Source organism: Corvus cornix, chromosome 7 (genome assembly GCF_000738735.6).
Source record: "Corvus cornix cornix isolate S_Up_H32 chromosome 7, ASM73873v5, whole genome shotgun sequence".
NCBI lineage: Eukaryota > Metazoa > Chordata > Aves > Passeriformes > Corvidae > Corvus > Corvus cornix.
This window is the reverse complement of record NC_046337.1, coordinates 39,007,671-39,145,655: the sequence shown is the minus strand read 5'-3', so window position 1 is coordinate 39,145,655 and position 137,985 is coordinate 39,007,671. Positions and strand designations below refer to the sequence as shown.

At 56.5% G+C, this 137,985-nt stretch overlaps 4 protein-coding genes and 1 long non-coding RNA gene across 33 annotated transcripts in view; 1 reads left to right on the top strand and 4 right to left on the bottom strand.

The window, feature by feature from the left end:
• Positions 1–9,320, bottom strand: part of LOC109145763 — a 12,103-nt gene extending 2,783 nt beyond the window's left edge. Inside the window, exons 1-2 of one of the 2 annotated variants that reach the window (XR_005602377.1) lie at positions 9,037–9,320; positions 5,534–5,610 (exon numbers count right to left, since the gene is read on the bottom strand). This is a non-coding gene — a long non-coding RNA (uncharacterized LOC109145763). Of the gene's footprint in view, positions 1–5,533; positions 5,611–7,538; positions 7,686–9,036 lie in introns of those variants that run through there. The other variant, XR_005602378.1, reaches the window with a different exon arrangement.
• A 2,396-nt stretch (positions 9,321–11,716) lies between these two features.
• Positions 11,717–33,701, bottom strand: COL6A1 (collagen type VI alpha 1 chain). Its single transcript, XM_039555152.1, has 35 exons — positions 33,384–33,701; positions 32,527–32,656; positions 30,720–30,920; positions 30,279–30,438; positions 30,021–30,143; positions 29,909–29,929; positions 29,704–29,724; positions 29,562–29,606; positions 29,228–29,281; positions 28,438–28,482; positions 28,307–28,333; positions 27,994–28,020; positions 27,854–27,898; positions 27,563–27,616; positions 26,963–27,025; positions 26,402–26,464; positions 26,187–26,240; positions 26,070–26,105; positions 25,833–25,895; positions 23,840–23,902; positions 21,431–21,493; positions 20,641–20,703; positions 20,478–20,528; positions 20,358–20,393; positions 19,738–19,800; positions 19,209–19,274; positions 18,797–18,832; positions 18,673–18,709; positions 17,919–17,927; positions 16,967–17,100; positions 15,758–15,867; positions 15,351–15,534; positions 14,976–15,150; positions 14,580–14,609; positions 11,717–13,803 (listed from the first exon to the last, which is right to left on the bottom strand). Exons 1-35 carry the CDS (start codon positions 33,490–33,492, stop codon positions 13,193–13,195), a joined length of 3,072 nt encoding a protein of 1,023 aa, XP_039411086.1. The 5' UTR covers positions 33,493–33,701; the 3' UTR covers positions 11,717–13,192.
• Positions 33,702–41,168: 7,467 nt separating this feature from the next.
• PCBP3 (poly(rC) binding protein 3) lies at positions 41,169–96,205 on the bottom strand. 26 transcript variants are annotated; one of them, XM_039555392.1, is made up of 17 exons: positions 95,821–96,021; positions 92,012–92,102; positions 86,117–86,191; positions 84,837–84,946; positions 68,558–68,629; positions 68,275–68,298; positions 67,461–67,493; positions 66,799–66,915; positions 66,162–66,293; positions 65,799–65,927; positions 63,361–63,504; positions 60,908–60,949; positions 56,865–56,943; positions 56,155–56,214; positions 52,951–53,003; positions 50,087–50,256; positions 41,169–41,583 (listed from the first exon to the last, which is right to left on the bottom strand). In XM_039555392.1, the coding sequence occupies exons 5-17, from the start codon at positions 68,624–68,626 to the stop codon at positions 41,538–41,540; spliced, it is 1,098 nt and encodes a 365-aa protein (XP_039411326.1). In that variant the 5' UTR covers positions 68,627–68,629; positions 84,837–84,946; positions 86,117–86,191; positions 92,012–92,102; positions 95,821–96,021; the 3' UTR covers positions 41,169–41,537. The 26 variants fall into 26 exon arrangements, with proteins under 26 accessions (XP_039411326.1, XP_039411333.1, XP_039411327.1 ...); XM_039555399.1 differs by having other exon boundaries at positions 63,430–63,504; XM_039555393.1 differs by having other exon boundaries at positions 56,865–56,940; positions 95,821–96,018.
• Positions 96,206–96,556: 351 nt separating this feature from the next.
• Positions 96,557–102,047, top strand: SLC19A1 (solute carrier family 19 member 1). The gene is made up of 6 exons (XM_039555391.1): positions 96,557–96,750; positions 98,998–99,299; positions 99,991–100,738; positions 100,992–101,184; positions 101,268–101,409; positions 101,508–102,047. The coding sequence occupies exons 2-6, from the start codon at positions 99,084–99,086 to the stop codon at positions 101,694–101,696; spliced, it is 1,488 nt and encodes a 495-aa protein (XP_039411325.1). The 5' UTR covers positions 96,557–96,750; positions 98,998–99,083; the 3' UTR covers positions 101,697–102,047.
• On the bottom strand, positions 101,971–121,400 carry COL18A1 (collagen type XVIII alpha 1 chain). 3 transcript variants are annotated; one of them, XM_039555390.1, is made up of 43 exons: positions 120,263–121,400; positions 119,580–119,784; positions 114,934–115,478; positions 112,232–112,312; positions 112,082–112,141; positions 111,762–111,900; positions 111,561–111,664; positions 111,448–111,474; positions 111,181–111,351; positions 111,067–111,093; positions 110,916–110,978; positions 110,735–110,821; positions 110,541–110,594; positions 110,312–110,461; positions 110,146–110,208; positions 109,931–109,975; positions 108,885–109,025; positions 108,741–108,803; positions 108,611–108,637; positions 108,473–108,517; positions 108,290–108,352; positions 107,909–107,944; positions 107,749–107,838; positions 107,594–107,623; positions 107,457–107,483; positions 107,234–107,296; positions 107,016–107,090; positions 106,885–106,920; positions 106,716–106,769; positions 106,412–106,477; positions 106,185–106,256; positions 105,959–105,992; positions 105,767–105,829; positions 105,631–105,674; positions 105,414–105,536; positions 105,165–105,318; positions 104,961–105,034; positions 104,754–104,882; positions 104,539–104,574; positions 104,102–104,362; positions 103,821–104,018; positions 103,423–103,538; positions 101,971–103,340 (listed from the first exon to the last, which is right to left on the bottom strand). In XM_039555390.1, exons 1-43 carry the CDS (start codon positions 121,175–121,177, stop codon positions 103,127–103,129), a joined length of 5,070 nt encoding a protein of 1,689 aa, XP_039411324.1. In that variant the 5' UTR covers positions 121,178–121,400; the 3' UTR covers positions 101,971–103,126. The 3 variants fall into 3 exon arrangements, with proteins under 3 accessions (XP_039411324.1, XP_039411323.1, XP_039411322.1); XM_039555389.1 differs by lacking the exons at positions 119,580–119,784; positions 120,263–121,400 and adding an exon at positions 118,889–119,532 and having other exon boundaries at positions 104,102–104,206; XM_039555388.1 differs by lacking the exons at positions 119,580–119,784; positions 120,263–121,400 and adding an exon at positions 118,889–119,531.
• Positions 121,401–137,985: the final 16,585 nt, after the last annotated feature.

Genomic DNA, 137,985 nt, shown 5'->3' with positions numbered 1-137,985 from the left:
CACGCAGTAAATAACATCTTATGTTTATACTCCTTTTCCTTAGGGTTGCCAGTGGAACTGGAATGCTTATCTCCAGTCCAAAGAGGGTTGAGATTTTCCAGCTTCAGTGTGTAATAAACAAAATGAAGAGCGAGGAGGGGAAAGTGCAGGCATGTACTCACTGTGTTCTACATACACCTCCTTTACACACACTTTTTTACAGTCCTTCTTTACCTACTGTTCTTCCTTTACCTGCAGCTTTTCATTTTACCTACAGTTCTTTTGCCTACACTTCTTCACCCTCCCTTCTGTCCCTCCTCCATCCAGGCTCTGGCAGCCTCGATCTACAAAGATAAAAATGCAAAGAGAGACACAGAAATGAGCAAGAAATCATGCATTACTCATTTCTTTTGTAATTGTCTTCTTGGGCATAGAAGCTAGAGATTCATTTTACATTGAGAATTCCCCTGCACCACTCTAAAGGGTCCCAAAAGGGTTGGCATTACCCACGTCTTCGGACAGCAGCAGAACTACTGTAAATGAATTAAAAATGTACTCTGCTATGAAGTCATGAAGTAAATAATTTGTGCCTCTCCTAAACCTGTGGTAGTGGTTGTGGCAGGCTTGCCTGCTCACAGGAGAAGAAGCTTCAAGGTTTAACAGCTGAACTTGTGTGAGCTCAGGCCAACATGAGCATCCCCAGGAGCAGCCCAGGTTCACCTTTGCACACCTCGCTGCCTCCAAGGCAGAGCCCACGGTCTGTCTGCTCAGCACATCTCTGTCAGACACAAAGAGAGAAAAGGTGAGTCTGTGACTGAGATATGATCCAGCAGACCCCACCCTCGGGGAGGCACAAGGACAAGCACAGTGAGAAAGGACGCTGGAGCAGGGATGGGGGAAGAAAGGACTTGCAGGAGCCACTGGAAGCCCTGTGGGGAAATCAGCCTCCCACATCCCTTCTGGGGAATCCAGATAATTGAAGGCTGTAGGAGTGCTTGACAGAAAACCCCAGACCAGGGATGATTAAGCTCTCCAGGCATCTCATCAAGAACACTCGGATCCCATCGAGAGACCACAGTGGACAGACATCTCCTTGGAGGAGGACCGAGGGCTGGCAGCAGGACAGAGCAGCTGGGTTTGGCAAAGCCTCTGTCCTGATTTGCCTCTGGGAGCAAACAGCAAGCTTGCCTTTGGTCCAGGGTTTTGCTCTTGAAATCTTTGGGAAGAGGTGTGGGAGCACAGGAGGTGCCAGGTCTGTCTTTGTCCCTCAGTAGCCTTGGGAGTAGATGCTGTAGCCACCAAGAAAATCCATGGCTGGAGCACACAGGACCTGAACCAGAAGTGCCAGCAAAGATTACAGTCTGGATTTGCTGCCTTGGAGCTGCTGACACCTGTGAGCAGCCCCAGCCCCAGGCCCAATTTCAACAGCATCGTGTGACTTCGGAGTCCTTTGCCAGAAATGGGAGTTGCTTTCATGGAGCCCAAAGTCCACATTTCAGGAGAATACGTATTTAAGGGCTGCCATTCGGATACGTGTTTGTATCATTCCTGCATGACAAAGTCATTTATCATCATCACACCCTTAACAGATACGCTCTACAGGTGCTACCTTTCCTCATGGACCATCTGGGTGGGACATGATAACTCCCTCACCCTACAAAACACCAAAAATTAAGAAGGTGATACAAGTTTAAACACACATAGGAGACAATCTCCACTCTGTGCCCCTGTGGAGGCCCTGTAATAACCTCCATCCCTTCCCTGTGCAGAAGAGACATCCCAGGACACATCCACCACTTGAATATTCATCTACTGCAGTCTCCATGCCCTGTCACTCCATGGGGCTGCCCCTCAGAACAGCAGGATTGACCCACTGCTCCACATATCCCTCCACAAGATCTTCTGCCCTGCACAGGACACCGTGTGTTCCAGAAGCCTGCTCTCATGAGCCATCAGCTGCATCCCACCCACTCCAGTGTCCCAGTTCCATCGTAGCTCCCCATTTCCCTGTGCTAAGTGTTGGGGTTCCCCTCTGCATGGTGGTGGGGTCACTCTCCTCTCTCTGGGGGCAGTTCCAGTGCTGCCTCCCAACCAGGATTCCCCACTAGTGCCCCAGCAGCAGCTCCTTGGACCCCCTAAATCGCTAGTTGGACTTTCCATCCCTGGGAGGTGAAGGTCCCAGATCCAGGCCATGAGGAAGGTGCTCGGCACAGGATCCATCCCAGTGTGGCTTCTGATTTGGGGGGAGCACTTTGGGGTCTCACTCCTTTCTGAGCTTCTCTCCTTTCCTTCTCCCTGTTAGGGTGGAGAAAAGACTGGGTAGGACTTGATCTCTTGGGAAAGGGATAACTTGGGAATTAGGGATGAAGGTGAGGGATTCTACACTGTGATGGGGTGGTTTTAAATGGCTCTGATCTTCTGTTCTTGAATCCTTATCATAACAAGAGCTGTAGACAGGACTTCCCTCAGCAGGTCCTGGCAATAACACCGTGTTTGTTCTTCCTGTGATGACTCCCTGTTCAGGAGAGCTGAATGCTTTGATTGTGGAGGAATCAGCTCTGGCAGAGATTAGGCGTTTCTGGCTGGAAAAAATCGATGTTCTGTTTGCAGAAGGTTTCTCCAGAATTCCCGTGTTTCTACAGAACATCCAGAACCCAGCCAAAGGTTTGAAAGGAAACAATTCAGACATGGTGAGGTTATCTGTAACCTGAGGAGGCTGCCAGGTCAGTGCTCCCATCCTTGCACCCTTTCTGTAAAAAAAGGAGGGCTGGGAGGGGAGTCTAACCCCACCTGCAGCCACCTCTTTCACACACTAAATTTCCACAAAAATAGATGGAGCAGGAGCAAAAAGTACAGAGTTTTCAGTGCCTTGCTGGAATCTGGCCTTAAATGAAAGATAAGTTATTTTTCCAATCTGGTGCCGTGGGCGAGAAAAATTATTTGAATTTTTTTCCTCAGTTGTTCTCAGGCCACTGATCCGTGCTCTCCATGTGGGCAGGACATGGGGAACTGGCACAAGACAAGTCACAAGATGGGGTGCAGCATCCCAGTGCCATTCCCCCAGAGGCTCCAGCTCTAGGCACGGCACTAAGCTTGCAGCAGGCACATCCCTTTTCCAGCTCGGGTCATGACTCTGCTTTATCTGCCCTAAAGCTCTTCATAAGCCTGGAATGCTTTTTTCCATTGGCCTGCCGGAGCAGAGCACAGCGTAAACCTGCACATCTGTAACGCCTGGAGGGAACCTGGATCCCACATGTTGAGTCCCAGATCTTCTCTTCCCAGAGGCCAGCAAGGAGCACTCAGGAGCCGTTCGGGATGAGCACAGCCCCGAGGGTCTCCAGCATCTGCTCTCATGGCCACCCCTTCTCCCGTGTCCCTGGCAGGACCAGGCACGGCACCCAGCTGCTCGCAGGGACAACCAGGTCACATGGCTGCAGCTTTCTCCTTCCCAGCTTATCTGAGCCCTGGGCAAGGAAAATATTGACAACCACAATGACATCTGTGCTCCTGCCACCAGACAGGCAGAGCACCCGCTTCGGGTCAAAACGATCCCTTAAGGAATCCCTGGAGCATCCTGGGTGGTGTGTTCCTGGGAGACAGGCTTCAACCTTAAGGTATGAATATACCCAGCTGGTTTCTCCTGATGTAAACCCATGGCTTCTCCCTTTTGGAAGCCTTCCAGCTGTGTGGCCATTGGAGGCAAAGGGAAATAAAAAATCCCAGCCATAAATGGAAACGTTTGTAAGGGACGGGATCAGACCAGCTGCCAAGTCACAGTTACTGCAGGATGACTAAGCAGCAAAGTCGGCACAAGATCCTGCACTTTCTGTAACTGCTGCTCTTTCACACAGACAAAAACCATGCAGATGCTCCCTGCCACTCCTCCACTATTCCCAGATACAGCCTGGTGACCAGAAACACAGAGACACTGGGAAACAATAAGCAAGGGGACGCCCAGCTCCTGAAGCCTGGCTCTGGGTGCTCTGAAGCAGGGGTGGTCCTAAATCCAGCAGGCTTACCTTGAAATAAGAAGTCAGGAACCATTTCTAAGCTTATAAACATTAACCCACACTTTCCAAGTCCTTTCTGAGTCAAGGTGATGCACTCAAGAGGGGAGACGATCCCTCTAAAATTTTCCTTTGCCTTGTGCAGTGCCTTGGGACTGCAGCGTGAAACCCTCTGAAACCCTGACTAAGCCAGGACTCTGCAGGGAGGACTTTCTGTTGCCTCTGGTGACACAGGGACCAGCAGGGTCACAGCTAAGTGGTCGAGGCTGGCAGGTCCAAAGCTGTGGCTCCAGCAGGGTCAGCCAGAGCAGGATGCCAAGAACAGTGTCCAGGGTTTTGAGCATCTCCACAGATGGAAAGCACATGACATCTCCAGGCAACCAGGTCCAGTGTCTGACCACCCTTATTCTAAAAAAAAAGTTTCCTTGTGTTCAGGTGGAATTTCCTGTGTTTCAGTTGGTGCCTGTTACTTCTTGTCCTGTTAAAATCACTTGATTACTAAATTTCTCTTAAGGTATCAGTAAAAGCTATTAGGTTCTGATTCATTGAATGATTAACATCTAAGACTGCATTTCAAATGTTTTAATAGAACTCAAGGGTCTTTTTGGACCATTTTGATGCAAATTTCCTGGGAAAAAATGTGCACAGCAATAAATCTATTTTTACTGATGTAGCACATGTGTCCTATCTAGTGTTGAACAAGCAGTCATTAACTTTAATGCAACAAACAAAAAGAGTCTTTGGGGGTCAACTGAGCATTTCAGTTTCAATTTCACAACTGCACAGTGAACATGTGCTTCTAATCTGGCTATCACGGTCACGGGACTGAAAACAAACTGGAGACAAAATGGTCACAGGCTTGATTCAACTATGCAAACTTATGAAAAATAGCATAAAAATGATAGAATCAGAGAATCTCAGAATGGTTTGGGCTGGGAGGAACCTTAAAGCCCATCTCATTCCCACTCCCTGCCATGGGCAGGGACACCTTCCACTATCCCAGGTTGCTCCAAGCCCAGGGATCCAGGGGCAGCCACAGCTTCTCTGGGCATCCTGTGCCAGGGCCTCCCCATTCTCTGAGTAAAGAACTTCTTCCTAATACGTAACACTCTGCAAGAGCTGAAGGGTGGTGTGAGCTCTTGGGATCCTAAGGAGCCATTCACTGCATAACTGGTGACTCGTATGGACCAGTTTGTCACCCTCTGACCTGTCTGATACAGCTCTGGATAATTTTACTCCAGACATGTTCACTTCTTGGCCCTGCTTTTACACAATCTGTTGCATTCAGGAATCAAAGGAGAGAGGTTCAGTTCCCACGTCTCCTACAGTCTTGGTCTTGGGCAAACTTGTAATTTCTTTGCTTTACAGCACCCCACTAACAAAATATCTCCCAAAATATTTTTCCAGCTCTTGTCTTTACCTAACAACCCACCAGACATCACAAACAACAAATTTTACTCAAATATCTTCATCAACCACCTTGTTTAAAGTCTATGAGATAGCTCCTGGGATGTGGCAATGCCTGGATCATGCCATGGTTGACTCACCATTCAGTCACGGAGCATCTACCATCAGAGTGGTTTTTGGCCATGTCTTGCCACATCCATAAGGGGCTTCCCAGGCCCTGCAAAAAAACATACAATGTGAAACCAAGGAACCCTGAATTTGCAAGAAATCCCAAATCCCCTTGTGATGATGAGGAGTGGAGTCACTCAATTTGTGTTTGATAGAATTACAGAGTCACAAACATCCTGAGCTGGAAGGGACGCACAAGGATCATCAAGTTCAAACCCTGGCCCTGCACAGACATCCCAAAAATCCCACCCTGAGCATTGTCCAAATGCTCCCGAAGCTCTGGCAGCCCTGGGGCCGTGCCCATTCTCTGGGGATCCTGTTCAGCGCGCCACCACCCTCTGGGAGAAGAACCTTTTCCTGATATCCAACCTAACCCTCCCCTGACACAGCTCCAGCTGTTCCCTCAGTCCTGTCACTGATCACAGAGAGCAGAGATCAGTGCTGCCCGTCCACTGCCCCTCATGAGGAAGCTGCAGATCCCAGCAAGGTCTCCCCTCAGTCTCCTCCAGCTGAACAAACCAAGTGACCTCAGGTGCTCTTCAGTCAGATTCTCCTTCCCCATCCTCATGGCGGAGTCCCTTCTTTGAACATTCCCCAGCAGCTGTGAGGCCCAGGGCTGCTGCAGAGGGAAACCTGTGCAAGGCCAGCCTGCTCCTGCCTAGCAGTAAATGGCACTTCCAGCAGGACCCTGCGATGCCTCGAGGCACAAGCCGGGCTGCTGTGAGGACGGCTTGTTTCAGGCACAGTAACCTGCCACATGTTCTCATTTCCCCTGCATGCCAGACCCCTTTTGACACACTTTTCAAAGGAGCTGTGGAGCTCCAGATGGGGCTCATCCAGCCGCCCTCGGCTGTGTCCTGTTCATTACGTGCCCAGTGCTTCTGGCTCTCAGAGCCAGGAAAAAATGGCAGTGTGCAGCTCATGGCCCGGGATTTATCCGGGACAGGCTTGCCCCAGAAAAGCAACATGCTGGTTTTACAAGCTGCCTTGAAAAATCTCAAGGACTTCAAGTCCCGTGGAAAATACCGTGTGTAACTGTGCTCAGCCCTCACGTTAACCAAAACATAGTTGGGTGTGCAGGGATCTTTTTATCACCAGTGGTGCTATCAGAAATCCAGAGAAATAATCCAGGCTGAACTTCCCATTTATACAGAAGTAAGCACGACTCAGATGAAAGAGCAAACATGTTGTGGCTCCCGAGGGTTTGGATTATTTTAGGGCGAGAGAGGGATTTGCAGGGATTTCAGAAGCTATAGACAAGCACTTCCATGTTTATGAAGGTTTGAACTGCTTTCTAGAGCCAAGCCAGGAATGAAACACCAGTCGGCGTCTGACAGATACACCTTCCCCCCTACTTTTGGAGCACCGAAAACTGTGGGGCCTAGGTTATTCCCGCTTACTCCTGCCCTGCTTGCTTTCTCTTAAGCCATGAAAAATGCTATTTCAGGGGAATGGGATTCAGTTGTGAGGGCAGAAGAAAAGAAAGACAGAGAAAAACTGAAGGGGGCAACCTTAGAATCAAATTTAAGGATCTTTCGGGTCTCGTTACACCAGGCCTGTGCTGTGAGGAGAAGCCTGCTTCCAAAATGGCCTGCTCAGGCCCACACTGTCTGCGGCCTGTCCTACGCCTGCCTCAGGCCAGGCCCGGGGCAGCACCAGCACAGACGAAGGGCGCTTCTATAGAATGCAAATGTATTTTTACATGCAGGACATGCCTTGAAACCCTGGCTGCCCTCTGTGGCAAAGACTTTGGCTGCCAGGGCTGGCCTTGACATCGTTGGATTGCAGCATGAGCCACGCAGGTGGGCTGGTTCAGTTCGGTCTCACTGCAGAAGAGGCATTTCTGATACGGCAGAATTCCCCTTCTGGTGTGCACCAGCACCCGAGGTTTAACGTGCCAGCAGGAGTTAATCCCCCCACTCCTAACACTACAAAAGCTTGTTTCTGGAAAGCAAGAATGACATCAAAGAGCATTACCCGTCATGCAAACGGCAAGCAGGAATTAGCAACGAAACTACCAACTTCTAGTGATTTTCGGCCTGGCAGCCAGCAGGGAGCATCCTCAATGAAATGAAAAAATGAAGCAGACCTGAGGAAGAACTGACTCCATGGTTTGGATTGGAAGGGACCTTAATGCTCATCTTGTTCCAACCCCCCATGACATAAGCAGGGACACCTTCCATGAGACCAGCTTGCTCCAAGCCCCATCCAACCTCTTCCAGGAAGGGCACATCTGAGGGATGTGGGCACCACGAGGTCTGGCAGGCTGTCTCTCCTCCTCAGCTTCATTCTGCAGAAGGATGCTATTTATTTCCTCTTGTCAAGCCTCTCCTGGGCTCGCCTCTGTGACTGGGAGCTCTCTGAGGCTCATATTTTCCAGGATAACAGGTCAGATTTCAGCTTAAAAAATTATTTGCTGCTGGCTGGCAGAAGCTTGAGGATAATTCCAGCTGTGTTCTACTGATCCACATGTAAAACAGAGGTTGCCTTCCTCAAAGGTTGTTTCAAAGCTGCCTGTGCACAGACAATTTGTGACTTAATCCCTTCCCAGTCTCCAGGACAACTGTGCAAAACAAATTTCTTGAGGTTATTCTTGCCAGAAGTCTAGTTTGGGTTTTTAATCTGCTCCATGGAACGGCTTTTCCATGTCACAACACCACCTTTATGATGGGTAGAGGTCTCAAGATTAAGAAACAAATCTTTGGACTTTCTGCCATAGCCTGACCTTGTTGTGCTCCTGCAGGCTTCTGACACCTAAAACAAGAACTGAGTGTCAGGTCATGAGAGAAAAAAGAAAACACAAATAAGAGACCTCAGCTGATAAATAACTCCATAAGGGAAGGAGGAACATGGTCTCTGAGTGGGGTAAAACCTGCCTTAAAGGTAGAAAACGGACTTAATGGCCTCCTCATGCCTTATTCTTGGTGACTAAAGAAACCTGAGTTGGATGAGGCAGCATCTTTTATGTGGCCTCTAGATTATGGAAAAAAAAAAAGTTCTAAGGCAGAGGCTGAAATCTGTGGCTGTACCAGGACTGCTACAGCTTTGCGCAGTCAAATCAGATGATGTTGTAACAATAGACGGCCCTCGAAGTTTCTTGTGTGGTTTTTCCCCTCTAGGAAATTCATCTCGAGAAACAGTTTATCTCCCAAGACCTTTAGACACATCCAGAACAAAGAAGAAGAGTTATTTACACCCCATCCATGGAAGCATTCAAGGGTTGGATGGGGCTTGGAGCAATATGGTCTCGTAGGAGGTGTCCTTGCCCACGGCAGGGGTTTGGAACAAAATAATTTCTGGGGTCCCTTCCAGCCCAAACTGTCCTATGATTCTATGATTCTATAAAGTGCCATAACCAAAAGTGAAGAAAACAGAAAAAAAATTTTCTCTAGATATACAAGGTAAAGGGTAGGAAGGCTCTGCTTTGCCTCCAGCTTCTGCTATTTCTTTCCATTTTCCCTTTTTAATATATTACCATCAAGAAGAGACACCCCAGCTGCATTTTTGTCTCAGATATTGAACTCCAACATTTTCACAGGGATGACAAAGCTGAGAAGTGTTTCCTGCTGGTGTCTGCAGAGATGGATGGGACCAGGAGCGCTGCTCTGCCCAGGCTGTGGGCAGGTGTAAGGGCTGCAGCAATACTTCAGGGGCATAAGTCATTCCATGCATCTCCAATCCTCAATGGAAGGGCCGTGTCCCTGTCCCAGCTTGCTCCTGGGAGCACCTCTGCTGTTTCCATGTGTGACAGGGAAGACCACACCTAAAAACAAGAAAAAGAAGGAAATAGAAATTAAACAGTGCCCCTTACTGTGTTCAGAAGTGCATCTCACCTTCCTGGTGAGACCCACCTGCCTGCAGTTCCCCTCCTGCCATACCTTCTCCAGAATCTCTGCTGATACAACATATGTTTTCTGTGGAAAAGCACGGAAGACAGACACTGTGGATCCAACCTGAGCTCCCCTATAAACAATGAAGAGAAATTTTGAGGGGCAACTCTGGTAGAGCATCTGTGTTTGCTTGTGGGCTTAGCTATGGACAGCCAGGGAAGGCACTGTTAAGTGTAGATAATAAATTAATTGTTTGTCTAATTGAAGTCTTCTCAGCCTAGCCAGACCATAGCAACTTATTTAGTCTCATTATTACATAGGTCTCTAAAATCGAAGGGACCTAATTATGGATGGGAATTAGCAAATACTAAAATTATTACATGCAAGTCTCCCAGAGCTGCACCATGCTTTGGTGATACTCCTTCATCCTGTGCAATGTTATGGGAGGCCATCAGCTTCCTAAATCCTTTACCTGGAGAGGGAGGAGGATGATGCTGATAGTGCGTGCTGGGGGAAGGGAGGAAATGGTCTTCCTCCATGGCTTTGAGTTTGCTGAGAATTAATTTTGTGTGTCAACCCCATATTGCCGTATTTCTTAATAGGTTACAGTCTTTACTGTTTGTCCATGATTCTTTCTCCTTATAAAATATTACTTCTTCTAAGGGGAAAAGCCATGCAATTGGACTAAATAATGCAAACCTCAAACTAAAACATGCTTGGGAATACAAGCTAAAGCAAGCCCCAAACCACAGAGGAGCAGGAGGCATTTGAACACTCAGTTATTTGGCTGTCACAGCTAAGAGAGGCAAGGCAACGATCTCTGCTCCTTGGGAAAGTCGTAGGCACAGGAAAGGCTCTTAAAAATGCAGTTCAAAATCACCCCAGAGCAGCTGGGTATGTGTTTCAGGAGTCCTACCACACTTGTAAAGCAGTCTCAGCAATCCCGTCCTTCCGCAGCCATTGCTTTCCCATGAAGGGCTGTGAATCAGCATTGCCTCAAATGAGGAGCTTTTAGTCAAAGGAAAACAGAGAAACGTGGCCCAAATTCTGTTGTTGTTACATAAACCCCCTCGCTGAACATCTGGAGAACATCTGAAGTTTAACAAAGCAGGCCCGCAGGCAGAGGCATTTTTGACCTTCCCTGTAATGGAAGCACAAAAATTGAGACTGAAAAGAGGGGAGTGAATATCACCAGAAATGGAAGACAAAGTAAGTCCAGCATATCAGAGCCAGCTTTGTCTCAAACACCTGACAGGGCTTCCACACTCCTACCTGAGCAGTGCACAACAGTGGGGAGAGACCTGGCAACACTGCTAAACACAAGGTGCTGGGCACTTCTGAAAAATTCCTGCTGCTCCCTGTCTTCTGGGAAAGCCAGCTTGCCACCCGGTTCTTGTTAAAATTGTGTTTCTTCTGAGAAAATTTGAATTCAAAGGGAACACTTAGATTTTTCTCATGGGGAAAACTGGCAAACACTCCAGAATTGAGGCTCGGAATCTGACAGTTTTTGCTGGTTTGGGATCCTCTTTTCCTTTCTGCAGAGGGAAAATGCTATGGCATGGTTAGGAGTGGAGGGAGAAAATGAACAGAAGCGGGAAAGATCCTTCCTGCCACCTACCTTTTTTAGCAAAAAAGCTGTAAACCAGCCCAAAGGCAGGGAGATCTTTTTCTGGGGGCCTTTTGCATCCCTTCATTGGACACGGGCCAGGTGGGATGTGAGGGGGAACATACAGCAGGGGATGGACAGAAGCCCCCTTTTCCCACCCCTTCCTGCTGGCAGCAGCTCACCCTGAGGGCTGGGCATCCCTAGCCACAAATGTGTAGCCCAAGGGCTTGTCCCTATCATGTTTCTCCATGCCTGACTCCTGCCAAGGACTGTGGCAAGCCATTAATAGGTACCTCTTGAGCTGTAACAAAAACCGCCTTTCTTAGGGCAAATGTGAAGGCATTTTTTCCTGACTTTCCATGGAGAGGAGAGCAGCAGATCTGACACAAACAGCTGCCACCCGCAGAGCCGCCCCAGAGCTGCTCCTCAGACTTTCCAGCTGTGAGTGAGGTGTCCCCAGCACTGCAGGGAGCCCAACAAGCATCTCCACGGAGGAGGAGGCAGCATGACTAAGAGGAAGACATGAGACAATGTCCTGTTGAATGTCCCCACTGTCTGGGGAACAAGTGACTTTGCATGAATCCACAGTGAAAAGCTGTGACAACCACCGGGACACAGAGGTGTGGGCCTGGGAGTTTCCCCAAGGACCTTTTAGAGAGCTCCTAGGATGTAAAATCAAGATCTGGGAAGGAGGAAGTAAAGTCGGACAAACTCCCAAAGAGACTGTGGAAAACAATTTATTTGACAAATTTCCAAAGTGGACAATTTTAGTAAAACACAGGCATAAAATAAAACTAACTGGTACAAGGGGGTTTTGGATACAAAGTAAAGAGTTTGGGGTGCCGATATCTGGCAGTCGCTGTTGGTTTCTCCGAAGTGCATGAATTCATAGCAAGAGCACCAATGGAAGCGCTGAAACAAAATCTCACCCAGACAAACCACGTTTTCAGTGTGGTCTGAAACAACTGTGCAAACACCAAGGGCCCACATCACCCACGTAAGTGATAGCACCTTTGTCAATATATGTGTAGAGTGTGAGTCTAAGACCCTGGGAGATGATGGCAGTCTTTCCCTTGACATCGCTGGGCTGAGGATGAGGCCTTAATTCAATAGATAGTGCAGTTAGTGGGTTTCCCTAGGGCCCAGGTGCCTATCTCCTAGGTGGTCCTATAGAAACAGTACTCCAAGAGAGCTCGCTGGGAATTAGTCAGCTCGGCTCTTTTAAAATAAAATCTTAAAAAAAAAAAAAATTAAAAAAAAATCCCACTAACTGGGCTCAGAGAGATTTTCCAGAATGGAGCTTGAACCATAAAACAAGTCATCAGGTTATTCATGAGGTTCCTGGTTTCACTGTAGGACCATGAGATCAGTTAAGTGAAGGAGTGCAGTTATATAGCTTCTTTTAGGGTTTCCTCCCTCCCCAAAGGCTGCTGCCCATCCTTCCTTTGGTCAGTGCCCAGCCTCCCTGCCCTGAATGAGAGCACCAGTGCCAAGGGATGCTCCACCACCCACCTTGACCCCCAGCCCTGGGAAGTGAGTGTCCCATCCCCTGGCCCTGGAGGCCAGAGATGCTTGCACACAGCTTGGGTACTGCAGTCCAGCCCTCCCTCCTCCCCAGGCATGGGAGATATGAACCAAACTTGCCAGCTGTGACAATGATCCCCCCTCAAAGCTTGCTGAAGTGTGACTATTTCACTCGAAGCATAGCACTAGGTTAGGATCATCGTGAGCTGGGCAAGTGCTCAACTGATGGATGAAAGAGAGAAGGAAATGAACAACAACAAAAAAAAGCTAGCTAAAAAAAGCATAATCAGCCTTAAAAGACCAGGCTAGATCTTAGTGGTACAAAAGTCCTCATCCTGATTCTTTCTTGGCAAAAACACAGTGGGATGAGGTTGATATTTGTGTTCTGATGGCTTACTGCTAGGTCTGCTTGTGTTTTCCTGCTGTGGGGAAGGAAGGCAATCATGGGCAGCAAGGGAATTTGAGGCTAACAGAGAAGAGACACAGATGATGAAGCAGAGGGAGAAGGGAGGGGACTATGTACAGCCAGGCCGTGGCACTATGGTTATCTACATAGATGTAAATTCCTCAGGTTGGTCAAGAATACCATTAAAATTTTTTTTGCTTTGTTGGTTTTCCTTTTTAGGTGAGACAGAAGCAGCTATGGCCTTGGCAGAAACCCACCCAGATGCTCAGTCAACAGCTATCTTCCTGGACACAGTTTGGTAGAAGACACCACGCAGCAGAGAGGTGTAGTCGGGCACGCGGAAAAGGTGCCGCTCCCCATAGGCCACGTCGTAATCCGCGCTCTTTCCCGTGACCAGGACACGGATGTTTGGCTCGTTGGCTTGGCTGCCCACTGCCAGCACGTAGATCTCGATGTTAGCCTTCTGTGCGTCCTGCACAGCCCTCTCGATGGCCCTGGCAGTGATCCCTTGGGAGTGTCCGTCAGAAAACACCAGCACCCTCTTCTTGGCCACGGCGCGGGCGGAGCGCCGGTACAGCTCTGTGATGAACTGCAGAGCAGAGTTCACGTCCGTGGCGTCATTCATAAACTCCATGTTGTCAATGGCCTTGGCAATGACCGTGTAGTTGTACAGGAACTGAGCTTCCACTTTCTGCTGGTTCCGGCTGCTGTACTGCACCACCGAGATGCGCACGGAGTCGTCGGCGGGCTTGCCGGCCTCCAGGAACCGCCCTGCCAGCCGCTTCACAAACTTCTTGGTGGTCTCAAAGTTCTTGCTCCCCACACTGGTGGAGCTGTCCACCAGCAGCGTGATGTCTGCTGGCTCGGTGAAGGTGACTGCAAGGGGAAAGGTCCAGGGCTCGTTACACTTTGGCTCTCCTCCTGCCTCTTCCACACAAAGCTGATGAAGTCACTGGCTGTCTCACAGGCTTCCTGCCTTGTCAGATTCGGGAAATCTCCACTCTTGCTAGCTTGCTTTCCCCTGCCCCAGTGCTGTCCTACACTTGTCCTTTCACCCGTTCAGTCCTTCTTTTACCTGATTTAGGATAGGCTGCATTCCCAGGCATTTATTTGGCTGAGATAATCTAGTGACTCTTGTTTAAATACAGTAGCTCTCCTTGCGTGTGTGGGGAACCCACTTCATACTCCTCCTTGCCTCACTTCTTTCCATGGAAATTCTGAGGACTGAATATGCTTCTGACTTGGAGGTGAACTCCATTAAAACCCTCCCTGTACTCAGTTTTCAAGCACCTTTCTCCAATATCCCTGCCATGAAGCTGATTTTGCTCATGCTCCCACCACTAGATAGTGGAAGCAGGTAATGAGGTCAGTTGCTAAAACCTGGGAAGGCCATGATCTTTCACAGACTCCTCTCTAGGTTTGAGATGCCAGAGAAACAACCACCTAGGGTTTTCCCCAGCTGCCTTGGGCTGGTGTGTATGTGTGTGTGAGAGACCCTGAGAGTGTCTGACAGATCTTGCTCACCTCTCCAGCCCAGGAACCTCCCCACTGCAAGAGCTGCCCAAGCCATGTGTCCCCACAAACACAAACTCCCACTTCCCCCAACACAGCACTCACGGCCCCTCAGTGTGACATGAGGAGTCAATACTCACTTGGGCAGGTGTAGTCAGGACACTTCTTCTCTGTTAAGAAAAATAAGAGAGATTAATGTCACCAGCTCACCCAGGAAAACCACTTGTCCCACAGAGCCACTGAAGAGACAGACGATCACCTGCAGAAGGTGAACACCCACCTTTGCCACCTGTGCAAAGGCTATAAACGTGCATGAACAACAGTGTGGACAGACACATCCTGCAGCAGGTGAGGACGTGGACCTGACTACAAAGTATTCTGAGACACGAGATGCCTTTGTCCTGTATTTGCCTAAATTTGATCTCTGTTCTCTTCCCTCACACCTGCTTAAGAGCATGACTGTGGGGACACAAGAGAGAGCATCCTGCATCCCTCACCACCTTTCCCATTTCCTCCAGCCACTGCCTTTCACCCACCTTGGCAGACATATGAGGTGATGTTCTGCAAGAAGGTGTCATCCAGGAGCTCGGCATAATTGTCCCTTTGAATGGACAGTCCCGGCCTGGTCGGTCTGCTTAAACAAGCGATGTCATTCAGGTGATCTGGATTTGGTGGGTTCCGGAAAATGTCACCTATTCCAAGGGAAACCACCTGTGGGGAAGTTCGAGTCCGTTACTGGATGCATTCATCATCTAATGCATTCCTAACTGTGGATGCCTGTCACTTTGTGGGAGTGCTTCTAGTGACACCTGTGTCCCCTGCCCTAGCCTTGTGTGGCAAGGACATGGAGACGCCCAGACAGCCTGTGCCGTGCCGCACAGCTGCCGCATGGCGGGTCCCTGTGCCCTTACCGGGGTGACATCGCACAGGGAGTTGAGTGGGGTGGGGTCCCGCAGGGTGTCGGAGCGCCCGTCCGTGATGACGATGGCCACGCGCTTGTCGGACGTGAACCTCCGCAGCAGGTTGTCCTTGGTGAACTGCAGGGCCTCCCCAGTGTAGGTGCCCCCAGCGATCCACTGCAGGTTCTTGACTGCCCTGCAAGGACAGACACCAGTGAGCCTGCCAGCCCTGCCATGGGTACTGGAGGAGCCAGAACACGGCTTGTGAGCAGGCAGACACCCCTGCATGGGGATTTGGGTGGAAAACTGGCAAGCTCCTTAGCCTCAGCATTTAGATCATTGCAGCTGCAGGAGCTGCTGGCCTGCAGATGTAGGATAGGGGGTGATAGGGGTCCCTGGGTCAGACCCCACAGACTCACTGCTTGAGTGCCCCAATGTTGTCGATGTTGGCATCCCCCATGGCCACCAGCTCCTGTGTGTTGTCATGGCTGTACTGCACAACACCCACACGGGACTCTCCAGGTTCAAACTGTGGGACAGAACAGAAACCAGGTAGGGGCAGATACCTCAGGGGAACCCAGAGGCTCAGAATCCAGCTGATGGTTTCTCCTGAATGCCTTCATGGCAGGCTCTGATGTTTCTCTTCTGCTTTATTCTAGGCAGGCAGAGCCCCAACAGGAGTGGCTGCACATTGGGACCAATTTGGTGAGTCAGTAAGTGAAAGGAGACCGAAATCTAGATCTCACAGCTCAGTGGTCTCAACAGCAGCCATTGGACTCATAGGCACATGGTGGAATTCTTGGGATTGTCCTGTGTGCAGAGTCAGCAGTTGGACCCAGTCCTTGGGTCCCTTCCAACTCAGGGGATTCTATGGTTCCATGGGAAGATCTGTTTTCAAGACTCCTGGTTTTCCTCCAACACAGTGGTTTTGCTGCCCAGCTCTAGCTTTTCTGCTTATTACTGGCTCTTTGCCATCCAAAAAACCCCCACGTACGCCCACCACACAAGTATTCAGCAGCAGGTTGTGGTGTCTTTATGGATTATGTGCTTTAGATGTGGCTGGATACACCTTCAGGAAAGTCTGGATTCCCAAAAGCCCTTCAAAATCACAGAGGTAAATAAAGCACACAGCAGGTTACCAGAGAACAGTAAGAAGGAGAGCAAGCATTTGTGTCCCTCTTCAGACTGAAAGACTCACTACGGGAACAGCATTGCTGGGTTTGGGCTGTAAGGGTAATTTGTAGTAGAATGCTTAACTGGTGACCTAAACCCAAGTGTGGGGGCTGGACATCAGACTTCCAACACACTCCAGACACCTGAAGTGCTCATCAGAACAAGGTAGAGACTGAGACACTGATTGATCAGGCTGATTGAATGCTCGATGAGCCATCTGCTCTGGGACACAGAGGAAACAGTCTCTTTGCCCAGAAAGAGCAAAATGTTTATTTTGGGACAACAAACTACTGTCTAATCTCCATCACTTTATGAATTTGGGAAGACCCACCTCCAGCTTGAAGCCAAGCCTGGTGGAGGCTTTTTGGAGTGGGGGCACCTCCCCATTTTCCTGCTTGCAGTGAAAAGTAAGTGAGTGCACACAAGAATATCACAGCACTCAGCGGAAATCTCACCTTGACCCGCTCGTCCTTGCTCAGGCGGTCGATGACTTTGATGATGAAGTCCTTGGCAATCTGGAAGTTCTGCAGGCCAATGCTCTCCGAGCTGTCCAACACAAACAGGAGGTCGACGGGACCACAGGTGCACTCTGCAGCAAGGCACAGGAGCGGAGGGGCATGTTTTGCAGGGAGGCATTTCCAAAGGAAGCAGCTGATGCCTGCTGCAGCCCTGCCCAGCTGGGTGCCTGTGCCCCATCCACCCCCAAAGCACGGGGTAAAAGAATGCAGAAAAACAGCTGCATAGGAGACTTGAGAGCCAGTTTACAAATTCTTCCATTTGCTCCCTAATAAGACATGTGGCATTTCCAGGCTGTGAGTACCCTTAAACCACCCAGTAGTTATTCCATAACCCATTTCCTCATAAGCCTTCTCACTTCTGCCATTCACCCAGCCCAGCAGGACAGAGGTGACACTGGTGGGCTGGAGGAGGCTGACTCAGCTTGCTCCCCTCTTTCTCATAGCTGAAGAAAATCATGTGCCCTTGGCTCTCCCTTCAAGCTTTTGGACTGCAAGCCCAACCTATCAGGGCAGCATCAGGGAAAAAAGCCCAGCACATTCCTCTGCTGACCAGCACAGGATTGCGAAGGAAGAGGACAGAGCTGGATCCACAGTGTGCCCAAAACAGACATCCCAACTGCAAAAAGGGTGGAGAAAATCCACCCTGCTGGCACAGGGCACCTTGACAACTGTTTTCCAGTTGCAGGACTGAGCCACATCAGCCTCTAATCCATGTAGCACCCTCAGGGAATGCTTCCTGCCCTCCCCTGCCTGGCTCATGCCTGGTTCTCTCTCACAGGCTGTCACTGCATCTCCACAGCAGAAGGCAAGGAGCAGGGAAAGGGAGGGGTGCAAGGAAGGAGAAGGACTAGCAAATGTTTACAGAGCAACTTTGCCAAGTAACACTCACCGCAGCAAGCTAGAGGAAAAGGGAGAAAAAGAGAGAACATTAAAATGCTTGACAAAAGGGTTTTTCACACCCTAATCCAGACTGCAGGTTTGTGTCTCTGCAAACCCACAGACACCTGGCCTGGACAATCCAAGCTCATGGAGGTTTCCCTCCCACTCGAAATACCCAGATTCTCTCTTGTTTCAGGTTGTGATGCCCTGACCTGGACCACCATACACAGCAGAGCTCTGCTTCTGCACACACTGATGTGTTCTTTTTAAATAAAAATAAAAGCTAAGTAAATCACCAGAGTGTAGAGCTCAAAGTCAGTTCCCCAAGTACCCTGCGTCCTTCCAGCACTTCCTTACTGGCCATGGGCCAGAAGTCCTTTGTAGCACGTGTGCTGCTTCTCCCCATGGCAGGACAGCCCAAACCAGGCCCCCCTTTCCCAGGGGGGAATATTAGACCATGATATTTAGGAAAAAAAGAACATTGCAAAATGGGCCACTCAATTTTACACAACTTTGCTCATATTTTCCCTGCACAGAACCACAGGCAAACCAGTCTGCACCATGTACAAGTGAGACACAGTTGTATGAGCTACTCTAGAGATGGAGCTGGAGGTCCCTGGATCCAGGGGACTTAATTGTGACTCATGAAAAGGGGAGAGATGCCCATGGATGGCACTCCCCTGCCTGGGAACAGGGAAAAATCAGCTGCCTCCTCCTCAGCAAGGTACTGAGCAGGGTGGGAGGAGAGGTACAGGGATACTCACAGCACATCTTCATGATGATGTCCAAGATTTCACATTCCTGAAAACAGAGCAAAAGAAATGTTTAACAGCAAAAGCAATGCACAGACCAGGCCAGCAAGCAGCACCCCAATCCTGTCCCACTCACATCTGGTCCTGGAGGCCCCACAGGTCCTGGTGGTCCCTGTTAGACAGAAACACAGAGGAGTTATGGGAGCAGTCAGTTCTATCTGTGGTGTACTCTGATAATACCTTGCAAAGCAATGCAGAATTGGGAAAAGCCTCTTGGCTTCCCAGTTGCTGGCTCCTGCACTGGGCTGGGAACAGGGACATCTGCTTGTCTGCATGATGCCCTGGTGCTGCACAGAGGCAGGAGGAGGAGATCCACTTCCACATGTGTCATGCACACCGAGGAGGGAAGGCAGTGAGCACACACAATGTGTGCCATGGCTTGGTGTTGCTCCCAGAGCACCCAGGGGATGGAGGGAGGGAGGGAGGGAGGGAGGGAGGGAGGGAGGGAGGGATGGATGCCATTGGGGCCAGCCAGGGTCCTTACTTACCGGGGGACCTTCACGTCCCCTGTGGCCCTTTGCTCCTTTGATGCCACTGGGCCCAGGGGTCAGGTTCTGGAATGAAAACAAAACCAAAACTCATAAATCTGTGTGTGTCAGGGGGCAGCACCTTTCCCTCCAGATGTCTGATAAGCCCTGCTTCACCACTGAAGTGTTATCTGAGGTTGCTGTACCCAACTAAATGAGGACTTGGAAGGGACACTGGGGAAATCTCCCTCCATGGGGGAGCAATGCAGCTCAGATCACCAGTGCCATCATCATCAGTGCCACCTGGAAGCATACAAAACCTTGCAGAGGTGATGCCTGCCTCAGCCTAACTAATGTGGAGGTTTGCCAGCTGTAGAACAACACACAATGAACACCAGGAGAGAGCTCCCCTTGCCATCCATCAGTCACTGCTCAGAGACAGAGGGTGCTTGAAAATTTACAAAGTCAGATGGGCTCTGGCCCATCATTGCCCAAGGCTCCTGCACTGTGCTCAAGGCAGAGAGGAGTCAGCATTGCACAGGTTACTCACATCATTGCCAGGGTCGCCAGCTTCTCCTTCATCACCTTTAGGTCCGACATAGCCTTTTGTTCCCTGAAAAACAGTATGGATGAGACTGCTGTGTGACTGGGTGTTGTTAGTGTGGTGAAGTTGGTGCTGGCATGTGGTGACCTTGTGACAGCTGGCTTGGGACAGGGGTGGAGAGCAGCACATAGGCTCCCCAGCACCAGATTTCAGTGCTCTTGATAGAGAGATCTTCTTAGGTGGCTTTCACTGCTACAGAATCATGGAATCGTTAGGTTGGAAAACACCTCTAAGATCGAGTCCAACCATTAACCCAGCACCAAATCAAGCCCCCAGCATGGCATCATCCAGCTCCCGTGGGTGACACTCCCAAACCCAGACTCTGGCTCTGGGACTGCTTCAGAGAGCACCCAGCCCAGGCTGCTGCCCTTGGGTGTTACAGCCACAGCAGGACACTTCCACTGGAAGCATCCACTGCAGGGAGAGGTGAGCAGAGGGAGAAGAGGGTTTTGGAGGAGCAGGTTGCTTCAGGGAGCCCATTCCACTGTGCAGCTAATGGAGAAGCTCCGAGTGCCAAACCACCACCAAGGGCAAATCCTGTGTGGCTGAGGAAGCAGCACACTTACGTTAGTGCCAGGGTTGCCTCTGTCTCCTGGCTGCCCCTGGGGATGGAGAAAAGAAAGTATGTTAGGTTGGACAACTCGACATAATGGTATTACAGTTTCAAGGCAGCACAAAAAACTTACTGGGGCACCTGTGAATCCAATTGTGCCGTTCCCAGGAGGACCATCCTCCCCCTGGAAAGGAAGGCAGACATAGATGAGACAGAGAAAAGTGGACCCCTCAGATAGCACGGCAGCAGGATCCTGCTCTCCTCGGACAGTGCGTGTCCCCAGCAGCACCACTCACCCTTTCTCCCATCAGCCCAGGGTCTCCAGGCAGCCCAGGAGCTCCAGGCAATCCCTTTGGGCCCTGGAAGGGGCAGAAGAAGCAGTCAAGCATTGTACAGTATCACCCGAGCTGGGAAGACAATGCCTTCTGAGGCAACCAGCTACCAACACGACCCCACCGTGGAGGTCTTCTGTTTATACAAGAGCAATGTGAAGATTTAGATTAAATGTCAGGAAAAAGTTCTTTACTCAGAGGGTGGGGAGGCCCTGGCACAGGGTGCCCAGAGAAGCTGTGGCTGCCCCATCCCTGGCAGTATCCCAGGCCAGGTTGGACAGGGCTTGGAGCAGCCTGGGATAGTGGAAGGTGTCCCTGCCCATGGCAGGGGGTGGAATAGGATGAGCTTTAAGGCCTGTCCCAACCCAGACAGTTCTAGGATTTCTATGGAAGCCAACAGCTGTGCTTGGGGTTCCATTTGCTCCCTGCCCTGGGGATCAAACCTTGTGGCAGAATCAGGTAGCTGTCCCCAGAGAGCATCTACCCCAGCTCCTGTGATGGGAAGCTGTGTGGTTTGTGGTGCAGCTATAACCTCCCCAAGAAATGACCTGTGGGAGGTGGGGGAAGAGGCAATTGTGGCCTCAGGGACCCACGGGAACGCCTTGATGTGTCTGCCAGGAAGCACTGGAGCCTGTACCAACAGGTTCAATAGGGTTCCAGTATCCATGGGATTTGGGGAAAGCCCTAAGGGGCAGCACCTCCTGCTCTTCCCTGCATCCCCTCCCCGCAGAAGTGGTGATGAAGCAGCACTGACCTCACTGCCGGGGGGGCCGTCATCTCCCCTGTAGCCTTTGGGTCCTGGGGGTCCGGGCTCACCCTAGGGAAACACAGAGAGCTCTCTCAAGGGGGGTGGCTCTTGCTGCCGCTCCTGCCCTGAGGCACTGGTCCCTTCGTTTTGTGATGGGTGCAGGTGCCCATCAGTGAGTCAACTCCACCTCGGCCAGCCCAAGAAGGGACCTGTTGATGGGGGTTAATGCTGGTGGGGAAGTGCTTCAGGAGCTGTGCCTGGCGCCTCCTTTTCCTCCTGCCTCCCCACGTTTCCTTATGCCATTTTCTCTGCAAAACCCCGTGGGAGGCAGATCCCTGCTGAGCACGAACCAAACTAAAAAGCTTTCTGGGCCAAGGTGTGACACTGCAGGTACGGGCCGGACCTCATGTGCTTTCAGTGGCAGCCGAGGCACCCGAAGCCATCCCTCTCCTTCAGAGCTCACCCCAGTAACAGAGGACCTGGTGGGAAGAGGACCAGGGAGGGCAGGCTGATGCTTTCCAGCATCAAAGCACAGCTGGGTGGCACAGTGGCATCTCATCGGCTGTGACAGAGGTGCCCCTGGAGGACAATCCTTGGTGCAAGCACATCACCCTGAGGGTGACACAAACCTCCCTGTGCCTCAAGGCTTGGACACGTCTGGGTCACAGCCAGGCTGGCTCTGGTGAGTTTCTGTCCTCAGGAGGCTGCAGAGCCCTGGCAGTGCCTGCTGGAACAGACCAAAGCTGTCACTCTGCCACATCCCATCTGGGCAGTGGCTGCTTGTTCTGCCAGCTGCAGGGCTGGCCAGAGACAGCACGAGAGAGTAGAGGAGGCAGGAGGAGGGTTCTTTGCTCTGAGAGTTCCACAGACATCCAAGGGAGCCCCTCCACCTTCTCTCAGTGCCCACAGCCCTTTGCAGGGTTTGCTTTCCAGGAGGTGGGATATGATGGTGGACAATGGCTGGGTAGTGATGCTCTGGCCCACAGGCCCAAATGTTCAGGCAGCATTTTGTGTGGAGCTGGGTGTGCAACCAGCCCCCAGGCAAGGCAGAGGACAGAAGGAGGCAGAGAGCTGGTGCCAAACATCCGTGCACACCGTATGCACCCTTCTTCCAAGGAAAGGTGTCCTTAGGGGCGCAGAAATCCTACAATTGCACAGCGCAGAGCACTGAACTGCTCCGAGGCTTGTGACCTTATTTCTGCACAAAGGCCCAGAAGAGAGAAATCTTGGAAGGAGGGACAGGAACTTGTGATCCTTCACATCAGCCAAGGCTGGAGCCACGGCACTCATGGCTCATGCTGGCCCTTTATCCCCACTGCAGCAGCACAGCGCCAATCCCTCATGGCCCTGGAGGAGTTTATGATGGATGACGCAGGATTTGGGTCAGCAAATCTTGTCCACTGCTTCTCTGGGTGTGACAAGGACCCGACAGAAGGGATGGGCACCATGCCCAGGAAGAGAGAAGGGCCACCAAACCTGTCCATGAGGATCAGGGAGAGAGGGTGCTGGCCTTTAGCTTCTCTCGGATAGAAACGGGATGAAAAAGAGTCACAGGTTAGCAGCAGCGCTTTCCCCTTGCCAAGAGAAACACAGTCCAAGGTCCAGAGCTTGCAGATAACATGGCTTGAAAAATACTTGTGTTTGCCAAGGTCCCACTCTTACCCAAACCTAATTACACATTTATTTTTAATTTGGCCAAACAAGAGCATTCTTCCTCAGCTCATGGAAAAATCATCCTCACTGTGCAACTGCTTTTCAAATCTCCCTGGAGTAGTGGGAATGCTGGGGCAGCCTCTGGCCTGGGGAGGCACCGGAGCTGCTTTTGTGATGCTTCCCTCTCTGACAGGGGTTTGACCCAAGTTCAGTGGTGGGGAGGGAAAACTGGTGTCCCGTGGGCTCAGTGACAGCAGGGAGACCATTCTTTCTCCTCTTCCTCCCCAACTGGAAAGGCTGGCTGGAAGCAGGATCTATCCCAGCCTGGCTCCCCACCAGGCTGGGACATGGCTGGTGCCACGTCAGGATATCCTCACCAACACAAGATGTCTCATTGACACCCCTGACTGATGTGAGCAGCTTCTGGCCCCAGGCCTGAACATTTTGTGCATGGCTGCAGCTTGCTCTTGCCAGTTTCCAGTTCTGTCAGATGTGTTGACATCTGTTTCCATGGGATTGAGAAATGGTGTGCAGGTTGTTCTGCCCACAGCCCAGTACCCAAGTCTCCATTTTTTCAGCCCTGTTCATATCCTCCATCCTCATAGAAATCCCTGCCCTTCTTCACCAGCTTTGCTTCCTGGTCTGGAAGATGCTGAGAAGCTGCCCCAAGATGCTGTGGCATCAGTTAAACTGCCTATCCCACTCTCCCTGGCATCCCAACCACTTCCATCTGGGATCCAGAAGATTAAACCAAGCTCTTACCTGGTCGCCAGGTGGTCCAGGGGGTCCTTCCCGCCCTTGGTCACCAGGTGGTCCGGGCTCTCCCTGAAAGCACACACAGAGGGCATGAGAAACACAACGAGGAGCAGGCATGGGTGCAAAGGGACCTGTGTGCAATGGGGAGCAGGGGTGCAGCACCCACAGTAGGGTGGAAATGCAGTCATCCAAACAGGCAGGGGTTTGAGGCAGATTTGGGAACTGAGTAGGGAACTGTCAGAGATGCAGGGAAATTAAAGACAGGCTAGTGTGGCCACCTTGAATCCAAGAGGATAGCCCTAAGAGGGAGGCCTTGTGAAGCTTGCCTCTAGGGGACATTTTTCAGCCCATTTTGTGCCAGAAAAGCAAATGTCTGGAGAGATTCATCTTCTGCAGACACACAGACCTGGCCCTGGACCCAAGCCAGCCACACTCTGCACCCACGGCTGCTCTTCTGGAGCAGCTCCCGCCCTGGGCAGTCTGTATGGAGAGGAGCACAGCTTCCAGCAGCATCCTTCCTCCAGCCTGCCATCCCTATGGAGCTAAGGGGATTTCCATGGGAAATCATCCGCGTCACAGACGAAGAGAGAGACACCCTCACCTCTCACCACCAGTGTTGTCCCCTCTCCTTTGCTAACACTCAGAACCCTGAGCCAGGGCTGTTTGCAGAGAGCTGACAGCCAAGGAGGGCCCAGAAAACCTGAGTCTCAGTGGCTTTGCACCTCAGCAGCTCCCACAGAAGGAAATACCCCATGGACACGGCTCAGCTCCCTTTCACTGAACAGCCTTCCACCAGTCCAGCAGAGCTGCATCCCAGCAGGGCAGTGTGTCTGCCAAACCCAGGCAGGCTCTGCAGCACCTTCCCCCTCCAGACCCACGGCCAGGAGTGAGCAAGTGAGGGAGGCAGAGGAGAGGGGAATTTGGGGGAAGTGGTTGAGAGGATGGTGACCCAAAGCTGTTGTTTGCAACCTAGAAGTGTCCAGATGCATAAGCCAAACAGCAAATATAAAACACAACTTCCAAATGGCCCTGAGACGTTTCTGGCGAGGTTACACAGCCTCGTGCTTGGACTCAAAGTTGGAAGGAAGCAGCCCATCGTCTGCTGAACAATTTAACTGCAGACACTGGCGCGCCTTCATCTCCCGCACATCTGTCCCGCACACCCCGTGCGGCAGCCCTGACACTCCCAGAGCAGTAAACAGGAAGGGGGAGGCTGCCAGAAGCCCCCTGCCAGAGCTGCCCCTCCCCAAGGCAGGCCTCTCCCCCCCGCTCCAAGCTGGTGCTGGGTCCCAGCTGTCCTCGCTGCAGGGACAGGAGATGAGTGCTGTGACGGTGGATGGGGACATGGGATGCTGCTTGTGGAATGCCCTGGCTCCCACCATCCCCACCCCGCGCAGAGCACCCCTTGCCCCTCCCTGTGAGGTGTGGCATGGCTGTCGCTTGCCACATGTTTGTCCTGGCCTGCTGAGGGCTCCTGCCTGTCCCTCCCACGATCACGCTCGATGACTCAACCCCAGCAGGCTGGAAACATACTTTCCTAGTGACTCCCACTCAAAAGGGGAGGGAAGAGTGTTCCCCCCTTCCATCTGCAACCACTCATGCTGCTCTGCTGCTGATGGCACCTGTACCCTCCTGCCTGAGCCACCGGTAGCCCACACAGCCCCTGAGCACCTGGAGGAGGACACCTTCATTCTTTCCTCTCCATTTACTAGTTTTCCAGCTGTGAGGAAGGAATTGACAGCTGTTCACCTGCTCTTGGCTTGCTGGGCATGCTCTCCTCTGGGTTTTGGCTGTTTGGTGATTACCTGCCAGCATAAAGGGGCAGTTTCTCGGGGACTACAGCAGGTCCCTCCCAAACTGGCAGGTCAAGGCACTGAGCTTGCCTGCTGGCCCACAGGCTGCTGGAGTTAGCCCCTGGACACCTCTTCCCAGCCCCTGGCTTCCAAGCATGCCCCTGCTTGCAAGCAGATGCTGAAGGCCGCCCTGCGGGTGCAGTTACCAGCTCTCCTCTCGGCCCGCGGTCACCCGGCGAGCCCGGGGCTCCTCTCTCTCCATTGGTGCCCTGCAAAGAGAGGGTGGCATCACTAAGTCAGAGCCTGCTCCCAAGCAGGGCAAAGCCCTCCCTCACTGCCCACCTCTGAGCAGGCTCAGCCCCAGGCCCCCTCCTCCTCTTCCAGAGGGTACCAGCCCCAGCCTGTGCCCCGGTGGGATGCCTAGCAGAGGTGCCCTCACTTACCCGTTCTCCAGGAGGACCATCCTCACCTGGAGCACCCTGTGGAGAAACAAGAGGGGTGGTCAGGAGGTGGGGATGGCCAGCAAGCACACACAGGGGCATCACAGGCAGAGAACTCACCTCGTCACCAGTCTCTCCTGCTGGTCCAGGCTCACCCTGGTTCCCAGGAGCGCCCTGCAAGGCACAGGGAGGCAAATGAGAAGTCAGACAGTTCTGGAGCAAAGCCCTGAACGCTTGCAGAGCTTTGGGCAAGCTCTGCTTCAAAGCCCAGGCTGGATCAGGGGTCCTCTCCCTCTCACAGAGGGCAGAGGATGTTCAGACACTTCGTCACCCACCTTCTCTCCAGGGTTGCCAGGAATCCCCTGTCGGCCAGGCTTTCCGTCATTCCCAGGCTCCCCCTTCACAAGAACACAAGGCACTATTACCAAGACTGCATCCAGCAGTGGATTTCAGCTCCCACTGCTCAGAGGCTCTCAGGAGCCCCAGTGCACCCCAAGCCTCTTTCATGGCTGTGGTGTTTCCCCATCCCAGCAGATCCCTCCCTACTCCACTCCCAGTGAAAGCCACCCTTTCACAGCACTCCCCTGATATCTCAGGGATGGTTATGCCAGGCTTGTGGGCACCCACGAGCCTTGGGCACCCTGTGGGTGATGGGGGCCATCTTCTAGTGAAGAGGCCAGGCTGGACAGGGCTTGGAGCAAGCTGGTCTAGTGGAAGGCATCCCTGCCCATGGCAGGGGGTGGAATGAGCTGAACTTTACAGTCCCTTCCCATCCAAGCCATTCTGATTCTGTGAGAGGCTTGCCCCAAGCAGTGCAAGGAATTTCTACCTCTCCCTCTGGCAGAAGAGGGGTCCCAGCATCCCTCCTCTGCATGAGGCTGGGCAGAGCAACTCACCTTTGCTCCCTTGGGTCCAAAAGCACCGGGATCTCCCTTTGGTCCGGGTGGGCCTTGAGCTCCCTGTTGAAATTTAAGGCAGCATCACTGAACCCCGAGCTGGTGACACCATCTGCAGGAAACTGGGCATGGACTGAGCATCCCAGCAGCCTGGCAGGCAGCTCCCTGTTGGGATGGGCAGGAGGGACACGGCCAGAAGGGACTCCTGCACCATGGAGCCATGCAAGCAATGCTGCACCCACATTGCTGAAACACTTCTGAAGCTCAGAGGAAAATGGCAGAAAAGGCAGCTTTGGGCTGCTATGGCTGGACCACGGTGACACTGGTGCCACCACAAATGTGTCATCCCGGGAGCATGGAGAAAGCAGGGAAACTGGAGAAATGCAATGCCGGGATAATGTTTTCCAGTGCTGCATCCCAGGCAGCCCTGGGCAGTGGGAGACAGCTTCCAGGCAAGGACGAGGCAGACTGCCCCAGGGTCACCCCCGAGGTGCCATACCTGGGAAAAGCATTGCATATTTCCAAGTAATTCCCTGTTTCCACACACCATCATGGCAGAGCTGTTCATTTGCATGCAAGGGGCACCCACAGGGCACCTACGTCGAATCCAGGTGAGCCTTTGCAGCCAGGTAATCCGGGGTATCCAGCTTCACCCTGTCAGCCAGACAAAGCAGGGGTTCCCAATGAGTGACACTCACGGGAAGATGCCATCCCTCATCCCAGACCCCTGGAAGGTACATTCCAGCCCCATCCCTGGCTGGCAGATGGATGGCCCTGCAGGAAGAAAGCTCCACTGCCCCACAGGCTTCATCCCTAGACCCCACAAAGGTTTTGGAGGGGCAAAAGCCAGGGTGCTCAGGCCGAGCAAAGTGCCCTGGAGCAGAGATTTACCTTCATGCCATCGATGCCATCGATTCCACGCCTGCCTTTCTCACCCTGAAACAGAGAACAAGGACCATGAAGTGATTCCCAAATTCCCAATGCCTCCCAGACGTCAAACAGAGAAAAATGGTGCAAAAGCAGAGGCTGACCTTGGCTCCTTTGGCTCCTCTTGAGCCCTGCAGAGGGAAGGAGAGAGGTGTCAGACCCCCATGCGGAGCAGATCTGTCCCCCCAGCACAGGGCAGTCCCCATACCAGCTCAGTCTGAGGGTGCAGGCATTCACCACTCCTCTGCACACCACCGGACCCTGCTGGATCCCCGCCCCTGGCTCAGGCAGGGCCAGCAGGAGGGATGGATGCAGGGGCACACAGCGGACCCCAACACCACACAGGTGCAGGGCCAGGCCAGGATAACCACGCAGGGGGACACAGGGATCTCCCCCAAACATCCCTGCTGTCCTCACCTTCTCTCCTCGGCTTCCTTTGTCACCCTAGAGAGGAAAGGAGAGAGGCAAATGGGAGAGTGAGAACACTTGCAGCACCAAGCCTGTAGCCCACCTCTGAACCACCTCTGTGTGCCGGCAGCCCCACATACCTTCATTCCTTGGTAGCCAGCAGGTCCCATGTCTCCTGGCCTGCCCTGGAGGACAGAAACACAGTGTTACGGGGGCAGATAGAGTCAGCACCATGGGACAGCATCCCCCCAGACTCCTGATGTGGGGCTCAGCTGCCGTCCTCTCCCACAGGAGCCTCCCCCATAACTCTGCTCTTTGTTTTCCTGGTCTGGGAGCACGGGATCATTGTGGAGGGCCAAGAGGACCTGCCTCCACTTCCACCATCTCCAGCTCTTTATGGAGGTGAGGGAAACTGGGCGCTTGGGGACACATCACTTGGGATGAAAGGGAAGGGCAGAAAACCCTTGGGAAGGAAGAACATGGCATGGGGTTTCCAGTGTGGGAGTGCGCAAGATGGGTAACTGCACACTCACGTGTGTGGGAGAAACCTGCCTCCCAAAAATAAGTGTGCCTAGTAAAATAAAAGAGGGAGGAGGAGGGAAATGGTTTCCTCATGCTCTTAGGTTATTTACCAAAGGCTTCCCTGTAACACTGCTGTGCTTGTTGTGTCACAGGACGCGGGAGGGAGCCCAGAGTCCAGCCCTGGGCTGGCACACATGAGTCAGAGACGTGTCCTGCAGGAGGGATGGCTATTTTGGGTGAGGAACAAGGAAGCCTTGTAGCAAGAGGAGGAGCCACCTCACTGCACACCGTGACTGCACACCCCATGGAAACAGGGCGATGCTGGTGAGGATGCGCCTGAGAGGTCTGGCCAGAAGCAGCCAAAAAACAGCCCCTGTGCAGAGTCACCAGGGCTGGTCCTTCACTTACTGGGTCTCCAGCCTCTCCTTTCTGGCCGGGAAGACCTGGCTTGCCTCGTTCTCCCTGCAATACAGGACAGAAACACAGTTAGTTCATCATCCCCAGGAATAGAACGATGAGCTGTTGAAAGGAGAGCAGGGAGGATGGGAGCAGAAATGCTCCATGGATATGGGGAGCATGCTGGCCACATGGGAGCATGGTGTGGGTCCACACCCCACAGGTGATCTTGGAGGCCTTTTCCAACTTTCATGGTTCTCTGATAATGATTCCAGGTCTCTGAGCACCCCCAGTGAGCCCATCCCACTGTCCCAGTCCCCCAGCACGGCCACAACCAGCCCCTCACCTCATGGCCTGGGTCACCAGCAGGTCCAGGGGGCCCTCGGGGAGGCTGCAGGAGAGAGGTATGGGTTAGACCAGCCTGAGGCACAGCCTGGGACTGTAGGGATAAGAGGGAAGGGGACAGGGCCCTCAAAAGCCTGACTCACCTGGCACTCGAAGGAGCAGCACTGCACAGAAGGAAGGACAAAACAGCATTAGAGGAGGGGGCAGCAGCAGGGTCAGGCTGCACCCCACCTGGGGGGGGCTTCCCAGGCTGGCAGGGGCTGCCTGCAGGGCAGAGCTCTGCCAGCAAGCCCCCCTTAGCCATGGGTCAGCCACAGGAGACAGGCTCAGTCACAGGGGGACACTCACCAATTGCTCCGTGTTCAGTTTCTGCAAGACAAGAAAGCAAAGAGAAGGGGTTTGAGAGGGACGGCTGGGCCTGGGGAGGGGGCGGGCTGGGGAGGGGGCGGGCAGTGCTCACTATCATGTCGATGATGGTGTTGATGGTCTCCTCCACATCGATCTCCCGGGTGGGCTTCAGGCTGGTGGCGGTGAAGTTGCGGCGGTAGGCGTGGTCCGTGGCGATGATGTTCAGCCGCTGGTCCTGGGGGTGGGGAGGGCAGAGTGAGACCTGCGGGCACCTGTGCAGGCTCTGAGTGCCCCTCCCTCGTCACACGGTGGGTCCCAAGGTCCCACTGGGGACACCCTGCTGGGAGCATCCCTGCTGTGTGGTCCCTACCAGGTGGTTGGGGGAGATGGCAACGGAGAACACTTTGATCCCCAAGAGTTTGGCTTCATTGGCAGCATCATCCAGGCCCCCACAGGGCTCCTTGTAACCTTCCAAGGGGTGTCCATCAGTCACCACGATCAGGTATTTATTCTCCTTGTGATGGGAACCCCTGGAAGGGTTTAAACACAGGATTTAACATTGAAAGGATTTAGCTGGTTGGGACACCTGGGGACACTGGCCCCAGACAGACGCCCAGTGGTAAGGGCGTGCTCATCCCAGCAAAGCTGGGGCAAACTGCCACCCCCGTGCCTATGCTGTGACCTCTTTTCCCAGCCTGGGACAGCTCTGCACAATGCACAGGGATGTCCTAACCTGGAAGCTCCCACCCTCCACCCGCCAGAGCCACACCACCCGCACCCCGCTCTGCCCGGTGCGGCCCCGCTGCCTGACCCGATGAGCAGCTCCTCGATGCCGCGCTTTATGGCGCAGTCGGTGTAGGTGCCCTTCCCGATGTAGTTGATGGATGACACGCGGTTCTTCAGCTCGCTCTGCCCGCTGGGCATCGGCGTCAGGCCCTTGATGAGCACCACCTCGTCGCTGTAGTGCAGCGCTCCCGCGTTCCACACCAGGTTGCGGTCGCAGCGGTAGTACCTGTGCGGACACACCAGGGCACGGGGTTCACTTCGCTCGCACCAGCATAGAAAATGCAAAACAGCAATTTGCCAGGGCTCCCTGCTCTCCTGCAAAGCTGGGACATGCTTCCCATGGAAAGCACAGCATGGGGCCCCAGAGCAGCTTGTCCCGAGTGTGGAAAGGCAAAGCGGGTGGGCATCTGCAGGGATCAAACAGCTTGGCAAACAGGCTTCTGGAAGAGGTGCCAGGGGCTGGAGCTGGGCAGGAGGTGCTGAGCCAGACACCCAGGTGTGTGTGTGCAAGGCAGGTGGCCACTGAAACACTGCACACAGCGGTTCTCCACCGCCAGATGTGTTAAAATCAGAGAGGGATGCCTCCCTTGGAAGGATGCTCTGGCTTGGGGAAGGATGAGTGTGTGTGTGTGCTGAAGCCCTGTCCTGTGCACTGACACATCCAACACCTGTGACTCCCTGGGACAGGGGCATCACCTGTGCTTTGGCCACTGCCCCAGAAAAGGTCCTGTCAGGATATGGGTCCAATCCCAAAGGGATATGGTTTCTTTTTCAGGAAGCAGGACCAATCCCAAGGGAGTGGTGTTGCACATCTTCTTTCCACCCAGCAGGACCTTTCCCAAAGCCACCTGAGCCTGCTGTTCCCTCCATCCCACTGCAGGCAGTTGCCTCTGGACTGAGCCCAGAGCTGTGCACAGGGGAGAGGGATGCTGCACTGACGGAGGCCTGGCAGGCTGTTCCCAAGCACAAGGCTCACTCAAAGCCTTGTGAGATAACTCTCCTGCCTGGGCAATGGGCAGGTGAGCTGATAACTCCCTCCTGCCCATCTGAGATAGGGCATTGCCCTTCCAGCTGGTGCAGCAGTGGGACATCCCTATGGTGTCCCCTCTGGGCACCAGCACACATCTCCTGCTGCCCTGGGGAGCTCAGCAAGATTCATGGTGCCCCAGGACTTGTGGTGCTCCTGTGCATCCCTGGATCTCCTGCCCACAGGCAAGCCCAGCACCACCCCCTCTGGGATCTGGGAGCCTTTGTGCTCCTGGGCATCCCTGGGTGGCCTCTCCTTGGGAAAGCCAGGGTCAGACCTGGGCTAGCGGCTGCAGAGGTGGGTGAGGAGGAGGCAGATATAGATCTGGGGAATGGGGCAGGTAAGGGGCACCCAAAGCTGGGGTACACCAGTGGCAAGGGGGGTTTGCTCTGCAGGGTGCCTGTGAGTGCAGGCTTTAACCCCAGAGGTGTCCTGCTGCCACCCACGCACCCGGCTGGTTCTGGGCCTGAGCACAGGGACCAGCATCGCTTCGGCACCGCACAGCAACCACACGGCCACCCGGAGGGGGTGGGGTTGGGCTGCCGGGTCTGCCACTCCAGCAGTTCCTGTCCTTCCCGAGGGTGGGTGCAGGCAGCCCTGCTAAAGCCACGCTGCTGCGGTCAGCACAGAGCCAAAACAAAGCAGCCGAGGGCCGGGAGAGGGAGGAGAGCCTCCCATCCCCCTCCCCAGCATCCCTGCTTTCCTTCTTTCCTTCTGTAGACAGACACGCAGGGGGATCTCAGCATCCCACCCGGCAGCAAGCTCCATCCCTAAAGCAGCCCGGATAAACCCCGGGGGAATGTACCTCTGGGTCAGCTTATCAATGAACCGGTTGGTGAAATCCTTCACTTGGGTAACCAGGTCCCCAAAGGGCTTCACCCTCAGGGCAACGCTCTCTGAGGTGTCCAGGACGAAGAACAGGTCCACAGGGCAGTCTGCGAAGAAGCGGAGAGGCAGGAATTGGCCGGCGCTCCTGCTGCATCGCCTCCCCGTCCCAGGCTTCCCGCGCTGCCCACCCAGTTTCCCTCCTAGCAGGCTCCTGGGATCTGGGCAAAGGGGAATGCTTTCACATCCGAACCCCCTTGGCATCAAGAGTAAGCAAGATCACTTTTTCAGAAGTCATAATTTTGTGGCATTGAACACTTTCCTACGCTTTCTTCCCCATTTCCATTCAAAGGATATCTTTGCAAGACCTATACTACTTATTATACCAAGTAACATGCAGCTGCAGGAACCACTCAGAATAATGAAACCATTTTAGCAATTAATGCAATAAGAAAGTAAAAATTTTCTGACACATACTGTGAAAAGTATAATTTTAAGAAAGAGCAACAACAAAAACTTCCCTTAAGAGCCAGCGTCAAGCCCAGAATAATTCAGAAAGCTGGACTGGTATCAGCTGTTATCCCCCTCTCCTGCATCCCACTGCTACTGGTAACTCCTGACCAGACAGAACCAAGGAAAAAGAGCCAAAAACCACAAAAATGGGTACTTCTTGCAGATCCTCTCTAATCCTACACCGCTCTCCTCAGTGAGCCCAAACGTCCCGACAAATCTGTGGTGTGTCAGCAGTGGAGGCATCCGCCCCGGAGGGAAACAGCAGTCAGGCTTCTGTGCTGATCCCAGGAAGGAAAACCACCCTGGAAAGCATTCCAGGCTTACCTTCTGCGCTTGAGACCTGGGTGATGATTTCTGGGCGCTGAGCACATGAGCCCCCCCACAGGAAGCCGGCCGGGAGCAGCAGAGTGAGCAGAAAGTCTCGCAGCCTCATGTTTCTTGGTTCAGATTACCATCGAGCCGGATCCAAGGAAAAAAGCAGGGAAGGAGAACCCAGCAGCTGAGCGAGGCCACGGTCCGGAGGCAGGAGTCGCTGAAGATTTTTTTTTACCGCTTTCCCCTTGGTTTCCGTGGGAGGAAGAGAAGGCAGGAGGGTAAGGGTGAGGAGGAGACTTCTCCAGCCCGAGGACGGAGGGAGGGATCAGGGGCTGTCAGCTGTGAGTCAAACTTAGGAAGCATTTCTCCTTACCCTTTTTATGGAGGTCACTGTACCTGCGATGGCAGCCTGGCCACCAGTGCCTGGGACCTCCACAAGCCTCGCAGGGAGCCCTGGAGCAGCCCGTGCCCAGCGTTGGGGCTCAGCCTGCTCGCTGGGGCTGGGGGCTTGGGGCACCTGACAGCGCTCTCCTCTCAGCTCCTGGGCCAAGGAGGCTGGGCCAGGGGGACAGGCATTCCCATCATGTCCCAACCTGCACGAGAGCTGGTCTGGGTTGTCCCATGGGAGTCCCCACCACACAGCAGAGCTGAAGCTGTCCCAGGCACAGGGGCACCATGGAGGCACAACATTTTCAGAGAAGCGCTTTCTTCCCTGACTTTCAGGGCTTTCTGCTCAAAACAGGAGAGCCTTGTTCCTGAGGAGAAACCCACAGCAACACCCCAGACTGGGAACAACCCTTCTCACCAGGGCCGTGCTCAGAGCAGTGAGCCAGGAACAGGGTCAAAGCTGTCAAGGCCAGGAGGTAAAGCAGGAGCACTTAGGGATATCTAGAGATGAGCATCTTCCCACTCTGTGAGATGGCAGGAAAGCCTGAGGACCTCTACAGCAAGGCACCCCAAGGTGGTATTGACCATCTGCTCTTTATGGCCAGAACTGGAGACAGTCCTGGAGAAGTCCCAGGTCCTGCTAAACCCCCCATCACAGTGGGAGCATTAACTGCTATGGGGGGGAGAGGTGAAATCTCTGAGGACTGACTCCCATACAGCTGCAGCTGTAACTTGCCCCCAAAAGCACAGGTGGGCCCCAAAAGCTGTCATTAAATAAAAAGTCGATGGCTCCAAAGAGCAAAGAGGCGACAGCACAAACCCATCTGGCACAAACTGTTTACACCCAGGCTGGTGGCACGAAGGCAGCAGAGACCTGGCACGCTGTGGGACCATGCAGGGCTGCTGCCACCTCTGTCACCCTGCCTGTCATCTGACAGCAGCTTTGTGTGGATGCTCAGCAGCAAATGTTGCAGGTTTGGTTGTTGAAGGTGTCCCAAGTTGAGACAACTCAAAAGAACCCAGAAGCTCCACCGATGACAAGTTACAACAGTGGAGGAGCCTGTCCACTCTGTCGAGGCAAATGCATCAAATAATGACTCTTTGGATAAACAGCATCCAAAACCAGTGGAAAATAATCTGCAGACCGCACTGAACTGAAACCTTGTGAACCCAAAAATCTGTGCACCCTTTTTCCGCTCCAATGCGGATTTACGGAATCACAGAATAAGCTGAGTTGGAAGGGACCGTCAAGGATCACCGAGTGCAACGCACCGCCCCGGCACTGCGGTGTGTGGGCTCTGCTGCACAGGTGGCACCAGGAGATGAGGACGCTGCAAGGCAAATTTTCACAACATCTCAAACCTACAGAAGATGCTCTCCCAGAGAACAAGCATGCCCAGAGACAAGTCCTGCTGCCTGACACTTCATGGGGATCAGACCTGATCTGGCTTTCCAACACACCTCCTCAGGCTCCCACAAGGGAACTGCTGTCCTGGGATTTTGAAAACCAGCCAGCAGCTTCCAGAAAGGGGTTTCTGGGAAGGGACCTGTCTTCATGCATCAGCTCAGCAGAGTAATTTCCTCTTAGCTTTCTCTCTTCCCTTCCCTCACAGGGGATTATCCCAAGCAGAAGAAGAGCCGACCTCCCGCTCCCTGCGGGCAGGGAAAAGCAAACCCATCTCAGGAGCAGCTCCACAGAGCTGGAGCAAGCTGGAGGCCAGCTGGCTATGTCAGCAAAGACTTAATGATCGTGGTATGGCCTGTGCAAGGCGCCTGCTGACCGAACGAGGCTCCGAGCAGCTGCAGCCTGTCAGGCCCCGTGTGCCCTGGGGAACTCCTCCCACCCCGCTGGGGACCCCAATCCCTGCCTGGAACTCCGCCTGGCCGCCCCAGGGCTGTCATCAGGAGCGATGTCCCAGGAGCATCTGACCAGACCGCTGGACTGGGGCTGTGTCCAGCGTTTTCAATCATTGTCTTTTCCAGGTCTGTGGTGCTAAACCACGGCCAGCAGTGTCCCCAGGACACTGAACAGCCATTTCCTTGGAAAAGTCTGGGCTAGTTTTGCAGGAAAAAACCCCCATTCCCAAGTCACTGGGACTAGCAGCACGCCATCGTGTCTCGAAATCCAAGGACACGTGCCTGTGAAGGACATCCCCTTTCCCTTCCTCTTCAGATGAGGCCAGGGAAATGGAGCCCTTTGGCTCTGTCCTCCCCGCAGGAGCAGGAGATCTCCTCCATCTATCAGCCTCCCTCGGGAGTGCCATGAAGACGGGCAAGGGAAGTGCCGAAGTTCCCCAGGGAATGGGTGTTCCCCTTCCCCAATCTCAGCCCACAGCACCCCAATAAACTTCCAGTCCAATTCCAGGCCAGCCTGGGTGCTGGGGGAAAAAAACAAAGTGCACTTGGGACAGAATTTTTGCTTTTTCTTCTCCCAGAGACTGAGAAAATAATGAGTTTGCTCTGTTTTTCTGATATTAACTCTTTGGTGTAACCTTTTCTTCCCTTTAGTCAAATCCACTTGGAAATGGAAAATTGTGCTTTCATAGGAAATATGGAAAGGAGCTCAAATTAATTCCCATGGGAAAAGCCAGGAGTGAACCTGGTGCCTTAAGAGGCCTCCTAGACACAGACTGGACAGAAGTAAAAGAATAAAGGCAGGTATTTATTTGAAAGGCCTTCAAAGGTACCCCCTGGGGGCCAGAGGCTACTGCCGAGATGGACCCCAAGATGGACAACAAGTCACGAGTTCTTCACACTTTTATAGGTTTTGTTCATTTACATATCAGGGTTAATTCTCCAATTAAAGCTTCAGTTCAATGATGTAATTTCCCCTCCGCTTGCCCCCCTTAGAAGCTCTTTGGTTTATACTTTTTGGGCGTAGGATGGTCTGGGTGACATTGGAGAGCAGGCCCGAAGAGGCTTTGTTATGACGCGAGAGAGCAGAAACCAACAGGCCACAAGAAACTTCAGAGTCACACACTAAGCAGTACAGGATTTGAAAAACACAAAGGTCAAGATCTAAGGCATCAAACCCATCAGCACACACAGAACCAAAGGGTGCTTTGGAAAGCAGGCAAGGGCCGAGTGCCAGGTTGCAGCTGGGGCTACTTTGTCCTCTGACATGGTGCCGGGAAATGCCACAGTTAGGGAGCACTGAAATGTCCCTGGTTGTAACCACACCAGGCCCCTGCCAGCTGCCTGCACCATCTTTGTCACCTTCCCCCCACTCCTGGGGACGTGGGCATCTAGTGATGGAAATGTTTGGGACAGTGGATGTTTCCCTGTGCCTGGTTACTGAGGGCTGCACCTCCCTGAGGTGTCCTCCCCACCTCCTGCCACAGGAGCAGCTGTGGTGCGAGCCCAGTGCTGCACCAACCACAAACCCCACTGGAAAGAATGTGGCTTGTGGTGCTTCTGCACATGATACTTCAGCTTCCCACAGGGGATCTCTGCAGGAGGAGGCAGCAGAGAAACCCCTCTGAGCAGGAAAACACCACCTCTCCCAGAGGGACCTTGGGAGAATCCCACCGTGGTGCAGAGCGGACCTAGGCAGAGCCAGAGGAGGGTCTGGCATCCAGCCACCTGCAAAAACACCCAGTGGAAGAGGCAGCCCATCTTCCAAACCCCTCGGTTTTCTGACGAAGCAGCCTCTTGGCACCTTTCCTTGCCAAGGGCCCGAAGCCACCCCAGAAGACGCAGCCCAGCTGGGACCTGGTGCTTCTCCGAACCGCTGACCCGGCACGAACTTCCCTGCTCTGCTGCTTGCCAGCTGCGTCCGAGCTGGCCGGGGGCAGCCTTCCCTCCCCTCCAGCACCGTTTGGGGATACACTCTTCCCTTCCCAAGCCACCTCAGGGGGTCACTGCCATTCCAACAGGGATTCCCAGCTCCCATCCATCCAGCACACACAGGGTGTGAGCATCCCCCTCCACCCCACCCTGCAGACCCCTTCCATGCTGGCACAGCCAGGACACAGCACAGCTCCAGCAGCAAATCCACATCCCCACACCCAGGATGGTGCGTGCTGGGTTAATGTTTTCCCCATTACCTCACACTGGCCTCTGTTCTTATGGAAAAAACCAAACCATCTGGTAATAATATTTCCCTAATAGCTGTCTGGGTCTGTGGGAAAGCTTGGCTCAGCTTCTTAGGAAAGATGAGAGGGTCGAATGAGAGGGGAGGTTGCGGATGCGGCGTGGGAGCTGGAGGAGAGGATATAACGCTTTCAGGATCCTTTTCCTGGGCCACCCCAGCGCTTGCAGGGATCCTTGACTCGCAGGGGAGCCACGAGATGCCAGGACGTCACATATTTGGGATACCAGGAAGGGCCTCCCCACACTCTCCTGGTGAAAGAGCCCCACTCTCTTCCTCTGTCCCAGAGCAGAGGCTTGAAGGCAGGCAGCAAAATTCACTGCCAGGGCTTCACTCCCGCCTACCATTTTACACTCAGAACATAGAAACAGCCCAAAGAGTGGGGTTTGGGGGAGTTGGGAGCATCGTGGTTTGGGAACAAAGCTGGCCCAACTGAGGAACATCAGCAGCACCTGCACTGTCTTCCTGCTCCTGGAGAAAAGGCAGCACCCAGGGACACACCACCTCCAGCCCTGGGCCATCACTGGAGGGACAGGGGACCCCCCTCTCATGGGGCACATCCAGGAAAAACGCGTGGAAAAGCACGCACTAACCCGCCCGGCAGCTGAGCAGGGAGTATTTTCCATGCCTCTGCGATAAAAGGCGCGGCTTGGGCGAGTCCCAGGGAGCGGAGCGTGCCTGCCAGGCTGGGCCCGCGTTCCCTGGGGAAGGCAGCCCCAGGCGCTCGAGGAACAGGCGGGGCAGCCGCCAGGCACGGCCCTGCCTCCAGCGCTGCCACCCAGCCCCGCACTCATCACCCCGCTGCGAAGGGATGAGATCCGCGGGTTGAAACCCTGCTTTTCCTCTGCCATGGATTGCAGCCCCCCTCTCTGCATCAAACCCCAAAGCCTTGGGAAGGACAAGAAGCATCTTCCTTGCTGGCTTCCTGGCACAGAGCCAGCCCGATGCCTTCCCATAGTTTTCCACGGGGATGATCCACCCCAACCCAGGAGCTTGCACGTGTCTAGCAGACTCCCAGGGGCTCCCGGTAGCCCCTTCCCAGGCTGTTTCTGCTCCATTTTTATTAGGCACACATGTTTGTACTCGTTACTTTTACCACCCCAGCAGCCGTCCAGGCTCCGGGTGTGGCTGTGCCCTTCCAGAGCAGTCCTGGGATGCAGCAAGGCATGCAGCCCAGCTCCCTCCCCACCAGAGCCAGACCCAGCTGCTGCCTTTTCCTAGAAGGATAAAACAAATCAGCCACTCTCCCTGGCAGGAATGCCTTCCTAGCCCACTCCAAGCAGTGCCGAGCATCCTCCTTGGATCTTTCATAATGAGGAGCAAACACAAACCATCCAGCCATGGAGAAGGGGGAATGACTTTAAACTGAAAGTAGGCTTTGGTTGGATTTATGGAAGGAATTCTTACCTGTGAGGGTGGGGAGGCCCTGGCCCAGAGCAGCTGTGGCTGCCCCTGGATCCCTGGCAGTGTGCAAGGCCAGCTTGGACAGGGCTGGGAGCACCCTGGGCTAGTGGAAGGTGTCCCTGCCCATGGCAGGGGGTGGAATGAGATGGGCTTTAAGGTCCCTTCCAACCAAAAGCAGCCTATGGTTCTATGATTGCTCTCCTGAAGCCTGTTCCCCCTGCTCCATGCAGCAGATCCCAGCTCCAGCCAGGGGAGTCCCAGCAGGGTGTAAAGATAAGCATCTCCCCCCCACTGCTTTGTTTTGTTTTGTTTTAGAGGCACAGCCAAAGGTAAACAGGCTGTTTCAATCTCCACACACTCACCCTCTCAGCAGGAAGCCATGGAGCTGTAGCCAGCACAAAGAGCTGAATGCAATGGACTGGGGTGTGGAGCCTCTGCAGCCTTAAATGCCTTCAATGGGGCACAGAAGCTTCCTCTTGCAGCTGATGAGTCCTGCAGAGGTTAAGCAGGTGGTTCACATCCCTCTGCATCACACCTCTCCAGCCTGGGCAGGGATTCAAGCCCTGTGCTGGGGTGGGTGGACACAACAACCTTTGGGGGTGTTTGCACACGCAGCCCCACTGACTCCTTCCCTGGGGCTGCTCCCACCCGGGGCTGGCTCTGGGAAAGTCTCCCAGCTCAGCAAAGGCCATGGAAGGTGCTTCATGGACGGCCCAGGGCTTGCAAGGAGGTGGGAAAGGAGCCCTGAGCTGTGTTTCCCAGAGCATTGCTCTCAGTCAGTGATGCCCCACTTTGGGAGGGTCCCCATGGCACTGCCGCTCTGGGAGCGGGATGGGAACAGCAACAGTGGCTTTTCTCCAAGTGAAAGTGTTCAGCCAATTCCTGGGCAGGAGAAACCCAGAAAACCTGGTTTTTAGTCAAAAGTGGGTGCCAGGCCTGGAGCTGTATGCTGTGGTTGGCTTTGTGGCTTGTCAGGGAGCAGGGCTGGGCACTGCAGCCAAGGGCGTGACAGGGGTGGCACAAACAAGGGGAGGACGACTTCCAGGTTCCATAGAGATTTGGGGCTGCTGCTCCCTGGGGAGCAGGTTGAGCAAGGGTGAACTGCCCTGCCTGCCTGCCTTTGCAGGGCCAAACGGGAGCAGGGGTGATGTTCACTTGGCAAATATAATTCCAAATGGAGAAAAAGGTCAATACAGCATTTTTGCCTTTGTTTCCACATAGGGCAGAGGTCTGGGCAGGCAGTGCTGGCCTCTCCTGGATGTGTGTCAAGCCCAGGGCTGGATGGGCTGGAGATGGAGACCCTCACTGCATGAGGGCAACATGCAGAGCTTGGGCAGTGCTCTGGCTTCTCTTCTCGAGCAGAAAGGAAGCATCCCAGAGAAAAACCATGCCCCAGTGTGTCCAAAAATAGCACCAGGGCTGCTCCAAGGTCCAGCAGGGCTGGCACGTGGTGGGCTGCTGAGAGCTGCCATTGCGTGGGGCTGGATGGGGAGCCTGTATCCCATCCGGATGGCTGGCAGCCCCTGGATTGCTGGGCTGCTCCCTGGGCCCGGCAGTGACTCAGACTTGCTATAAACACGTCTCCCAACGGATAATGAATCCCGGTCGTCGCCGCCTTTCGGGAACACTCTGGATTCTCTTTGCAGTGCTCCCCCTGTCCCGTTCCCCCTCCCTCCTGGCAGCCCTGCTCCCATGTGGGATCATTTCCTGACGCTGAGTGGAGCCAGGGCTCTGAGGCCCGTTTTCCAAGCCACGGATTGCTTCATGGGCTGAGTTTCCCCATTAACCATTCTGGGGGCACCGAGGCTTTTGTGCGACTGGGGCACCCCCAGCACCCTGCCCCTCGCCCTGTGGATGCCCCACTGCCCAAACCACGGCTCCCCAGCCTCATCCCGCTCACCACGGAGGGCACGTCAAGCAACAAAAGCTTTATTGCAATGACACAGATAAGCCACAAAATACATTGCAAAGCGGCAGGGGCGTGAGGGGCGATGAGGAAGCGCAGAGAGGGGCGGTGGGAAGCGCTGGCTCGTAGTGGGTACCGCCGCACGCTGGCTGCAAGCTGCTGTCCTCCTGAGAGCTGCTTCCCCAGCCCCCTGAGCCCGCTGCTGCCCCGTGCCCCGGCTGAGGAGCGGGGTCTGGGCAGCCACGGGCAGGGGGGTTCGGGCAGTTGGCCCCAAGGGCGCCATGAAGGAGCGGGAGAAGCTTGCGGGAAGCCGGCAGCATCTTCGGAGGGGGCTCAAGCATCAGCCACTGGCACCACGTCGGCTGCGGCGTTCTGGTCAGGCGGTGAAGGTGTTCCTCCCATGGGGGTCAGGGTCTGCAGAGCTGGGGGGCAAGCAAGGGAGATGGTCAGGGCCTAGCCAAGGCTCCAGCACCAGTGCCTCCTGGCCTCTTGGGCTATGCGAACGTGAGGCTGCCACAACACCCCGAGCAATCTCCAGTGCGATACTGAAATCACCCACACCCCAAAAGCCAAGCTGGAGGAGCCATGCCCACATGGAGCTCTGCTACACCACAACAAATCTCCCTTTTTTTCCATGGGAGCTCACACCAAAACACATCTAGCGTGAGCTGGGCTGCCAGGTGAGCCCGGGCGGTTGCCCGGTGTGCTGTGTTTGCCTCATGGGCTCTCACTGAGGGCTGAGAGCAGCTTTTTGGCAGCTCCAGAGAAGCCATCTGAGCACACTGAGGCTGTTTCTGGGCTGAGGATCTGCCCTTTCTCTGCCCTACAAACCCATGGTTGCGGGGATGGTGACTGCGGAGAGCTGGTTCTGCTGGACCCCATCAGCAAGATTTGGGGGTGATGGGCAAGGGCACTGCTGTGCTGGGGGTGATGGGCAGCTGAGAGAGGAGCACTGGGGAAGGACACACATCCCCGCACAACCGCTGCCCGGTGCTGCACTGTACCACCCTGTGCCTCTGAAAATCACTGCGTTTCAGCCCGAAATATGTAGAGTGGAGATCTACTTGTGGCAAGAATAAATTTTAGTCTGCAACTGAAAATTTGTTTTAAGCACAGAGATGGCGGTTTCTCTGGTGTGTTGGGTTTGCTTTTTCACTGGCTTTTTACTGACAGTGCCTCTGCAGCGCTCCTGTAAGAGATTCGGGAGCACGGCTGCGTGCTTGGTAGCACACAGCATCATCCCTTGGGAAAACCACAGCAGCAGCTGCAGCAGCAGCCTCAGGTTACATCACTGCAATGTCCTCCCACCAAAAAAACCCCCACACCACTAATTGACTGCTTTTGGGTGAGCACATCATGGCCTGCTGCCCTTTGCACTTGGGAAATCCTGTTGGATATCTGTGGTGGTTTGATCCCAAGCTGTGCACGCAGTCCTGAGTTCCGGAGTGATGCTGCCCCATCCCTCTGTGCTCTGTGTGCCTGGCCATGCTGGCTGCTGGCCCATCACCACCGTGCTCGCATTCCACAGAGCATCTCACACCCTGGCCGTGCCCACGCTCCCACGAGGCATCCTGTGCCACGCAGTCCCATCAGACACAACCAAACCCAGAGACACTCCAGAGCCAAGCGCTGCTCATCCCCTGTTTGATCCAGACACAAACGCTCTCAGAGAGGGACAAATAGTGACACTGCCTGCAGGGAACCAGGACACAGCGTTCCATGTGTGCTTCAAATATTCCAGTCCTCATGCACATCCCGGCCTATCCTTTCGGGATCAAAGCAGTTCCTTCTGGGAACAGCACGTGTGTTTTCAATCAGCCAGAGGCTGCGGTTCAGCGTGGGGCTCAGACCCGAAACCTCCTCCCGCTGCTCCATCCTCGTCCCCATCTCCTGGCTGGTTTTGTTCCCCATGTGCAGGGCGGACTTGATCATCATTTCTGGGAAGAGACATCACTGCGGTTAAACACGAATGTGGGAATCCAGAGCCAGCCTGGCTTTGCACTTGGCTGGATTCGGTCTGTGGGATGCTTTCGGAGCGATCTGGAGTCTCATCTTCCTCTTTGCAGGACAAGGGTGCTGGGGCAGAGTGGGAGGAGGGCCGCACATCTGGAGGGGAGAGAGTTGCACATCTGGTACATTCAGTACTTCCTAAAAGTCACTGCCACGTTCCCCTTTGGCCGGTGGCCTGGGGCTCGCTGCACTGCACAGCGGATCAGGATCAGGATCCGCAGCTGCATTCTTTTTGAAGGGAGAGCAAAAATATCCCTCTCAGCAGAGCCCCGGCTCCCTGTAACATCCAGCATGGGAGCGGGGGCATTGCACGGAGGCCGTGACCTTTCTGCAGTCATTCCGCCAGCTGCAGAGGCTCCTGCTGCCAGCCAAGGCACAGAGCAGCCAGCTTGGGAATGCCTCCCTGGGGACCACAGGGATGGAGACCCCTGGGACCTCTCCAGCAAAACCTTGTCCTTTTGTCAGCCCGATTGGGCTTGGGCCAGCATAAGGGGGTGGCTTGTGCCACCCGTGGCCGAGGAGATGCTCGCCACACATCCTTGCCCGTGTGGGCTGGGCTGGCTCCACGCAGGTCCCAGCACTGACGGGACCCTTCCTGCAGAGGGACGCGGTGCTGGATGTCACCCGCTCGCTGGATGTCACCGCCCGCCACCAGTGTCAGAGACACGCACACAAAAGCCCAGTCCCTTTCCAGCAGCGCGGGATGTCCTCTGCACGCAGCTGGAGCAGCGGCTGGAACATCCCAGGGCTGCCCGCGTCCCGGCTGGAGCAGGATCCATGAAAAGCTGGGCAATGGGGACATCTAGTGACCAGCCGGAGGCGCCCAGGGCTGGCGAGCGGGTACCCCCCGGGCTGGGGGCTGCAGGGCTGGGGAGATGCCGTCCCTCCCTGTGGCCAAGGAGAAGAGGGGATTAAGCATTCATCCCTGCCACACCACGCCGAGATCCCCCAGAAACTCTACCTCGGCCGGCACCGGAGGCAGGAAATTACCCTTGCTAATGGAGGATAAGCTGGGAATTAGCATAATTAAAAGTGACTAGCGTGGATACATAACAAACCCCGGAACAACAGCTCAAAGAGAGTATGAAATCTAAAGAGCCTCCCCGGTGAAAGTCACTTTCCCTTAGGGGAAATGGTCTATTTTTTTCAGTCTTATTTTGTACTAGATTTGCAAATAGAGTCTAGGGGAAAAAAATACAGAACAATACTCCAAACAATTTTGGGAGCACGACAAGGATATGCAGGGGGAGTGGGGACCTTCAGCTGAGGCCAAGGGGCTGAGCACAGACCTCAACTGGCTCCTCTCTGATGGAGACCCCCCACACTCCAGGGGCAGGGGGAGGCATTGGACCAATACTTTCCAGTCAAAGTCAAAATTTCCCCCTAAATAACTCATTCCAGAAATGTTGAATCATTCTGACTGGATAACATGCATTGTTTTGGGAGAGAAAAGCAATGTATTAAAGCTATTCTGTTGATTAACTGGGACGTTCACCTAGTATTGAATATTCACCCCAATATTAGACATTTTTCCCAGTGGCGTGGCTGTGGATGCATCATCAGAGTATTTTAAGTTCACCCAAAATGGAAACCCAAGACAAACCTATCACAAATCAAAGCAAAACACTGAAGCTCCTTCCAAAGAAAACAGCAAATCTCCTTTTGAGTCATCCCAAAGAAATCAAAGCTGAGTTTGAAACATTCCTTGCGATTTTGTTGTTATCCTTGTTGTCATCAACATGCTCCCAGGGGATGCTGCAATGGTTTCAACACCTCTGTCTCCAAACCTCGCTCAAGCCCAGATGATGGATAAGCTGATTCCCAAATAACACTGCAGTTTCATCCTTTTTTTCTTTTTTTTTAAATTTGCAAAATAACCTTGGCAATGTGACCCCAAAGAAAAGTTGCAAAGTCAAAGGGAATGCCAGAAGGAGGGATGCTTTGGGTTGTCCTGTGCAGGATCAGGAGCTGGACTCGATGATCCTGGTGGATCCCTTCCAGCTGAGGATATTCTGTGATTCTGTGACTGTGCAGAGCTCCTGTGAGGTGACCCAGGTGACTGCTACTGCTTGGACAGTCCCTTGTCCCCCTGTGGCCACATCCAGCATTCCCTGGAGCACTGCTGTGAGCACGGACCCTTGTGGCAGCACAAGCCTTGACACGACGTCTCGGACACCCGCCTGATGCCAGAGCAACGCTCATATCCAGCCTCTTCTCCCTCACCACCGATTCCTGGGGTGCCTTTTCCACAGCCTGGCTGGGTGACGGATGCCTGGGAGCGGGCTGGGATAGGGATGGTAGCCAGAGGGGGGGTGTTACCCGTGGGCTTGCTGGCATAGGGATGGGTGCAGAGGTATTGCTGCAGTCTGCTCCCCCTCTCCAGCAGCCTCTGAGCTTGGCTGCATCTGGCAGACCCAATCTGGCATTTGCTATTTTGGGCAGCGCTGTCTCAGTGGAGGTGGGGAACGGCACAGGGAGCACATGCAGAGAGCAGAGGAATTCAGGGCAGCCGTGATCTGCAGGCACCGTGCAAAGCCATTTCTGTGTCCAGGACGCCGTCACGCCCCCCGGCCTTCTCCAGGTGTCCGAACCCCACAGCCTTGTCGGCCTGGGATGGATTTCTCAGTCTTGGTCAATGTGATGCTGCTGCTGCTGTGCCTCCAGCACCTCATGAAGAAGGTCTCCTTGTGCTCCAGCTTGTCCGACAGCCCCGTGGAGGAGCTGAGAAGGGCAGGATGGGCTGGCTCCCTCCAGGCACCATCCCTCTCTGAGGGGGCAGCACCCCCCGCTGCCATGGAGGGTGCTGGCAGTGGGATGTGGAGCTTTTGCTGTGGCTCAGCCCCCAGGCCAGCGGGGTGGTTATTTTTGCTGGGTCTCACACATGGATATTTCATTCTTCCAACAGGAAAAACTCTTGGTCTAAAGCAGACTGAGGAACAGGAGAAGATGAGGGGTGCCCCTTGCCCACAGCTGACTCACCACCCTGGCAGGTGGTTCCACGCTTTGCTGGCCAGCTGGTGACTTGGAGGGGGCACCGTTTGGTGCCCGCCTCCCTCCATCCTCAGCATCAGCACAGATACATGGGGAGGTGCCAGCAGAGGCTACTGGCCGCACCTGAGCCCCTCAGCACTCCCCACAGCACCTGTGCTCCTCTGGATGGGGAATCAGGGGATGCTCTGGAGCCTGTGGGGCTGCTGGGCCACCCAAAAGGCACAGCTGAACCCAAAGTGCCAGGGAGAGCAGGGCAAGGGGTTGGAGACAGGCAGCAAAGCACCTTATGGAGGATCTGGGAGCACCTTTAACCACAGAGGCTTGGAATGCTCCAGAGAGCTGAGCATGCACGGGTTTTGGGACACCTGGGCAGAGCAAACCCTGACACTCAGCAGCACCACCTTCACCTTTTCAGGCTCCTGGGCTGTGCTCCCATCCCAGCTGGAGCCCATAACCCCCTGCCCATCATCCTTGGCTCCATGGATGCAGTGGCATCACCTGGGATCCCTGACACAGCCAGCCCCTGTGAGTGCTGAGCCAGCAGGGCTGGTGACACAAGGAGAAGTGGCCCAGCATCCTGGCAGGAGAGGGTGGGAAGCTGCCAGCGGTGCCTGCCAGTACCGAGGGTGGAAGAGAGGGAAAGGCCATGAAGTCTTGGGGCTCACCTGGAAAAACAGTGTATTTCCCCTCTGGGACAGAGCAAAAATGTACTGTGTGGCTGCTTCAGCTGTCTGGGGACATGGTGTATCATGGTCCCCTCATTTGCCATCTGGGACAAGGGACAGTCAGGAATTAACAGACGGAAAACGTACGTTTCCCTGTTGGAGAGGTAGGAGAGAGAAGAAAAGCCTGGAAGGAAAAGGCAGGGCTGAGCAGAGAGGGTCTTGGGGAAGGGTGTGGGGCACAGACATGGCAGATCCGTCCAGACAAGGGGGCAGTGAGAGATGGTGCTTGTCACACCGTAACTTATAAATTAATCTAAGGGAAAACCAAAGGATTATGCAAGCCAAATACTCTCTCTTCGGAAAAAAAAAAAACAACCAAAAAAACAACCAAACAGAAAGCATGGAATCACTCAGGAAGTGCATCGCTCGTGGGGACCTTCTCTAAAAAAAAAGAAATTAAAAAAAAATTATGATGATGGTGATGAAAAATAATAATAGTAATGGTAGTAGTAAAAATAAAAATACAAATAAAAATAAAAAAGAAATAGTAATGAAGAACTCTTGCATACAACCCCCACCTTCCCTCCAAGCAGTTAAAAAGGTGTGGAAGGATGCAGAGGGAAGGATGGGTCTGGAATTGTCAGGGCGACCCAGGAGAAGAACAGTCGGAGCCCATCGGTACCAGAGCTGCACAGACATTTATTGAACACAAACAACGACAAACACAGCCGGCTCACAGAGCTTCCTGAGCTATCGTCCATGGGGGATTGCCAAAAGAGTGCTTTCAAAGGCCCCTGGGGGTGTGAATCCCATACAGCTGAGTTCTTCCCACTTCCAGGTGCTCGTTAGTTAAAAAAAACTGTGTATGTGTGTATGTGTGTGTGTGTGTGAGATTCCCTTAGTTTAGCAGGAAAAAGGGCTTGTCTGGACCATGCCATGTTCCAAGAGAGAAGCCTGCGCTTGGTTTCCGCTTCCCAAATAACACGGGGTGAAAACTACGCCCTTACCCCAAGGGCAGGGGCGTGAGGTGGCAAAGGTGAGCCAGGACAAGCAAGAGGGAGCACCAGAGGAAGGAGGGTGAGAGAAATTAAGTCATCTGAAGCAAGCACAGCTCTGGGTGGCATCACACATGTCCATGGGCTACAGAAAGTACCGCCAATGTCAACTCAAACGTGTAGGTAGCTACGCTAGACTGACACTAGAGACCCCGTCAGCTCCTGGAGTCTTGCCAGTGAGAGAAAAAACCAACACCCCCCTCCCCCCTCCCTCGTCCCCAAAAAGCAGATGAAGAATTTACACCGTAACGCTGAAAACAAGGACCATAACCAAAGAGTTTGGGAGCAGCCTCGGGAGCACAGAGTAAAGAGCTCATAAAGAATCGTTCCGGTGTGTGCATATGCGCGCGTGTGTTTTTATATATATATATATTCGTTAGTAAAGAAAAGAGTATCTGTGGAGGCAAAGGGAAGACGGTAAATGTACAGGCAGTACAGGCTGGGTGGAGTGCCGGTGGCTGGAGAGGGTCGGGTGGTGCGGAGTGGAGGATGGTGGGTGGAAATTAGAGTGCGCCCATTCCAGTGACCTCAGACGTCAGCCTAGAATAGACAGGGGCAGAGAGAGGGGTGGGGGGGAGACAAAAAACAAGCGCTTAATCACCGGAGCAGAAAAGAAAACGAAGACCCTGCGGGGCAGCGCTCCTCTTGCCCACGCCCCGCATAGTCGGGTGGGCAGAGCATCACTGGGCGGCCTGGGGGTCCCCCGTGGAGGGCACGGGGGGCTGCTGGAGCACAGAGCCAGCGCAGTGGCTGGCTGCCTTCCCCTCTCCTCGCTGCGGCCAGGTGCTGGGTGCCCTTTACTGTCACCGTGTCGAGGCAGGGGTGTCACCCACCAGAGGTGCTGGCAGGAGTCATCCCAGAGCACGGCTTCTCTTCCAGCAGCATCCCTCCCACGGGGGACAGGCAGCTGTGCCAGCTCCCCTGGCTGCTTCGTTTTGCTCTGGTTTCGAAACTGTGGGAGAGGCTGAGCCCCATCCTGCCGCCCCAGCAGGTCACCTCCGCACAGGGGCAGCTCAGCCAGCCCTTCCCAGCAATGAAGAGCCGCTTCTTTTTCTTTTCTTTCTCTCTCCTGTCTCAGGGAGGGGGGGGGGGGGGGAAATTGGCGAGGATCTGCGGGGAAGCGGCTCAGCCATGCCCGCGGGCGGGGGGCTGGCCCCGTCCCTCACCCGAGCAGGGGGAGAGGTGCCACGGGCATGGGCAGCGGGGGAGCGGGGCGGGATGGGATGGCGGGGGTCTACTGCGGGTCGGGGCTCAGGTGGGTTGGGTGCGGGGAGGAGAAAGCACATACAGACCTCACCGGTGCTTGCCAGCCCACACCCCAGCAAGCGTCAGAGCCGCCGCCAGCAGCCCCCCGTCCTCGGGGCCCTGCCAGCGGCCTCCGTCCTGCGCGCGTCCGGGGCACCAGTCCTGCCCGGGCGGATGGGCCGGTTCGCGTGGCTCTGCCAGGCAGGTGCAAAGCTACCAGAAAGGTCCTGTATCCCCTTAAACTCGCTGTCCACGAGTCCACAGACACAGGCAAACAGGCACGGCTCGCTGCCTGCACGGAGCAGGGGGTCCCCAGCTCAGCGCTCCAGCCTCCCCTGCCCGCTGCCCTCGCAGGCTGCTGCCGGCCCCCGGCCCCCACGGCACGGGCTGCGTCTCCCCCCAGCCGGCGGCAGCGCTGGGAACCCTTGGCCCCTGCGAGGTCCTGCAGTGCCAAGCTTTTCATGATGATAAGGAAGCAGTCAGGCCGTTCCCATGTCTTGCGTTTATTGGACCGATTGTTTTCACTGAATGGAGGAAAGCCTTTGGGAGGCCTGGAAGCGCGTGGAAGAGGCAGTGAGCGATGCTGGGATCCCAGCAAGCAGGTCCCAAGTGATGCCTCCCTGCCACCGGCTCAGCTCCGTTCCTGTCCCCGTCCCCTGCCTCGTCCACAGGCAAAGACGGCGGCCACTCTGCCCACCCGCGAGCAAAATCCTTGAGCGAGGGTGGTGGGAGGGCAGGGCCCGGCGCGACCCGCGGCCTCTCCGCCAGCAGCGCGGCGGCTCCCGCTCCCCAGCCAAAGCACCAGCTGGGGGGACATGTCCTGCTGGCGACGTCTGGTCCCCGCTCAGAGGTCTCAGCAAGACACCGTCCATCCCAGCCGGCCCCCGGGAGCGCGGGCTGCTCCCAGCGCGCCGGCGGGACGCGATGGGCCGTGGCGGAGGTCGGCGGGGGGGTCTCACCTGGCGTTGATGAGGTACTGCGCAAGGCTGATGTTTGCAGGGGTTCCTGTGATGGTAATTTGGCGCTCCGATGACCCTTCCGTGGCGTTGGCGATTTTGATCTGCGCTCCCGACATCTGCCGAATTTCATTGATTTTGGTCCCTTGGCGTCCGATTATGCAGCCTATTAGCTAGGAAAGAAAGCACGGAGGGAACGTCTGAGAAGAGGCAGCTCTGGCAGTCACCGGCGGGACACGAGCACACCTGGGACAAGAGTGACCTTAATGCTCATGAAAATAGGAGAGGGACAGCCTGGGGTGAATCCCACCTGTGCGTGAGCACTGTCCTCCAAGGACACATCCAGAGACCTGCTCTGCTCTGCTCTGCTCCTTGGGGGGGAGAAGAATCTCCATTATCTGCACAGGGTGCCCAGCATCTCAGAGGGCTTCAAGGAGAGCTCGTTTCAGTAATAATAATTTTCATGATTTAATAAATGGTCAGTGCTTTGCAAGTACTCATCCCCTTGGCAGTCACAGCAAACCCAAAGGTGGTTTGGACACGTTACTAGAAGGAAACAAGCCCACTGCCTTCCCTGGGGACAGGCCAGCCCCAGGAGCCCCCTCATCAGCTGGTGCAGTGACCCCATCCCATATTTCTTCTATCCCACTGGGACACCCTCAGTGCCTCTGCTACCCCCTCTAGCTCTTTGGTGCAATCCAGAGGCCTGCCCGCGGGCACAGGAGAGCCCCATGCGGCTGTGGCACCCGCAGGAAAGGTGCACCCTACCCAAAAGCACGTCTTTCACACTCTTGTGAAAAAATCAGAGCCAGCTGCAGGCTTGAATTTCCTCAACTGTTCATCCCTTGAATTTCCTCGATAGTCCTCAGTGGCTTGAACTTCCTCAATGGTCTTTGCTCATTTGTGCATGTCCCTCAAAGCATCTCCAAAGCTTGGTAACACATACAGGGATATCCAGCTTGACCAACACAGGCATGAGGTGCTCTGCACGCCCTTCTTGGCCATCTGAGCTCTTTTCCAAGGGCATTTTACACATGGGATGTTCATCTTGGCAGCTGCTGGATTTCTGCCGTGGTATAAGTGGAGACGATTACTCCTCCAAATATTCCCTGATTCTTTAGTCAGACCATGGGGCTGTCACAGTGGTTTATCCCACATGGCCCTGAATATACACTGGAAGGGTATCCACTGTCTCAGGTTCTGTAGGGGGATGTTCAGCCCATCCTGGTCTTCACAGCACAGAAATAACTCCGAGATGCTTCAGCAAATGAAATTCTGCTGGGGAGACCTGAGGAACCAAACTGTTTAGGCAGATGCTCAGCTACACCCAAGCTGAACAGAGTTCAAGTTTCTCCTGACAGTCAGAGGAGCAGCAAGATGGGTATCATCAGATTTCCTTCAGCTGCAGCACACCTGCAAGCTACACCACTAAAACATGCCTGGTGACTCTAAAAGGAACCCAAACCTGTCCTCTGCTTCCCGAGAAGGTTGCAGTGGGTGTTTAAAAGCCTTTGAAACAACAGTGGGGAGAGCTAAGGAGGAGTTTTTCAAGATGCAGGTGATGACCTCTAACGCCTCCCAGGTCTGGTGAGAGCTGGGTCTCTGGCGAGTGAATGCTCTGAGTGCTCCTCAGTTCTCAGAGGTCTCCTGGCATCCTTTCCTCCCACGTGAGTCCTTTTGCAAGGGGTCTCTTTCTATTTCTGAAGATGCCTTCATTGCTACGGTCCTCCATGCTCAGCAGACGTGGCTGTTGGAACCTCAGGAGCTCCCTGCAGCCTCCTGGAGAGGGATCCTTGCTGGATGAACAGTTGGAGCAGATCTGGGATCAGTCCCCACTGGCTCCTCTGCAGATCCCTCCTGTAGTGATGTGGCCCAGGGCAAAGCATCTCCAAGGGTTTCAGCCAGCAGGTGCTCAGAGGCTCTTGCACGTCTCTCGGGTGGAGAGAGGTCTCGGCAGAGGTGCCTGGCAGCTGCAGTTGGGATCGCTGCCCTTCCCTGGCACTGCCGGCTGCTGGTGAACAGCAGGAAGAGGTAGCAAGAGCTGCCAGACCCCATCCAGAGACTCCTGATGAGGATGGGCTGAAGGTGCTTGTCAGTGATGGAGATGGGAACAGAGACTGGATGTCATCCCCCCGCTTGCCCTCATCATGATTTGAGCACAGAGTGGGTCTTAATCCATTAGAACCAGTCCAGAAGCAAGTGAGGCACGTGGATCCAGGTTCTGGCTGTGTCGTGCTCTCCATCCCACCTCTTCCCCGCTGAGCATCCCTGCCCAGCATGGCTCCAGCCTCCTCCCAGCAAATATCCCAGTCCAACACCCACTTTACCACAAGGCTTCCATCTACCAGACCTCAAAGCTGCCTACCAGCAGCACTAAGATGAGACGCACCCTCTTTCAGACGCTCGTGTGACACTTTGTGGCATCAGAAATGTTATTTACTTACCTCCTCTTCCCCACCACCCCCTGCCCAGCCACTGCCCTTGAGCTGGAACATCATCTCAGACCCGCCACGGCCTGATTAAGCAGTTAAGAGTTTAATCAGGGCCGGCATGGGAGCTCTCTCCCTTTCCCAGTGCTGTCAGCTGGGCATGTTTCATGAGCACTGCGTTCACTTGGAAAGGGAAATGGAGCATTAAGGATTGTACCTAGGGAAGCCACCGACGGGGTAAAGTCCAACGGGCGCTTTGTGCTGCAGGTTGATCCCCAGTGGGCTGCACATGGATGAGGAACACGGGGAAGGGGCATCTCTAAATATGTTTAACAGAGCCAAGTGGCTGCAGCTTATATATAGATATATGTATGTATATATATACATACATGTGTATACACACACGGGCATGCCAAGGAAGCACTTGGATTTACTTACATCATTGGGAATGGTGAGTTCATGAGTACTGGCCGGGGGACTGGCATCCAAACCTGGGCAGACGCAAGGGAACAAGGTTAGAGCTGGCACAGGTGACACGACGGAGCTCCGCTGCTTTCCCGCAACACTGCCAAGGCTGCGTCCTGCTCCGGGCTGGGAGGGGAAGGGGATCACACACTCCGGGACAAGGAGGAGGAAGACGGTCGCTACCTGACTCTGCTGGAGCTGGGTGTCACCTTCCCTGCATCCCACGGGTGCCTCGCTTCCCACCCTTCATCCTCCCACTGGGAATGGCTTCAGAAGAGGGTGCAAGGTTCCAGCATCGCCAAAGAGAGGTGGGTGAAACACCTTCCCACACAGCAGCAGAGAGCATGGGACACCCACCAGCCCCGCAGGAATGCTGTCCATGCACCCTCCAGCCCTCTCTGGATGCAGCAGCACTGAGCTGCTGGGGTGTGACAGCAGCTCGGTGCCCCAAAACCGGTGTCCCCACGGGATCCGGCGGCACAAGTCCTCTGCAAGTTAGAGCCCCACGGACTCTCATGCTGAATTTAAGCCAGACTGCTAAGACATGCAACCTAGCTGGACCCAGGACCAGCTGTCCCTCTTATTCCCAAGGGAAAGCAAGATGAACAGTATGGAGATTCAGATCCTGCTTCCCTCCAAAATTACACAGCGAGGAGCGAAGGCAGCGGTGTGCATCCTCCCAGCCTCTCCTGCATCAGGGAGAGCTCTCTCCTCCATGGTGGGAATGGCTGGAGCCAGCAGGATACCCTGTGTGTGCAGCTCCAGAGGTAAGAGGACACCATGCCGTAGTGCTCCTAGGTCAAAGCCTGCCTCTCCCACGGTTTTCCATATTAAATCACCTCAGTGCTGAAGCAGGGACGTCCTATGTCAAATCTGCAAGAAAGAAGCTGTCTGGTGGCTGACAGGAATTTGCAGTAACTGGAAAAAAAACCCCTTGTCCTTATGATATAAACCACTGATGAAGGCTTGTAAGAGCAGAAGAGACTGCCAGATCTGTGTCCATGGAACGAGGGTGGTTAAGGAGGTGCGGAATGAAGAAGCACAAGGAGACTGGAAGTGCAGGGCTCCTGCAAAACAAGGCAGCAGCAGTACCCAATTCCTCATGTATTTCCATGGAGGGCCTCAGCACAGAGAGAGAGGAGCTCCAGGTATCTCTGATGTGCTCATGCATGATCTTAGGATGTTAGGAAATGAGGGTGGGGAGGCCCTGGTCCAGAGAAGCTGTGGCTGCCCCATCCCTGGAAATGCTCAGGGCCAGGATAGATGGGATTTAGAGCAACCTGGGATAGTGGAAGGTGTCCCTGCCCATGGCACGGGGTGGAACAAGAAGGGCTTTAAGGGCCCTTCCAAGGGAAACCATTCCATGATTCTGTGACTCTGTGATTCCTGTGCTTGCCTGAATGCAGCTTCCCAGACACACCTCTCTGACACCTGCCTGCAGGAGGTCTCCTCACCAGATTTTTCACTTGGGAGCACAGAGAGGAGAGGAAATGCAGGGAATGAGGATGCAGATCCTCCAGTAGGCAGCCCTCTGCTGTCCTTCACCCCTGCCAGGCGTACTAATGCCAAAACCTGCACAAAACAGGTACTACACCACAGGCAATGCTCAATGTTGGCTTTACAGCACACATGCACCTGCCCTGTCCTGTACACTGAGCCTCCTCACAGTCTGGGGCAAGGTGGACTGCACCTATCACAGACACGTCCCTCTGGTGAGGGTGGTCCTGTCCCTTGGCCATGTGTTACAAGGCCCAGCTCAGCAGCAGCCTGGGTATGGCAGAAAATGTCTTCTGAAGGGAGCAGAGCACCAGTGAGGGCTCTGAGCAGTGCTGAGGCATCCAGGGATCTTAGGGAATACAAGCTAAGCTCCTCAGACTCACAGGCAGCACCCTCCATCCCACACTCAGATGACATGGCTGCTGCTGAAAGCCCTTGGGGCACCTGGTGCCATGGTACCGCATCATCCCTGCATCACACAGCCTTTGAGGAATGGCCACATCCTTCTCCATGACCCGGAGACTGTTTATTTCAGCACTCCGGATCCTCCCTCTCCGATATGCACAAGCAGTCCTTGAGGCTGTAACGAGGGTGTCAGGGAAGGATTAATGCCTTGGGTGACTGCAAAGGGCAAAGGGGACATGCAGAAAACATGGCTGCACAGGTCGGTGTCATGAAATCTCTATTTCCGTTGTCCTGTGGGGTCTATTGACTTGGGCTATGCTTGCTTTCATAGTTAGGTGATGTCCCCAAACCTTTGAGGCGTGCATGGGATGGCTGTGTGCCCCAGGTCTGGTTCATATTGCCCGTGAGCCTTCAGCTCTCGGGAGAACCCCTCTATGCAATGGTAGGAAACAAAAGACAAATCCGTTCTGCACGTACAGATGAACGTGGGACATCTGACAGCAAAATGTCTCCAAGGCTGCAGCCACGCTTTGGCTCCTCGGGGTCCTGTCCCACTAAAATTGCAACTCACCCTGAAGGGCTCGGAGATGGCTAGAGCTGCATGTCATGGCTGCTCCCACCGGCACTGTTCTGTTGTTTCTGAGTAAAGTTTATGCAAAATTAAATGCAGGAATAAGGGTGATGACTCTGGTATCTTCCCCGTTACGCAGACGGCATTGGGAGACACCTCACCACACCTGGGGGGCAGCACCAATCTCTGCTCTCTGTGCCCAGGGACAGCACCCGAGGGAACAGCAGGAAGCTGTGCCAGGGCAGGGTCAGGCTGGAGAGCAGGGAAAGGCTCTTCCCCCGAGGGTGCTGGGCACTGCCCAGGCTCCCCAGGGAATGGGCACGGCCCCAGGCTGATGGAGCCCAAGGAGCGTTTTGACAACGCGCTCAGGGATGCCCAGGGTGGGGTTGTTGGGGTGTCTGTGCAGGGCCAGGGGTTGGACTGGATGATCCTTGTGGGTCCCTTCCAGCTCAGGAGATTCTGTGGTTCTGTGGCAGTTAAACACAAACATCACAAACCCAGGCAATAAAGCCCAGGCACTTTTCCTTTGGCATGCTGCACCAAGGAGAACGGTGGTGCCCGATCTCTGCCTGCCCACCACGAAAACCTGCTGTCTTCTCCATGAATACCACAATTCCTCTCGGAGCACAAACCCAGGCACAGTCCTATTTACGGAATATATTTCCACCAAAGCCTGCTTACTTCCCTCTAGCTTTGTGTTTTACCTGATGACTGGCCCATCAGATTTTGAGCTTCTTCGGAGGAATGTAAGGGCAGCTTTTCTCCTGAAGAGCAAAGAAGAAACAGGTTTAATGCTTTTGCCTTCGAGGAGATAAGCAATGTCACTTCATCTAGGAAGCTCAAAATATGATGAACATACTGTCAGAAAAGTAACTTCCAAGCGGTACTTTAAGTATCTCCATCCCCTGTGCTCTTTCTGCTTCCCAGGTCACCGGGAACATGCCAGCCTTGAGGACAAGGCTCGGGCCACGCCGGGGCCGGCTGTCCTCCCGTCAGCGCGGCCCCCTCCGGCCACGACTCCTTCCCACTACTGCAGGGGTGCCGTCCTGCCTGCCCAGCACCGCTCCCCGAGGCAGCAGCCCCGGCCGGCCCCGAGCCGCTCCGGCCGGGAAAGCGCGGATGTCCCGCCGGAATCCGGAGCGGCGCAGGGCAGGGGATGCTGCCTCCTCCGTGGAGGGAGGGAGGGAGGGAGGGACTGTGCTCACGGCTTCTGCTGGGAAAGCCCAGGCTGAGAGCTCGCCCTTGAGCACCATGACCCCCAAAACATCTGCCAAGCCTCTCGTTCACCTCTCCCCATGGATACTGCGACTTTTTACTCGCCCTGCTCATTTCCATTAAACAGCAAGAGTTTAGAAAGAGAGAGAAACTCTACAGGTAAGAGAAGGATATCTTGAAAGGGCGTGTGGGTACGTACCAGGGAAAGCGGGGGTGGTCTGTCCAAGGGGAGTAAAGGGGGTTTGCTGCATAGCCAACTGGTGGAGCTTGGTCAACTGCTGAGGGGTAGGAGGGACATTAGAGCTAAGAAGGTTATTGTCATAGAGTACAACAAGTCACACCGAAAAGCAAGAACAAAATTGTAACGGAAGGGGGGGGAAAAAAAAGGAAAACAAACCGAAAAATAAATTATAAAAAAAAAACCAAAAACAAACCCAAAAAAAACCAAACCAGGAAGCCATGGTGAGACATGGCAAAAACATTAGCAGAAAGGACTTGGCCTGGGTATAGTGCAATAAAGCCCAAATCTTTGGCAGAAGTGCTTGGTCAGGGTCTGAAGTACGATACCAGCGAGAAGCCCATTCTTAGTGTCAGTTCAACTCCTCTGCCTCGGTGCAGGGCCAGCTGGTGGGTGTCACAACCAGCACCCAGAGACCCTCTTTGTGCCACCAGAGCCGCATTGTCACCGCTTGTCCCCCCAGCACACATTCTTGTGCTGTGCCTCCAACGGGAAGTGCCTCTGGGAGATGGCTAAACTGCGTTTCTAAATGCCAGCTCGTTAGGAATAGGGGGAATTATGGGCTTCAGCCATGACCAGTAGGTATTTCAGATCCTTGTATCCCTTGTTGTGCCAGGCAGGTTTTGCTGCCCGGTCAGGAAGTGGTTTTATAGAGAGGTGTTTGTTCGTTCGTTCGTTTGTTTGGAATACATTTTGTGCTCGGTTTTACTGCTCCAAATTAAAAAAAAAAACAAAACAAAACAAACAAACCAAAAAACCAAAAAGACAGGAAAAGAAAAGAAAACAAACTAAACTGGGCTGAAGTCTGGCAGTGAGCAGGAGGGAGGCTCTTTATCACCTCCCACTTTCACAGGTGCTCAGAGAGCTGCCAGCATAGCATCACCCCCCAAACTCAAACTGCTTGTTTTTCCCATCATCCCTGGCAATGGGGAAGCAGGAGTTACAATTTCCATGTTTTGGGGGACAACAAGACTCAAACACCTCCTTGCTGCTGCAGCAGGGCTGGGGAGAGAGAGCAGGGAGGTCTGGCTGGCAGCGGTGAGGGGGAAATGCTGGGAAGAGCTGTCCCAAGGGGCTGTTCACACTGGGGGAGGCTGGAGGGAGGCAGCAGGAAGGGGTGGAACACCTGCAAATCCCTGGACAGGTACCCCTGGGATCCCTGTCCTGCCTGGAGAGGCACGAGGACATCCAGCCTCCGCTGGCTATGGGGAGAGGTCTCACCACTCCACAGAAAGAGGTGCCTGCAAACCTCCGTGCTTATTTTGGCTGCATTTGGCTTATTTTAGCCGAAGGTGTGATACAATGGGTGCCTGCCACAACACAGCTGTCTCCAGATAACACTGGACATGCCACTGCTCCTGCAGGGAGCAGGGACTTCAGCATCCACTGCTTTTTAACTTCAGAACTATCCCGTTTTCTAGAGCTGCACCCCGTTTCTGGAATTCCTCGTGACACCTGGTCCCACTGGCAGGACTCCAGATGAAACCTCTTTGCCCCGCGGGCTCTGACCGTGCCCTGGGACAGAGGTCCTGCTTTGCCAGGTGGGGGAGACACCAAGATCCTTTCTAATACTGATCCAGTGTGGATAGTGGTATTTAGGCAGCCCCTGCAGTTAGAGCAATAAACAAGCCTAGGAGAGGAGAAGATGGCTGCACCCAGGTGTCACAGAAAAAGCTGCTACGTCCATCTCTTTCCGCTCATCTTCCATGGTCAGGGGAGGGGATTGTCCCCCTCTGCTCTGGTGAGACTGTACCTGAGGTACTGCATCCAGCTCTGGGGTCTCCAGCACAGGAAGGACATGGATCTGTTGGAGCGAGTCCAGAGGAGGTCACGGAGATGCTCCAAGGGCCTGAAGGGCTCCAAGAGAGCTGGAGAGGGACTTGGGAAAAGGGCCCGGAGTGACAGGACAAGGGGGAATGGTTTCACACTGACAGAGGGCAGGGATCGATGGGATTTCGGGGAGAAATTCTTCCCTCTGAGGCCCTGGCAGAGGTTGCCCAGAGAATCTGTGGCCGTCCCATGCCTGGAAGTGTCCAAGGCCAGGCTGGACAGAGCTTGGAACAGCCTGGGAGTGAGATGAGTTTTAAGAGCCCTTCCAGCCCAACCCATTCCGTGATTCTATGGTCCCATGGCTTTCGGGAAGGCAGGCAGCTACATGTCACATCCCAAACAGCCTACAAACACCCAGGCACTGCTGAAGCCCCTCATGAGCCAAAGCTTCCCTGTCCTGGGGCATTTTTTCAGGGGAGTAAATCAAGGCAGGAGCACACGCTGGGCATTCTAAAATCTGCCTGCTTTGCAAAAGGCAGCCACTAAACACAGACACCTAAAATGTGTTTTAAAAGCCCCAAAACCACATTCTAGACTGGATTCTGCACTGAACACTGTTTAAAATGACCAGTCACTGAGAGAACACCCTGAGAGTAAGGATGAAGTGATTGGCCCCTGAACCAACAACTTTTCTCAGGAAATCTGCTGGGAGTGGGGCAGAGTGCAGCCAGCAAATGTATTTTAATCCTGACAATCAGAGGATTACAGGAACAAGGAAAACACTAAGCTGTTGGCACCATTTGCAAAGAAAAACTGGGGTAAAGGCTGCATTGATCTACCCTAAATACACAGGTTATTTAGTTATATTCTGCTTATGGAGCAAAAGCAAGGAGTACATAATTAGGACTATTTCTTATATCAACCATCACAGCAGGCTGTTCAGAGTACACACATACTGGTGTCACATGGGAAGACAAAGCCTGGATTCCTCTAATTCCAGTGAAACCCCTTCTCCTAGAAAATCCAGCCTACAGCTCCCAAATGTTCCCATGTGGAGCAGGCATTTGTGGTGTCAGCCTTGCCACCTTCTCAACCATGGAAAAAGTAATTCCATTCTTTAGTACCCAGTGCACCCACTGGGAAGGGGAATGCTGAGCTGCATCAACCCCTTCCCATGGCTGGGATGGCTGGAGAAGGCTTTCCACTCACTGCCACATCCTCAGCCCCACTGCAGACCCCTGACTCGCAGCAGGAGGGACCCTCCGCGATGGGACTCGATGGGTATTTTGTCCCCCTGGAAACACATTTAGAAAGGCCCTGCTTTTTCCAAGAGCCGTGAGCACCTCAGAAGCTGAGCAGCTGGCATCGCAGTGCTTCTCTGCTTTCCACAAAGAAATCCTTTAAACAGGCTGATTTTCTACTTCCCTTGGTAATTTCAGGCGCACACATTCCTGCTGATGATCCCTACACGTCCCCCCTGATCCCCCACAGGCACGGGAGCCCAGGGGATCCCAGTGCCAGCCAACCCCAGCCAGAGCAGCTGAGAGCAGCTCCTGTCTGCACCAAGGAGCGCGAGGTGAAGTGGGGGCTGTCCCCAGGTCCCCACCATGGGTGACAGCCACCCGCAGCAGTGGGACAGCCACCAAAACCAGGGTGACCGTGTCGGTCAGGGGGCCCTCAGCACGGTGAGATCCAGCAGCACACACCTTCCCCATCCCTCTGGGAGACACGGGATGGGGGGGTTTGCTCAATTTCCAAGTCACCCAAAAGAGCACCCCCTCAGAAAGGCATGTCCCTGCCCAGGCTTCAAGCACAAAACCCCCGGAGCTCTGGCTTCTTCCCACCCCACCAAGGCACTCAGCAGCTAAATATGCCCTTGGCTTACCAGCATTTTAAGGACAAGGGGAAAATAGAGGGGAAAGTATTATTTTTTCTTTTTTTTTTTCCTTGTTTTGATCATTTTGAGGCACAAAATGCATAGAGTATGGTTTCTCTCAGAACAAAGGGATAGCACTGAACAATGCAAACAATTTAGCATCAGGCCAAGTCCTCAGAAGTAATAAAGTTTAGTGCTAACAGGTCAAAAGGCTACTCGAGGTATTACAGATACTACACACGGCCAGTTACTTTGAAAATATGCTATTAATATTATTGGCTAATATTAATATTATGTGAATTAACAGTAGCATGCAGGTGACAGAAAAGGGTATAAGAAAAATTAGGGTAAAACTCACATCCGGGTGTGGAATAGCGTATTGTCCCTGAATTGTATAGGCCTGTAAAGGAAAAACAAAGATGTCACCAGTGCTGGCTGGACATGGGGAGAGGACTCCATCCCTCTGCCAGAACCCCCCTGTGCCACACTAAATTCCCTGGGGCAGCAAATCCTTGGGGCAGGAGGGAGATGTTCCACCTCCCATCCAACCTAGAGCATGCTGAGCTACCTGACTTCAAGGGCTCGGGCTCAGTTTGGCTTTTTCAGAAGGAAAGAAAGAGCTCTTTATAGGTGCCAGCATTGCATGGAGAGGGAATATCAGGCTGTGGCTGGTCTTTCCTGTACAAAAAACAAGGATCAGTGGCAGAAGGGTTGGAAGTGGGTGATCTTTAGTGTCCCTTCCAACCCAAACCCTCCTGCGATCCTCTGACAGCCAGAACTGCCCATGTGTCAGGTGCACAGTGACATCACCGCCGCCCTTCACACCCAAGCGTGATCCCAAAAAGCCAGCCAGCGCTGTGAGCTGAGGTGCACAACTCCCAGTGGATGCTTTACGTCCACCCAGTATATTCCAGTGCTCTTCTGGGGCATTGGAAAGGCATCGAGGCAAGGGCTGCCTGCACTGCGATGCCTTTCACCAGCTGTATTTGATAAATCCATGCAATATCTGCCAGGCAAATGGGTCTGGGTGTTTTTCCCATCCTTTGTAGCAATCCTTTCTCTTTTTGCTTGTAAATGACCCCAAAATAAGCACCAATGTGGGTGAAGAGCCAGACACTAGAGAGCCCAATATTTAGGACTTAACCAGCTAGCAAAATGTATCTCACTGGTTGACACAGTATTCAGATGATTCTGAAAGAAATGGCAAAAGAGATGGAGAACACTTTGAAAAGGGAGAGTAAAGAATGCCAAGAAAAACGAAAGGAAAAAACCTTGGAACGTCCTGCAAATTTGCCACGTCGTTTGCAGAGCAAAGCGCTTCGTGTGAACGAAACCCCCGAAATCACAGAGGAGGAAAAGGGAAAATGGCTGTCCCAGTGCCCACCAGCATCCCAGCACAACGGGGACACGACAGAGGCTGAAGAGCTGCCCGTCCTGGTGGTTTAATTTGGCCATTGCTTTTTGATTAGAAAAACTGAATCGAAAAAGGTAATTAAGGGCAGGAAGGTGTCTTGGACGGATGCAATTCAACTCTGACCTTGCCCATGGAGGGCTGGTCCCTTTGGCAGCTGCCACTGGCCGCTACATCCCTCAGCCTGCTGAGCTCCTGGAGGCTCACCCCACCCCAAACACCTGTCACCACTGTCACCAGCTGTCCCCTGCCCACCCGCCCCGTGCCACCCCTCGGGCAGAACCAAAGGGCTCCCAGCCTTGGGAAGAGCTCTCCCTTCAGAGACAGTTGCTTCTTCCCGTGACATTACTTCTGTCCAAGACACCAACCATTTGCCAGCAGGAGCATTTCTGCCTCCATCTCACTCTCCCTTTTGAAAAGATCAGTTCACCAGGCAGCTGGACTCAAAGCTCTTTTCCAGAACGGCTGCTCAGATGGAGTGATGGAGTGACACACTCCTGATCCTGGCAATGACTAATTCAGCCTGAAATAGCCTGTGCTCTGGGCTTTGCTCCTGTTCTTAGTTTGTCCTTCTATTTATTACGGTTGGAGAGAAATGAAATAACTCTGGGTGGCATAAGCTGTGGTTCTGTGGTGCTGGCCCTACCTAGCTGCTGGAGCTCTTGGGAAGGTACACCCCCCGTTGGATGTGATGGACATGGTGGCATCTACAGGCAGGTGAGGCCAGGAGATGAGGTGGAGAAAGCAACGGTGCAAGTTCCCTCTTTAGAAGCAGCCATGTGTTCAGTTGCTCTTGTTCCTGCTGGTTTTCGTTTGCAGAGTAACCTCCAGCTCATCCGTGTGATGGTTATCCCACAAAGGAAAAGCCACCCCAAGGCTCGCTGCTGGAAATAGCACGTGGTGTCTGCAAGGCTGCAGTGTCACTGGGGTGACAACGCCGGCTCTGCCGCAGGGGCAAGCAGCACCCCAAACCAGCCGAGCACCAGGGATGGGGACACGGCTCTTCCTGGGGGGATTCCCTGAGCAGAGGCTCAGCACAGCCCGGGAGTAGCTGCGACAAACCCTTCCTACCTCGGATCAATTACAGCTACACAAAGGTACTTTTAATTGGGCTGGAGATGCCAGAGAGCAGTGACAGCCTCTTGTCCAACAGTGCTTTTCTAATCCTCTCCTTCTCACCCACTGACAAATACTGAACTCGGGTCTAATTCCAGCCTCTCCTTTGTGCAACACTCTGACACGGAGCTGACACCCTGTCTGGCCCTTCCCTTCCCCTTCTCCTCATCCTCCAGCATCCATCACAGGAGCTAAGCCAAGAGCTTTCAGCCCAGCTGCCGTGGCACACAACGGATGGGATGACACCATGCAAGTCAGAAGGCAAGAAACCTGAGTGCACTAACGGGCAGCGGCTGGTGCTGCAGTAAAAGGCTGAGGTTGGCAGTGGAGGCTGCAAGCGGGTCGGCTCTTACCTGACCACCTGCAAAAATGACAGGGGTGGAGGCGGGCTTTGGGCGGTAGGGAATGGTGGCACCTTTTGGTGGGGACTAGGAAAAGGGATAAGGAGAGGGAGAGAGAACATTAGAACAGCTTTCCTGAAACGGCGGCAAAAAGAGCGTTAGAGAGCACCTAACGGAGCACGGCCCCCGGGGCCGCCACCAGCAACACCCGCACCAGGCAACACCGCGTTTCTGGACAGGAGCACACGGGGGGAAGAGGTGTTCCACGGGCAACAGGGACAACCTGGGGCACGGGAGATCCCCTGCCACGGCACGGGCCCCTCAACGGCTTCCTGGAGCTTCGCTGCCTCCCTCAGCTTCGCTCTGCTCTGTGCAAACCGCATCACCTGGTCTAGGCTCCGGGAACCCTCCTCAGAGCGCCCCGAGGAGAGCCTCGAGCAGCAAGGTGGGGGGTACAGCCCATCTGAGCGACCTGGCACCATGCTCAAGCTCTTTGGCTGCCCTCATCTTCCTCACTGCCGAAACAGGGCCACCTTCAGGCCTTGGTGCGGTCCATTGCCGTCCGAGCTGGGACGTGGGTGCTGCGAGGCACCTGTGGTGAGGTGAGAGGTGTCCCTGCACATGGCAGGGCGTTGGAACTAGATGGCCTTTAAGGTCCCTTCTAACCCACACCATTCCGTGGTTCTGTGGCCTCACTCCTCTCTGTCAAGTCCCTGGGAAGGTCTGAGCAGAGCTGCAGCGAGTCAGCCGCTGGTGAGATGCACAGGAGCTGCTCACCCAGATTCTCCCTCCTGGTTTTCTCCTGAACACAACTTGCAGCCCACAGGAAACCACATGGAGGTTTTTAGGGATCATGAGAGATTTCAGCTCTCCTCCTGCTTCTACCCAGAATTAAACAACTCAGTGATGGCTATATAAGGACAGGCAACAGAAATGACACTATCTCATGGAAAATTCTTCTTTTCTTTCCTGTATGTTCTTTAGATGTCTACTTGTAGGCCAGCAGCATTATCTAAATCCTCCTGCTAAGCACCTGTCTGTGGGAAAGCTGATCAAAGCACATCTCCAACATCCCAAATGTACTTGTTCTTTTTATTGCATTACAAATCTTGGAGGGGACGAGCCAGGATTATCTGTTTTAAGACTGAAAGGTGATACGGAACATCTCTGTGAGCCGTTAAAGTCAGGGAACACTCCAAATTTCAGACTGCAAGATGACTCGTGGGTTGGTCTCTTTCCCACTGCTGAGCTGTGCACAGGAGCAGCACATCTTGCTTTCTGAGAAAGACTTCTTAACACACCTGTCAAGCATCCCCTCAGGCTCATCTCTGCTGCAGTCCATGACCTGGGGTCATCGGGTGCCTAAAATTCCTCTGGCAGCAGCGCAGCTGCCTGAGCATCACAACCAGCAGGGATGGCTAATGTGGCTCCCGGCTATCCCTCCTGAGATGTGCTGCTGCCAAGCTGAACACGCTTTCAATTTGGCTTTGCTTCACCTTCACCAAGCCTTGCCATACCCATCTGAAGCCTTTCCAGTGGGAAACGTGCTCCTCCCTGCCATGAAAGGGCCGTGCAGCCAGGAAGAGGAGCCTGACATCGGTCCCTGCTTTGTCTGTCTCTGGGATGCACCAGCAGTGGAACGTGTCACCATCCTGTGTCCCAGGGGCTTTCCTCCTGAAGCTTCTCCCATCTGAGGTGGCAGGTGTGGATGTGAGGCATGTGGCTGAGGTCATCTCCAGCCATTGGTACAGCAGCATCTCTCCATGGCAGAGATCTTCAAGCTCTGCTTGTCAGCATTTGTCCCAGAAAATGGCACCTTGGACACGTATCCATGTGCCCTACAGTCCCTGCCCTCCACCAGCCTTCCTCACTACCATTCCCACTGTGCCTCACTGGAACACAGCTCTGTGCTCCCAGTTCCAGCTCCTCCAGTGCAGGGGATGCTCTAGCCTCCCCCTCCTCCTGGCTGGTGATCCTCGTGGGGCACTGTGACCCCTCTGCAGAGGAGACCAGGTGCTTGGAGCAGCGGCTGCAGCCCCCATCTCCTTCCCACGGCACCCTGGGTGCTGCTGGGACACCAGGCCAGGCTGTCCCAGCCTGCTGGCACCCCTCTGTCCTGAAGCCACCCCCTGCTCTGACACAAACCACCTCCTTTGGGGCACCCGACCAGACAGGCTTCCAGTGTGGGACTCTAGGAAAAATGGACAATGGCGGGGAAAAGACACGGGGTGCGTTTCCAACGGAGGTACCAGGAAATGAGAGTGGTCCGACAACGCGTGGTGAAGGGGACGAGAGAGACGCTCCACAGCTCCCAGCGCTCTCGTGGGGCCAGCTGGGATTTTTTTCCATATGTACTTTACCCCCTTTGTTACAGACTGTACCTCCAGCATCACCACACAGATCTGTTTGACACACTGGATAATTGCGTCGGGTGTCCCCGAGATTGTCACCGCCCGCTCCGTGGAGTTGGGCAGCATGTCCCCCGCCACTTGGACCTGAGCACCTGTGGACTGGAGACAGAAAGAGAGAGGAAGGAGAAATCCCACAGCTGAACGCCTTCACCTGGAGCCCGGCACGTGGCATTCCAAGGGATGCTGCTCCCGCGTCAGCCACACCATCCCGGGAAGCAAAGTGGTGCACGGTGCAGCACAGGGGTCCCCTTCTCCAAGGCAGCTCCCCCTTGGGCGTGGATCAGCTCCAAGGAGCTGCGCTGAAGTGTGGTGGTGAAATGAAAGCTGCCTTACCTCTCGGATCTCCTTGATCTTGGAGCCCCCCTTGCCGATCAGGGAGCCGCACTGACTCGCGGGCACCACCAGCCGCAGTGTCACCGGAGGTTTGCTCGTAGCGGTGCTGTTGCTCATGGAGTTGGTTATGTCCTTGGGAAGGGAAAGGGCAGCACATCAGCCCTGGGTGCCCACCCAGAGCCACCCCCAGTCCCCAGGTGCCACATCCACACATGCTGTGGCCAGGTGACTGAAGTGGTCCCTTCGGAACACTTCCAGGCATGCTGACCACCACTGCCCTGGGCAGCCTGTTCCAAGGCCTGACCAAGCTTTCAGTGAAGAAATTTTCCCTAATATCCAACCTAAACCTGAGGTCATTTCCTCTGGTCCTGTCACTTGTTACCTGGGAGAAGAGACTGACCCCTAACTGGCTACACCCTCCTTCCAAGTAGTTGCAGAGAGTGAGAAGGTGCCCCCCGAGGCTCCTTTTCTCCAGGCTGAGCCCCCCAGCTCTCTCAGCCGCTCCCCGTCAGACTTGTGCCCCAGACCTGCCCTATTTAGAGATGTCTGGAAGGTTCTGTGCTGAGGCCATGTCCCAGTTAAGGAAATCCAACCAGGCACTGCTGGCTCCAGCCGTGGGCTGGCTCACATTTCTCACCTCCTCAAATTTGTAGGCGATCATGGCAAAAGCCTTGAAGATGGCATCGGTGGGGCCAGTGATGGTCACAATCCGCTCAGGGCAGTTCCCCTCTGAGATGTTGATCCTTGCCCCACTCTGGAAAGAGAAGAGGAGTCCTGGAATAGCCACAGCCAAGCAACCAGGTCGGGTCCTCTCTCAGCCTGATACCTGTGCCAGCCTCACAGCATTCCATCTAACCTTCCAAACTCCCACCCCTCCTCTGGAGTGACTCCAGCCCTGCCTTATCCCAACCCTCAGAAAGGGTTTCCGATGTTGTACTTCAAAGGAAACCCATGGGATCGTGGCAAGACCAGCTCATGGGGTCATTGCCTGTGAAGAGTTTTCCTCTGACTGCCCTGACAACTCCCTGGGAGCTGCAGGCACAAAGACCCTGGACAAACTGAAAGCATCTTACAGGTGACTTAATTTCAATGTTTCATTAAGAGCAAATACTTGACTCTGGAAAACGTGACAGGAGTTTGAGTGTGAAGGGAGAAAACTGGTCCATGGAGCTCTGGGGACAGCTGGCTTGCTTGTCCTGACCCTGGGAATTACTGCACATATCACACAGGGCAATGTGCAACTCTGGCCACTCTGCACTCCCTCCCTCCTGCAAATCACCCACAGAGCAGGCTGCTCACCTCCTCACGCATCTTCTTCACCGTCTCTCCTTTCTGAAACAGGAGGGAGAACCAAGCCATTACTGAAAATTCAAGACTTCCACCTTTAAAACAACCCTACCGAACATGTATCTCCCTAATACATGGCAATGTGTAGCCAGAAACATGGGAGCTGTGATGCCTGGCCCTGCATCGCAGTTGAAGAGCTGAGCATGTAAATCATCAAATATTTACATATGAATTCACAACTGTGAATCTTCCCAGAGCTGGACAGGCTGATGAAAAAATAAGGCACAAGCCTACAGAGAAAATGTGTTCATGCTGCAAATCTTCTCCACCATAAACCTTTCTTTTAAAATCACCCACAAAACCCCTAATCCTGTATAGCCAGGACTTTCCAAACCACTGTGGAAACACCAGAGCCCCTCAGGAAGCTTTTCTGTACAAGGCAAATAAATGGAGCCCTCTGGCCTCAGAGACGGGGGCTACAGAATTACTTAAAACATCATTTAAATGGATCTGTGTGACATTTTTACTATCTTTTAATGAAGCTATTTGATTAAAACACCAGAGCAACATGACTGTACACTCCCAGCCATCACCCAGAGAAGCAGCTGGGAACAGTTTGGTGCTTGGTGGGGTTTTTAGGAGAATGGTCTTTGACCCCTCTGTGGGTCTCTCCTAATTTCTGGCTCACAAATGCAGCAACTAGCTCAGTGTCAACACTCAGGCACCCCAAACTTTTCAGGACATCACAGGGAAGAGGTGACTAAGGCATCTACCACACCACAGGTGCAGGCAACAGCATCGAAGGTACATTAAAAGGCATCCTTACCTTCCCAATGATGCTTCCAACTTCCTACACAGAGAAAAAGCCAGAAACAGAGAAGCTGACATTAGAAAACGTGATGAGAATCCAGCCCAACCCCATAATGAAGTAAAGACCTGATGGACACAGTCCCCAGCAGAAGGACAGGGCTGAGGGGCAGGAACGAGAGGGAGCAGGAGCACCGTGCCACCCTCCCCACGGGCCATTCCTGGGGCTGGGACGCTGTGTGTGGGGCTGGACAGGTCAGAGAGGGGTCTGTGAGGCCAGCCCCTCGGTGGGAGCCCCTTACCTTGCCGTGCATCAGCAGCCGGATGGTGAGGGTGACGTTCAGGCCGCCTTCGGAGACCTTGGACTCCATTTCCTACCGGGGGACGGGAGACGTGCGTTAGCTGGGAGAGCAGCCCCGGCACAGGCAGCACCACGGCCGGATCACCTGGGGACACAGCGGGGAACGGTGGCTCTCAGAACAGGCTCCTCGCGGTGGGACAGACCCTACAGAGCAGCAGGGCACGGCCAAAAAGCAGCTCTGGAGCAGGGCATCGCATGAGCAGCCGGGCCAAGGGCCAGCAGCTGCAGTGGGGCTTTAAAAGACCCACAGCACCTATCTAGCAAACCAAAGTTCACCATTTCCAGCATAAATGGGCACGCAGAAAACCACAAGGCACTTTTTCAGTGACCAGGAATTATCTGTCTGACCCCAGGAGCACTGAACAGGAAGAACTGGCATCCTGGTTGCCACACATCCTGACCTGAGAGCTCCCCAGCTGGGCAGAGTGAGGACCACGCCACTTCCAGCCATTCATGTCACACATATCTAACAAAACCACGTTGTTTTCTCTTCCCATTCTCTCTCTTTCCTCCTCTGCCCTCTAGAGGGGCCACCGATGTTTTGAAGGCAAGAGGGGGGAAAGAAATAAAAACCACAGAATGGCAACAAATCCTTCATTTTTCATTCCTGATGCCTCCTTAGGAAGGTCTCTGCACGAGGACGGGGCATATGAAATGTCCCTGCAGCCCAGTGCTTGGGGAGAGCAGCCCCGTCCCAGAGGGAGGTGCCAGCATCCCTCTACGTGCAGCGCTGAGGGACACGCGGCGATCCTCCCGCATGTTATTTAATCCCTCAGCCTGTATCAGACAGGAGATTTTTCATCCTGCTCACAAGCATCTGGCACTTCCCTCTGCTCAGACAGGGACTTACGTGAGCAAAAAAAGCGGGAGATAAACAAGTTCTCAAGTGCTGCTTTAACGCAAGTCGGGATAAATAAACAGCAGCAATGCACAGACCGTGGCTGGGAGATGGGCTTGATGCAAAACCTCTTCCCAGAGGTTATTATGAAACCCAAAATGGATAAACCCACGTGGTTTGCAGGGAGATAGAATTCCCTGAAGCTAAAGGACACAGGCTCACTGGGAATGAGGTTGCTTATGACCTACGTGCAAACGCGGGGCTCGAGGCTGCTGGATATCACGCGTGGCAAAAAACGATGGAGTCCTCACAAGAAGGATAAGAAATGGAATGCGTTGAACGCCAGAACAGGTTCACTGGCACAGGCTGCCCAGAGAGGTTGTGGACTCCCCATCCCTGGCAGTGTCCAAGGCCAGGTTGGACGGGGCTTGGAACAATCTGGGACAGTGGAAGGTGTCCCTGCCCAGGGCAGGGGGTGGAATGGGATGGGCTTTGTGGTCCCTTCCAGCCAAACCATGCTGTTGTTCTCTGGTTCTATGTCAAGCCAAAAGGTGCTTTTAAGGGTGGGGAGGAGGAGAATATTTCTGAGGAAGAAGGCGATGGCATTGGAGACCAAAGTAACGGGAATGAGCTGAGAGACCGTAACAGAACAGGCAAGATCAGGAATTTTCAAGACTGAGCCCACTGTGAAGGTGAACAGTGAAGGAAAAGAGTAACTGGCTGTGCTGGTTAAGCCCAGGCTGACTCCTGTGCATGGAAGGCAATGCCAAAAAGGTTCAACAAGCTGATGTGTGGAGGTCAGCATTTCCAGTGCTCACGATATGCCAGGAGACAAACTGCTGCACCGGAGACATTACAGGATCACGGAATGGTTTGGGTGGGAAGGGAACCTAAGATATCTCATTCCCACCCCTGCCATGGGCAGGGACACCTCCCACTGTCCCAGGCTGCTCCAAGCCTCAATGTCCAACCTAGCCTGGGACACTTCCAGGGATCCAGGGGCAGCCACAGCTGCTCTGGGCACCCTGTGCCAGGGCCTTCCCACCCTCACAGGGGAGAATTTCTTCCTAAAATCTCACCTAATCCTCCCCTCTTTCAATCTAAAGCCATTCCCCCATGTCCTGTGGCAGGAGCCATCCCCAGCTCCACGTCCCTCGCAGGAGGAACCCTGCATCAGGCCGTTATGTAAATGCTTCCAATTGATTGAAAAAGTGGGTCATGTGTTAGCCAAATGCTCCTGGCTTTAAGATTTATCAGCATTATTAAATTAAACACGCTTCATGCTCCAGTGAGCGGGAAAGCTACATTGGCCTTTTCTTAATCATACTAGTGAAAGGTAAGTGTTTTATGGGGGGCTCAAGAGCTCAGTGGAAGGGATGGCAACAATAGAGCCGAAGCATTTACTCTGGGCACAGGCCTCCCCCCACAGCCCTCATTCTTCATGGACAAAGGGCTGGGAAAAATTATCCCCCAAAACGCCATGTTGAGCATTTCAGAGCATTCCCTGCCTGGAGAGAAGGACCCATCTCGGACCCTTCCTCTCCACCATCGTGTTCTGCCTTGTTCACCGCAGCTTTGAAATGGCCCCTTTGTCCACCCACTCGAAAGCCCTGAGGACACCATTACATCCAGCCCAACAGACAGCGTAGATCCAGAGCCCAGCTCCAGCCCAGTGCGAAGCAGGTGCAGCCCTGGAGAGGTCAAAACACAGAATTAGGGGACAGAAGTGTCAAGCTTGGCCCCAAAAGGGAAGCTGCACAGCGAGCCAAGCCAGGCTCTGCCAAGCATCACACCTGGGCAACCACAGGTGGAGGACTGGAGCACCCTCCTTTCACACATGGGGAGCAGCCAAAAGTTTTTGCACCACAGTGAGGGGAGATCTGCCCCAAAACTGGACAACGCTTCCACAATAATTAGGCCTTATAACTGCAAGAGTGCCTGGGGGAGACATCACCAGTTCTCAGTGCAATCTGGGAAATTTCCTTGATCTATCAGGAATCCCGTGTCTGAAAAAGCAGCTCAGGCACCAGTGACCAAGGAATAGGAAGGCAAATGAAAACCCAGAACTGGAGGAAGACAAACGTACACACTCCAATTTTTCTCCTTTCCCATTTTTTAGAGGTTGGAGCAACTGCATCAGCTGGCGCTCTTGTGTTTATGCTTGCTGATACCTCACAAATACTGACACATCCCTAAAATTCGAGCCATTCCCTTCCAATTAGGGGAAACCTGAACACTATGTATTAAATTAATTTAATAACACGACTGTCTCCCACACAGGAGATGGCACATGAAACAGAACAGGAGGAGGGAACTGGAGCTCTGGGCTGGATGTTGGTCTCCAGCCTAGCTTCCGTGCAGGAGCTGGAAAAGCGGATGCTGGGATCCATGGAATCATGCCTCTGATACCCTATCAGGGATGCTATCCCTGATGGCAGGGGGCTCAGCTGAGCTCGAGCAGAGCCCAAATCCCTGCAGGGGTTGGGGGACATGGCTGGCTCTGTGCTTGGTGAAGCCAGCCCTTGTCCTCCTCCTCTTCCTCCTGCCGTGCACTCCTGGGGCTCACTGGGTGCACGAGCTCCATGTGAGCAAAGCCTTTGCTTCCTAGAGTTATTTTTTGGGGGGTGTTGCAATGTTTTGTTCAAGCTGTCCAAAAACAAGCAGAGGGGACAACTCTGTGCAAAAAAGATGCCCCAGCAGCACAACTCACCCCCTCCCTGAAAGGTTTGGGTGGGAAGTTCACAGGCACCACCGAGCAAACGCAAAGGAGAAAGTCTTCATCTCCCCCTTCACCCATCACAGGGCCTCCAGAAAACCCCACTTTCTTGCAGGCTTATCACAGAATCACAAAATTATTTGGGTGGGAAGGGACCTCAAAGCCCATCCAGTGCCACCCCTGCCATGGGCAGGAACACCTTCCACTATCTCAGGCTGCTCCAAGCCCCAATGTCCAACCTGGCCTGGGACACTTCCAGGGATCCAGGAGCAGCCACAGCTTCTCCTGGTCAGTGCAGGCTGATAAAATCCAACACCTCAGAGCCCTGCTGGCCAAGAGCCCTCGATGACCTGCGCAGGTAAAGAGCAGGGTGGGCAGGGCCCTGATCTGTGCAGTCCCTGCTGTGCCACCTTCCCCACGGACCACCCCCAAGACCCCACCCTGGAGCATCTCTGTTGCTCACTGGTAATGCCACCCTGGAAAACACCCACCACACTTCCCAGGCTCCCTGGTGTTCCAGGAGCCCCACCAGCACAGGTGTTAAAGACAGCCACGAACCCTCAGCATCCTCCAGCACACTGCGACATCCCACAGCCAGGATGTCCAGTGGTGGTGGCAGAATTCAGTGCTGGGAATTAACATCTGGGACAGAACATCCACCACCCAAGACAGCATTTTCCCCTGAGAGGGAGGAAATGTTTAAACACCTCTGACCTCTCAGTGTCGTCTTCACAAAACTCAGACCACAGATTTCTGACCCTTGGAAAATGATGGATGTGTTAAAAGAAGAGAAAAGCCAGAGAGGCCAGGAAAGAGGATGTTTTTCTGACATTTTAGGCTTTCTAGCCTGTTTTCTCGAGGAGGGTTGCCCGTCCACCTGCGTAAGCAGGAGCTTTCTCCCCACTCATCTCCTGCTGACTTGATCCTGCCATTAAGACCTAATCCGGCGATTTCCAGTGCGGTGTTTTAGCGGCTGGGAAGCTCGGCAATGCAGCCAGCTCGGGATTAGGACAACGGCACAGTCTGGCCAGGCCAGGACGGGGGTGGAAGGAGGAAAAAACAGGCAGAACCCCAGAGCCAAGCATTCCCTTAAACAACATGGAAGTGCATGTCCTCGGCTGTTGGGAGATGAAGCTGTGGGAGGGCAGAAGCAGCATCTGCACGAGTGACACCAAATGCCATTTGGGAACAAAGCTGCAATTCCAGCTGCTGCCATTTTCCACAGCTGTAGTAATTTTGGTTGACCTTTCCTCCTCTCTACTCTCCAGCTTCAGTGGGAATATTTTAGATATCTCTAACCAAAAATGACGCCCCGTGCCCTCCTGGTATGTCAGGCAGCAGGATATTCCTGCCTCTTCCCTGCCTGTGATCTTTCCAAGTATCACATGACACAAATGTCCTGCTCTGGTCCTCACAGCAGGCATCTCTGGAGGCTTCTTTCTCAGTCACCTGCTCCCATTTTCCTGCTCCCCTCCAGCTGAGATCACAGCCTCACAGAATCACTTAGGTTGGAAAAGACCTCTGATATGATCGAGTCCAACTGTTTCCCCAGCACTGTCAAGTCCACCACTAAACCCTGTCCCCAAGTGCCACATCCACGTGCCTTTTGAGCACTTCCAGGTATGGTGACTCCACCACTGCCCTGGGCAGCCTGTGCCAGTGCCTGACCACCCTTTCCATTAAGAAATTTTTCCTAATATCCAATCTGAGCCTCCCCGGCACAACCTGAGGCCATTTCCTCTTGTTCTGAACATCTGCGCTGATACGATGACGCAGAGCTCCAGCACTGTCACACTGCAGTGAGCTCAGCTACATCCCAGCCGAACACCTGCCCTCCCCTCCAGGAAATTCCCAGCTGATTTCCTGGCTTTCTCCTTGATCTGGTGCACCCCACTGATGGGATCAGGCATTATGCTCCACCAAGGCAAGCCCAGCGCGGGGAAAGTGACTCGTTCTGTCACGATGGCAGTGCCGCTATCGCAATCTTTTGTGTGAAGATCGGTGGATGAAACTGCAGCTTTTCCCTGCCAGCCTCCCCAGGATGATGGTCTGGAACATCATTTTCCCCCCTGCAACAGGACAGCAGGATGACAGGACCTATCTCTGTGCCCTGATACATTTGTGGGAGACACAGCCTTGAGGTTTGTGTTAATTTCCAGGTTTAGAGGAAATTCAGGTACCTGAGAGATGTATCTGCAAAGATTTACAGGATGCAGAATTCCCATTCATTCACACGAGCTGCTGCAGTGCTGCAAGCAGAGGTCAGACACAGACCAGTGAGGAAAATGCAACATGCTAGCAGCAGGACACAGATGTCCTTAGGAAAGCCAGGAAACCTTGTTTGGGCTGGTTTCAGGGCTCTTTTGATTGTGAGACCCTACGCAAAAGCAGTGGCTTGAACCTGTTTAACCACCACCTCAACAAGGTTATCAGAATTATTAAGAGTAATTAGAAGAATAATGGGTCCTCATTTAATTTGTTTAATTAAAGCTGATTTTGGAAGGTTGGGGTGAACAGGGAGGGGATGGGAACATCGTGCTTTAATTCAGCCACTTCCAAATCACCCTGTTAGTTCCTTTTGGAACAACTTGCCAGTGAGAACAGTCTTTTCAGTGAATGTCACACCACGTAAGTGCATCAGAAATTTCCCCCTATGAGGTGACGAAAGCCAAAGCTCTTTGCAGCTGGGTCCACCACGACTCAGCAACCAAGAGCATCCTCAGATGTCTGTGAGCCTTTAGCAAGACCCTGAGTGCCAAGGAAACAACATTTCCTGGGACAAGGAACATCACTCTTTCTCCTTTGGTCTGCCAGCAGATAAAAGGATAGATAAAAACAATCCATTACAGATTTTCCTGAAATACTGGCTGTCCCTCCACGCCCAAGCCATTATTTTGGAGAGGTTGGGAGCACCGATGGGAGCTGCTGATGGTCCAGTGAGAACCAAGCACTGGCTGGATCTTGGCAGATGCCAGGTGCCCCAGGGGGCTGAGGGAGGCAGAGCCAGCAGCACGGCATCGCCCCCCCAGCCTGGACCCGCCGCGGGGCTCGGCACTGCAGAGCGGGGCGGGCTCTGCTGCAGCAGCTGAGCCAGGGGAAAGAATCCCAAACCTCAAACGTCATCGCCTGGCACTGCAGAGAGCAGGAGAGCGAGTGCTTCAGTGCCACACTCCGTGTCCACATCCCTGAACGCGCCGCTGGGACTCGGGAAGCACCACAAGCAGTGCTGCAGAGGGCGGCCGGACCGAGCCCGCCGGAGAGGGGAGTCACTGTGGGGTGTGAAGGGAGCTGGGGTGGGTGAAAACACTGGAAAATGGCTGGGAAATGCTCTAAAACCCCCCAAAACATTGATCAGGGACATTCCTGTTAAAATGCCAGGTGACAACCCACGTGGGAGAAGCTCTTGGAGAGCAGAGCAAGAAGCCAAAATGAGCTTGGCAATGTGACGAAAATAAGATGGAATTCTGCAAGGCAAAGTACTGAACTTAACTGTGTGCAATTAAGTGCACAGGAACAGAGGAAATGCTCCCCATCCACCTCGAAGTGGCTGGGAGTGACAAGCTGAGCTGCAGGATCAGCAGAAGGAAACCAGGAATGGTGAAGTGGCTCTTCACAGGAGATCCAGCCAGCAGAGAGGAACCCCAGACCCCCGGGGCCAGCAAACATGGCCCCATGGGGAAGGGCTGGAGGAACCAGGGCTCTGCAGCACAGGGGGCAGAGGGACACAGGCTCTGGAGTGAGGGGCTTAAGCTGCACTGAAGAAGATCCAGGAAAAGAGCTTCTCCACAGCCATGCCATGCTGCCAGTTATCCTTGTTCAAATCTTCCAAACATTCACGTACTGGCAAATAAAGCTCATCTCCGTTTGACAGCCACACTTACAGCCTTGACGCTGAGCCCAATGCCCCCAGTTCAGGCATTTTCCCCCCAGCCAAAGGCCAAGGAATGGAAGCCAGGAGGTGCCACCTCACAGCAGGAGATGCCTCCACAGATGCCACAGGGATGCTTTGCCCGGGTCCTGCATTAGCCCCAAAGGATCCATATCCTGCCCCAAAGGAGCCAGCACAGTTGGAAACACAACCCAAGGCATGAGACAGTCAAATATCAGCCCCCTAAGTGCCAGATTTTAGATGCCATTTCTCAGGGGAAGCCAAAGGGCTCCCCAAAAAGATGCTCATGGCCACAGACCCATGCTGGATGCTCACAGAGAAGGAGAGACCACAGGGAGGTGTGTGGGCCTCCAGGGACAAGCAGCCTGTCCTCCAGCATTCTGGAAATGAGAGGCACAGCACTGAAAAGAGCTCCAGGCACATTCCCAACATCCTTGGCAGCTGGGGGGACAGCTGAGAGGAGAACCCCTCCAGGGACTTGAGAAAGCAGAAAGCGCCCACCTTCCAGTGCACCCTCCGAAACAGATGAGATGCAACCAGGAGCATCTCTCCACAGTGCCCAGCAGCAGTCATCCCACGCCCCTCCTCGTTCCCCTCCTCCTCCAGAGCCTGCTGGCTGCCCTGGCTTTAATCCCACAAGCAGCATCATCCCAATAATTTCCCTCCATTTTCAATCTACTTCCCTCCATTTTCAATCCACTGATCTGGGGGCAGTCCACAAATCCCTTCATCCTGAGAACGAAGCAATCTACTGCTTCATCTCATCCCCATCTCCATTTCTCTAATCCCTGGAAACAGGGACAAGGTTTGGAGCACATGGGCTGCCCTGGAGGGGTCTGTCCAGGCGCTGCTGGACAGAAGGATGGGGGGCTGGGGCTGCTCTCATGAATGCCACCCAACTTCTCAAAGCACCTGGGGCAGGTCCTAGCCCCTCCTGATCCAGGGATGAAGGAACAGGTCTTCCCACTTCCCCACAGCTGCCATGCTGGGGACGGAAGGGACAGATTAGGTACAGCACAGAAAACACGTGGGGACCAAGCAAGGGTGACTGGGGGAGTCACAACAACCCTGGTCCCATCAATCCCAGTAGGATCCAGCGCTCTTTGTCCACAAGCCCAAACCCATGGCTTTCACCCTGGCCATAGATGCTCTTTGATGATCAGAGGCATGGGAAGGGAGACTCTAGTCTCTGCCTGCCCTGGAGAAGCATCCTGGCACCCCAAGGGGATCGGTGGGGATGCAGACTGACCCATCCCTCCCTTGCCAAGCACCCCCTGGTGCGGGGCCGGAGGAGGCGGGGGGGATCCCCTGCCGATAGCCACCACGGGGCCGTGTCCCGCCTGGCACCGTCCCCAGCCCAGGAGGATGCCGGGGGTGTGTGGCAGGGCTGTGTGGTGGCCGTGCCGGGCTGCACTGTCCCCATCCCGCGCGGTGCTGGCTCTCCCGGCTCCGGTGGCGAGGAGCAGGACGGGGGCCCTGGGCAGCCGGGGGTGGATCGCCGGCGCGCTGCGCTCAGACCCTGACAGCAGGCTCCAAAACTGTCACTCCCGATCTGTTTTCACTTCAGCTAAACCTCAGCCCCGATTAGAATCAAGGAGAGCCGCCTCTCCTCTCCCCTTCTCCCCGTGGTAGGTCCTCTGTAACCTCGCGTCTCAACGCTGCGCCAAACCCCAGCCCGGGAATGGGTGAACTGGCTCCCCTGGGAACTGGGGCTGCCGGAGACGGGGTCACAGCTGCCCCTGTCCCCAGACCTGGCCCTGGCAGCGAGGGCACAGCCACCACACTGGTTGCATCCCTGCGGGGCTGTGGGTCTCTGTCAAAATCCGTGGGGGATGCGCCACCGATATCACAACCTGCCTCTGCCATGGGTGGTATCCAGCTCCAAAGCTGCATCCACGGAGTGGAGGGGGTTTGGTGGCACCCACTGCCCGCTGCCAGCTCACTTAGCAAACCCAAATTAAATGTATAAATTAAACCAGATCCGTGGGGGTGTGTGCGTGCGATCACAGCACCGGGATGGATGTGTTCAGCGGGAAGCTGGGAAAAAGCTCAGTGGATGGAGCCAGCCCTCACCGACTGGGGAAGCCTTCAAATTCCCTTCCCAACTCAGCTGGCCAAAAAGCAGCTGCAGAGAACCGGCAGACTCCCGTCATGGGGGCTGTTACCCAACCTCACGCTGCAGGGCTGGAGGGCAGAGAGGTGTCACCCTGCGGGTTTGGGGACCATTCCCTGCTCTCCAAAGGCACACACAGGCTGGAGCCGGGGCTCCCAGTGCTCCGCCACCACTGGGATCGAGCTCATCCCAGTGTGCCAGGCGTGTGCCCCTCCGGCACGGGCAGCCACGCCGCCGGCAAGGTGCCCCCTCCGCCTGCTCCACAGCAAACACCCATTTTCCAAGAGGGTGCCTGGAAAAAACAATTGATCCCCTGAGAAAAGCAATCCTGGGACCACCAAAGCAGCATCGCTGGCTGGTACCCAGGGGAGCGTCCCTCGAGGTGGGGGGTGAGCAGCTCCCTGTGCCCCCCTGGCCCACCCCAAAAGGGAGATGGCCACCACCGAGGGGGTTTGGTCCATCCACACCGATCCTGACAGCATTCCTCTTCTCTACTGCCATTTTGAAGGCATTAAAATAATGTTGGAAGCACTTATAAAGAGATTTTTCCCTCCGCCTTGAGCAGCAGCCTTTTGTCCCCACCTCAAAATGACCATTTTTCTTTGGAGGAAAAAATGTCCTCTTAATTCAGCAAGATTAAAAGAACATTTCCTACAGTTATTTCCCAAGAAGAAAAATTTGCTTTTGTGTCTGAGAATGCTGAAAATATTTATATATAAATGAATCCCTAAAAGAAAGGGGGAAGTCTGAGATTAAGAGCTTTGCAAATATTACTGAGTTATCCTGGAATTCTGTATTAAGAGCAAAACCCCAGCTATTAGGAAAGAATGCCGGGGTTTTTTCTTTAATTCAGGGTTGGGTTTCTGTATCAAAATGCAGCCCAGCATCTGTCCTTGCAGCTGTCAAAACAAAGGTCAATCATTTTACAGAACCTTAAACACAACGTCCTTGAGCCACTGTTTCTGGTTTATTTTTAAGTCGGACATGACTTCCAATTAATAAAATCAGATTGTCTAAGATGGTTCACATTCAAATTACATTATCCCAGAAAACTCAGATTTCGAGAAAAACATATCCAAGAATATTTTCCCTTTGTAGGACGGAGATGATATTTTGAGATTTGTTTCAACAGCTTTTAGGTCCTCTACAACCTTGGCCACTAATATTTCACTTTACTACTTAAAAAGTAATGATGAAACCAAGGAAAATGCAACAGAAACATGATGGCATCAGGAAGAATTTCGACACCCTGAGGAAAACAGGTATCTGAGGGCAAGCAGAAAACAAAGCGAGCATCATAATAGAAGGGATTCCTCTCTCCAAATCAAATTTCCCCGGCAAAAGGAAAAAAAATGAAGGCAAATAGGATGGAATTAAATAATAAAAATATTTACAACATTAAAAATTAATGGACGTGGAATGGAATTAGAAATATTTTTTTTTAAGCTACTGGAAATAGAATGGAACTTGAAATAAAAATATTAAAAATCTGGAAATACAGTGGAACTAAAAAATACTTAAAAAAACCCAAAACAAAATAACAGAAGGTAAAAATCAGATGAATCAGGGCTGGGGGCTTTATTATGCTGCCACACTAAGACATGACTAACATCCCCGTTATTTTAGTATCCGTTTCTTGAAGGCAATTCCATGTGTGCCATTCCCACCCAAGCGCGCACGCAGCTGACACTGTCCAAAGCCTGAGCTGTAAATCACGGAATTTAGGAATAGCTGCATATTCTGGTTAAGGAGGAGATGGACGCTTCCCTACCCAGGGAGACAATCTTTGGCACTGGCTGGCGGGCAGGGGTAAAATGGAATTTAACTGAAACAAAGCACGCGCTTCGAGAACGCCGATTTTGCAGAACGAATTCGCAGCAAGATTTGTCAAATTTTAACTCGCAAAAAAATATTTCGCAAAAAAATTTTTTTTTTTTTGCAAAAACGAACAAACAAAAATTCGGCAAAATAACTTGCCAACAATATTTTGGAAATATCTCCCAGCAGGTACTCGGGGAGCAGCCGCTAACTTAAGGGAATCCCGTTGCTCGCGCGCCGACGTCTCCCATAATCCCGCCTCACGCTGCCACAGACTTAAATTTCCTCCACAAGAGATTCCTTTAAAACTGCTCCTAAACATTCAAAGCTCCTCCAACCCACACCAGAGCCCAGGACCCGGCTCATTCCAGGACTCTTCCCTGACTTACACTGGTGGGAAAAGTTGCCCGCGGCAGGTGGTCTTCCACCAAGACAATCTTTTAAATCTCCTTACCTTTCCCAAAGAGCCGCTTTTGTGCCGCTTTGGCGGGAGGGGGATCCAGACAGATGGCCAGTCTTTTCACGTTTGGAAAGGATGAAAAATGCTACAGGAGGGGAAAAAAAATCCCAGTGATTTTTTTTTTTTTCTTATTCCGCCGTTCAGCACAGAAGGGCTCCCAACCTCATTGGCCCTGGGAGATCCACCACGTGGCACGGGATGAAGGGCACGTGACCTATTTCCTCCCAAATCCCTGGGTTTGCTGGAAAGGGGGATGCACCCACTGCTGATGTTCTTGTCATTTCATGGGCTTTGATTTATTTATTTATTTTTATTATTTCTTTTTAAAGGCCACTGAGCAAATCTGGATGCCTCGAGGCGATGAGGGCGAACCAGCCAACGCTTCCAACATGAAGGAGAAAGGATCTCTGCACAAGATGAGCTCCGGTGCGCTGCCCGTGTGCAAGGGGAAATTTGGGCCCATTTTATAGGGTGCCTGCCCACCCAGTGCAGGGCCAGAGCCTCCAGGAGGGACAGGAGGGCTGTGCTAAACCCTCCATCTCAGAGGCAGCACACGGTGGGAAGGACTAGGCTGAAGCCCTGCCTGCATGTCCCAGAGCTCAGCTGGCTCCCTGGGGAAAGGGGATGTGTTACAAGTGCTCCATCACCCGAACCAGATGATCTTGTGCCCCCATGTTGCTCCTGACCCCTCCTCAGCTGTTTCCATCCTCTGCTGCCCTCCTGGCTGACACACCAAACAACTGCTCCAAGAGATGACGAGTCTCCTCCTTTGGAGGATGCTGCAACAGCTTTCTGGGAAGCTGCACCAAGGGCAGTGCAGGGAGCGTGGCACACTCCGGGTGGGCACCACCTGCTCCCACCAGCCCGTGGCCATGCCAGGTGTGGCCCAAAGGGTGTTTCAGTGTCCCCCCGCAGACATTCACCCAGCCCAAAATGCAGCACAATTCTGGGGATCCCAAAATGGTCCCCAAGGCCCTGTGGAGCAAGGAAAGCCAAGCCACTGCTCCCAGTATCTGATTTTGACAAGGGGTGTTCCCTTGTCCCAGCTCTGAACCACCAGCTGGCCATGGTCCACAGGACAAGCATCTCCTGTCCTTCCCTCAGCCAGGGCAGGTACCAGCCCATTGGTGTCCAGACATTCAGTTTGGGGAAGGGAAAAGGAATTTTTGGAGCCCCAGACATCCTCACATCTTGTCCATCAAAGTTCAAGCCCAACGGTTGTGCCAGTCGGAAGCTGCATTTTTCTGGCAACCCAAGTCTCCACCTGGCTGTGCCAACCCTTGGCTGTGCCATCTTTCCATGCTGGGGATACACCTGTTCACCTGAAAGCTCCAGCCAAATCTGCCTCAGGCATCTGCCCCTGGATGTCACTTCTGCAGAGCAGCTGTCCCCAGCCACCCCATCGCCCAAGGGCTCGAGCCCTTCTTATCCAGGAGCGGCACCTAAGGCTCCTTGGAGAACCAGCTGAGCTTGATGAAACAGCTGTGGCCACCTCCAGCCCTTCCTGGCATCACCACCATGTCCCAACTGCTGGTTCTTCCCCCTCCACGGCTCTGCATAGGGACTGGAAGCATCAGGAGCACAGCCCCTAATTCCAGGTTCTTCCCGAGGCCGGACTGTCTCACCACACTGTTCCCAAAACCACAAGTAAAGCCATAAAAGGCCCCAAACAGCATAGAAAAGTGCAGGGCTTCACCCAAATCCTCTCCGGATCAGAGGGTCGTGCTCCTCCAGCTACCAGCCAGACCAGGGGTCACTCAATTCCAACAAATTCACATTGAGGGAGAAACCTTCCACACTCCAATGCAAACTACGGACACAGCCCAAAGCACCCAGCTCGCCGCTTCCCCCTCCCACGTCTTCTGATGGCCACAAGAGAAGAAACCTGAGCACACTGGGATAGTGGAAGTGGGTTGGGACGAGATGATCTTTAAGGTCCTTTCCAACCCAGGGCATTCCATGATTCTGTGGTTCCACGAACCCCCGCCCCACGTTCCAGCCCCCCTCCTCCTTCCCCAGCGAGGCTAAAGCTGGCTCCCCAGTAATCTTCCCAATAATTATATAATAGAGAGGCAGGCGGATAAATCATTTCAGGCTGCTGTGCCAATAGAAAGCAAGCTGGATTAAAAGATCAGAACAAGCAATACTTAGATTAAAATGGTTTGTTATTTTCAGCTGCAGGGAAAAATCTCTGGCTAAAGCACGGAAGACGCAAAGCGAAGGCGCATCATCTTCTTTCACCCCAAACCCCGACCTTTTTACTTATTAGCCAAGACAAGTTCTAAGTTTCCAACCTCAGACCAGGTTTTGCTTCCCAACACGTAAAAAAATGCACTTTGCCAGGTCATATGACATTTTAGCTAAAGATTAAGAGATGCTTCAAGTTGTATTTTGCCCATGTGAAGACAGCAGAACCCTTAAACCAGGAAAACCAGCGCATGGCTCAGCAGATAACGTCACTGCCTGTGACAAATGTGGCTCCTGGCACGATGGGCACCAACCCCTTTGCCTTGTCCCGTGCCTCCCCGCACCCCCAAGCCGCTGGCAGGCGGATGCCAGGCTTACCGGCAGCACAGAGGTGGCAGTGGCAGCTGGGAGAAGCCCATCAGACAGCAGGACAGCTCTCTGCAGGGACCTATATGTTGTCCCCCTGGCCCCCAGCAAGGTCGGCGGCCCCGGGTGCTACGCTCTGACTGATGGCTTTGGAAGGGCGTGAAGGGGAGGCAGGAAAAAAAGGGGGAGAGAGGGAGCTGGCACTGGGGGCCGAGCTCTCCGCAGGGCATGGCGCTCATCAGCCCAGCCCGGATCGATGGGCGAGCTCTGCTCGTTCACCTTCAAGTTCAGATTGAGCAGAAGGGTCAAACTGGGAAATGGTTTGGCACTGGCGGGCGCGCCCCCATCCCCACCCTGCAGCCTCATGTCACAGCTGTTTCCCTTGCTGGAATGGAAAATCCCCACCCCACAGCATCTCCAGAACCAGCATTCCCACCTGAGCACATTGCTAACCCCGTAGAATCTCCATCCGTCTTCCAGCATCAGCAGTGACCACTCATCCCATCACCTGGACGGGAGATGGAGCAGCAGCAGTTTTTCCAGTGTAAAGCCCCTCAGAACATCCTGAGTTGGAAGGGATCCACCAGGATCATCGAGTCCAACTCCTGGCCCTACCGCCAGCATCCCACCTTGTGTTCTTCCAGGTATCTCGCAGTTTTTCTATTAAAAAGTCACAGTGCCACACAACCGGGATCAGCCTTGAGGTCCGAGGGTGGAATCCCACAGGGCAAGAGCTCCAAGACACAGCCTTGAGGAGGGCTTGGACAGAGACAGGCACCAGGCTCCTCTCCCTCCTGTGGATGTGGGAGAGGGGCTGGGACACACAGCTGGGAGAAGGGATGGGGTGGTGGACAGGGAGCATGAGAAGGCAGAAAAATTACGTCAGAGACCTTCCTGAAGGGAGGAAGGTGGGACCTGTGGGATGTCATGATGTTCACCCAAATGATGCCTTAACAACCCATTATTGCAGAAAAGCATCTTCACTAAAGCCAGAGAATAAAACGCCCTCGCTGGACAGGTGATGGCAGAAACCTCGGACCAGACACAACCAGGATCCACCACATCACCAGAGGCCATGGATAAACCTCCTCACAGGTTTTTTTTGCAAGTTCTCCCCTCGCTGCACCTGACTGGGTCACATGCAGCTCCCCTGGGAAACCTCCATCCCCCTATCCAAAGCACACCCTCATGTCGCAGGCGCAGGCTGTTTGCTCTGGCCGGTATCTCCCAGCATTTTCCGTGCAGAAAACGGGGATAAGTGACACTTCTAAAAGGAATGGGAGAAAAGAGAAATGGGTTTGTCTGTCGCTACAACATTTCTGCTTTATGGAGCTGTCTTCTCCCTCGGAGACACGTGTCCTCCTCTCCACTAATGGAAAACGTTGCCCCGCCATCCATTCGTGCCAGTCAATGCCTGGGACAACACGATGGCCTGGGGCCACTGTGGATCTATTTTAGTCACAAAAGCAGAGTGGCTGATGAAAATCACCCCGTCTCTGCACTTCCCAGCTCAGCTCTTCCGCTGGTTTTAATGGAATGGCCAGCGTGGCAGAAAGCAGGCGGTGAGGGCAGAGACGGCGGAACGGGGGACCTGCACGGATGCAGGAGAGAGGCCCCAGCACCCTCCCTGCAGGTGTTTTACAGCCTAAGGCACCTGCAAAGACTCCCCCTCCCAGGATTTGCCCAGAGGAGCTCTGGCTGCCCCACCCCTGGAAGTGTTCGAGGCCAGGTTGGATGGGGCCTGTGGAAGGTGTGCCTGTGGAACAAGGTGAGCTTTAAGGTCCCTTCCAATGTGAACCATTCTGGGATTGTATGACCTGGAAAGGACCTTACCTTACCCTGCAGGATGGCCTCGAGCTCCAGAGTGATTCCTGGGAGGGTCTGGCTGCACCAGAAAAGGGCATGCTGAGTGTGGGGGGAACCCAGCAGTCCACGGCACGAGCCTGCAGAGCAGGACATGGCAGAGGTTAAGGCAAGGCACAGAGGAAAGACCAAAGCTGCTGCTTAATGTGAAGCTCAGAGAGAAATAAAACACAGAGAGAAATAAAACACAGACTGAGGTGGGGGTCAGGGGAAAATGATCAGGAGCATCACCTCCAGGTTGTGTTTGGGGTAGGCAAGCATTACTTATATTTTTTCTCTACATTGCAAACAGGTTTGGGCAGATCCTCAGCATCCACCGACCACAGGAAATCACCCTGTGGGGAGGGGATCCCTGGGATGGCAGAGAGACCCCCCCAGGTGACCATGGCCCAGCGGCCCTCCTCTGTGGTCACCTGCCTGTGGTCCTGCCCAGCTGTGGAGCCAGGGGTCTGCTTCCTGCAGAAATCCAAGGGTGATGGAAAGCACCCAGCACGTTTCAGCGCCGTGGGTGCCGGCTGCACTTCTGCTGCTGCTCCCAATCAGTTAACTGGGGCATGCACTACCCGTCAATACAATCAATGGAGCAGCCTCAGCTGCTAATAAACCAAGTGCCAGGGGGCAGGAGAGCCTCTCCGCCGCCCAAAACGTTCCCTGGGCAGCAGTGGGGGTGAGTTGCAGACCCCTTGCTTGGAGCTGGTGCTGCTCTTCATGTGCTGGGGCACCTTGTGTGTTAACAGGGAAAACCTTCCTCTTCCCAGTGACTCAGCAGCCTCCGTGCTCATCCCCAGTGACCTGGGCACTTCCCTGCTGTGGGAAGGAGCCTGTCAGTGGGAGGGGAGCCCGTGGGACCTCCTGAGGTCAGTCTTCAGTCCTGCTGATGCTCACAGCAGCGTCAGCACTAAGATCAGAGGGGGTTGCCTAGGGCTTTATCCCTTTGGAGGTTGAAAACCTCCAAGGATGGAGCATACACAGCCTCTCTCAGCAGCCAGCTGTCCTCAGAATTTAGGTTTCTTCCCTCAATAGGTCTCTCCATGTCCGCCAAGGTAGCGGCTGCAGCCCCAGCTGCTGTCACCTGCAAGTAGCACAGGTCCCAGGATGGACCCTGAGGGACTTCCCTCCTCTCCACTGAGCCTACACAAGCCAGATGAATTTTAGATCCCAGCAACTGCTGCAATGGTGACATCCTGTCCCGTGGGCGCTGGCCAAAACTAAAAAGTTGGAAAGGATGGAAGCCCCAAACTGTGACTCACCGTTGGAGGTCCCGCAGGGACAGGTCGGGGATCCTGTGGAGCTGGGGGTCAGCAGTGCAGGAGGCAGGGAAGGATCTGGAATACAGCACATCTCAGCGCCCTGAGGAGCCCAGGCAGCCCCCCCACCCAGAACCCACAAGAGCATCCTCCCAGCACTGCTGCCATGGTCAAGGGCAGCACAGGGAACAGGGAAGCACAGGGGCAAATTGGAGGAGTCCTGGGTAATTGCTTTGTTCCAATCAGTACAAACTGCTGGTCACTGATTCCAGGACTGATAAAAAGAAGGGAAAATCCTCATCATGGCACCAGTTTCATCAACATACCCATGAAAAGGGAGCTCAGGCAAGGATTTAGGAAACTGGAAGGACAAGGGGTTGCAAAGAAACCCCAATCCTTCTTCCCAGAGCCAGTGTGGGCACAAATCAACAACCCACACCCCACAAATTCACGGGGGAAGAGATTTGTACTCGTCTTCCAGGTCCTAGGTTTCAGTTTATCCCAAGGCAAGGCTTAGCATCCAGGGAACGCAGCATTAAGGAATTTGTTAGCAGTTTTCTTAATCAAAAATGGGTCCATCTCTCAGCAGCTCTGCTCCCTGTTGTGTCCCCCCCTTTCGCCCACCAAGCTGCAGGTGAGGTCCCAGCCATGACCCCTGTAGCAGGCACCGGTGCACACCCACGAGGTGCTCTCTGCCATTGGGTCACCTCCAGTGAAGTGTCTTAAAGGCATCATGAGATGCACAAGCAACATTTGGGCTGCAGGGGGACTATCACCCTTGCCATCATCTCCCAAATCCTCTCTCCAGCACAGCCAAAGCCCCTGCACCTCGTGGCTGCCCTGACAGTACAAGCAAAGGAGTCAATTACACTTTTTTCCTGCTTGTTCTCTCCAGTGAAGCATGCACTGGTGCCAGGAGAGGCACCAGTAAGCTTCTCCCACCAAAAGCTTTCCACCTCCTGATCCGTGGCAGGGGAGAGCACGGCTCCATCCCTGCGTGGCCAGCTCGCCTGCCAGCTCTCACGGACTACGTCCCATCTGGAAATTTGGTCAGGAATGCTCACAAGGATCGGGATGCTGAAGGAGTCATTTCTGAACAGCAGAGTACCCAGATCCCAGCAAAATCCCACCTACTGCTCCCACATAAAAGCACCTGAGGATGCAAGGAATTCCAACGCAGCGATGTGGCCAATCCCAAAAATCAGCCTCTGGAGACTATGGCACTTCACCGCCCTTAACTCATCCCAGTGAGGCCACAGGGATCCAGGGGCTCAGCAGCACCCGCAGCTCGATGGCCCCACCGCGCTGGAGCCCTCGGCCACCTCGTTCCAGGGACTCAGAATTTAGTCTGGGATGGGAATGGAGGAAACACAAAGATATGGACAAAGCTGGTCCAAAGAGGGGCCATCAGCAGGATGCCAAGGGGAAGGAGCTGAGCGTGGCTCCAAGGGGAGCTGACGGTACTTCCATGTGGGAGCAGGTCCCGTGCCTGGTCCCACAGGGCTGTGAAAACTCCCTGCTTTTGCTCAGGCAGTGTAGGATGCCCTATCCTACCATCCCAAATACCATATCCCCCACTCCATACCACTCCCCTTTCCTGAAAAAACCAAAGCCTGCTCCAACACCCATCCTGCCTCTCCTGCAAACTCAGGACTTCAGCTTCCCCGCACTGGAGAGTCCTTGGCTGTTTGTGCCCATCAGGAACTTTCCTTGGGATGTTTGGGACCGTGGGGAACCTGTGTGAGGTCCAAGCTCTGCAGAGAGCATGGAGAGCTTGGAGAGGTCCTCTGGCTTTGCTGTGACCCTCCAGGGAAAATTCAAGGTCTTTTGGAAGACAGGCTGTGCAGTGGTGAGGAATGGATGGGATGGGAATGGCTGGGATGAGATGGGATGGAATGAGGTGAGGTGAGATGGGAATGGGGTGGGATGGGAATGGCTGGGATGGGATGAGACAGGATATGATAGGATGGGGCAGGATAGGATGGGATGGAACGAGATGGAGATGGGGATGGGATGGGGATGTTCTCCCACCACACCACCAACCCCTGATCCGCAGTACACCCCACAGACGGGAGTATCAGTGACATGGCTCCATCTGCATTGTCCCCCGAGGCTGCCAGCCCCCTCTGTGTGGGAGGGAACTCCCCTTCCCTCCAGTGGGGATGCAGCAGCCCCTCCATCTCCATGTTCCGGGGATCTCGGTGCCGCCGCTCCCCGTGCGGGGAGAGAGGGATCCTCCCCTGACCTGTGTTCCCATCATCCGCCTGCCCGGGTGTTCTCTGCAGACAAGGCAACGATTTTAATGTCCCAGTGAACAAGCTGTCGGGATGCATCAGCCTCAAAGGGCAGCCTTCAGAGCTGCCTTCTCCTCCCGGGCGCTGCCTGGGCAAGGAAAACCAATTCCAGCTCCGCGCGCACACGCGCACCTCACCGGTGCCTGTGATTTTCCAGCCTTTTCACGAAAAATCCTCGCAAACCCCGCTGGTGAGGAGGGGGAGGCAGCGGGCCCGGGCCGGGGGTCGCAGGGGAGGCGCCCTGGGCCGGCAGAGGGGCAGCCCCGCGGGCAGAGCCCGGTGATGTGATGGGACCTGAGCGCTTCGGAGCCGTCAGGAGCCCGGGCAGAGATGAGCTGAGAAAAGCCGTGAGCAGAGCTGACATCTGCCCCCTGGGCGGGTACCTAATGAGCGGAGACATTGTCCATTTGCGGAGATGAGGGAAAGTTAAAAGATTTCCGAGCTGACACCTGGCAACCTCCACCGGCGTTCCCGGGCAAACAGCAAGGGAAGGAGAACGGGAATGGGGGACTGGAACCGGTCGCCCCCGGGCTCCGCAGGGGTTGGTGAGCTGGAGGGTCGCGATGTTGGCATCTCAGCAGCTCATCCACGCTGCCCAAATCCCCCCTGCTTGTGATTTCCTGCCACGTTAGAAGAGAAGCTGGTGCTTTCTGGGAGCTGGGGGGGCCTGGCAGGGTCCCATGCGGCCCCATACCCTACGAGAAGGCAGCGGCATGGCGAGGAGCACATCCCCAGCTCCAGCAGCACACCAGAGCTGCCCTGGGCTGGGATCTGGGCACGGGTAAAGGCTCCTGTGCCCCGTGGCCTCCACATCCCAGGAGCATCCCAGGATGGCACTCAGCCCCCAGCAGCACCCAGCAGGCCCCCCCACGCTTCCACAAACCTAGTTCAGTCAGTCCCTATAAATCCAGCCTCCCTAAGCCCACTTGTCACAAGCTCTTCCCCAGCTCACCTCCAGCCTCCTCGCTACCCACCACCTTCCACTGGTGACAAGACAGGAGCGATGGAGCGGCAGAAGGGAGAGCCCTGTGTCACCCCTATCTATCGCCTCCCCGTTTTCCCCTCGGGAAAACCTGGCTCTAAAAGTACCTGTGAGCCAGAAAACACCCCCACTGCCCCCCCCAAATCCCTGGCAGCGTGATGCTCTTCTCCCCACCTGCCTGCCTGCTTTCCCAAAGGCTGAGTGGATTTATGGGGAAATCATCTCCCTGCAACTATCCTGGATGAAAGGGGAGATCCTGGAGCATCCTCCAGGCTTTCCACCAGCATAAAAAGCAGCTTAAAAGCACTGACGTTACTCCACACGGTTTTCACCAGCTCCACCAACAAACAATCTTGGGTCTAAACCCCATTACAAGCACGACTTTCACCTCCCTAGCTCCAGGGATTTTTGCTCCTTTCCAACAGATATAGCCAGAAACGCCCAAAAGAAGGGTGCAAGCCCTTTCCTGGGATGCCTGGGAGTGCAAACAGCAGCTGGGCTCAGGCTGCTCCTCCCTGGCACCCGCTGACCTGCTGGGCTCGAGCAGATGGAGCAGCCACAAATCCCCCCGTAAGCCAGGGAAGGGACTAATCTCCTAGAGGACAAATCGGTTGGCGAGGGGGGAAAGCTCAACATTCCACCTTTTCCTCCCTCCTCCGACAAACCCAGCAGCATCCAGCATACCCAGAGGGATCCCAGCATCCCCGAGGGTGGAGGGGGCACCAGGAGTTTGGGTACCTGGTGGAGACCTGGTCTGGGGACAAGCAGACATTTAGGTCATGGCAAGCTAAGCCTTACATGTCCTGTGCAAGGAGACACAGCAGCTGGTGTCTCTGTGGGGAAAACCACATCTGGTGAGTTCTTAAAACTTCCAAAGTACTCCCCAGCCATGAAGGGCTGAGGCTTGTTCAAGACTGAGAGGTCCTTGGTGGGCGTAGGAAGCTGGAGGAGCAGCCACTGGGATGAGGTGGAGCACCCACAGTGGAATCCCTGGTCCTTCCTCACTGTTGGAGGAGGATTAGGTCCACTGGAGTGGGTTAGTCCAGGTCCCAGGATGGGATCTGGAGAGCCAAACACTCTCTCCAAAACACAGACATCCCCAGAAGGATTTGGGAATGACAACGTGCCGATGTCAAAGCACTCATGGGGCTGGCGCCGAGCCCCACAGCAGATCCCACCAGGGACATCACCCCCGGCCACGCTCACCCCGTGTCCCTCAGAAAGGTGTTTCTGCCCAAAGGACCCCAAACCAGAGGTCAGCCCAAGGACACAGCCTGGTCCTGCTCCCAGGGCCATGCACAAGCAGCCAACCCTCTCCAACTCATTCTCCTCCTGCTCCAGAGCCCACGGAGAGCAAGGAGGTCACCAAATTTTGTGCCACCCTTCATTCTTCTGGGTTGTGTTTTTTTATCCTCTCCTCCTTTCTTTCTTGTGTCCCCTCTTCCCTCACTTCAGGGCTGGAAAACTCCTCCTGTGTGCTCACAAGGGACAAATGTCTCGCCAGATATCGTCAGCCCTGCTCAGAAAACTCCGAGGTGGGCGAGCTGATGAGGACAGGCATGAGAGCGCTCAGAAACGCTTGGGAGGAGGAGGCTGCAGCCCAGGGAGAGGATGGGAAGGGCACAGGCTGGGATGCATGGCATCTGGGTTTGGATGGCACCCTGCACCTCGGATGGAGGAGCGTGGACGGTCAGCAGAGCCTGGGGAAGCCCTGACGAGGTGTAACACCCACCAGCGTGGCACAGCATCAGTGCCACCTCTCTGGGGAACCATATCCCACTGCACATCCCAGGGAATGGCCTGGGACAGAGGGTGAGACACTGCGTGTCCCTGGGGACCGTGGCCACTCAAGCTATGCAGTCAGAACAGACAACTTCAGATCCCTCACTCATCCATCCCCATGCCCCAGAGGGGAGATCCGGGGAAAATCCCAAAATTTTCCAGAGGGAACCCCAGAAAAACCTGTTTTCCAGGCGGGAAAACTGAGTCACAAAGGAAATCACCACAGACAGGCTTGCCTGCCCCATGGAGCCACACTGTCCCAGGGAAGGGCTTCATTTCCCAGATACCCTGGGCTCACGTTATCATGCCCTGCCTTCCTGTTATGACGACCAATAAAAGCCTTTAAATAGGGAATAGTGTCCATATTTTAAGGAAAGCTTAGAGGCACACAGCGAGTGAGCATCTCTGGAGGTCTCTGGTCCAGCTCCCACCCCGAGCAGGGTCACTCCAGAGATGGATTAGGCTGCCTGGCACGAAATAATTCCACCCTGGAACCTCAAAACTCTATCCAAGCTCTCCATTTTCTACCTGCACACAAGGAGATGTTCCCTGGATGCCCTCACCCACTGCCAGCACCAAAGGGCCTCATTTTTAGCCTTTCCAGAGCACAATGGGCAGATCATCACAGATCACCACTTGGATAGAAGGGGACAGCTCCATGGTGGTGCCCACAGTGATGATGTCCCCATGCCCATGGTTGTGACCCCATGCCCACAGCAGTGTCCAGCCCAGAATGGCCACCAGTCTGTGTGACCTGTGCCGGGGGGGACATGCCACCATCAGGCCAAGGGTCCCCTGGACAGCCCCAGGCCTGTGGTGGGGCCATTCCCACCTCCTCACCTCTGGAGTGGGTTCCGGGCGCAGCACAACGTGCAGGCACATCTGGCAGCGTGGGGAGGGTGGAGCTGCAGCTGGATGGGCGGCTCTTTCCCTGCGGAATAAAGGGATCAGAGTCAGTTACGGGCCAAAAGCATCCTCCAAGCAAGGTGTCCCCCACAGCAGGTCCCTGTCCTGGGGACACCCGCACAAGCGTTTGAAGCCAGGCCAAAGATGCCACCACCCCAATTCCCTCAGGACAAGCAAGTCCCAGAGGAAGCTTGTCCCAACCCAGCTGACCAGAGTCCTCTAAGGCACAACCAGAGCCCTCCAGGGTGCTTGGATTTTCAGGAAATCATCACCTTGTGCTGGGAAAGTAGGGACAAGGGGGTTTGCTCCTTGGTGGCGGGGATGCATGAGTCATCCTCCAGCCTGATGCCCTTGAAACAGAGCCAAAAAAGCTTTTACCCAAAGTAGCCAGCAATAGGATACGGGAGCTGGAGCTCCAGGATTAACCCTTTCCCAGCAGAAGCTGGCTGGCTGCCCTCCCATGCAGATCTTTTCTCCTCCTCTGCTCACTGCTGGGTTTTCCCACTGTGTGCACCCACCAGCTTGGTGGGCACGATGCCAACACTGCCCTGGCAAGGGCAGGGAGAGGGACATGCCATGAGACCCCAGTGATGGGCTGCTACCGGACCAAATGGGGTTGGAAACGCAGGCCCCTCACGTGGGGAACAGCATTTCTCTCCCACCTGTCCCACCACAAAGCCTCCCCAGAAAACAGGACAATGTTTGGGGTCCACCAAAGGGAAAACACAACTCAAAAAAATAAGGTGGAAAATGTAAAGCTCTTTGTTTCGCTCTTTTGGGGGGAAAGCTCTTGATTCCTACTCTCCTGAGTCCTTGTTTCATTTAGGAACCCACCATCCATCCATAGCTCCCATGGGATCCCCACTGATCAGTGTGCCAAGACTTGATGGACTTTCCCCAAAACAGGGGGAACCAGCCTGCTGGAAAATCCCATATTCCCTCCTTGACAGAAAACAGCCCCTTGGGGACAGGTGGGAATTCCTGTGTTAGAAGGAGGTTTTCCTCCCTGCAGGCAGGCAGAGAGGTGCCAGCACCCAGCTTTCCTGCCAAGCTGGTGACAACAGCCCCGTTTCTGCAGTGTGGAAAGGTGGGAGCTTCAACCCATGGCCGTGGCAGTGGGCACGAGCATCACTGAGCTGGGACAGGGCAGGAGGATGGAGGATGATGGTCCTTGCCCAGGGCTGGGAGTGAAGTGCCCACCCAGGGGTGGCTGCAGCACCACAGCCTCACTGTGCAGGGCCCCAAAACAAGCCCAGACTCTCCTGGGGCCATCAAAAAGAGAAGGGAAAGGCGCTGGGAGTTATATTGGCACCCACCAACACCACGGCCCCATGGATCCAAGCATCGCTCAACCCACCCCAGCAGTCTGGCAGCAGTTTTGGCACCGGCACGGACCTGCCCTGCACATTTGAAGTGAGCTCAGACAGGGATTTCCCTCTCACATCCTCCCACAGGCCGCTATGGAGATGCTCCTTGAAAGCATGGGTTAGGTCACGGAGATTCTGAGTGGCTTCCTCACCTCCCGCAGGGCTCTCCATCCCCAGCTGGCTTCCTTACAGTCAGCACTGGGGGCTGCTAAGCGTCCCCTCCACCCTGGGGGATCCCTGTGCCCCTGCCAGCCCACCCAGGGGTGGGTGCAGTGTCCTGGATCTCCCAGCAGGACCACCCGCTCCCTTGTGCTGCATCCCTCAGGATGCACCGGCGCACTCGGCTCTCCCAAGGATGGGCAGCACGAACCGCCCAGGCCTGGAAAGGCTGGAAATCCCCCACACCCCCAGCACCAGGGGCACCACGGCCCCGAGCTGCCCCTCTGCCCTTGCTGCCTGCAGGACTGGGGGCAACCCCCGCAGCAATTCCCGGGGGCCCTGCAGCCGCCGCGTGCGGTGGGGATGCTCTGCGGCACAGCGCGTGCCGAGGATGCTGCACAGGGCTGGGCTGCTGCACGGAGCCCTCCCCAGGACGGGTCTCACCCACACCCCGGGAGGACTTGCTGAAAGGAGGTGGGCAATAAAACACTGCCCCAGGAGCGAGAGCTGAATAAACTGACCCCTCCTGAGCCCAGGTGATGAGGGGTGCAACCCCAGTAGGGAGCAATCCCAGCGCCGGGCACCCTCTGCTCCCTCGAGGAACTGGAGAACCAGCCCAGTGATCAGGTGGGTGCCAGGGGGTTAAAATTAGATGGTCTTCAAGGACCCTTCCAACCCAAATCATTCTGTGATGATTCAGGAAGGACAGAAAAGTCCTGCCTGGGGAAACGGGCTCCCAGGAGATGATTTACCCAGCTACAGGGGAAGTTTGGAGGCCTGGGACCCCTTTTCTCCTCCCCCCAGCGCTGATGCTGGGGCTGCATTTGCACTGCTTGGTGACCACCACACCTGGAGCACGGGCTCATCATGACCACCAGCCTGACACTCGTGGGACCCCATGGGTGCTGGCACCCAAAAACCAGCAGCCAGGGCTCAGAAACACACACTAGACTGACACCGTGGGACCCCTCGGGATGTTCCCACCCAAAGCCATGCAGCATCCCCGCTGTCACCCATCCCCGTGCACGCTTCTCCCTGCAGTGACGAGGGGGGGGGTCGGAAAGCCGCTCCCCTTGGAGACCCCCCCCCTTGTCCCCAGGTGGGGACAGCACTTTGGGCTTGTTTCAGCACAGCCCGGGAGCCTCCCAAGGCTGGGAGCCGGGGACCAAAAACTCCCAGCAGCCTCGCAGAGCCGCCCAGCCGGGAAGGTGGCAGCGCACGGGGACACCTCCTGGGGACGGGGGGGACACGGGGCCAGGGTCGGTGGGTGCCCGCCCTCCGCTCCCTGGAGTGATGCCGCACCGGGAGCCGCCTCGCCCCGACGCTGCCCCACCGCACCCACCCGCGGCCCCGCTCCAGGTGCCGGGGTGCCCCTGCGGGACCGGGAGCTTCGTCCCGGGCCCCCCACGCCCAGAACACACTCCCCAGAGAAGGCAAAGCCCTACCTGTGTCCGGACGGACGGCCGGCCGGGCGAGGAGGGCCGGGGCAGGGCTGACTCAGGGGCGGCGGCAGCCGGAGCCGAGCGGGAGCGCCCAGCCCTGCCCGCCGCCCCCCCGGCTCTGCCCGGCCCCCCGACTTCCTGCCCCGGCCCTTCCCGTCCCAAACACAATCCCTGCCTCTGAACCCGCTCCTCCCCTGCCTCAACTCCTTCTCTAGCCCCTGCTCCTGCCCCAGCCCCTCCACTGCCCTCTGCCTAAATACAGCCCCTGCCGCAGCCCCTGGACCTGCTCCTCCCCCGCCCCAGCTCCTGCTCACCACCCCACTCAGTCCCTACTCCTGCCCCCGCCCCTTCACTGCCCTCCCCCTGCTCCTGCCCCCAAACCAGCTCTGCCCCTGCCCTGTGGCGGCTGGGGGGAGTCCGCGGTGACACTGCCCAGGGTGGCACTGCCCCGAGGTGGTGACACTGCCCAGGGTGACATTGCCCCAGGGTGCTGCCATTGCCCGGGCACCCAGCCTCACCCCGGACCCACACCCTGCGGAGCTCCTGCACCCAGAGCCGGCCGCATTTAAGGAGGGACCTAACCCTGCCACCATCCTGGCCAGCAGGGATGGACGGACAGGTCCGGTCCCACCTGCCCGCGGGAGGGATAGGGTGGGGACAGGGAGCTGGCGGACACGTCTGCTGTGGTCTGGCCACCCTCCCCAGGACCACCTGGGGGGCTCAGTGGGGCTGGAAGTCTGTATGGGAATACCCAGGCGGTGCCTAGACCCCTTACAGGCTGGCTTGGGTGGAGCTGGCTCGGGGTGACGGTCCCCGGACGTCTGGGATCCTGCTGCCTCGCTTCCAGGCGGGAACATATAAATATTTCAGCGGAATAGCCGAGCCCTGTCAGCTTGCATCTGCTTCTGGCAGGGTGAGCGCTGGGAAAGGGGGAGGAAAAGCGGGGAGAGAAGATGCCCTCGGAAGATGCGTCATCTCCCGGCAGATGGGGCGCCAGCTCCGGGCCCCGATTCTCGGGGGGCTCCACCTCCTCTACGGATGCTCTTCCACCCGGGAGAAGTGCAGGGCTGCGCTTCAGCCCCTCCTGGTCCTGATGGCCGGACTCGCCCCATGAGCAGCTCCCGGGGGCTGCTGCCAGGCTGGGCGGCGGGATGAGGAGACTCGGGAACTCCGCTTGGAGCACAGCGGGCAACTGTTCGGGACCCTCTGCGATGCGGCACAGCCCGGACTGGAACAAATCCGCCCCCAGGAAACAAACGGGGCGCAGAAATAAACCCAAGCAGCCATGGGTATGATAAATCTGCGGAGGGAGCCAAGGCGGGGGGCAGCGTCGCCCAGGCCCCGCAGCCCAGAGGCCACGGCAGATGGGCGAGGGACTGACCCCGGCTGAGGGGGGTGGAAAAGGGGGTCCTTGATCCCCGCCGCTGCCTCCGGAGGGTATTTGTCCCCGAACGGGACACACGAGTCCCGGTGCAGCTCCTCCCTTTCCTGCCGCCCGCTGCACTCTGGGACTTGTAGTCCCCGCGCCGTCCCACACGTGGGGCGCGACTACATTTCCCGAGGTACTCCCCTACCCTCCTCCTCCTCCTTCTCCTGCTCCTGCTGCCGTGCCGCTGTCCGGGATCACCGCGGATCGGGCGAGGCGGCAGCGGGCAGCCCCGGATCCCCGCCTCGCCCTGGCCCATCCATGCCCGCCGCCCACCAGGTACGGGGTGCTGGGTGCGGGTGTCGCCGGGGCCGTGGCGTGCCCGGCGGGGTCCCTGGGATGCCGCCGGTGTTGTTTCCCCCGGCTGCTGGGGATGTGGGGTACCCCCAAACCCCTCCTCTGCCAGGTGCACCCCAAACCGCCCGCCCATCCCTTGGCGCCGGGCGGCGGGAGGCAGAGCGGGGCCCGCACGCTGGGCGAGGGTGTGTTTTCAGGAGCTTCCCACCCCTTGTTTTAGGGAAGGTGCCCCGGGGACTCGCGCACTGCCATTCGGCGTGGCAGCTCGCCACAGAACACGTCGTGCCTTGGCAGTGTCCCTTGTGTGTCACCGACACGCGGCTGGGGGTGTCCAGGGCTGTCCCCTCTGGACCGCGGTGGCCGTGGCTCTGCGGGGAGCTGAGCCTGAGCTCGGCCGCCCGTGTCACCTGTGACCCCGGGCTGACAGCGGTGTGTGGCGTGACAGGGATCCATGTCAAGGTCACACCCCGATAACCCGGTGACAAACAGGTTCACGCGGTGATAACGGGCTGGCTCTGCTGCCTCTCCCTCCCTCTCTCTTCTGCCTCTCCCTCGTCCCTCCGCTCCTTGGCTTGCGCTAGGGATGAAGGATGGAGCATTCTCTGGGACTCATGGCCACTCACCTCCAGCAGAGGAGCTCCAGGGATGTTCTGGAGAATTGGGTGCGACCAGATGCATTCTGGTTTGGAGTCCCTTTGTGTGTGGGGGGACACATGCTGGGAGTTAGTGCTCCTGGGAATGGAGCAGCTTCGTGGAGCTGCATCCTGCTTTTAGTGTGGATGGTTTCCTGTGGACCGGGGATGCATGTGTGTGTCCCTCCTGGATGGGGACGGCAGGAGATGGGGAACAGAGAGTGGCAAACATCCCGTAGGGGTCATGGCGCACATGGCGGCGAGTGGCTGCCGCAGGTGACATCTGCAGCCCGGCTTGGGGACAAGAAGGCGATGGGGCAGAGTCCAGGCACTCGCGGCGGCAGTGGCCCCGGCACGGTGCTGGGGTGGGCGCTTGGCGGGGGTTAGCCCTTGCTCCTTGCCCCTTGCCCTTCCTGCCACAGCGGCAGGGCAGTGCTCTGGCCAGTGCCGGCCGGGCTCGCTGGCCGGTGAGTGACCAAGCACCTGCCTTGGTCCCCAGGGATCTGTTTAGGAGGTGGGGGCTGTTTGCCCAGCCATGAGCTGCGGGACATCGGTGTTTTGGTGATACTCAGGCAACCACGGGAATGCTGCTGGAGCAGTAAGTCCTCTCTGGGGCAAATGGGCACTCAGCTTTCTGTAGGTTTTGGTCACCACCAGCTTTCCCCTGCTGGCACTGGTGCTGGCTCATGTCCCCGTTAGTCCTGTGTTATCCGGCAGCAGGGAGGGATTATCCCACAGTTTCACCATGCATCATCCAGTGGGACACAGACTGGGACCATGAACTTTCTTGTTAATGACCGTGATTAGCTGTTCTGCAGTTATGAGGGTAATCAGGTTTCTAGACCTTGCTCCCGTGGTGTGGATTGGCATACGTGGAATTTTATGGCATGAAAAGTCACCTCAGTGAGTTCTTGTGGGAGTGGGGAGCACTGGGAGGACTCCCAGTCCAGGCCTTCTCCTGTCCCTGCCCTCATCCCATGACTGCTAATCAGGTCTCCTGGCGCTGCCAGCTTCCCTGCAGCCAAACCTCAGGATCTGAGCTTTTAATCCCCCTCTGGACCGTGAATCTCGTGGCATTTTGCATTCTCCCCAGGCTGGGCATTGTGTCCCACCGGGAAGAGCCAAGGGGCAGCCGCTTGCCTGCGGCTCAGCTGCAGCCCTGCCAGCTACTGAGTAACACGGGTGGCCCCGTGCCCTGTGTGCACATTAACTCACTTCCACAGCCAGCACATTCCCAGTGCCATCCCTTTCTGAGCATCCCCGGCGCAGGGTGTCTGCATCCCTCTGCCTCTGTAGCTCAGAGGGAAGTGTTGCTCCAGGAAGCGGCAAAACCCCACTGAGTCTCAAAGGGGAGGAAAAGGAGGTGATGGGAGCTGAGGATGCCCCACCGTGGATCCAGATGCTCCGTGCATCCAGGCTCCGGATGCACGTGATGTACGAGTGCCGCCCGAAATGACCCCCCCCGCTTCTGCACAGCGAGACGCACGGCCGCTTTTCTTCTTCCCAGAACACCTCCTGGGGAGAAGGTAGTGGTATTTATTTGCCTTGCGATTCTGGAGGAATTTTGAACCTCTGCCAAATGCTGCTTTTTCCACAGAAACCGCAGCGCCCTGGTTTTCCATGCGTCCGAGAGCGCCTGCGGACAGAGAGGGGCTGCGTGGTCCGGCAGAGCCTGTGTAGCTGATGGCTCCCGGGATAATGCCGCTGCCCTGCTGCAAAGCCGTGCCCAGGAACAGTGATGGTGCCAAAAAGCTGGCGTCAGAGACGGTGCCAGACCAGCGCTGGAAGCTACAAGTCTTCTACCTCTGCTTCTACGGCTTCATGACACAGATCCGGCCTGGGGAGAGCTTCATCACCCCTTATCTGCTGGGGCCCGACAGGAACTTCACAAAGGCAGAGGTGAGCTGTGGGCACCCGGTCCCCCACCCTGGTGTCCCCCTTTATGGCCATGATCACCATCTTGGCGCTGCCCAGAGTATCCCCCCGTGGCTCTGGGGTGCACAGGGGTGTCATGTCCTGGGCATGGTGGTGTGTGCTGGCTCGTGGTGGTGCTTTCTGGGGGGGGAGGTGGTATGGTGTGCTGTGGGGCCCTGTCTCACTTGGCTGTGAGGTCACCCTGTCCCTGAGTGCCCGGCTCAACTTGCCCTGGCATGAAACCTCATGCCCAGGCTGGCAACTCATTTTGGGGGGCACTGCCCACCTGAGCAGCCTGTGGGATGGTGGGAGGGTGCCGGGCTGGGAGAAGCCACACCCCACCCCACTGGGGAGACCTTTCCATGATGGCACGGTGCACTGCCGGGCCGCTGGCAAGTATGGGGTTAGGCAAGGAGGGGCCACAATGTCATCGTCTCCCCACCAAGGGATGCTGGCCCCGATCCCAGCCGGCTGCTGCGTCTGTGGGAACGCTGCGTTCCCGGCACGGGAAGGGGCCGAGGCTCAGCCAGACCCCCAGCCGGGCGCGCTGCTGGTCACATTCCTCCCCAGGAGGTGCTGCCGTGGGGGTCGGCAGCTGGTGCCCACAGAGCCCACAGGTTGGGGGGCATCCCCAGGGATGTACCCAGCGCTCAGCCCCTCCTTGCCCTCACGGCAGGTGACCAACGTGATCACGCCGGTGCTGTCCTACTCCTACATGGCCGTGCTGGTGCCCATCTTCCTGCTGACAGACTACCTGTGCTACAAGCCCGTGCTGGTGCTGCAGAGCCTGAGCCACATCTCCATCTGGCTGCTGCTGGTGCTGAGCACCTCCGTCCTGGCCATGCAGCTGATGGAGTTCTTCTACGGCATCACCATGGCCGCCCGCATCGCCTACTCCTCCTACATCTTCTCCCTGGTCGCCCCGTCCTGCTACCAGCGCATGGCCAGCTATTCCCGCTCTGCCGTGCTCCTGGGGGTCTTCACCAGCTCCGTGTTGGGCCAGCTCTGCGTCACCCTGGGCGGCGTCTCCTTCCTCACCCTCAACTACGTCTCCTTGGGCTTTGTCAGCTTCGGCCTCCTTCTCACCCTCTTCCTCGAGCGGCCCCGGCGCAGCCTCTTCTTCAACCGGCCCGGGAGGGCTGGCGACGCGGCTGCGCCCACCGAGCTGGACAGGATGGCCGGGGGGGACGGCGGCGGGGGGACGCGGGGCTGGCGGGACATGGTGCTGTGCCGTATGCTGCGGGAGCTGGGAGCGCTGGCCAGGCAGCCCCAGCTCCGCCTCTGGTCCCTGTGGTGGGTCCTCAACTCGGCCGGGTACTACTTGATGCTGTACTATGCACACATCCTCTGGAACGAGATCTCTCCCACCGTGGACAACCGCCGGGTGTACAACGGAGGTGTGGATGCTGCCTCCACGCTGCTGGGTAACTCGCCTGGGATGGGGACACTGGGGGTGTGGGGGGACACTCACATCCTGCTGCACCCCCTGGGAATGGCTGGGGTCAGCAGGAACGTGGCAGGATGCTCCATCCCCCTGCAGCCCTTGGGAATGGTGGTCCTTACGGAATTTTTGGTGGTTTGGCATTGGGGACAATGTGATGATCACTGGGCTGGGTGCCAGCCCAGGTAGGGCAGGGGATCCTCAAGGAGCTCACAGCATCCTTCATCCCTCCCCAGGAGCTGTCACCTCCTTCGCTGCTGGCTACGTGAAGATCCGCTGGACGCTGTGGTCGGAGCTGGTGATCGGAGTGGTGACGGCATTCCAGGCGGGATTGCTCCTGCTCATGAACTCCACCACCAACATCTGGCTGTGCTACGCTGCCTACATCCTGTTCCGTGGCGCCCACCAGTTCCTGGTGCCCATTGCCATGTGTGTGGTGCTCCTGGGGACCCGCTCCCACCCTGGTGGCCAGGTTGATGCCAGGGGTTCACCAGTGCTCCTGTTTTTCCCAGTTTCCAGATTGCTACCTCCCTCTCCAAAGAGCTCTGCGCTCTGGTCTTCGGGGTCAACACCTTCTTTGCCACCGTGCTGAAGACCATCATCACCATCATCGTGGCCGACAAGAGGGGCCTGGGCTTATCCGTGCATCCCCAGGTAGGGGTGGGGGGCACCTGGGATGGAGGTGGTCCCTGAATGGTGCGGGATGAAGGGAGGGGGCTCCAAGTGCTGTTCTCCCCTCTCCTCTCGTGCAGTTCTATGTCTATTTTGGCTTCTTCACGCTGCTGGCTGTGGCCTACCTGCTGGCGGCCATCGGCGTGGGCATCCGGCACAGCCGCCGCAAGCAGCCGGTGGAGCTGGCCCTGGCCAAGGAGCTGTGCCAGCTGCCCGTGGAGATTCCAGCGCAGGAGAAAAGCCCGGAGGCGGGCACCGTGCGAGCCTGAGTGCCGGCACCGCGACGCCATGGCCGGCTCTTGGCTCCCGAGGTCAGCATTGTCTTCGTCACCGCGTGCTTGGCGTCCCGTGCCACTGCTGGTCCTTGGTGCTGCTCTGCCGAGGATGGAACCCTTGGGACACGTTTTCTGCTCCGTGAGGACAGGGCTGCGCCCCTTCCCCCTCCCCACACGCGGAGCGGGGGCAGGATTCCCACGGTGCCACCGCAGGAGTGTGGATGGGGACCCCATCCCGCTGCGCCCCCATCATGGCACAGAGCCGGGCTACAAGAGGATGTTTCTTTATTCAGTGCCTTTAGAAAATGGTTTATAGGACACAACGGATGACCAAAAAAAAAAAAATATAAAGATCCACAGGCTTTAAATTGCATTAATTACACAAAGTACAGTAGACTGTAAGAAATAGAGGCCGTGTGACTCGCACAGCTTTTATGGTAATCATTTCCATACAATAACAAAAAAAGCTAGTTACAAATTTCTCCTTTTTCTCTTCTTTTTTTTTTTTTTGTTTTTTTTTCTTTTAGCACCTTGGATTTGCCCACACCAATTCCAGCCAGCTTTGCTGCGCCTTCGCCATTTGAGCCCAGCAAAGGTGGCACGGCGAGGGGGGGTGGCAGTGCCACACGTGCTCAACACGCACACACACACAGAAACACACGCCAAGGGCACAGCTGCCCACGCCTCAGGGCCACCCTGTCACCCCAGTACCTGTGCTGGGCTGGCTGTGGCTGTACCTGGGCTGTGGGGGCACAGCCGGCGGTCCCCAGGGTGCATGGAGGGGATGGGGGAGACCGGACCCCCACCAGAGCTCTGCTGGCTGAGAGGTGGAGGTGAGGATGATGATGGGATGAGCCTTACCTGGGGAGGATGGAGACCATCTGGGGGAGCCCCAGCACTGCCAAGAGAAAGTCCCATGGGTGCGGTGCTGGGGTTTTGGCTGGAGAAGACCCCATGGCCTCAGCAGCAGGGATTTGGGTCCAACCCCAAGCTCCTGGTGAGGACAGCGCGGGGCTGGGAGGCTGGTGAGAGAGCCCCCACAGGCTTCTGAGGGGGACAGCCCGCACTGAACTCTCCCTGCCGAGCATCGTCCCACCCAGCCACCCCAAAAAGAGCATCCGAGCAGGGAGGGGAACAAGCCGAAGTGGTTAAATATTAGGAGTTAGAAGAGGAGTGAGAGGAGGAGGAGGAGGAGGAAGGCCGCCAGCCCATGGCTGCCCTGCCCCAGGTGGGACCTGAGCCCCTGCCTACCCAGGGCAGGGGCCATGGCAATACTCTTTGGCTTCAGGTCTGCGGGAGAAGGAAACCCTGCGGGGCGAGAGCAGGCGCGTGGAGGGGGCTGAGGGGCCCAGGGGTGCCAGGGTGCAGGCTGGCCCGACCCTCCCTGGGGACACGGGGGGACTCAGGGGGCGCCAGGGCGCGTGTCACTTTTTGGCGGCGGTCATGAAGCTGTTCTCGATGCAGAGGACAATGAAGGCGTGCTGGCAGCTGCTGGCCGCCTGCTCCAGCAGTTTTCCAGCGGCCAGGGAGGAAGCCTGGCCGGTGACGGCACGCTCCTCAGTCCGCCACGTCTCGCAGTAGCTCTCGGGCAAGCGCCGGCCCTTCGTATCCGAGCCATGCCAGACGCTCTTCTGCGGCCTGGAAGGGTGAAAGGTGGGTGGCTGCTGCTGCCCCGCCCTGCTCCAAACCCCATTTCCCCCTCGCTCAATCCTGCACTCACCATCCCGCATCCCGCAGGACATCCCGGCCATCGAAGGAGAGGATGCGGGCGCCGGCTCGCAGCGGAGCCCCGCTGCCCGTGAAAAGGGCTTCCCAGTTATTGAAGAGCACTTCATCCTGGTGGGGAGGGTGGGGAAATGGAGGAGGAGGGGGTTTAGCCCTGCCTGCGCTCCAAGGGCATCCCAGAGGCTCCAAGTCCCAGCAGCCTCTGGGAAGGAGATGCTTCATCATGGATGGAGGCTTTGATATGCTCTGCATCCCAGACCTTGGCAGTGCTGGGTTAATGGTTGGACTCTATGATCTTAAAGACATCTTCTGCAACCACAGCGACTCTGTGATCCTATTCTATAATCCCTCCGAGCTCGGAGAGCGTCGGGAAGGGGATGGGGACACACTTACCCGGAGGTTGACGATGGGGACGGCGGCGCGGTCGGCCCTGCGCACGATGCTGTAGAGATCCTGCAGGCGCGAGGAGAGGAAGGCGCGGAAGGTGCCGGCCAGCCCCACCTGCCGGGCCTGCTGGAAGCACTGGAAATCGGCGCCCCGGATGCCGCGCATGCCGCCGCTCAGCGGGGTGTTCAGGGCCACCAGGTGAAGCTGCCAAGAGGGGACGACGGGGCTTGAGGGACACGGCTTTGGGCACCACCGTCAGCTCCCCTCAGCCGGCACGCGGCACTCACGGCGGGCTGGAAGTCCTGGTGCACGTGGGCGGCCACGGGGGCGGGATCTGGCCGGCGGTGGATGTAGTAACCATTGATGAGCTCGTGCTGGTGGTGGAGCAGGGGCTGCTCGGGCAGGCGGTGTTGGTTAGCCACCACCTCGTCCCCACGCCAGGGACGGGCGGTGGCCGGAGGGACGTGGTTGCGGAGGGGGTGCAGGGGCCCGCGGGGCTGGGGGCCAGCGTAGTGGAGGGTGGGCGGCTTGTCGTACACCTCATTGTCCTGGGGAGCGGGACATGGGATGAGGGGGGAGCGGTGCCCCAGGTGGGGATGGGGATGGAGAATGTTGGGGATGGATGGAGATGGTTGTGGGTGGATGGAGATGGTTGGGGATGGGATGAAGATGGATGAGGATGGAGGATAGGGATGAGGATGTGCACGGGGAACAGAGGACTCACCAGAGCCGAGCTGGGGATCACGTTGTGCTCCTCCAGCTGCAAGGGCATGGCACATCAGATCCCAGCTGCCCCCCTCTCCTCTTCCTCGCGCACGGGTGGGGGGACCCCGAGCAGCACCGGGAGTCACCACCGAGCCCCCGGGGTGGTGCTGTCCGTGCTCCCCTCGAGCCGGGCAGTGCAGCCCTGGCCAGGTGCCCCCCAGCCCCCCCACTCACCAGCACCCTGCGGAAGCCCCCGCGCAGGCGGACGTAGAGCTCCTGCCGGTCGGTCAGGAAGACGAGGCTGCCCTCAGGCAGCTCGAGCGCGGCGCTCAGCATCGCCTGGTACGTGGGCACGGCCCGGAGCTGCCGGCACAGCCCGAGCGGGGCTCAGGGATCGGCTGCCTGTGGCACAGGCAGCCCCTGCCCAGAGCCCCGACTCACCCCCAAGGACATCCCGCTGCTGCCTGGAGGTCCGGGGGGTCCTGGTGGTCCCGGGGGCCCAGGGATGCTGACAGCTGTGGGGGAAGGAGGGTGAGATGGAGAGGGCTGCAGCACGGGGAAGAATGCAGAGGTGCAGGGAGGGATACATGGGATGCAAGCAGGAATACAGGGGATGCAGGGAGGGGTGAGACAGCAGGTACTCACCTTGTCTGTGGGGACCTGGGAAGGAGGGTGGCCCGGGCGGACCAGGGGGGCCAGGGGGGCCAGGAGGGCCCTGCCGCCCCTCGTATCCGATACCAGGGGGACCCTGAGGTCCTGGAGGCCCCGGTGGCCCAACGATACTGTCCCCCTTGGGACCCTAGGCAGTGTGAGAGAACATCTGTTGGAGCAAAGCCTGCAGGGATGCCACCCCCACTGTGCCCCCCTTCACTTCCTTCCCCATGGGGTACTCACCGGCAGCCCGGGGTATCCCTGGGGCCCTGGAGGCCCTGGCAGTCCAGAGACTCCAGGACCATAGAGTGGGGTGCTGCCCGGCTCGCCCTTCTCACCCTTGGGACCTGCATCCCCCTTGTCACCCTGCGGGACGGCACAACCTTAGGGTGAGCAGCTGGGGCACACTGGGTACCCCAAATCATGCTGGGTTCCAGCCACCAGTGTGCAAAGGGCTTACCCGCAGGCTGGCACCGAAGTGACTCGGGTCATAGGGAAAGTGGCCTGTGGAGAGAGAGAGAGGAGGGGAGAGGAGCCGGGATAGGCACGAGCCACCCCCTGCCTGCCACCTCTGCCATCAGGGACCGGTCACCTGCCTGGAGGTCCTGGGGGTCCGGTGTCACCTTTCTCTCCCTTTTGTCCTGGGAACTGGTGGAAACCTGTGGGGAGTGGCACAGATGCCATCTCAGAGCTGCAGCTCTAAGGGAAGGAGGGGGTTTCCCCCCAGCCCTGCCTTGCTGAGGTTCCCTAAACTGTCCAGAGGGGCTGGGAGAGGGACGCCCCCTTACCGGGGAACGCCGGGTGGCCGGAGTCGCTGAAGGTCTGTGGAGATGCAAAGGAAGTGGCTGCAGAGACCGCAGCATCCTCGGGGACCCCCCCTCATGCTGGTGGCAGTCCCATGTGCCAGCCCCAGCCAGGATGTCACCAGAGCATCCTCAGTGCCCTCCAGGCAGGCAGGGGACACTGGGGGCCCAGTCCCAGCATGTCCAGCATGGTGACTGTGTAGATACTCACATTGCCATTGCTGTAGACTATGCTGCCAGGTGGCCCAGGGGGCCCAGGGGGTCCTGGGGGGCCTGGGGGACCCTGTGGGGGGCAAAAAGGTTTGTCAAGGTCCTGCAAAGTGGACAGTCCCCACCATGGAGGGGGACACCGGCACCAGCCCCTGAGCGAGGGAGACGTGCCCTTTGCCTAAGGGATTGGGGTCCTCGGGCCGGCAGCTGGGGGGTCTCAGTGCTCACCTGCAAGCCCAGCACATCCGCGGGGTCGCCCTTCTCGCCCTTCAGCCCGTTCATGCCGGGACGTCCCTGCGGATGAGCAGCGCAATCAGCCCCGTCCCCGTCCCCCTGCCAGCCCCTGGTGTCACATCCGGTGCTCCGGAGTCAGCTCTGACACCCCGGCATCACCTCCGACACCCCGGCACCGCCCCATCCCTCAGGGACACAGCAGGGTTTGGGGCTCAGCGGGTTCAGGACGTGCAAACGGGGAGGGGGACGCGGTGGAGGCGATGGCCGGGGTCACAAACAAACCGGGAGCAGGTCTTACGGGTCTGCCCGGAAAGCCGATCTCTCCCTTCATCCCTGCTCGTCCCGGGGGACCCTGGAAGGGAGAGAAGACAAGGATGAGGGTGCTCAGTGCGGGGCACGCCCTCTGCCTAGGGACATTCCCATCCCTCCCCTGGGACACGAGGAGGAGGATGGTGACGGTGACTTACCGATGGTCCCATCGGGCCCCGCAGCCCCGGCTCCCCCTGCAAACAGTGGAGAGGGAAAAGGGCATCACCACCGGGACCCCCTCGACACCTGCCCCGTGGGGACGTGCCCCCCACTCCTGCCAGGCACCCACCTTCTCTCCTTTCACCTTGGCGGTGACCACGGTCCCGTCAGGGCTGATGGTGACGCCGGGCTCCCCCTTCTCCCCCTGCAAGAGAAGAGGAGGTGGGAGGGGACACGGAGGGACCAGGCTCCCTCCTGTGGTAGGGCTGGTGACACCTGGTGGCCTGGTAGAATGGGGGACCAGGAGTGTGACCACCCCACGGGCTGCAGGTGGCCTGGAGCAGTTACCTTCAACCCCGGGGCGCCCTGGGGACCAGCTGACCCCTGGTCTCCTTTTGGTCCCACCGGACCCTGCAGGAAGGACACGGAGCCCACGTCATTCCCAACCCACCAAAGGCAGGCCCCACACCCCTCCTCCACCACCACCACTCTGCAGCAAAGCACAGCAGGAGCAGCCCCCACGGCTGTCACCAGGGCCACCCCGCGGTCCCCAGATGTGTCACCGACTCACCGGGAAGCCAGCGTGGCCTGGTCTGCCCTGCAGAGAGAAGCAGAGATGCTCCTAAGAGCAAACCCCCTCTTTCCAAAAAACGGGGTGCCCTCCTGGCACTGCTGAGGAGTGGGTACAGGTGGCAGGAGGGCACCTACCACTGGACCAGGAACAGCCACCAAGGATTTCTGCAAAAAGAGACAAAATGAGGTTTTTCCCCCAGTCTTGGCTCTGAAGCTCAGAGCTGCTGGCGAGGTGTCCCTCATGATGGCCGCTGGGAAGATCCCTTCCCCTGCCCTGTGCCACCACTTACATCTTCACTGGACACAGTGATGACCTGTCCAGGGGGACCAGGTGGGCCGGGGGGGCCGGGCAGCCCCACACCATCTTGGCCTCGCTCTCCCTGGAAGACACAAGCCATCAGCCCAGGGCCACCACTGGCTGGTCCCTGTCCCCAGCCTGGTGGCACCTACCTTCTCACCGGTGCTGCCTTTGTCACCTTTGGGTCCCTGGAAGGAGGAGCAGGAAGGTGTGAGCACCACGTGGAGCTGGGTTCTGGCTCACAGGTGGAGACCCCCTCCCACCTCCAGCTCCAAAAAATCCTTCAGGCAGCCCCACCTCTGCCTCCAGCTCCAGGCAACGAGCCGGGCTGCGATGATTTTGGATGGAAGTGGTTGCCGGTGGGGCAGCAAGGTGGTGGGGACAGGATCCTAAGGAGTGTGGGCACTCCTGGCACGCGGTGAGCCCACAGCCAGGAGGGGGAATTGCGGCTGCTGGGGATGGAGCTGCTGCAACCAGAGGTGCCCTGCCTGGAGTGGGGGGGTTATTCTGGAACTGGGGGCTGAGGCTCCTACCTGTGGCCCAGGGAAGCCCTCCAGGCCAGGGCGGCCGTCCACGCCAGGCATGCCGGCATCTCCCTGCAGTGGGAGGGGGAAAGGGCAGGATGCAGCCCCAGGTCGGGGAGCACAGCGGTCCTGCCCAGTGCCCTGCACTCCCAGGTGCTGGCACAAAGCCATCCCAACATCTCAGGCTCCTACCTTTGGTCCTGGCAAGCCGGGCTGTCCGGGGCTGCCGACCTCTCCCTGCAAGGAAAGAGGTGTCAGAGGCATCCCTACAGGCTGCCTGCAGGCTTCCTACATGGATGGAGCCAGGAGGGTGTTGGAAGGGGTCCTCACCTTCATCCCCGGCAGTCCTGGCACACCCTGCAAGCAACAAGGGGACCGTGGGCATCGGGGGATGGCAGGCGACACGGTAGCAGGGAATATCCCAGGATGGGGAGGAGGGAAGGGGCAGGAACGGCCCTACCTGTGGTCCTTCAGGTCCAGGTGGTCCCGGGGCGAATGACAGCCCTGAGCCCTCCATGTCACCCTAAATGCAGGGAGAAGGGGCTGAGCCGTGTCTGTCCCCGGCTCCAGCCCAGCCCAGCCCATCCCCGCAGTGACCACTCACAAATCCAGCCTCGTAGCCTGGCCCCGGTGGGCCCGGGGGGCCGGGGGGCCCAGGCTGCCCTCGGGGTCCGATGGGCCCGGGAAGGCCAGCTAAGCCCATTTCTCCTGGGGGTCCTGCTGGTCCCATCTCCCCTTTGTTGCCCTGCAAAGGGGACAAGGAGGGGACAGATGGAAGGGGGCAGTGGTCGCTGCCTGGAGCCTGCAGGCAGGAGGCAGAGCATCCCCTCCCAAATCCCTCTGGGACAGGACATGGATGCTCTCCCTGCTGCTCCCCTGTCTTGGGCTCTGTGGGAGGGACATTGCCCAGCTCGGGCACCCTTCATCCCACCAGCTGCCCATGTAATGTCCACACTGGCCACCAGAGGCTCGTCTAAAATCATAAATGGGAATGTTTTTGCACGTGTGGCTGGCTCCGCAGCAGAGCTCAGCGCCAAGAAGGGATGCTGGCAGGCACTCCTGGGATTGCAGTGGGTCTGGAAGCAACAAGGTTGGACCTCACACCCTCTGCCACCCCATCTGCCCTCTGGGTGCTGCAGAAGTGCAGAAGCTTAGAATTAAGGTGAAGAAACCTTAATTTTTGAGGTTTTTGCCCCCAGCTCAGGCTGCAGCAGATGGTCATCCCGAGGGGCAGCATCCCAGCTCTAAGGAGCTCCCAGCAAGCCTTCACTTCCCCCCTTGCAGATGCAGGGTGGAAGGAAGCTGGAGCAAGCAGGCAGGAGAGGGTGATGCAGAGAAGATGGGGTGTTTTCCAGTGGAGTGTGGGCACCTCTCAAGCAAACTCTCTTCTGTGTCTCAAAACATCCCCTTCGGCTTTCCTGCCCACTTCCTGATGTGGCAGTGCCTGGAGCAAAGCCAAGGTAGGGAGGCAGGAGCATCCTTTGTGGGGTAGCAGCTCCATGCACCCTCGAGCTGTGGCACTGATCTGGGAGGAACCCAAACAGCAGCACCCCCCTCCCCATTCCTGTGCAAGATGCCCTCCCCCCTGGCAACATCCCTGCCTCCAGTCTGCAACGGAGAACCCAAAAAACCCCACCCCAGGCACTGTACCTTGGGTCCAGGCAGGCCAGGGAGGCCGAGGTCACCCACGTCGCCCTGGGAAGGAGAAGGAGGGAGAAGAGGGTGTGAAGAAGCTGCCCAGCCCCAGGCAGGAGCAGAGTGGTGCTCCCCAGCACAGGAACCGGGGCCTCCCAGAGACGTGCCAGGGGTGCCAGCTGCCCCACGGGACAGCGGTGACGCGCTCCTGGGGCACGTGGGACACTCACCCGCTCTCCTTTGGGCCCCGGCTGCCCGGCCTCCCCGTCTCTTCCTGGAGGACCCTGAGGACCCTGTAAGATGCCAGGAGCTGGTTCCAGCACAGGAAAACCCTGAGCCCCCCACCACCACAGGGTGGACCTGGGATAGGTCCCCTTGGCCACCCCATGGACCTACCGCTGGCCCCGGGGTCCCGGGGTTCCCATCCCTGCCCGGCAGCCCCGGTGGTCCCGGCAGGTCCGTGCGGTTCATCCCAAACCGTCCTGGCTCCCCTGGCAAACCGGGCACGCCAGGCGGCCCTGGGGGACCAGGTGGCCCTCGTGGACCCTAGAAGAGACGTGGGGGACCATGGCTGAGGGTGTCCCCCCACTCCCAGCTGGCAGGACAGGCACTCATCCCCACTCACCCGCAGGCTCTCCAGGTCACCGCCGAAGCCAGAGCCCTCCATGTCGATGAAGGTCTGGGGGAGAAGCACGAGGGTGATGTCAGGGCACCCAGTGGCACTGGGGCTGGCCCAGGGGCTGGTGGCAGCACTCTGCACCTCTATGGCTTGATGTACCCTCCCATCCCTCAAACCCCTGTGTTCCAGGGGGCACCCACCAGCTTGTCACTCTTGGAGGAGGGTCCTGGTGGTCCCGGAGGGCCGGGCGGTCCAGGGGGTCCCCTCGGCCCCACGCCTGGGTCACCCTGGCACAGAGGACAGAGCGCGGTTTGGGGGTGCAGCCAAGCTGGGGCTGAGAGGAAGGGGGGCCACGTTCTGCCCCCCAACACCGGCACTCACCTTCTCCCCCTTCTGGCCCGGCTCCCCCGGCATCCCGGGGAACCCTGCGGGCCCCATTTCACCCTGCAGAGGGGAGCAGTGGGGGGTCAGCGGGAGGCAAGGCAAGGGGGTGGCTGTCCCCCCTCACCCCGCCACCCCCCGCCCCACTTACGGGTTTGCCGTCCTCGCCAGGATCTCCCTAGGGATGGCAGAGAGGGGACACGTCAGTGTGCGGGTGGGTTGGGTGGGGGGACAGGGGACACCCCCTGGGGAGGAATTGACTCACAGGCTCGCCGTCCCTGCCAGGGGCTCCATCCTTCCCTGGTGGCCCAGGGGGGCCGGTGACCTGCTCCACCACCGAGCCGTCAGCATGCTGAGAGTGGGTCCCAGGTGGTCCAGGGTCACCTGGCTCTCCTTTTTGTCCCTTGGAGCCAGGGTAGCCAAATCCAGCACTGCCCTGCGGAGGGGAGGGAGGCAGGGGTGGCTGGCAGGTCCCTGAGGTGGCAGCCCGGGTAGAGCATGGCTCTGTGCCAGCTCCCTCAGCCATGCTCACCTTGACGCCCAGGTCTCCCTTCTCCCCCTGAGGATCAGAAACAGAGAGGAGCAGGTATCAAACACAGACGTGTCACTGGCACCCTTGAGCCCCAGGGACCGGCTCTCACCCACCTTTTGACCCTTGACACTGCCTGGCCCCACGATGCCACCGGTCCCTGAGTCCCCCTTCAAGCCGCGTTCACCCTTCTCCCCCTTTTCGCCTTTCCGGCCGGTGCCTGTGGGAAAGGAAAGGACCCAGGCGTGCTTGGGGACGGCCACAGCACCACGTCCCCACTTGTGCGCCCCGGGGAAGGGGAAAGCTGCCGGAATTACCTCCCGTGGAGACCCGCAGCGTCTCCTCCGCCCCGGTCCTCTCGGCCTGCTGCAGGGACCCCCCGCCACTCCTCGGGCCGCTGGCCCCCGCGACGGGGGGGGAGGTGACGGGGACAGCGTCCACCAGCCCTGGGACACCCTGCGCCAACAACGAGGGGACACCGTGGCACCGTTCACCTCCCGGCGCCTCCCCGTAAGGGACCGGTGCTGGGACACCATCAGGCACCCCGTGACCTCGGCCGTGCAGGGCACTCAGCCCTCCTCAGCACTAGAACTTCAGGGTGCCACCCTGAGTGCAACACCCGCGGGCAGCAACTCACCTCCACCTTGCCCAAGGGTTGCTGTCCACGTTCCATCCCGCTGCCAAAATCCCCAGAGACCTGTGCGTGCCGTGCAGAAGGGGTGAGGGCTGAGCTGGGAGCACGGTGGGGACACCCCCGAGCTGCCCCAGCCGTGCTGCCAGCGCTCACCTCCGCGTCATCCTCCTCTTCCTCGCACTGGCGCTCGGCTGCCCGTGGGTCCCCTCGGAGCTTCAAATCCGCAATCACCCCCTGGAAGGAGACCACAGATGGGTGGGGGACACGGGCAGGCCACCGTGCTACTCGGCCACCATGTCCTCAAGTGGGAGAACAAGGATGAGTGAGATCTGCTGTCAGCACTGCGAGCAGCTGGAAGAGGTCACCGCCCAGTCGGGGGCATTTGCTTGTGAGAGGAGTTGATGTAATTTTTTATAATATAGAAACAATATATTTATAATATATTTATATAATTTAATCTATTTATAATTCATTTGTGTTATGTCACAGCCAGCCTGGCTGAACGGCAGCTGCCCCTGATCCTTGTTTTCCTAAGCTCACCACGTTTCCTTGCCCGGATGTGGCGTGCTGCGCTTTCAGGCCAGCCCAAATATTATTCTGGGTGTCTCGCCCAAGGAAGAGACACCGAGGGGGAGGTATCTCCTCTCTCTGAGCTCGCTTTCCAGCGTGGTCCCCTGCTCCTCCCCACTGGGATCAGACAGATGGGCAGCATCCCAGCTCGGCAGACTCCCACCCCAACAGCATCCCCGTGTCCCACCCTGCAGCGGGACCCAGCCTGGGCTCTGGGATGTGCTGGGTGAGCCCGCTTGCAGTGGGAGCCGTGGGGTTCAGGCTGGTACCCACACGCCCTCTCCTGTTGAGGCCAGGATGCTACCGGGGTTTGCCTGGAGGCAGCATCCTTAAGAAGGGATTTGTGGTGGTTTCTTGTATAAACAAGTGGCCTGGATGCACACGGTGCTTGCGAAACACAAATAAATAGTAGGGAAGTGCAGATTATCCCAGGAAATACAACACGTGGGCTGCAGGACCTGCCAGCTGTCCTTGTGTGGGGCAGGGCAGCCAGCTGTGGCCAGGGAGCCCTGGGGAGAGGGGAAACAAGGAGCACAGCCAAAAGATCCCTGTAAAAGCTCTGTTGGGTGTCTGGCCGGGTCCTGGCCGCTACCTCTGCTCAGCCCACGTGGTGCCAGCTCTGGCACGTGGCTTGTCCGGCCGTGCTGGTGGTGCTGGGCAGAGGCTGCAAGGTTGAAACCTGGGGCTTTCCAGAGGCATTGGAGAACCATGGAGAGCCAGTCCCAAGCCCCGAAGCGAGGCAGTGCCACGAGGGATGGTTATGGGCCACTTTGCAGCCTCTTTGTGCCGATAAAGAGGGCAGCAGCACCACAGATCTGACAGTGAATCCATGGAATCATGGAATCACTGAGGCTGGAAAAGCCCTTTAGGACCATCGAGTCCAACCATTAACCCAGCACTGCCAGGTCCCCCACCAAGCCAGGTGGTCCCCAGGTGCCACACCCAGCTGCAAACAAGCCCTCCTGCCAGGCCCCAGCTGACACCCCACTTGCCCCCTTGAGTTGTCCCAGGGGCTCCTGCATCACCCGCAGGCTTTGCCCCTCCAGGTGTCCTGCCACGGCCATGGAGGCAACTCAGGAAGGAGCAGAGGTGCCAGGACACCCCTCCAGCTGCCTCCCAGCAAGTTCATCCTGGGGCTTGACCCAGGGCCAGGTTTTAATCCGCTTGCAGCCCCGTTAGTTCCAGATAACGCGAGGCAGGGCTGGACAGTGATGGAAACACCACGAGGCGGTCAGATGCCGCTCCCCTCTCACCCAGCCAAGGCCTCCTTCCCTCCACGGCCACTACTCCCCACGGGAAAACCGGGGGCGGGCAGTGGGATCACGGCTTGGCAAGCTGGGGAGCATCACCTGCTAGAAGGGTCTGCTCTGCTCCAGGCGGTTGCCGTGCCCTCCACGTGGTGCCAAACCCCTCCAGCTGGGGACAGGAGCTCCTCCACAGCCGTGACCTGGCCCTCCCAGCATGTTCAAGAGCAAAGAAATTGCTCTTCAAGAGCAAAGAGTTATTCTTCAAGGGACCAAGGCGAATCCCAGTGCAAAGCAGTTTGTAGCCCAGCAATGATTAACCCCTTCCTGGGAGAGCTTTCCCTGCCCAAAGCCATTCCAGTGGGAATGTGGCAGCATGGTCAGGATGATGTTTAAGCTCAGAAACGTGCTCTGCAGAACTCCACGGGAAAAACATCGCTCCCCTCAGCAGAGCCTCTGTTGCTGGGCAAGTCCTGCTCAGCCCAGGATAAACCTGAACATTCCTTTCCTCAAGTCCTGCAGGGGATTTCCATGTCAGCTGGGCATTTTCCCCACACTTTCCACAAACCTTATCTGGAACACGAGTCCTGCTCAAAGCACGGGCTGAGCTATCACATCCTTCCTCACTCTCCAAAGTCTTCCTGGAGATAGCGCCCAACATCAGCCAGCAAAGATATGCTCCAACCCAAGCATTTTTTCCATCTAAGAGAGACATTTTGCCAGCCAAACCAGCTCCTCCACTAAAGGAGCTGGGTATTTTAAGCAATGGGGAGATCTGAAGAGGCTCTGCGTGTTCACTGGGAAAAGGCAATGGTGGGAGCTGCAGGGCAACCCCACATCTTCCTGCCAGCCCAGCTTGAGAGCTTTGCCTTGGTGAGCCCCAAGACATTAAATCGGTGGCATCTCAAGCCACCTTCCCCTCCACCTCTGGTGTCCCCTTCCCCAGGGACACACATGGAGCTGGTTGTCTTCTGGGCATGGGCGGTGTCACATCTCTCCAGGCTTCGGGGAGACACTCCTCGGGGTGACCCAAGCTCTTACCTGGTATTTATCCGGGTCAGCCCCTCCAGCCTGAGCGACAAAGAGCCCGGAGCCCTCTTCCAGCTCCATCTCATCCGGGGAGCGCTCGAAGTGGACGCGCTCGTGCTCCTCGCAGTCCAGGTACAGGACGACCTCCTCCTCCTCCACGCTGATGGCGAAGCGCGTCCACTGGTTGAGCAGGGTGGGCACGGTGAAGGTGGCGGCCGGGTAGGAGCTGGGCGAGCCCGGCTCCGTGTAGTAGAAGATGATCTGCTGCTGGCCCGCCCGCAGCTCCGAGAGCTTGACGCCCACGTAGATGATGCTCTGCGAGGAGTCCGTGACGGCAAAGAGCACGCCGGCCCGGGGCGTGGTGGGCTGGATGTGGAACAGCAGCGAGAAGTCCCGGTAGAAAGGGCTCGGCAGGTGGTACCGGGCCACCTGGCCCGTGTTGGCATTGGGACCGAAGACGTAGCCAGGGTTGTTGTCGGGGCCGTAAATTCTGTGGATCTCCTCCGTCGGCGGGTCCCCGATCAGCTCCAGCAGGCTGACCTCGGCATTCAGGCTCTCTGCAGGGACGAAGGACAGGGGATGGTCTCAGCCAGCCAGGCAAGGATGGTCACTCAGCAAGGACACCCCTGCCCGTGCCTCCCAAACACCCCACCCTTCAGTGGCTCCCTTTGCTCACCCTTCCCAGCGTTTGTGCATTGGCCAAGGCAGAAACCTTGAGCTACTCCCAGCACACCTTTCGGATGAGTCTCCCAAAATGCCCCCCATTCCCAGCTGCTGGGCCTCCATCACAGAATCACAGCATGACTTGGGTGGGAAGGGACCTTAGAGATCATCTCATTCCAATCCCCCTGCCATGGGCAAGGACACAATGCACTAGACCAGGCTGCTCAGATTCCCTGGGATGGGATAACACCAAAGGGGTCTTGTCCACGGTAGGGGGATGCTGCTGGAACACCAGGATGCTGAGCCACCATGGAGCCCCAGGGAAGCGTGTTGCATCCACACTCATTCTGGGATCACGGTGACCCCTCGCGTCATCCCAGGACAAGATCCTACGGTCACCCCAGCTGGGAATAAATCAGAGCCATCCCCTCGCAACACCCTGGGAACGCGTCTCAAGCCAGCTCAGCTTCCCAGATGCTCTCAATTTGGAGGTCGCCTCCTTTCCCAACTCCTGTTGAGAATTAGGGAATTAGGGAAGTTCTGCTGGAGACCGTCCCTCTACCCGGCGCAGCTGAACATCTGGTCGGGGCGAGCCGGCGCTGTGTCCGCCAGCTCCCGTTGTTCTGGCAGCCAGCACATCCTCATCGCCCACACACCGGGCGCTGGATTCCTCCTCTCCTATGTCAACCGCGCGGGGCCGGTGCCAGCTCCATGGGAGTGAGCACGCCCGGTGCTTTTTAACCTCTCCTTTCCTGGGAGGGAGGAAACCCAACCACCCTGGCTCCGAAACTGCCGAGGGATCTGCACTGGGAACACATGCTCAGTGCTAATTTTTGTCCCGATCCCGAGTCAGGAGCAGCAGCTGACACAATTCAGTGTCCCCAGTTCCATCCCTGGTTTTCATGTGAGCAATGGGGAGTGGGGGGAAGCAGAGGTGTATCCTGAGGTATCCTGGGCTGATCCTGGAGGAGGATCAGCCAGGAACTTCCACCCAGCTCTGCAGCCCGGCATTGTCCTCCAGAGCTCTTCAAAAAAAAAACGGAAAAGAGAAAGAAGGAATGGGCCCAGCCTTGCCCAGCCCAAAAGGAAAACACGTCTCTTGGGATGGTGATGAAAACCTGGGTGCCTCTTCCAAAGCCTGGGGGACATGGAGCATTCCCAGGCTGCCTCCGCTGCCAAGCCCCAGTGCCAGCGCCAGCCCCATGACAGGGACCTAGCAGTGGGGACATTAGAAGTGCCACCAACTAAAGGTGGGGGCAAATTTTCGCTCTGCCAGAGCCAGACCCACTGATCCTCTGAAACTCTGGCTCTGAAACTGCTCTGTGTCCACCATGCTCCCCAAGCCCTCAGTCCCCCCCAACCTTGGCGCCCCAAAACTGAGCACGTGGCTGGAAGAAAATCTCCCTCCGGGTCTTCCACCAGTTCTAGCCCCTTCACCTGCCCTGCACTGGGGTCAGGCTTCCCCACAGGGCATCCCCAGTCTGCTCAGAGGAGAACTTGTGGACCTTGGAGCCCAGCACCCTTTCACTCCCAGCTGTGCACAGTCCTACACCAAAAAGGATGGGGTGAGCGAGCGGGGCTCCCCCAGACTCTCAGCCTGTCACCCACCCTTGAGTCACACCACGCTCAGCACCTCATGAGCTCGCTCCAACTGCAAATGCCAGGATGCAGGCATTGCGCTTATCTGCGGTTGGAGGAAGCCAAATTCGCAGCAGCTTTAAGGGAAAAGGAAACCAGAGCTTCCTCCCGGGGGTCTACAGGGGTGTAATAGCCAGTGCTGCAATTCCTGCAGCCAGACAAGTCATTGTGTCCCCCCCGGGGCTCAGGATGATGGGGACACACTGAAAGAGGCTTTTGTTAGCAGGGCAATTTCCAACCATTCTCCCCTTGGAGCTGCAGCCGGCTCTGGGAGTTGCCCTCCTCCTCAAACACGCCACTCGCCCCCAGTCTGGGGTGGGAGCTGGGTACCAGCACTTCCCAAAGCAAATGGACTTTTCTCCTGCATGACAGAGGCTGGATGGGGACTGGGGAGCAGAGCGGTAAGGGGAGACCCCTTCAAATGCCTGCTCCCCTACAAAAGCCAAGTGCCCCTTCTCATCCCCAAACCTTTCAGGCCACGCCTGCCTTTTCCAAAGGGCATCCAGAGCCCAAATATCGCAGCCCATCATCCCCGTGGCAAACTGGCAGCACCCATCGTGGAGGACGGAGGGATGGGGGGGCCCGCAGTGGGTTTGGTGCTGGCACGGGACGGCTGTGGGGATGTCTCTGGACGCAGCGATTCCACCATCGGAAACGTCCCCAGGACGCCCCAAGCCACCTTCCCGCTCTGCCATGCCCTTCCTGGCTGACCTGAGCCCAGTGTGGGGTTCAGGGGACCCCCAGCACTCCCTGGGGTGCAGCACAGCCCCCACACTCCCCACCCACTCCCGACCCCGCCCATGCGAGCAGTCCCAGATGGGATCGTGCCTCCTCTCCGAGCACCGCCGTGATCCCAGTGCATCCCCCCGCGAACAGAGCCTCTTTGACACCGAGGGGACCCTGTAGGCGACCTCAGATTGCCAGCCCCCAGTCTCGGCATTCCTCCTTGGCATCTCCCGGCCACCCCCCGAGGGCACAGGGGTCGGCACGGGAACACAGCCTCATTCAGAGGCTTTGGCGGGCGGGGGGGGGGAGCTCCAGCTTTCATCCCAACTGCATTTCTCCAAGCATCAGTCACCCCCCGCTCCCGTCCTTCACCCCCCTGCCCTGTCTGGCTCCCTGGCTGACACACAGGAAGGTCACAGCTACCGAAGGAAGAAGCTGCAGGCGAAGTAACTCTCCCCCTTTTCCAAGCAGCGGGATCAAACATTAGCCGCCATCGGGTGAATCATTAACCCCAAAGGGCTGCTCCGGGGGAGGGAAGCATGTGGGCACGGCCAGGGGTCACCTTGAAACCTCCTCACCACCACGGTGCTGTGGCTGGGCGCTCACGGGGTCCGGGTCCTTGCCCTGTTCCTGCTCCAAGTGTCCCAACCCCAAGATGGACACCCCAAAGCCCCGTGGCACCGGGAAGCCAGCCCTGAATGCCAGCACGATGTGCTGGGGGAGCATCCCCTGTGCTGGCCACTGTGATTCACCAGGAGTGATGCTCAGCCTCGCGGAGGGAGCCCAAACCTGCTGGTTCTGTTTGGAAAAGCCAGGGCTGGATGGAAAGTGATTTTGGACTCAGTAGCCTCCCATGGGCACCAGGCAGAAGCGTCCCCCAGCACCTGGGGGAGCTGGGGGAGGGGACACACAACACAGGGACGTCCCTCAGCCACGTTACCTGCAGAAGCATTAATAAAGACACAAGAAAACCCTTCATCCTCCTCAGGGAGAGCATCGCAAGGCAGAGGCAGGCGCCCGCCCGCCAAGTGAGTCCAACACAGGTCTCTGACGGCCTCGCAGAAGCCCTGGCATGGCGGGGGGGTTACGGGGACCGAGGGGCTACAGCCGGGGAGCAGCAGCAAGCAGAGGAACCACTCCAGGTAGCGATGGCACCGCGACTCAAGCAGCCCCTCCCACTCATGCAAAGCCGCCCGAATTTCCTCCTCGCTGCTGTGACGGAGGTAATTTGGCAATCGGACATGGCTGGTGCCCAGCACGCTGCAGAAGGGCAGGTGGGTCGGGACGGGCTGGCAGCGGCCGGCCACTGGCATCAGTCCTGGAAAGAAGGATGCGAGCCCCGCGCCGCCGCTCCCGTAGAGCTGCCATGGTGGCCGTTAGTAAATCGAACTCCAGAGGGACGGAGTTATCAGCCACAGGAGGATCCACACCCTTATCCACCCTCTGGTCAGGCCGAGGGGGGCTCTGGCTCCCGTTCCTGCTGGCCAGAGCCAGCCCCCGGTGGCCGGTGCCGTGCCACAGGTTCGGTGATGCTCCGTGGAGGTGATGGGGAGGTTGTGCCGAGGGGTCCTGGAACGGCACCGCCCGCTCACGGGGACTGTCACCTGGTGAGAAAGGAAAGGGGGCACTACCTGGCTGGGGACCCGCTGGTCTCTGCAAGGACACCTGTGTCTCCACTGCTGTGGGAGTCCCTGTCCCCAGGAGCTCTGGGTTCTCGGTGGTCACTGTCCTCAGGAGCTGCGGGTCCTTGGTGCTCCTCATCGCCAGGAGCTGCAGATTCTCACTGGTCAGCATCCCCAGGAGCTGTGGGTCCTCAGTGGTCAGCGTCCTCAGGAGCTGTGGGTCCTCAGTGTTCCCTGGGAGCTGTGGGTTGTCAGTGGTCAGTGTCCTCAGGAGCTGTGGGTCCTCAGTGTTCCCTGGGAGCTGTGGGTTGTCAGTGGTCAGTGTCCTCAGGAGCTGTGGGTCCTCAGTGTTCCATGGGAGCTGTGGGTTGTCAGTGGTCAGTGTCCTCAGGAGCTGTGGGTCCCTCAGTGTTCCCTGGGAGCTGTGGGTTGTCAGTGGTCAGTGTCCTCAGGAGCTGTGGGTCCTCAGTGTTCCCTGGGAGCTGTGGGTTGTCAGTGGTCAGTGTCCTCAGGAGCTGTGGGTCCTCAGTGTTCCCTGGGAGCTGTGGGTTGTCAGTGGTCAGTGTCCTCAGGAGCTGTGGGTCCTCAGTGTTCCCTGGGAGCTGTGGGTTGTCAGTGGTCAGCACCCTCAGGAACTGTGGGTCCTCAGTGGTCACTGTCCCCTGGAGCTCTGAGCTCTCAGTGGTCAGCACCTGCAGGGGCTGTGGGTCCTCAGTGGCCACTGTCCTCAGGAGCTCTGGGTCCTCTGTGTTCCTCATTGCCAGGAGCTGCAGATTCTCAGTGGTTCCTGTCCCCAGGAGCTGCAGGTCCTCAGTGGTCCATGCCCCCAAGAGCTGTGAGTCCTTGGTGCTCCCCGTCACCAGGAGCTGCAGGTCTGTGGTACTCATCCCCAGGAGCTGTGGGTCCTCAGTGGTGCCCAACCCCAGCAGCTGCAGGTCCTCAGTGGCCCCTGACCCCAGGAGCTGGGGGTCCTCGGTGGTCCCCATCCTCAGGACCTGCAGATCCTCAGTGGTCCCTGAGTGCAGGAGCTGTGGATCCTTGGAGGTTGCTGACCCCAGGAACTGGGGGTCTTTGGTGGTCCTCATCCTCAGGAGCTGCAGGTGCTCAGTGATCCCTGTCCCCAGGAGCTGCGGGTCCTCGCTGGTCCCTGACCCCAGGAGCTGCAGCTCCTCAGTGGCCCCTGTCCCCTGAAGCTGGGGGTCCTCGGTGGGGCTGCTGGCCGCCTGCTGTCCCGGGGCAGGTGACGTGCTGTGGGGAGGAGCAATGCTTGGCTGTGCCGTGCTCTCCAGCAGCCCTGTGGCATTCCTGTCCCACTGTCCCGTGCCTTTGGCTGCGGTTCCCTCACCCACAGGCGCTGCTGGACCTGCCTCCTGCCGCTGTGGGGTGGTGACACTCCCCGCCACCTCGCCACCCCACGTCCCTGGGGACGGGCTGGGAGCCGGAGCTGCCGCTGAGGTTGGCGGCTCTGACGCCAGGATTCCCTCGCCGGCAGCTGCTGGGCTTCCCGTGGTCTTCGTGCTGTCCCAAACCCAGTCCAGGAGCTGTGCTTCGGAGCAGGAGAAGCAGCCAGCCAGGAGGAGCAGAAACCCCAGGCGAGGTGGGGCCATGGGGAAGGGGAAACGAGCTCCGTTGCTCCCGAGAGCGGAGCGGAGAGGCTGGAGGAAGGAAAGGAGGGAAGAGGCAGGAGCTTTGCCCTGGCCAGGCTCTCGGAGCAGTCACATCGCTCTCTCCTCCCCGGCTCCGGCGCTCGACCCTTCAAACCGGAGCGGAGCAGGGGGCGGGGTGGCCAAGCCCTCCTCTCCCCAGCGCCAGCCTCCCGCTGCCGGCACGGCCCCTCGGGGACCCCGCCGCCCGCCCGGGGACCCACCTGAGCCCCCCAAAACCTCCGCGAGCCCAGCCAGCCTTCAGACGCACCCTACTGCCTGTCCCAGCAGCTGCTGCCAGATGTTTAACTCCTTCCTGCCCAGAAAAAATCCTACGTCCTCTCTCCCTGCTCGGTGGCTCCGGTTAAATCACCGGCCTCGAGAGCTGTACGTGGTGGGGTCGTGCATGGACGTGGTCCTCAAGGATAGCCAGCTTTGGTGGGACACCCCACTGCAGGCCGCAGGAAAAGGTTATCATCTCAGAGCAAAACCGAACGAGGAGGGAAACAAATCCCAGAAAACATTTCCAATATTTCCACCGGCCGGAAACCCAACAAGTCCCCAAAGCCAAGTGTTTAAAGCCGCTTTCCCGGCTCGGTTACGGGGCCAGGACCCCCCAGGTGCTGTCGCAGGACGGCCAGGGGGGCACTTGCAGCTTCGCCGCCCCCCCCAAGCATCACGCGCCAGCAACGCCTTGAAGCCAGGTCTGAGCAATCACAAGTTTCCCAATCACAAGTTTTCCTGGAGCCCGGGATGAAAATCTCCCCTGGGCAGTGCTGGCGTTCTCCCACACCCCAAGCTGAGGTGGCGCTCATCTCAGCTTAAAAAAGCTGCCCCCAAATCCACTTATCCAGCCTGTTTTTCCCACGTCTGCTCCGGTGATGATGCCCCCTGCTCCTGAGGATCTCGGAGCCCCTGTCCCCTGCAGGGATGGAGCACTCCCAGGGCCTGCACTGCCATGGTGACACCAGGCAAGTCACCTCCATGGCTCAAGAAGTGTCCCTGAGACAGGGTTTTGATGGGGAGGTGACAATTTGGGCTCCCCTTGGCTGTGTGACCAGGAAAGTCACAGTGTGCCGTAACACGGTCCTACAGAGTGGAGCTCTCCGCACGCTGGAGCTGGTGCTCCAGTTTAAAAATATTCAGGAAAATCACCGAGACAAACGCTCAGATGTCCATTTTGCTTTATGCAACACTTCCCACGCTACTTTTGAAGCGAAACGGGCGCATTTTCCCCTGAAAATGGGAGCAGGCTGCTGCTGCCAGCAGCTCTCCCCATGACCGATGCTGTTAGGGGCGCCTGCTGCGGAACAGCCACCGCCAGTGCACATGGGACACGGCTTTGTGCGGATGGCAGAGGTTCCATATGGCCCCTCCCGGAGCTCCCGTACTCCCATCAGCCCGGGGAAGGAGCCAGGTGTCTGCCAACCCTCTCTGGCGTGCCCTGACGGGACCCACACGCCCGGCTCGGCTGCCCTGGGGCCAGGGTGCGGTGGCACCGTGCAGTGCGGGACCCCTCCCCACCCCCCGCCGTGTCCTTGGCACATCCGAGACGGGTAGGAATGACTGCTGCTTCCATTCCCATCGGAGGGATGGAAAACCTTGGTGTTCCTGCAGCCTCCCCGCCCAGAGCCGAGTGGGGAGCATCACATGCCCCCATGAGCTGCCTCGTCTCTGCCAGGAGGATTTGGGCAGCAGCACCCTGCTGGGGTACCCCGAGCGTGTGCAGACAGGATGCCCAGCCAGAGAAATTCCCGCCTCTCCCTTCTGCTGGGATTAGGCAGCTCATGACAGTGGAGTGGAGCAGCAGTCCCGAGGGATGCCCGCGTTAAGTCGATGACCTTCGTTTCACTGCACACCTCCCCGGGAAGGAGCCAGGGCTGAGGCATCCCCCAAAAAAGGGATTTCCAAAATTGGTGCCCTGAGGGTGGGCTGGTGGCACAGGTGGCACTAGAGCATCTTGGCCCAGTGCAACCAGCTCTGCCACGGAGCAAGCAGCCGGGCAGGGACTGGGAATGCACCAGCTGGTGAAATATTTTGGAGAAGTATTCCCCCAGGAAGAAGCCATGGCAGCTGGCTTGCTGGCAGAGCAGGGAAAACCCCTTGTTTTAGCCTCCTCCAGGCTAAAGGCTCCCAAAGAGGACTTTGCACACTCCATGAGATCCTGCTGCCAGCTCGTCGTAACCTTGGGCTTCTTGAAAAGCAAATTTGGACCCTCACGCTGGTCCCAGTTCCCTCCCAAACAGGCTGGCTGCATCTTCCCAAAACTGTCCAGCATCTGGTGCTGCAGCATGGTTCCTCAGGAAAAGGGGGATTAGGCTGCCCTAAGAAGCCACTGAGGGCTCAGTCCTGGGCCAGAAGAATAGAGAGGAGGAAAAAGAGGGGAAAAAGGGAAAAGAGAGGGAAAACTAGAGGTGGGGGAAAAGAGTGGAGATGGGAAGAAAAAGATTGGGGGAAGAGGGTGAGGGCAAAGAGAGTGGGGAGAAGAGAAGGGGAAAATGAGAGGGGAGGAAGAGAGTTGGGGGAAAGGAGAAAAGAGAAGAAAAGAGATTGGGGAAGTCAAGGAAAGAGTGGGAAGTGGAGGACAGTGTGGGGGGGGAAAGAAGTGGAAAATGAGAGTAGGAAAGGAGAGAGAGGAGAAAGAAAAGAGGGGAGAAAGGATAAAAGAGAGGAAAAAAGAGGAGGGGGGAAAAGGGGGGAAAAGGGGGGGAAGAGGAGAAAACAGAAAGAGGAGGGGGAAGAGAAGGAGGAAAAGAGAGGGGGACAAGGCAAGAGGGGGGAAGGGGGGGGGAAGAGAAAGGGAAAAGAGATGGAAGAAAAAAGACAAAAGAGAGGAAAAAGGAGGAGAAGAAAGGAAACTGAAAAGAGAAAATGGGGGTAAAAAGAGAAAAAAGAGATGAAAAAAGAGATGAAAAAAGAGGGGGGAAATGGGGGAAAAAGAGGGTGAAAAAGAGGGCAAAAAAGAGGGCAAAATAGATAAAAAGTAGGAGAAAAGAGCCTGTCACTCAGACCTGCAGCCTTTCATCCGTGGTCAAAGCACACCGATGTTTCTCTCTGGGGTTGCTCTCCCTGCAGAATTTTGGGAGAGGACAGGGAGCCTGCCCCAGCCCAGCTCAGCAATTCCTCCTGCACAGCCCAAGGACTCCCCAGCGAGAGCCGGGCAGATGGACGGACAGGCGGAGGGACGGACGGACAGCAGAGGGAGCCTCAGGCTGAGAAGAGCACGGACGCTTCCTCGGGAGACCCCACTTTGCCGGCCCCATCCCGGCGGCCATCCCAGAGCTCCGGGCAGGGACTGGGAGGGAGCACAGGCGGGCTGCAGCCTCCTTCCTCCTGCGGCTCACACCTCCAGGGATGGGGATCACAAACCGCTGGAATGCCAGGAGATCGAGCCAGCGAGGCAAGCACCCCCACAGGGCACAGCCCTCCTGGAACCAGAGGGGGGGAAAGGAGGAAGGGGGAAAGGGGGAAAGGAGGAAAGGGGGAAGGGGGAAAGGGGGAAAGGGGGAAAGGGGGAAGGGGGGAAAGGGGAAAGGAGGAAAGGGGGAAAGGAGGAAAGGGGGAAAGGGGGAAGGGAGGAAAGGGAGAAAGGGGAAAGGGAGAAAGGGGGAAGGGAGGAAAGGGAGAAAGGGGAAAGGGGAAAGGGGAAAGGAACCCTAACAGCAGCACACACAAGAAAGCTGGAAGCGGGAGCACTCTCGCACTGAGCAGACAAATTCAGGGACTGTCAGCAGCCAATGGTATCTGTAAATCCTATTGACATTTGGGATTCTAATCCCATCTAGAAGCCCAAACAGCAGACAAAAGGCCCTCACGCACGCCGAGGATGGTGCCACATCCCCACATCCCGAGCTGCTGACCTCCCGTGCCGGGACAGCCCCTGGAGGGAGGCAGCGGCACCCAGCCCGTGGGTGGGCACTCAGCTGGGGATGGCGATGGGGATGGGCAGGCAGGAGACAAGGATGCACAGGGGCCGAGCTGGCAGGAGTGACAGCAGCCAGCACAGCCCCAGAAATGACACAGGTGCCACCCTGCCAGGCTCTGCCTCCGGGACAGCGTTTCCTCCCTGCCTCTGGCTGTGCAACACCACAGAGCCCCCGGGACTACAGCGTTCCTAAACATTTACTCGTGGAGAGCCAGAAACATCCTCCCGCCAAATTCCTCGATAAGATAAACCGTGAAAATGTCACGACTGCCTGGGGGAGCCATCAAAGAGCCCCGGGAAGGGAGGAAGGGCAGCTGCGCCCAGACCCCTGTCACTACCTGCATCCTCCTCCTGCTCCTGAACTGAGCAGGGCTGGACAGGGCACAGCCAAGAGGTGCTGGTGTCCCACTCTGCCCCATCCACGTGGACAAGGCAGCAGAGAATTGGGGCTGGAGTGACTTTGGCCGCCCTGTGAGGTTTCCTGGGCAGAATGGATGGTGGAGAGGGACCATCAATGTGTGGGGGCACGGCCAAACCCAAGGGAGGTCTTTGGAACACAAGGTGAGCTTTGGGTGAGCTGTAGCCCCCAGTCCTCCCCATCCTGCCTCCTCTGGGGCCATGCCTCTGCTTCCCATCACTCACCTCCCTCCGGGGCCAACCGACAGGCCGGAGATAAGGCAGGGAAGGCGAGGGAAGGAATGCGACCCCCTGGATCATCCTCCTCCGCGCTAATAAATCACCTTGCAGACGAATTGCTCGCTGGGCAGCGGAAGACTCGCCCCGCTCCTCACCCCCCACCAAGGTCCTGGCTCAGCCGGGGAGCCCCAAATTTCAATCGAGTTCCTGGCATTCCTGCCTCTGCACGAAGCCGAGGGGGCTCTGGCAGCACCGTGACCACCCTGGGGACAGGCAGCTGGTGGGGGGGAGGGTTGGCTGCTGTCTCCCTGAGGGACAGGGAGGAAGTGCATTCCCATTCCCAGGCACTTATTTCCCCGGGGATACGGGAGATCAATGCGGCCGGCATCCCGGCTCCGGGCAGATGCTGTGTAGCAGGATGAGGGGAGATGAGGGATGGGATGGGAGGTTTATGACCCAACTCGATGCCATCCCAACCTGAAAATCGGAGGAGGACAAGGCACCCAGGTGGGGTACATGTTCCCAGAGCTCAAACAAATCTTTCCAAGCCAGTGATGCCCCTCAGCCATGCCAGGATTTTAACCCAGCACCAGCTTCGAAGCCTACATAACAAAAACTGTCAGTTGCCCATTCCCAGCTGCTTTCCAGGACTTCAGAAGCACAGAAAATACCAACACAGCTTAAAAACCCCAATTCACCGAACAAAACACAGAAGAGCTGCCGAGCGATGCCGTACCTGGAGCTACGATGGAGCATCACAGCCTCCATCCCGTGGAACAGCGTCCGTCCTGCGCCCGCCCCAGCCAGGGATGCTGCAGGGGTGGCCTGTGCTGCTGCAGGAGGCAACTGCCCCAGCTCGGGGATGCTTTGCAGAGCCTCGCCATGGATTTTCAGGGAGGAGAACCACCCGGCAGGTCATTAACCTCACCCTCAGCGCAGCGTGCAGCAAACAGGATCCAAGCTCGCGCGCTTGCTGCGGGGCCAGGTGGCGAGGAACGCTATTTTCTTAGGGAATGGACAGGGAAAGGGGGATCTGGGAGGGGGGTTTGTTTTGGGATTTCAGCTGCAATCTCCAGCTCGTCCAACCAGCCTGGGTCTTGTCAGCGCTGCCCTCCTGCAGCGCTGGGGACTTTGTTTGGCTTGGAAGCCCCCGGCTGCGCTCGTAATAAGACTCCGTGTCCGCTCCGTGGTCCTTCCACCTCTTTGCACTCCTCAGACAATAGTTCGCCTGTGCTGCTGACTTTGGCAGCAGTTCCAAAGTTTTGGCTCCTTCCAAAGTTTCCTCTGCACCAGGCAGCCGACCTTGGCTGTCCTGCTTGGTTGTCACATCCCATCGCGTCCCATCCCGGGCTGTCCGCGGGGCACCGCTCCATGCCGGACCTTTTGGGCCCCTGAACAGGGGACGCGGTGGGGAGAGGTGCCCGGCAGGCCCTTTGGGGGTGGATGCTGGGGTCATGAACAGCCTGGATGAGGGGCCACTGGAACAGGGAAAGCGTCACGCAGGCCCTGAACCCGCCCGGCTGCGCACGTCCCAACGCCACAGTGAGAGATAAATTAATCGAATGCCTTGAAATTAAGGTGAGCGATGACAACCTGACGTCAGCCAAGGCTGAAATCCCCCTCTCCCTACCGTGTCTCCACAAGCACTGAGGCAGGAAAGCTTAGATCTTTTGAGGAAGTCCAAACACCCTTGGAGATGGATAGTAAAGGGGTCAAACAGGCTGGTGATCCTTTGCTGCTCCACGCAAGTACTGGGGAAAGCCAGCAGGAGCTGGATGAGGCCAGAACACAGCCAGAACACACATCATCCCTTTCCAACCAACAACCAGAGCCAGCATTTGACCAACCATTACCTTGCTCTACAAGTCACTCCGTTTTAAAGCAAGATATGTCAACAAATAGCTTTAGCCCACTCAAGTTCAGCACCTGTAACAGGATGCCAAGAACAAGGAGGGGTGTAAATTGTGCTCCTGCTTGCATGAAGATGGAGATTCCAGATCAGGTTTGCCCCCTCCTGAGGGCAGGGATGAAGCCACAGCCGGGCACCACCCCAGGCATCGGCATCCCAAAGCAAAGCTGCCCAGCCCACGGGCACAATGCCACGGGCCAAGGACATCCCCTCAGCCCAGTGCCTCAGACATGGGTACCCACAAGCTGTTCCCCGGGATGATAAGGGGTTAAAAAAAAAAACCCCAAACCACACAAAAAAGCCCAGCAGGCATGCCTGAAGGGGAGGATTAGAGAGAATAGGGCCATTTCTCAGCAAAGACTATGGCAACGTAAATAGAAAAGTAACATTACGCTCAAGACAGGGGCCCTTTCCCTTTGCTCCTGCCCTACAATGCCACTATTGTTTTGCTGACAACTGGTAATTATCCCAAGCTGCACACACTGGTATTCCCACCCTTTAACCGGGAGGGATTTTGCAGCCGCCGACCCTCTGACACCAGCAAAAATTCACATACCAGAGGGTTCAAAGGGGGGGCGGGCTGGGAAGGCTGGGCGAGCCTCGCGGGGGACGTCACTCACAGCATCCCGGAGCGCTGGGGCTGCGAAGGGACCTCTGGAGATCAGCAAATCCAACCCCTGCTGAAGCAGGTTCACTACAGCAGGACCGTGCCCGGGTGGGGTTTGAGTCCTGTCAGAGGAGGAGAGCTCAGAGCCCCTTCCAGGGCCTAAAGGGGCTCCAGGAGAGGGACTGGGGACAAGGGATGGAGGGACAGGACACAGGGAATGGCTTCCCAGTGCCAGAGGGCAGGGCTGGATGGGAGATTGGGAAGGAATTGTTCCCTGGGAGGGTGGGCAGGCCCTGGCACAGGGTGCCCAGAGCAGCTGGGGCTGCCCCTGGATCCCTGGCAGTGCCCAAGGCCAGGCTGGACACTGGGGCTTGGAGCAGCCTGGGGCAGTGGGAGGTGTCCCTGCCATGGCAGGGGTGGGATGGGATGGGATGGGATGGGATGGGATGGGATGGGATGGGCTTTAAGGTCCCTTCCAACCCAAACCATCCTGGGATTCTGTGATTTGGGATGGTTTTGTTCCTGATGGCCACACTTGGGGTTCAAGGTGCCCCAAAAAGCAAGGGATCTTTTCTGCCACCGCCATCCCAGATTAAAAAATATTCACCTTCCAAATATCCAAGTTTAAGCAATGAATCTTTTCTGGAAACAAAGAAACAAACAAAAAAAACCCAACAAAAAATAATCCTATGGAGGCAGAGTTTCCCTTCCTGCCTTAAAAGTTCTGGGGAGCCAGGCCCCCAGGACGAGACCCTGCAGGCTGCACTGTCCCACTGCACGAGGATGGGAATGAGTCAAATCCATAATTTTTCATTTATGGGATGGAGGAGTCACAGTCCCAACATTCCCTGCCTAACAGGAGTTCAGCCTGGTGCCAGCCCCAGCCCAGATAAGGTGATAAAAAAACTCTGGAAACTGCCTCAAGATGGATTAAAACATTCCCATGGTCAAAATGTAGATTTTTTTTTTTTTTTCTGCTTTCGCAGGCTGGTGCAGGAGCCAGAAAGCCCAGAAAAAGGAAAAAAAAAAAAACCTTTTTTTCCCCCTGCCACAGGCTGCAAGCAGCACAGCCAAGGTCAGAGCAAGGCAGAGGACACACACAGACTCCAAAGGACCCAGCTAAGAGCACCACAACCAGCTCCTCTGGCATCTACTCACATATCGCTATTTTATTTTCTTCTGCGTTTTAATTACATGATCACAGAAGTTTCTTCCTAACGGGAAAGCTGGAAACCAGTTTTTCCTGCAGCAAAGCCAATTCCACAAATGCTAGCAGTGACCTGTAAAGTTGGGGAAAAAAAAAGAAGCAAAAAAAAATCCCCATAAATCAGCAGAGCAAACTCTCCTCTTCCTCTCAGCAGCAGCGTCACTCGCCGGGCTGGGATTTTATTTATTGTTGTTTTAAGCACCCAGGAGAAAAGAAAACGCTTCTAAAACCCCACTTAACCCGCTCCAGCTGCAGGGGAAAAAAAAACCCCACGTAGGCAGGAGCTGTGCGCCGGGACTCCGGGCAGGCTGCAGCCTGTCTGCGGAGCGCCCAGCTGGGGTTTGAGGCAGCCAACCCCCCTGTCCCGGGCCTGCAGCCTCAGCAGAGCGTGCGGCCGCTTGCAGGGAGCGAAGCCGGAGCGCCGAGGCTCCGGCAGCTCCGGGGAGAGCCCTGCCCTGAGCCCAGCACCCCGCTTGGAAGGATGCTGGAGCCTGCAGGAGCTCCTGGGGTTGCCCTGGGAGCCAGCTCCCGGCTCCTCTCCATCGCAGCAGCAAAGATTTAACTCAGGCTTTGCTCTTCGAACCCCTTTTGGCTCCTTTGCACCCCGCACTTGGGGATATCAGAGCCCAGCGGGATGGGAGGAATAGCAAGGACGGGATGAAAGCTTGCACGGCTCGTGGGAGAAACGCTGGATGGCCACTCTGCACGGAAAAGAAGGCAGGAGAAAGCCCGGAAAGGGGCCGCTGGGAAGGCAGAGGAAAGGCTTACAAAGATTAAAACGGGACAATGTTATCAGGCAGCTGTGCCATGGGTGCGGGGGGCTCCGGATGCAGGGCACCCGCTGGGAACTGCCCGTCGGATGGTTGGGTGCTGAACTCTGGCACCAGCTGCAGCCCTGAGCCCAGACACGGGCAGGGAGGCTCCGCCAGCAACACCTGGAGGCAAACTGGGCCATCAGGTGACTGAGCAGCAGCAGCGAGATAAAAAGATTAAGCAGCTGAATGAAGGAAATTGGAAATATTTTTGCTCCCGACCCAAACAGACACATTTTTACCGGCGTTGCTGCCAGCGTGGCTGACCCCGAGGCCACAGGGATGTCAGGGGTTAACAGTTACCTCTGCACAGCTGGAACGGGAGGGAGGGACGTCCTGGGAGACCCAGGTGGTGGGATACAGGGGATGTACTGGGACACCAAAGCACTGGGAGGCAAGGGATGTTCTGGGAGGGAGACCAGAGCATTGGGATGCAGGGGATGCACTGGGAGACCCATTTCCACTGCGGGAGTCAGATTTACAGCCACATAGCCTGTCCCAAGGTGCTGGTGTGGTGCATCCCACCCCAGCGCCGTCCCCAAAACCAGGCCGGGTGTCCTTCTCGGGGCAGAAGCGCTTCCCCGGCGGCTCGCCCGCCCCTGGGGTGGATAAAACATCCACGAGCGTGTTCCACCAGCAGTATCCTCAATTCCCCGGGCGCGGGGCTGCTGCTCGGCACCAGGAGCGGCGGGCAGAGCCGGGGCAGAGCCGGGGCAGAGCCGGGGCAGGCCGGGGAGCGGGGCCGGAGCCCAGCCCAGCCCCGGGGCTGCCCGGCCGTGCGGAGCGGCGCGTCCGGACCACCGGCCTGGCACGGAGCGGGATCGCGCCCGCACCGCGGCTTCAGTCCCGTTGCTTGGACACCCGCGGGCCAAGAAACACAACACTAGTCGGATTAGAGTCTAGACGGGCTGACCTTTCCCTCCGCTGCCGAGGTGGAGCCGAGCGAAAATCGGGCCCCGTTGGCTGAAAGGAGGGGGTTTGTCGCTATTGAGGTGTTTGGTTCTGTTTCAGACGGGAGCCGAGGAGGGCGGGACACGGCTGTCACTGGAAGAGGCATTTCACTACCTGCCGCCGCAGAGGGATGTGCAGGAGCCGGCCCGGGGCTTGCAACCTGCTGCCAGGGCCGGGCTTCGCCCAGCAACGCGGCTGACAAAAGAGCCTTTCATGAGAGGGGACGATGTCAACTCCACAATTAGCAGGGGAAAAGAAAAAAGAGCCCAGGGAAGATTATTACCTCCAGCAGTTGCCTCTGGGGGCCCCTCTGCAGTGGCTCCCTTAACTCTTTCGGCTGAGCCCGAGGAGAAGGTGGCAAAGGAGCCACCAGTGGCTGGCTGGAGCCAGGCTGGCACCCCGGCCTCGCAGGATGCCATGAAGATTCCCATCCCTGATGGGGGATGCCAGGACCCCCACACACGCTCCACCTTCATGGCCTGACAGAGCCATCTCCCCAGCAGAAAGATGTGCCCCAGAGCAGCTGCGGAAGTAACAACGGGTTAATCAAAGCCTGAAGTCTGAGCTACCCGGGAGAGTGGAAGGTGTCCCTGCCCGTAGCAGGGAGTGGAACGAGATGGGCTTTGAAGCCCCTTCCAAGCCAAACCATTCGAAGAATCTACAGTAAAAGCCAAAAATCACTGTCGTGCTGCTGCCACACGCCTCCCTGCACCCACAGTGCCAGGGGCTGGGGCTTCCTCCCACTCCCTGGTATCCGAGGGGACTTCGTGCCACCTGAAATCATCGCAGGTTTGTACTCCACCCCTTGCCACCCATCAGTGCCCTCCTGAGCCCCAGCTCCTCAGCAGGACAGGGCACTTCTCCAGTTCTGGAATCCGGGTGGGGAGATCCTGGCATCGCTGAGGTGTCCTGGGGCTCTGTGTCACCCACACGTCCTGGGTCCCCTGGAGAAGGGTCCTGGCCCCTCTGGAAAGCATTTTGGGACCCCAGGGGAAGGACTAAGCTGTACAGATGCCTTCCCATCACGCCTCAAAGTGAACACCACCAGCTTATCTGAGGGGTCATCAAAAAGTTGCTGTTTATCCGAAAGTCAACAATCTCCAACTCAATTAAGTTACAGACTAACAAGGAGGGTGGAAAAGAATAAATTGGTTTGATTACTGTGTTTCCCAGAGGGAAGGCAGGTGGCTAACTTAGGGATTATAAACTCAGAGATAGCTTCAAGGACCCCTGGGCTGTGGGAGATTTCTGCCCGTGGTGACAGTGGGAGGAGCACGGGGATGGTGATGCTGGATTCCAGGTGCCCTGGCTCCTACCCCCACCCCGGGCTGTTTGAGCAGCCTCCCACAACCTGGGGAAGGGGTCAGAGGAACAGCCAGATCTTGCAGTCCCCAGGGGAGGAGGAAACCAGCAGACTGAGCTTGGGAATAAAATAAAAACACAATAAACCCCACTAATGACCAATTTCCATCTCAGAAAAGGGCTGGGAGGCGATGCCAAAAAAAAGGCAATAAAAATTCCACAAAAGCCACCTTTTTAAGACACGGGATGTTCCGGACCAGATGTTGCTTGCTGAGAAAGCCCCAGTGCCGGGGCCGCTGCTGCCAAACGGCACTGCCGGTCAGAGCCAGGAGCACAGCACGCCTCTGGAGCCCTGACCCTGAAGCAGCCCAGCCCACAGCCCTGGGGGCGTCGGTGTCCTGCTCCATCCCAGCACTCCTTAGGAGGAAAAAGCCACCCACCTTAGGCCGGTGGGAACCACCCCTTCATGATTAACCACGCTCATGCCTCCAGGGTGTGGAGGTTTTTGCCCTCGAGCCTGCTCCAGCTCTCCCTCTGTCTCTCCCAGTGGCTCCAAATCCATTTTAAGGCAATGCCAGACCCCTGTTAGCTGTACAAATTTCCAAACCGTGTTCTAACCCTGTTTAGCTCCTTGTGCTTCAATGATCTTTGGCAACGAGCTCCCTGGGCTAACCAAGCCCGTCACTAAAGCCACAGCTACCACGCACCTTCCTCCGCCCAGCAAATCAGGGACTTGTTCCCAATCCCCAGGATTTAAGGGGATTTAGCACCAGCTGAAATCATTGCAGGTTTCCCCTGCACCACCTCCCACCCACCGGCAGGACAGGGCACATCCTCCCGAGGGCACTCCCCAGACATCGGTACCCAAGGGATGAGGAATGTGGCTGGAGGATGGGGGAGCCAGGGACAGCACCCCACAGCTGGCAGAGGGGAGACAGAGACATGGGGTGAGCTCATCCCTCCTGGAGCTTCACAGAACCATGTGGGTGGGAAGGGACCTTAAAGCCATCCAGTGCCACCCCTGCCGTGGGCAAGGACACCTTCCACTGTCCCAGGCTGCTCCAAGCCCCAGTGTCCAACCCAGCCTTGAACACTGCCAGGAATGAGGCAGCCACAGCTTCTCTCATCAAGCTGTACCTGTGCCACGACACCTTCGGAGGGAAGAATTTCTTTCTAATATCCAAGACACTGCCTCCAGGCTGCGCGCTCAGTCAGAGAGATGCAGCACGCTCTTGGAAAGGATTCCTCTCCAGTGCTTTCCCAAATGTCAGCAGATACACCAGAAGAATCGTTAGAATGTTTTATTAATCCCATACCTCTGGGCTGCTGATACACATCGATACTTAATCCCAGATGTCCTCTTCAGCACTTTGAACTCTCTACTGAAATGCCAGAATTAATTCTTTTCTTGGTAAACTCTCAAGAGCTTGGGAAAAAAGGCAGCACACTTGCTGGGATTGTTATTCCAGGGCTTAGAGCATCATCCCTCACAGTCACGACAGGCCAGAGTGGTGCAGGAGAGACGCAGTGTCCCTGCCACAGAATGTGAGTTGGGCTGGAAGGGACCCTAAACCTCACCTTGTTCCACCCCCTGCCGTGGGCAGGGACACCTTCCACTATCCCAGGCTGCTCCCAGCCCCAGTGTCCAGCCTGGCCTTGGACACTGCCAGGGATCCAGGGGCAGCCACAGCTGCTCTGGGCACCCTGTGCCAAGGCCTCACTGGGAAGAATTCCTTCCCAATATCCCATCCAGCCTTCTCCCCTATCAGTGTGAAGCCATTTCCCCTTGTCCTGTCATTCCAGGCCCGTGTAAAAAGTCCCTCTCCCTCTTTTTAATCAGAGGACACAGCCTTGGATGAGTCCTCGCCCCCTGCTCCACATGCTCCCGCCTCCTTATAAAGCGGTGGTGACATCCCCCCCCAAGAGCAAAGCCAGTTTCCCAGCAGCACAGATTTTTCTGCTCAGGGATTTTTTAAGCCAGGCGATGACGCTTGAGGCAGGATTGCAAAATGTTTTCTGCGAGGGCTCGGATTTGCTGTTTAACAGCACCCAAGTCTTGTCGCCATAAACACTGGAAGAAGAGGTTAGTCCAGCTGCAGGCCAAAATAAATAGGGAGCAGTGTCACCAAGAGGCTGCTCTTCAGAGCAAAAAAACCCTGCTTCTCCAGAATATGGGAGTGTACGGGCAGGGTTTTCTAGTGGCCACAGGGAAGAGCAGCTCAGCTCTCCACCCCTCCAGGGACATGCAGCAGTGGGGAGGGAGCTCCCAGCCACTCATGGCCACCCTGGGCCAGCAGACACCACATGGAAACCTAAAACCAAGGCAAGAGCTTTGGGAGAATGGGTGCTGTGGATGGACCAAGTTCAGGTATGGATCTGGAGAAGTAATGGAAAAATTAGGATTCGGGCTCAAAAAGGTTGTGTGCTGCAATGGAAGCAGAGAAAACTGCCTGGGAGCACAGCCACTCTGCAGGAATACTCAGTCTCTTTTTAAACCTAATTTCCAGCCCCAAAGCACCACCCAAGCATGGCCACTTCCTCTCTGCTGCCACCTCCTCGGGACGGGCAGGAGGGATGGGATCCACCTGCCAGGGGTGACGGACCAGGAGCCCAGAGGTGCTGCAGGGAGATGCCGCAGCCTCGGCTCCTTCCAGCTGCCAGCAGCCCTGGCCAGCTCCCCCTCCCCAGTGGCTCCCACGGCACAGATAAGGTTTTGTAAACAGCAGTCCTGCCAGCTGATAAGGAGGCAAAGAGCCTGAGGAGCTTCTGGAGCACAGCATCCTCTCCAGTTCCTCCAGCCCCTGCTGGGAACCTCGGCAGCTGACAGGTGCCAGCCCTGCCCGAGCCAAACCCCTGATGCCGAGTGCTGCCCACAGCCAATTCCCCCTAGCCTTTGGAAGAAATTCCTAAAATAATGCTAGGAAAGCTCTGATCCACCTGTCGAACCCCCCCAGGTGCCGATGCCAGAGCAGTTGTGTCACAGGCTGTAAATCGCTTTGCACAGCACCACGTTCTTGTGAGGAATCCCAGCTACAACCCGCTGGGGATGGAAATTAGCAGGAATGAGCCTCTCCACCTGCAGCTCCAGCACCTGCTGTCCACAACAGCGGAAGGAGGCAGCTTGAATTCCCAGGTGCTGCCTGCACCCTCAGCAGCAGGAGCACAGCAGAGAGCTGGGGCTGCTTTTGGGGCTCATCCCAGCCCCAAACTGATGCACAGAAATTCAGTGTGAGAGAAGATCACAGAATCACAGAATCATTACAGCTGGAAAAGACCTCCAAGATCACCAACTCCAACCACTAACCCAGCACAGCCAGTTCCACCACTAAACCATGTCCCCAAGTGCCACATCTACACATTTTTCAAACACTTCCAGGGATGATGATTCCATCACTTCCCTGGGCAGTCTGTTCCAATGCTTGGTCGCCTCTACCGCCAGATTGGGGTGGCCTGGGCAGCTGATCCCCCCTATCCAGGCATAGGTTTGCCCCCTGGGAATGGAGATTTCCCCAGTGTCTGACCCAGCCCCTGCTTGGGGGACACTCATAGCCCTACCTGTGATTCCCCCACGCTCCCCAGACCAGACCCACGGCAGCATCCCCACATGATTCCTCATGGCTACGTGCCCCTCCCGAGGAATCCCAGTGATCCAGTGATAAGAGGCCAGCCCAGCTTGGGGCAGCTAAGCCCCCAAATTTGCAAGGCAGGCAGATAAACAGAAAGGTTATCTCCATGCCAGGACAGCCTTCGGAGCAAACATTCCCCAGAAGCCATCACAAAGGCGGGCTGGCAGAACAGGCCCTGCAGTCCTTGGACATTGAACCAAGGAAAGGGGGGGAGAAGGAAAAAAGAAAAGAAGGAAAAAAAAGCCACACCAACCCGCTGAATTCCTTTAAAACCCGGTCTGCAGCCTGCCTTTGGGAGACGGCCAAGTCAGCTGGGTGAGACGGGCACCTCCCTGCCAGCGGTGACCGGCGCCGGCCGCGCTCCCCCGGCACTCATCCCCTCTGCACGCCCTGGGAAACCTCCTGGGCCCCCCAGCGTGGCTGCTCAGAGCTGGGGGATGCACCTGCAGCTCAGCAAAGGGTCCTGGCCAGCTCTGAGGGCCCAAGGATGCTGATGGAGAGAGGGTGGGAAGGGCATGGATAACTCTGAGTACCCACTATTAAAGCAGCGCCCGGCCCACCCTCCAGCTCGGCTCGGCTGCACTGGACAGTCTCCAGGGACCTAAAATAGCCAATTCAGGATTTCACATGGGAACCATGTTCCCATCTCTGCAGATCTCCAAGGGGAGCTTTGTTCCCATGGTCCCTGGGGAGGCACCCACGCCATGGAAAGCAGCGTCATGAGTGCAGCCCGGGGCACTTGGAGAGCTTCTCCCAGTGTTCCCAAACGTGCTCTGGGAGTGCTGGGCATTCCCGCTGCCCCAGCCAGCCTCCTTCCCTCCACAGCTGACCCAGCTGCCCACGGAGCGGTGCCAGAGCTGTTCCTAGATGACACAGAGCCTTGTTCCAGTAAATAATCCACCTATTTCACGGCCGACTTCCAGCTCGCCTGTACCTGGGGATGCCACAAACAGAAATGCTGTGCCCAGCCTGTGACTGTGACGGCAGAGAGGGACACGAGCGATGCTTCACACCATGCTGGCACAAGCCAAAGACAGCCTGATCACTACCCCAGAGAAAATCCACCCTGTCCTGGTTTTCGGATCGTCACTTGCAGCTCAGCTGCTTTGGCAGTTGGGGTTCCTGGGATCTGAGTCGGGGCTCCCTGTGTCAGCCGTGGCTGTTCCCGCCTCCGGGGGCTGGGCACGCATCCAGAGACCGGCTGCAAGGGGAGGAGGGCTTTCAGGGAGCAGGAAGCTTCCCTGTCGGGGAGGTAAAGTTCACCAGAAAAGCAGGCAGTGGGAGGACCGGCTCGTGTGCCTCGTGGGGAAAGAAGGGCTGGAAAGCTGAGTCAGCACTGAATTCCCCTCTCCCGGAGCACCAGCAGCTTGAGAAGTGGGATGTGACAGGGAGCCCCGAAGGCAGGGAAAAGCTCAGAAGGGTGAGGGAGGTGTTGCATCCCCAGGGCACCGGCTCGAGGCTCCCGGCCACTCACAACACTTCCCAGGACATGGAGCCGCAGGAGGGCTTGTGGAGAAACCGCTAACGCCTGGAGCACGGCCACTTTGGGGCAGCGCCATCCCGCCTGTCCCACAGCCAGCACGGACCTGACAAACCGCTCTCCTCCCAGGGAACTGCAGCCAGGGATTTCCCCTGCATCCCCGGCCGCTGATGGGATGGAGCACACGGGAGCCCCCCGCGCTCGGCAGCCACGAGGGATGCGGCCTTTGAAGGGATCACCCCCAGCTTCGGGAACCACGGCTGGGCGCAGCACTTGGCCCGAGGGGAGACTCCAGCCCTCATTCCTGCTGAGGAGAG

Coding starts and splice junctions, on each gene's coding strand:
- COL6A1 (XM_039555152.1), bottom strand. CDS start 33,492: ATGAGGCTGCGAGACTTTCTGCTCACTCTGCTGCTCCCGGCCGGCTTC. Junction 28,021..28,306: donor AAGGAAGCCGAGGAGAGAAG/GTGAGGACAGCA, acceptor TTCCCTCTGCAG/GGCTCAAGAGGAGCCAAAGG. Junction 15,151..15,350: donor CCCTGTGCGATGTCACCCCG/GTAAGGGCACAG, acceptor ACTTCCCCACAG/GTGGTTTCCCTTGGAATAGG.
- PCBP3 (XM_039555412.1), bottom strand. CDS start 84,907: ATGCCCTTTTCTGGTGCAGCCAGACCCTCCCAGGAATCACTCTGGAGC. Junction 66,294..66,798: donor TCGCCTACAAATTTGAGGAG/GTGAGAAATGTG, acceptor TCCCTTCCCAAG/GACATAACCAACTCCATGAG. Junction 56,944..60,907: donor ACGCTATTCCACACCCGGAT/GTGAGTTTTACC, acceptor CCTACCCCTCAG/CAGTTGACCAAGCTCCACCA.
- SLC19A1 (XM_039555391.1), top strand. CDS start 99,084: ATGGCTCCCGGGATAATGCCGCTGCCCTGCTGCAAAGCCGTGCCCAGG. Junction 101,185..101,267: donor TTCCTGGTGCCCATTGCCAT/GTGTGTGGTGCT, acceptor TGTTTTTCCCAG/TTTCCAGATTGCTACCTCCC. Junction 101,410..101,507: donor GCTTATCCGTGCATCCCCAG/GTAGGGGTGGGG, acceptor CCTCTCGTGCAG/TTCTATGTCTATTTTGGCTT.
- COL18A1 (XM_039555390.1), bottom strand. CDS start 121,177: ATGGCCCCACCTCGCCTGGGGTTTCTGCTCCTCCTGGCTGGCTGCTTC. Junction 107,945..108,289: donor AGGGCTTCCCTGGGCCACAG/GTAGGAGCCTCA, acceptor TCCTCCTTCCAG/GGACCCAAAGGTGACAAAGG. Junction 105,830..105,958: donor CGGCCACCCGGCGTTCCCCG/GTAAGGGGGCGT, acceptor CACTCCCCACAG/GTTTCCACCAGTTCCCAGGA.